The sequence below is a fragment of the Pinus tabuliformis genome, chromosome 8 (genome assembly GCF_031772625.1).
Source record: "Pinus tabuliformis cultivar Carrire ecotype Pingquan chromosome 8, CPIR1, whole genome shotgun sequence".
In the NCBI taxonomy this organism is placed as follows: Eukaryota; Viridiplantae; Streptophyta; class Pinopsida; order Pinales; family Pinaceae; genus Pinus; species Pinus tabuliformis.
The window spans coordinates 2,071,509,265-2,071,653,443 of record NC_142294.1 but is presented as its reverse complement, the minus strand read 5'-3'; positions in this window follow the sequence as shown (position 1 = coordinate 2,071,653,443).

The window sequence follows — 144,179 nt, the reverse complement described above, 5'->3', positions numbered from 1 at the left end:
CTATTAAACCTAGTGCAGTAGTCTTGAACTGATTCTTTAGGACCTCTCCTAATGTTTTCATACTCATAAAGTATCTACAATGGGTTTTTCTTCCTCTCCCATCTCTCGATGAACATCCTATGAAAGTTTGTCATATTTGCAATACTACCAGTAGCTAAGTGATCTGAAAATCACTCTTGGGCGACCTCAGTTAATTAATTATTGAATGAAGGTATTACAAACTCATGCACTAGTGTGTGTCTATGTTATTTTAGGCAATGGATCAATCAGATTGCAAAATACACAAACACTGGAAAATGGAAAACAGTAAGAGAAACATAGTAAGCAAATACAAGAACACAACAATTAATAAGGAGTTCACCCTATCCTCTAGGGCTACGTCTCTCATCCAGGTTTCAGTGGTGGCCTTCTTTTACTGTTTCTTTAAAGCAGAGATTTACAATGAGGAGCTTAATTTGAGTCTCCTAAAACAGATAATGTTTGGTATGGTGGTTCTTGGATCCCCCAAGTCACTTAGAGTGCACAGACTCTTTTCCTTACCAGATCTTGACCTCTCCAGTCTTTAATGGAAGAAGTCCAATGTGGTATTCAATTCCCGACAAATCCCCTAATGGGTTGCTTGAACCTCTCAACCTTCCTGTCTGCTTGATGCTGCCTTAGGTCAGCTCGGCTCTCTGTTTTCTGCTTCTTGCTTCACTATCTTTTCTTTGCTTTCGCTCTCTCTGTCTTCGTCCCTTTTTCTCTTCTTCGTGTCCTCTGTTCTATGTCTATTCATGGCTTAAAGCTAGTTTGTCTCATGGTTGTTCACTTCCTCTTCCGCCCCTTCGGATCGCCTATTGTTGTTCGCTTGGAGTTCCCCGTCTCTGTGTCTTCATCAATGGCTCACAGGGAGTGGCCACTTTTCCTCTCGTGAACTGTGCTAGCTCTTCCTCATCAGTTCGATTTTCTAGTTACACTATGGTATGACTCATCCGCCATCTCAGTAGTCAAATCAAACTTCATAATTCTTTATGCCACGGCTTAATCCCCTATCAAATCTGGTTCCTCCATTGGGCGCAATCTCCGCCGTTAGATCTGGAGCCCCTAGATCCTACGACATTCGCTCATTTCGTGCAGTTGACTTGCTCAACCATTAGCACACGATGGGGGGTGGTTTTCTCTCTCATCCGCCTAACATGAGTCGGGTGCTGAATGGAATCACTTATTTTTCTCCAAATCCACTTACCACCCAAGGATGCCCCCGATATACTGCTGGTTTTGGAGCACGGGACCCGCCTTTAACCTTTAGCGCTTTCCTCACAGTTTCCCGGCTTCCATGTGACCGAGCGTTTAGGGCCTTTCCTTCTCGAGGGGTTTTGCCCATTGCATCAGAAATGGCCTTCATTTCCTGATCCAGGCTTCCCAAGCTCCAGTTTTTCCTCTTGCGCGGTCTCCATGGGCCTCGGTCAACACGTTTTAACCGAGGTCCTCGTTGTTCATTGTTAGCTACAAACTACCATTGTCCAGAGGTCTTCCTGATCACTCTGTGTTCATAAATTTGAGGTTTTTCTGGGTTTGATACAGTCATGGCATTTTTGATAATCTTCATGGATCCAATTCGGATCACAGCCTTCCCACTAAAAAGATTTTGTACCACCAAACGTTGGTTTTCAAGCATCGACTAAGTGAGGGTAAAATTGTCTCACTTGTCCAATCTCTATCCACTTTTCACTGCTCGACTTTGAACTCTTGAGCCCAATTCTAAGGTACTCAACATCTCCTCTATGCGTTGTCTTCACCTTCCTATCCAGAATTGTGTCTTCCTGCAATTCATTAAGATATTCAGGTAGCAGGTCATCAATAGAAGGAAATTGACTCTGCTCTTCAGGATCCTCAATGAGTGAGGGTTCAAGCAGCCTCAAGCAATCTACATTTACGACTGAGTAGATGTGCATGTAAGCTGGTAGATCAAGGAAAAAATCATTCTCACCAATCTTCTCAAGTATCTTGAAGGGTCCATACCTGATAGGCTTTAGCTTCTTACCTTCACCTTGCATCCTGTCCTCGCTGATATACAGCCAAACTTGGTCACCAACTTGGAAACTATGCTCCATCCGATGTGTTAGAGTCGGTCTGGTCATCCCTCCGTCAGAGATCAAAACTCTTTTTGCATTTCATGTTTAGGTGTCCCATCTCTCTTGATCAGTTGCATTTCGTTAGGAGCATGCCATAAATCTGACAGAAGGGCTTTTGTCATCCATTCCCCTCATGTTTTGCACTGCTGGCTCAGGTTTGTCCATCAAAATCAAATCTTAAAAGTCATTTGCAGTTCTGTTGCAGTTTCTAGGTCATAACAGTCATTTTAGTCATTAGGTCTAGGGTTAGTCAATTTGGTCTTCGACAAAGTCTAATAAAGCCAGCAAGCCAGAGGAAGGTTCTTGCTAAGTTGTTATTTCAAAGATTTTTATTGTCATATAGATGGATTATGACTTTTCTTCAAAACTTTGTTTTGAAGACAAGTCGACATTTCGTTATTTGTAATAATTTTCAAAAAAAATTCAGTTCTTGAATTCTTCAGGCACAGCCATGGTCTCCTTTGCCAAATCCCATGTCAACTATCCCTGCAAAAAATTGCCAAGAAATTCATCATTTCAACCAAAAATCAAGGAGCAAACAAAAAGTCAGAGTTCTATTAATTGTTAAAAAGTGCCAAATTCATATCATTACAAAATTGGGTTTTGAAGAACCAAAAACCAAAGCAATGTCTTTATAAGCTTTTTCTATGAATATCAAAGTCATTTTTGCATGCCAAGGTCGAAGAGAAACATTTCAAAATGAATTTAGGTGAGTTGTGCGTGTTTTGGGATGAAAGAGTTTGCAACCAACTGGCGCGGCGCATATAATAGGTGGCGCGACGCACTGGAAGCGCGCGGTGCACTGGGAGTTTTCACCCAGTGTTATTTTGAACGAGCGTGACGCACATAGAGAGCACGACGCACTGGGTTCTTGGCACAGCGCACACAGTTCAGAACCTGAAATTGTGTCAAATCTCTTCAAATTGCTCATCCCTTGCATGGACTTGTCAGGTAGGGCCTTCTATTTTGACATTGCTTCAGAATTTATGATAAGAGATGGTGGTGTAAGGGTTATAAAGGTTGAAACAACAATTCAAACCCTCTTTCTATAAACACAAACAAATTTGCTGCCAGGGTTTCAGAATTCACATTTTTGCCACCAAAATCATTTCTCCTTCCCCTTGTTCCCTTATCTTCACCAATCCCTAATTCACTATCACCTAAATTCATTACTCCCTGCTCCTACATACTCTATCCCAAAATCCTCCAATCTCACACCTCAAAATCTATACAATAATCCTAAACCCTAAAACCCTATTCCCATACATCAATCCCTGAAACCCTCTCCCATGTTTCTCTATTAAATTTCTCCCAATAATTCCCATTCCTCACTATTTTTTCCCCTTCCTAACAACCCCTATTGCATTTGTTTTTTCCCTTTGGTGGCAGACTTTGCACCCTAAAGAACAGTCAAATAGTTTTCATATACAGCAGCATCTTGTCTTAAAGGTATTTTGTACAGCGGTCATGGCATCTGAGCATTCATCGGATTATGAGGTAGAAACCCAAAGTGACTCGCCATAGGAAGAACAAGCACCGCGGAGGCCTCATAAAATTGGCATACATGTTAGGGAAAAACCAATCACCCTCACAGAATTGCAGGCCTACCCTCTTGCTATGCAGTGTTTTCAGCATTAGTCATGCTATGAGTTTTGTCAAAAGGTGGCTAGTGTCACCTTTCATCATGAGTTGGTTCATTTTTTTGTGTTGCACTTGCATGGAGATCAGGCTATCTTGGCTGGTGTCACCTTCACACTTACACCAGAATCTGTCTCATTAGCAACCGGTATACCGAACATTGGTGAACCATGGCATAAGAAAAAAAAGATTGATCGGCAGCATTATGAGTCATACATCAAAACCAGTTTCTTGAGGCAGCTCAAGAGAGTGTTCCCATTCCAGTATCTAAAAGATGAATATGCTCCACTAATGAGATTGATCATGAAATATTTCAGCTCTGAGAGACGTTTTTCTCGTCTTTATGCTTATCACATCAGGTTGCTCATGCATTTCACCAAGGTAAGGATGATGAAAATTCTGTATTTCATTTGCCGGAACATAGAGAGGATGACCACCTTTATACAACATAAAACACCTCAGCAGCAACTTAACAGTGTATATCATTTTTCTCTTATTAAGATTTTGGTAGTTCATCAGCTTGGATTGCAAGGCATCACTTGGGATGATTTCATCTCTCGTGACTTCTTCAGAGCTTCATGGGGAGTATTAGAGGTTAAGAATGAGGGTGAACCTTCTCATCAATATGAACGCCATGAGACTGCTAGTGTGTTGGTATTCATCACATATCAGAGAGGCACCAGACATTTGTTTGCAGTGGCAAAGCGAGTGTTATCTCCACCCGGGGTGGAAGGGGCCTCGCTTCCTCCATTAGCATCACAGGTACAAGACAAAGGCAAGAGGCCAATGCAGGATGAGGGGCCTTCAGGTGAGCCATCAGGTGAACGAGAGACCGACTTCATTCTCCTTCATGATGATGATACAGATACGGGTCCACAAAGCGCCAAAGTTAGAGAGATCATCCAAGAGCAGCAATCAGAGATCGAAGCCTTATCTCTTGACTTGGAGAGAGCTAAGTGGACCATGAAATACTTAGAGTAGAGGAATAAACATCTTGAAGATTAGCAGGCAATCATGGAGTTACAAAACATTCGTGAGCATCGCCAAGCTGTACAAAGGAGAAGAGTTGAGCTCACGTCATTAGAGCAAGAGATTAATGAGGATCGGGAGGTCAATCTCGAGAGAGTTAACATGCACCTGGAGAGGTTGTTGGACAAGGCCGACAAATACCATGCACTGCTGAGACACATGGCTTTGCACTACATGGCGCGGAACAAAGTGTGCAAGACCCGAATCACGAATTTGAAGGCGAAATTGAGGAAGGCAATCAAGAAGCAAAATAGGCAAAGGGAGCTCAATCATCTTCAGATATTGGTTGAGGCCTCTTTAGCTCAGCATAACACTTGATAAGGAATCTCTAGCCCAAATTTCAAGAAATTTGGGGCATTTTTGGTATTTTTGGAAATTTTTGTGCAAAAAATAAGGTTTTTCTCCCTGTGCACTGCGCCACGTGGCACGCGCTTACGATTGGAAGCTCCAAATGCAAAAAAGTTTATAGTTTTGGATTTTTCATGAAAACTCATGACTATTGGTACATGGCCGAGAAGTTTGGGCAAGTTTTGAGTCCTCAAGAGGTCAAAAACACCCTAACAATGATCTCTCTGCCCCTAATTTCACACACAGGAAGCAGTCTTGGGAGATTGCAGTTTTGGAGGGGCAAATGGGCACCAAATTCAGAAATTCTACTTGGGTTGGAAAGTAGATAGGTAGGTATTGCCAACAAGCACACTTGGTCTCAATTTGGACTTCAGCAAGTGCCTCAAAATCAGCTCCAAAGTGGTGCAAGGCATACAGATTTTGGCGCGGCGCACAAAGGTTTTTTGACCAATTTTCCACCTTCTAGCTCAGAAATTCGGCCAGTTTGACTAGTTTTGCTTTGTGATGTAATTTTTGACTTATCTTGATGTAATTGGGTGAACATGATGTAATTTTGACACTTAGTTACTTTTTCTAGAGGATTCATTCACAAAAGAGTGAAAATTGAATGAATGAATCAGTTTCCTACCTTATAGAGGCAAGTTGTTTTGATTGCCTAGATTTTAGTGCTTTGTTTAGAATTGGTTGAAACAACTCCTAGAATGATGAGCTCTACCCCTAGAGGCAAGGGAATGGGTTGGGCTAGTCTATATCATGTATTTTCTAAGTCATTGTCATGGTTGGACTCTTGGGAAAAGCTTGGCACTCTATTGTACATTCTATCTCTGCATTTTTGGTTAAGGAAAGACCAGGTTTTGCAGCACTATTTGGGATCCACGTGGCTTTATGTTTTGATGGTGTTCTTCTCTGAGTAATTGTAAGTTTATCTAGCATTATGTGTATCATTTTCATGCTTCTTCTTCTGAATTTGAAACAAATGAGTGATTAAGGTGGAATCCATAACTGTTATGCTCTGCCTTTGAATTTGTTTAAATTTTCATGTTTTCCTTAGTTTAAGGAGAATTCTTGAGACTCTCTTGCTCTCCTTAGCTGCTCACCTATCTGATCTATCCATCTCACTTGCTTTAAAGCATCAAAACTATTGCCTTCCTTGCCCCAACCAGACCTCTGCAGAAACTGTGCCTCATCCCCGAGCACAATTTGCCTTTCCCATTTTTTCAACAAAACCCTCAAAAACTCAAATCAAATCCCTGCACTTAATACCTAGCCTAAGATCAATTGAAAATTTAGTCATCTTGAGCCTCATTGATTACCTTTTGTCAAGATTGACCCGGAGAGAGCCCTCTCCTGTCCTCGTAGGGCTAGCTACGAGGCTGAGCGTGGTTTGATGTGGACCTAGAACCTTGTCTTTTCAGCCTGAGACAAACCTAGGCTCTAACATAGTGGCGACCATACTGGGGAAGAAAATGGTTTTCTTATTGATGTCATTGGTTTTCTAAGCTACAGACGGAGCCTAAAGTTATGCCAAGTAGCCTTCGAAACACTTTTGCTTTGCATTAGCGCAAGTAGATAAACGCTACTTCAGTGAATCTCTAGTCTAGCTTGTAATCGTGACACTTGACCTGTAAATCGCCCCAGTACATTTGAGAATTCTAAGCTTTGGATGATAAGTTTAGAATCTGAAAGGCTGAGTAAGTGGTCTATGTTCCTTTGATTTCTTGAAAATAACATGCTGGCTTCAAAGAGATATACCAGGGCTAATCCAAATCCAAATCCTCCTCCTTTCTATGAGAATCCTAATCTGATTTCAATAATTGTTCGCTAAGAAAGCTCCGTCACTCACGTGTTTAAATCTCGTTCATGTCCTGCAATTTTTAAGTATCTTGAAGAGCTTGATTTTGATGAAAAGTTTGAATTGTCATTATTTGAAACCAAATCTGAAAGTGCTCTTAGTTCTATACTCCCAAATCCTAACTTTGTTGCGGCTCTTGAAGTTGAAAGAAATAATAAATCAATTGAGAATTTTATCTTGAGGCACCTTCAAAGAGAAATTCATGTTTCAAATATCGTTGATTTTCTAGAAGCTGCATCTGCAACCCTCGGATCTTCCGTAACGGCATATGCTTCAAAAATCCCTACCGAACCTCCCTTCATTCCCACACTTCCCCCGCAGCCTAATATTGTTGATCAAAAGTCTACTGTAAATTCACCTCCATCTACTCCTTCTACATCTAAAATTTCTTCACCTCCACATACACCTCCTCATACACCTCATACTTCAGCTTCTCCCACTCCTCCAACATCCCCCAGACCAAATCCACTAAGAGAAATCGCTGCTCGGTTTGCACCTCTTGCGCTGCCTCAAGTTTTGAATGACATGCCCGCAAATTATCAGAGCAAAATTCCTTTGTTTGATGGCACACCTCAGGGTATCACAACTTAGCAACACGTGGACAAAATGACAGATTTCTTCGATCTTCATGAGATCGATGAAGAAAATGTGACCATGAGGTTATTTGTGCAGACTTTTGGTGGCAAGATAAGAAAATGGTTCAGAGCTTTGCCGGCTAGAAGTGTTCCTACATTAGAAGAGCTTAAAAGATAGTTTTTGGAATGTTGGGAAGTAAAGAAAGATCCATTGCAAATCACCTCTGAATATACCAAGATCAAGTGAAATGCTATAGAGTCCGTTCAAGACTATTGTATTAGATTCAATGCGGTTTATAATGCAATTCCGGATGATTTAAAGCCAACTAGAAGATCAGCTTTGTTTAAGTTCCCAGATGGTTTTGATTTGGACATGGCTTATCAATTAAGGGAGAGAGATCCAGCTACCTTAGAAGAAATACAGAAAATTGTCGTTAGTGTTGAGGCAAATTTGAATGACAAGCGAGCTAGAATGAAAGCAGACAAGAAAGTCTCAATAAAAGAAGAAGCTTCTACTTCAGATCAGGTGCTATGCAAGGTAGAAAAGATGATTGAAAGGTTGACACTTGATAAGCCTAAACCACAGATTTGGAATCCCAATTTCCGTGGCCAGCAGCAGCCACAATTCAGGATCAAACAGCGTGAGCAGTGAGCACAAGAAATGGCATCACAATAGCAGCAAGTAAAGACACCTCTTCAGCAGAATTTTGTTGGCCCCAAATCTGATGATGAAGACCATGTAATAGGAGAAGAAAATCACTTCTTTACTCCTGATGATATGCCCACATTTATCACTAAAGATGATGAGTATGCAGAAAGTTTAGTGGTGCAGCATGATGCAGATTTTATCTTGTCGAATGACACAGCTCTTGAAGATGAGTTGGATGAGTATCAAAGAGGGTATATGCATGCCTTGTCCACCCAGCAATGTCAGTATTCATTAAGAAACAGAAATGTCCCCATAAATCCATTCCAAAAGAAAGGAATGTCCAGCATCTAAGAATGAGCCACCGGTTGCACCAAATAAAGGCAAAGAAGTTGCTGATCCTATGCCTAACAAATCTCCATCTGCAAATGAACGAGTCAATTATCCCATTGTACCGAAAGACAAAGCTGAGAAGAAAGAGGTTCCAGCCAAAGAGGTAGAGAAGACTTCCACTTTTAGTTTAGAAAATGAAATTTCTAAATTGAAGGTGTCTATTCCTTTGACAGAGCTGATGAGGAATAGCGATTATAGAGGGCAGGTTTCCAAAATTCTGAATTTTGATCCAATGTCTGATATGGTGAGTGTGGAAGATGATAAACTAGAACTGATTTTTGGACCAACATTGAATGGTGAGTCTCCTGACAGTGATGTGCCTCCTTTTTATATCAGTTTGAGAGTGCATGAGTTTGTGTTGCATAATGCTATGTTTGATTCCGGCGCTTCCCACAATCTTATGCCAAAAGTTATCATGGAGAAGTTGGGTTTGGACATTACCAGGAAGTACCATGATCTCTATTCATTTGATTCCAGCAGGGTGAGATGTATTGGGCTTATTAAAGATTTGGTGGTCAGTTTGGATCAGATTCCGGCTAAGAATATTTTTATGGATGTTGTTATAGCAGACATTCCTCCCCGATGCGGTATGCTTCTTTCAAGGTCATGGGGAGCAAAGATCAAAGGAACTATGCAGCTTGATTTCTCCTATGTGATGATTCTAGTGTTTGGCCAAATGAGAAAATTATATCATGAGCAAAAAATGAAATACATGATTACAAGCAAGGAGAAACCAATTAATCATCCGATTAATTATGTACATACAGATCTAGAGTCTTTTGTTTTGTATTCAGATAGTTTCAATGATATTGATAGTTAGTTAGTTGTAGCAGATGATATTCCAGAAACAGCAGAAAATTTCAGAGAAATTTTGAAGAGAGAAGGACAAGAACATGGAAGTATCATTCAACAATCAGAAAAAGATGATGGATAGCAAGCAGAAAAAACAGAGGAGAAAGAATTTTAGCAGTTAGAAGAAGAGGAAGATGGCCTGTGGACCATGGATTTCGATGGCGCAGTGGGAAATGATGGTTTTGGAATTGGAATTTGGGTACGCAGTCCTTTTTTCGCTCCAAACAAAGTGCCGAGTAATGTGTGGGTATGTTCTTACAAACTTGATTTTGATTTCTCAAACAATGAAGCTGAGTATGAGGCTTTGATTTCTAGCCTAAAGATCCTAAGAAAGTTGAATGCTAAGAGGATTGATGTATATGGCGACTCCGAATTGGTGATTAAACAAGTTAAAGGCGAATATCAAGCAAAGCATCCTCGGATGTGGGCATATCGGAATGTTGTTCTAGACATTTTGAAGTTGTTTTCAGATTACACTTTGATGTGTGTGCCTCATATTCAAAACAGTATTGCTAATGAACTTGCTAAGGCAGCAAGTAATTTGAAGATTCCTATGAACTCAAGCAATAAATTTGAAATCCATGTGAAGCATCGTCTGACTGTCCCGGAAAATCAGAGATATTGGCAAGTTTTCCAAGATGATGAGGAGATTAATGATATTTTGCAAAACAAAGGTAAATTCAAAGATACCTCAATTGATGTAGAGCATGATGACAGAAAAGATGATGTGCAGATCAATCAAATGGAAGTGTTTCAACTAAGGGATAGTGTGATTCCTAAAGGCTTGATACCTTTAGAAGAGCTTTTTGATTGTGATGACGTAGCCCGCAAACCAACATTGCAGCCAACAGAAAAGGGAGTTGAAGACATGAACATTGGAACAGCCGAGCATCCAAAGATGGTAAAGCTGTCCAAAGCATTGCCACCGAAGGTAAAGGCCAAATATATCATTTTGTTGTCATCTTTTGCTGATATGTTTGCTTGGGACTATTCTGATTTGAAGACATATGATACAAATATAATTTAGCACACTATTCCTATTAAGCCTAATCAAAAACCTTTTAGATAGAAGTTAAGAAGGCATAATCCAAAATTGTTGCCATCAATTGAGAAGGAAGTTAACAGGTTGTACAAATCAAGAATCATTGTTCCCATATGTTTTTCTGATTGGATATCTAATTTGGTGCCCGTGCGAAAGAAGACCGGTGAGATTCGTTTGTGCATTGATTTTCGAAATCTCAACAAAGTTTCATTGAAGGATAATTATCCACTGCCCAAAATGGATCACATACTTTAGCAAGTAGTTGGAGCATCTCACATGTCACTACTCGATGGTTATTCTGGATATAACCAAATTTTAGTCCATGAAGATGACCGATACAAAACAGCGTTCACCACTCCGTGGGGAACCTTTCATTACGCCAAAATGCCTTTTAGTTTGAAGAACGCGGGTGCCACTTTTCAGCGGGCAATGGACTTGGCTTTCGCAAATGAGAAGGATGTCTTCTTGGTTGTGTACCTTGATGATTTCACTGTGTTTTTCAAATCAGACGAGGAACACTTGTATCATTTGAAAATTGTCTTTGAAAAGTACAGAAAATATGGTGTGTCGTTGAATCCTAAGAAGAGCTTGTTTGCCATGGATGAAGGCAAACTACTTGGGCACATTATCTCAAAAGATGGCATCCGTATTGATCCAACACATGTGGAAGCGATTCAGCAAATTGACCTGCCCCAGAATAAAATGGAGATTCAATCGTTTAATGGTAAGATGAATTTTCTGCGCTGCTTTGTTCCTAATCTTGTTGAACATCTAAGGGAGATTACAAACATGGTTAAGAAGGAGAACCAAGTGTCATGGATGGAAGAGGCTATAAAATATTTCAATTTAGTAAAATTGGCTCTTTCTTCAGCTCTGGTTCTAATCAGCCTGGATTATACTCAGGATTTTATATTGTTTTCATTTGCTTCGGAACATACTATGGTAGATGTATTAATGCAAAAAAAATATGAGCATGAAAGACCCATTGCTTTCTTCAATCGGACTATAAGAGATGCTGCATTGAAATACAATATTATTGATAAGCAAGCCCTTTCACTTGTAAAAGCACTGAAAGATTTCCGTGTATACATTCTGCATTCCCATATTTTAGCTTATGTTCCTAACACTGCTGTCAAAGATGTTTTGGTTCAGACCGATCCTGAAGGAAGACGTGGCAAGTGGATAGCAGCTTTGCTGGAGTATGATGTGGAAATAAGGCCCACAAAGCTTGTTAAAGGTAAGGGTTTGGCAAAGTTGATGGATGAATCAAATCTACACGTCTTAGACATAAATCTGATCACTACTATGTCTGATGAAAATGAGGAAATTTCATCACTTCAGGTATCAAAAATGTTAGTTCTTTCTCCATGGTATTCAAATATCATATATGTCCTTCAGAATTTGTCCGCACCGCCTGGTATGGCTAGAAACAAAGCTAGAACTCTCAAGTTAAAGGCTGCTAAGTTTTGTATCTTGAATTCTGCACTTTATTGGAAAGATCTCGGTGGCGTTTTGTTAAATTGTTTGGTGGAGGAAGAAGCGAAGCAGGTCATGGAGGATTTCCATAAAGGAGATTGTGGCTATCACCTTTTTTAGAAAACAGCGGCAAATAAAATTCTGAGAGCTGGATACTATTGGCCGACCTTGTTTTCTGATGTGTTCAAGACTATTAAGAGCTATCATAACTGCCAGATTTTTGAGGGAAAGCAGAAATTACAACCTTTGCCGCTTAATCCCATTGAGGTGAGTGCCCCTTTTCAGCAGTGGGGGCTGGATTTCATTGGTGAAATTCATCCTTCTTCTTCAGGTCAGCATAGATGGATCCTCACAGCGACAGATTACTTCATGAAATGGATCGAAGCAATTCCCACTAGGCAAGCTACGGATGCAGTAATAATTTCATTCCTTGAGAATAATATTTTGTCTCGTTTTGGTTGCCTGACTAAGTTAATTACTGATAATGCAGCAGCGTTCAAGTCAAAAAGGATGGTTGAGTTTTGTAGTAAGTACCACATTACTTTGGGGCACTCAAATGCCTATCATCCACAAGGCAATGGATTGGTGGAGTCTTCCAACAAATATTTGGTTAATATCATTAAGAAGATGCTGGAAATCAACAAGAAAAGTTGGCATAAGAAGTTGGTCCATGCAATTTGGGCAGATCGTGTGAGTCAAAAGAAATCCATTGGTATGTCCCCCTTTGAGTTACTTTATGGAGTTGACATAGTTTCCCTACCTCTCTTGCAGCTCCAGTAGTCAAACTTCTTCAAGAGGCTGGTAGTGAAGAGGATCCAATGTAGAGAAGACTAAATCAAATGATTCACTTGTAGCAGACACGGGAGGATGTTTTTCAAAACACATTCAAGTTGCAAGAGAGAATTAAGAAGATTTATGATAGAAAAGAAAAGGCGGACACATTTCAGTTGGATGATGTGGTGTTAAAGTGGGATGCAAGGAATGAGGAAAAGGGCAAGCACAATAAATTTGACAATCTCTGGAAAGGTCCTTTTAAGATTGCAACGTACAGGGGTCAGAATGCCTTTATTTTGAAGGAGATGAACAGGGAAGATTGTCCAGGAGGGCCGTTCAATGGTCGGCTGCTCAAGAGGTACCTTTTCTGAGTTATTTCTGCTATCATCATTGTCATTGTAAATACCATTTTATTCCAGTTTCATTGCAAGTGTGTGTTGTGATCTTTTCTTCAGTCTGGGGCCCGAAGTGAAGGCTATAATTCTGAAGAAAGATTTTAGTTTTGAGTTATGTTTGTCGAGTCAGTTTTTCAGTCATTTTAGTGTTATTATCGAGTCATTTTGAGTCAAGTCTCAGTCAAATAAATTGAGTCGGAAATCTTGTATTGTTTGTCGAAATAATGACTCCATAACCCAATGGACGAAGGCACTATCTAGCTCTTCTAGAGATCTGCCGTTCTTGGAACCTCCAAGGAGCTACTATCCCCATTGGAGCCAATGTTAGAGTCGGTCTGGTCATCCCTCTGTCAGAGATCAAAACTATTTTTGCATTTCATGTTTAGGTGTCCCATCTCTCTTGATCAGTTGCATTTCATTAGGAGCATGCCATAAATCTGACGGAAGGGCTTTTTTCATCCATTCCCCTCATGCTTTGCGTTGCTGGCTCAGGTCTGTCTATCAAAATCAAATCTTAAAAGTCATTTGCAGTCCTGTTGCAGTTTCTAGGTCATAACAGTCATTTTAGTCATTAGGTCTAGGGTTGATCAATTTGGTCTTTGACAAAGTCTAATAAAGCCAGCAGGCCAGAGGGAGGTTCTTGCTAAGTGGTTATTTCAAATATTTTTATTGTCATATAGATGGATTATGACTTTTCTTCAAAACTCTGTTTTGAAGACAAGTCGACATTTCGTTATTTGTAATAATTTTCAAAAAAATTTCAGTTCTTGAATTCTTCAGGCGCAGCCCTGGTCTCCTTTGCCAATCCCATGTCAGCTATCCCTGCAAAAAATTTCCAAGAAATTCATCATTTCAACAAAAAATAGAGGAAACAAAAAGTCAGAGTTCTATCAATTGTCAAAAAGTGCCAAATTCATAACATTACAAAACTGGGTTTTGAAGAACCAAAAATCAAAGCAATGTCTTTATAAGCTTTTGCTATGAAGATCAAAGTCATTTTTGCATGCCAAGGTCGAAGAGAAACATTTCAAAATGAATTTGGGTGAGTTGTGCATGCTTTGGGACGAAAGAGTTTGCAACCCACCGGCGCGGCGCATATAAAAGGTGGCACGGCGCACTGGGAGTTTTCACCCAGTGTTATTTTGAACAGGCGCGACGCATATAGAGAGCATGGCGCACGGGGCTCTTGGTGCGGCGCACACAGTTCAGAGCCCGAAATTGTGTCAAATCTCTTCAAATTGCTCATCCCTTACATGGAGTTGTCAGGTAGGGCCTTCTATTTTGACATTGCTTCAGATTTTATGATAAGAGATGGTGATGTAAGGGTGATAAATGTTGAAACAACAATTCAAATCCTCTTTCTATAAACACAAAAAAATTTGCTACCAGGGTTTTAGAATTCACAGTTTTGCCACCAAAATCATTTCTCCTTCCCCTTGTTCCCTTATCTTCACTAATCCCTAATTCACTATCACCTAAATTCATTACTCCCTTCTCCTACATTTTCTATCCCCAAATCCTCCAATCTCACACCTCAAAACCTATAAAATAATCCTAAACCCTAAAACCCTATTCCCATACATCAATCCCTCAAACCCTCTCCCATATTTCCCTATTAAATTTCTCCCAATAATTCCCATTCCTCACTATTGTTTCCCCTTCCTAACAGTCCCTGTTTCATTTGTTTTTTCCCTTTGGTGGCAGACTTTGCATCCTAAAGAATAGTCAAACAATTTTCATATATAGTAGCATCTTGTCTTCAAGGTATTTTGTACAGCAGTCATGGCATCTAAGCATTCATTGGATTATGAGGTAGAAACCCAAAGTGACTCTCCCTTGGAAGAACAAGCACCCCAGAGGCCTCATAAAAGTGGTAGACATTTTAGGGAAGAACCAATCACCCTCACAGAATTGTAGGCCTGCCCTCTTGCTATGCAGTGTTTTTAGCATCAATCATGCTATGAGTTTTGTCAAAAGGTGGCTAGTGTCCAATTTCATCATGAGTTGGCTCATCTTTTTGTGTTGCACTTGCACAGAGATCAGGCTATCTTGGCTGGTGTCACCTTCAAACTTACACCAGAGTCTGTCTCAATAGCAACTGGTATACTGAACATTGGTGAACCATGGAACAAGAAACAAAATATTGACCGATAGCATTATGAGCCATACATCAAAACAAGTTCCTTGAGGCAGCTCAAGAGAGTGTTCCCGTTCCAGTATCTGAAAGATGAATATGCTCCACTAATGAGATTGATCATGAAATATTTCAGCTGTGAGGAACGTTTTTCTCGTCTTTATGCTTATCACATCAGGTTGCTCATGCATTTCACCAGGGTATGGATGATGAAAATTCTGTATTTCATTTTCTGGAACATAGAGAGGATGACCACCTTTATACAGCATAAAACACCTCAGCAGCAACTTAATAGTGTATATCATTTTGCTCTTATTAATATTTTGGTGGTTCATCAGCTTGGATTGCAGGGCATCACTTTGGATGATTTCATCTCTTGTGACTTCTTCAAAGCTTCACGGGGAGTATCAGAGGTTAAGCATGAGGGTGAACCTTCTCATCAGTATGAGCACCATGAGACTGCTAGTCTGTCGGTATTCATCACATATCAAAGAGGCACGAGACATTTGTTTGCAGCGACAAAGCGAGTGTTATTGCCACCTGGGGTGGAAGGGGCCTCGCTTCCTCCATCAACATCACAGGTACAAGACAAAGGCAAGAGGCCAATGCAGGATGAGGGGCCTTCAGGTGAGCCATCAGGTGAATGAGAGACCGACTTCATTCTCCTTCATGATGATGATACAGATACGGGTCCACAAAGCGCCAAACTTAGAGAGATCATCCAGGAGCAGCAATCAGAGATCAAAGCCTTATCCCTTAACTTAGAGAGAGCTAAGTGGACCATGAAATACTTAGAGCAGAGGAAAAAATAGCTTGAATATCAGTAGGCAATCATGGAGTTACAAAACATTCGTGAGCATCGCCAAGCTGCACAAAGGAGAAGAGTTGAGCTCACGTCATTGGAGAAAGAGATTAATGAGGATCCGGAGGCCAATATCGAGAGAGTTAACATGCACCTAGAGAGGCTATTGGACAAGGCTAACAAAGGCCATGCACTGCTGAGACACATGGCTTTCCACTACATGGCGTGAAACAAAGTGTGCAAGGCCTGAATCAGGAATTTGAAGGCGAAATTGAGGAAGGAAATCAAGAAGCAAAAGAGGCAAAGGGAGCTCGATCGTCTTTAGATATTGGTCGAGGCCTCTTTATCCTAACATAACACTTGATAAGGAAACTCCAACTCAAATTTCAAGAAATTTGGGGCATTTTTGGTATTTTTGGAAATTTTTGTGCAAAAAACAGGGTTTTTCTCCCTGTGTGCCGCGCCACGTGGCGCGCGCTTACGATTGGAAGCTCCAAATGCAAAAACGTTTATAGTTTTGGATTTTTCATGAAAAATCATGACTGTTTGTACATAGCCAAGAAGTTTGGGCAAGTTTTGAGTCCTCAAGAGGTCAAAAACACCCTAAAAATGACCTCTCTGCCCCTAATTTCACACATAGGAAGCAGTCTTGGGAGATTGCAGTTTTGGAGGGGAAAATGGGCACCAAATTTAGAAATTCCACTTGGGTTGGAAAGTAGACAGTAGGGCTTTCCAACAAGCACACTTGGGCTCAATTATGACTTCAGAAAGTGCCGCAAACTCAACTCCAAAGTGACACGACACATATAGATTTTGGCGCGGCGCACAAAGGTCTTTTGACCAATTTTCCACCTTCCAGCTCAGAAAATTGGCCAGTTTGACTAGTTTTGCTTTGTGATGTAATTTTTGACTTATCTTGATGTAACTGGGTGAACATGATGTAATTTTGACACTTAGTTACTTGTTCTAGAGGATTCATTCACCAAAGAGTGAAAATTTAATGAATGAATCAGTTTCCTACCTTATAGAGGCAAGTTGTTTTGATTGCCTAGATTTTAGTGCTTTGTTTAGAATTGGTTGAAACAGCTCCTAGAATGATGAGCTCAACGCCTAGAGGCAAGGGAATTGGTTGGGCTAGTCTATATCATGTATTTTCTAAGTCATTATCAGGGTTGGACTCTTGGGAAAAGCTTGGCACTCTATTGTACATTCTATCTCTGCATTTTTGGCTAAGGAAAGACCAGGGTTTTGCAGCATTGTTTGGGATCCATGTGGCTTTATGTTTTGATGGTGTGCTTCTATGAGTAATTGTAAGTTAATCTAGTGTTATGTGTATCATTTTCATGCTTCTTCTTCTGAATTTGAAACAAATGAGTGATTAAGGTGGAATCCATAACTGTTATGCTCTGCCTTTGAATTTGTTTAAATTTTCATGTTTTCTTTAGTTTAAGGAGAATTCTTGAGATTCTCTTGCTCTCCTTAGCTCCTCACCTGTCTAATCTATCCATCTCACTTTCTTCAAAGCATCAAAACAATTGCCTTCCTTGCCCCAATCATACCTCTGCAGAAACTGTGCCTCATCCCCGAGCCCAATTTGCCTTTCCCATTTTCTCAACAAAACCCTCAAAAACTCAAATCAAATCCCTGCACTTAATACCTAGCCTAAGATCAGTTGCAAATTTAGTCATCTCAAGCCTCATTGATTACCTTTTGCTGAGATTGACCCGGAGAGAGCCCTCACCTATCCTCGTAGGGCTAGCTACGAGGCTGAGTGTGGTTTGATGTGGACCTAGAACCTTGTCTTTTCAGCTCGAGACAAACCTAAGCTCTAACATGATGCTTGTCATGCCTTGCCTTGTATTTGGCTTGGCTCTTTTCCAATTGTTCCTGTATTGCTTGGTGGATATCTTGGATTTGTTCAATGAACCTAGTTTCCCTATCCACATCACTGTGTCCCTCAACTGTGGTGTCTTTACCAAAGAAAAAATCCAATGGAGACCTTGGTGTGAAACCAAAACAGGTCTCAAAAGGAGATCTCTGTGTAGAAGAGTGTTTTGCTCTATTGTAAGCATGTTGCACATAACACAAATGTTCATCCCAAAACTTAGGATGTTTGTTGTAATATCCTCTAAGTAGCTGGATCACTGTCATATTAACTACTTCTGTCTGGCCATCAATTTGTGGATGAAAAGTTGTGCTTTTCTTCAGTTTGGTGTCCATCAGTCCTCACAGACTTGACCAAAACTTCCCCGTAAATTGGGTGTCTCAATCAGATATAATGGAAGTGGGTAATCCAAAATGAACCCATACATGTTCAAAGAACAGTTTTGCAATTTGTTCAACTGTAATCTGTTTATTACAAGGTATCAAAATACACATTTTGCTGAACCTGTCCACAACAACATACAGATAATCATGACCTTTCCTAGATTTAGGTATTCCTCCAACAAAATCCATGGAAACAGTTTCCCAAGGGTGAGAAGGAACTAGTAATGGAGTGTACAAGCCTAGTTTTCTGTTGTTGGGCTTGCTTTTAGCACACATAGTACACCCTCTTACATATCTAGAAACTGTCTCATTCATTTTTGGCCAATAACGAAATCTTTGTAGCTGTGCAACTATTTTACTTGCCCCAAAGTGACCTGATATTAGAGAAGTGTGTGCTTCTCAAATTATCTATACTCTCTCAGTTTGTGGAATGCATAACTTCCTACAATGGTATAAGATTCTGTCCTTTACATGATAATCCAATTCTTCTACTCATTTGCCTTGACTTAAAGTTGCACATACATCTTTAAAGTCTATATCTTGAGCATATTGTTCAATGTAGCTTTTATGTAGCACATAATTATTCTTCAGTATAGTAGATGCATTTATAATAGGTTTAGATAACATGTATACAACTTTATTGTGTATGCCCATTTTATATCTGATGACTAAATGAAATTGTTGTAGAAAACCCATCCATCTATAGTGTCTTGATTGCTACAACTTAGTTTGGGAGTGTAGATATTGAAGTGGTTGATGATCAATATGTATTACTATCTCTTTTCCCATTAAGTAATGTTTCCACTTTTTCACACTCTATACTAATGCATACAATTCTTTCTCATATGTAGGATAGTTAGCTACTGCAGGATTAAAAGTCTCAAAATGATAACATATGGGTTTATCGTGTTGTGTCAACACTACTCCCATGGCATAGTCACTGGCATCTATTTGGATCTCAAATGGTATTTGAAGATCAGGGAGTGCTAGTACAAGTGTTGTACTAATCTTTTCTTTCAAGGTGTCGAAGGCTTTCTGCTATTTGCCTCCCCACTAAAACACCTTGTTCAATCATGTTAAAGCATGTAAGGGAGCTGCAATTGAGGAAAAGTTAGAAATGAACTTCCTCTAATATTGTGATGCTCCTAAGAAGCTTCTAACTTCTATAGTAGATTTGGGTTTAGGCCAGTTTACAGTGACTGCCACCTTAGAGGGATCTATCTTCAATTCACCACCCCCTACTATATGACCCAAATAATTAAGAGATGTTTTGCCAAATTCACATTTTGAGAGTTTAACATGAAGTTTTTCTCTTTTCAAAATGTCTAGTGTCTGCTTAACATGCTTTAAGTGTTCTTCCCACGTTTTGCTAAAAATCAGAATGTCATCCAAATACACAATAACAAAATCATCAAGAAAATGTCTAAGTACATCATTCATTAATATCATGAAAGTAGCAGGAGCATTGGTTAAGCCAAAAGGCATAACCAGCCACTCATACAATCCCTGCTTTGTTTTGAAAGTAGTCTTCCATGCATCTTGTTCTGCAACTCTGACCTGATGGTATCCACTATGCAAGTCTAACTTGGAGAAATAAACAACTTCCTTCAATTGATCTAAAAGATCATCTATGTAAGGAAGGGGATAACGATTTTTTATTGTTATCTTATTCAGTGCTCAGTAATCAATGCACATTCTCCACGAGCCATATTTCTTTCTCACCAAAATGATTGGTGACCCACATGGTGATGTGCTAAGCCTGATGAACCCCTTCTTGAGCAACTCCTACACCTACTTCTTGATTTCAGCATTCTCTAAAGTGGACAACCTTTTATACCTGTGGCTGTAATGGTTGTTTCATCTCCCAAGTCTGACCCCAAATCTTTCTGAATAATTGTAGCAGTCTTCTTCTTCTTGCCCTCAAACTTCTTAGGTCTCAGATCTAGATGCAGAATCCAAAAATGGTCATCATCATGCCCATCCTTTTTACAGTGAGTGCATGAGGCTTTTCTTTTCTGTGCAGTGTTAACCTTCCTTGCTTTCCATTTCTTCTTTCTTTTCTCCTTATTCTTTCTTGTAGTGGGTTGGGATGATCCCCCAACTTCTGGACTTCCATTCTTTCCTCTAGCTTCTGGATGAGTAGCTTGTACAAATACCTCATCTATACTAGTAGGATTAAACATGAGGATGGTGTGCCTCATGTAGCTGTGTAGACAACCAATGTACTTCAACAGAGTCTTAGGTGAGTCTAATGAGATTCGTAGAATCAATGCTCTCTTTCTAAATTCTTGAGTGTACCCTTGCACACTTTTCCCTTTCAACTGTCGAAGAGTTTGCCAACTCATCATGGCTTGCTGCATGTAGGCCAATGGATAGAACTATTTTTTTATTGCAGAAACAAATTCACTCCAGACAAAAATGGTATTACCATGTCTTTTGATGTTAGCTTGGGTTTTGCCTTCCCACCATACCAAGGCAATGCCTCCAAGGTGTAGGCTTGCCAGCTGAATCTTGCTCTTGTCTAAATCGATATTCTACACTCTGCAATAAACATCAATTTGTCTAATCCAATTGTCCAACTTTTCTGCATTTAATTCTCCATCATATATAGGTAGATAAAATTTAACATCTAGTTTGATCAAAGATGCTTTCTTTTTGTGTTCAAGACTGTCAGGAGGTGTGAGAAAGTTTTCCTCTTTCCCTTTTCCTTTTGAGTGTTCATGAAAGTAAGACTCATCTTCTACTTTGTCTTGTTTAGAGCCTGATGAATCTTCATCCTTATGTTTTCTAAAGTCCCTATACATTTCTTCTACCATGGACTTTATGGCTAGGAAAATATCTATGAATTGAGGGTTTGGCCCCATAGAACCTTCCTCTAACATTGTCTTCCGAGGATAGACTCCCAGTTTTAGGATTAGCTTCAACCAACTCTCCTTCTCCTAATTTGAGCTTTGATCTAGTAAGCATTCAACAACTAAACCAACACAAGCTTGTCTAACCTTACAACCTAAAGCTCTGATATCACTTGATTTGAAAATCACTCTTGGGTGACCTCAGTTAATTAATTATTGAATGAAGGTAATACAGACTCATGCGCTGGTGTGTGTCTATGTTATTTTAGGCAATGGATCGATCAGATTGCAAAATACACAGACACTGAAAAATGGAAACAGTAAGAGAAACACAGTAAGAAAATACAAGAACACAAAAATTAATAAGGAGTTCACCCTATCCTCGAGGGCTATTTCTTCAGTCCAGCTTTTAGTGGTGGCCATCTTTTACTATTTCTTTAAAGTAGATATTTACAATGAGGAGCTTAATTTGAGTCTCCTGAAACAGATAATGTTTGGTAGGGTGGTTCTTGGATCCCCCAAGCTACTTAGAGTGCACAGACTCTTTTCCTTACCAGATCTTGACCTCTCCCGTCTTTAATGGGAGGAGCCCAATGTGGTACTCAATTCCTGACAAATCCCCTCAAGGGTTGCTTGAACCTCTCAACCTTTCTGTCTACTTGATGTTGCCTTAGGTCAGCTCGGCTCTTTGTTTTCTGCTTCTTGCTTCACTGTCTTTTCTTTGCTTTCACTCTCTCTGTCTTTGCCCCTTTTTTTTCTTCTCTGTGTCCTCTGTTCTGTGTCTGTTCATGGCTTAAAGCCAGTTTTTCTCATGGCTATTCGCTTCCTCTTCCACCCCTTCAGATCGCTTGCTGCTATTTGCTTGGAGTTCCCTATCTCTGCGTCATCATCAACGGCTCACAAGGAGTGGCCACTTGTTCTCTCATGAACTGCACCAGCTCTTCCTCGCCGGTTTGGTTTTCCAGTTACACTATGGTATGACCCATCCACCATCTCAATGGTCAAATTGGACTTCAGAATTCTTTATGCCACGGCTTAATCCCTTTCAAATCTGGTTTCTCCATTGGGCACAATCTCCGCCATCAGATCTAGAGCCCCTTGATCCTACGAAATTCGCTCATTTCATGCGATTGACTTGCTCGACCGTTAGCACACGATTAGAGGTGGTTTTCTATCTCATCCACCTGACATGCATCAAGCACTAAATGGAATCACTCATTTTTCTCCAAATCTGCTTACCACCTGTTGTGGTAAAAACACGACCCCCCCATTATTGATGTGTTCACTTCAAATAATGGGGACCCTTTCTATAAAATCTTGGCTAAACACCTTTTTGGATTTTTATTTTAGTTGATTGCGCTACGCTTTTGTTAATTTTTAGTTTTCTTTGGATTCTTGTTTTGATTGTTTTGTTAAAATCGATTTTTTATAAGCTTCCCATTGACGCTTGTTTCACCTCATTTGGTCAACTGGTTTGAAAATGGCGCTCCTTTGAAAGTCTGATCATTTATGTAGCCTGGGTTAAAAATGCATAAAACGTAGAATATTGTAGTTTGTAAATAAATTAGCTCAATAGTGCATTTATTTTAAATATTAACCCTAGTTACTTCTTACTAACATTTTTCCATTTTTAGTTATGCAGTCAAATCATTAATTATCGAGATTTTAAGAAATTCCCTCTAAATTCTTAATCAAATCCTAATCTCGAAAACCCAAACGTAAGAGTGGCTGTAGTTTATATTTTTACTTTTATTAAGAGTGGCTGTAGTTTAGAAACTTAAATTCATAGAAATAAAACCAAAACAAAATTCATGTTTAAAATTAAATTTTAAATTAATTAAATTAATTAATATATTAAATATAATTAAATTAATTAAATTAAAATTTAAAACAAAAAACATATAATAAAATTGTTTTTATCGCATCGGAAGTTTTATGTGACATATTTTAAAAAAACTCCGATATCCCTCATCCTCCCGATGCGATATGCCGATATCCCTCTTCCTCCCGATGCGATATCGCATCAGGGAATTTCGCTTGACCATTTCCAAAACCTCATTACCCATCCTCCCGATGCGATATGCCTATCGATTGCGAAAGTTAAAAGGCATGGAGTATTAAAGTAAAAACATAGAGCAAAGGAGCATTAACCAAATGTTGTCGCATCGGGGCTTTTATGCGAAACATGTTTAGCAACCCCTCCATCCTCCCGATTGCCGATAAGTGAAAAGGCATAAAAACAATTCATTAAAGTTTTGTATGGTTTGTTTTAAACGACTTGTTCTTTAACTCTTACGAATAGTGATAATGGTTATGTTTAATGTTTTATATATATAAGGAGTGGTTTAGGTTAATATATTTAAAGTATGGTGTAGGTTAGTTTATTTAACATTATGGGGTAGGTTAATATATATTAAATATTAGTTAATATATTAACATGTAATATGTAATATATTATATTATTTAATTAATATATATAATATTTAATTAATGAATTTTAAATTAATCAGATTAATTAATTAATAACATTTAATTAATTTGATTAAATTAAAATTTAAACATTATTTAGATTAATATTAATTAGTTTTTTAATTAGATTAATATTGATTAGTTTTTAATTAGGTTAAGTTTGTTTATAAATCGCTAATTAAATATCAGTTAGTTAGATTAATAAATAGTTCATTAATAATTAGTTTAATTCATAAATTAACAATTAATTAGAATTCTAATTTAGGATTAGATTTTTAATTCAAATTCTGATTTTTAGCCCAGCAACAGAATTTCCAGATTCATGCGAGATTTGACCCATCAACTTTGGAAGCTCATAAATTGAGTTATACTTGGCCAAATGAGGCCCAGGACGGCTCATTGGAAAGACAAAATCAAGGAGAACAGTTTGGAGGAGGTTTCACCAACAGATTTACTCATTTATTGGGTCAAAAATCAGGCAAAAGATCAGGCTCCGAATTTTGAAAAACAAAATCAATTTTCTGAGTTATTTTCTTCAATTTCATTTGTCCAAAGCCTCTTCTAATTGCAGATCCATTGGTCAATAATATCCTTTGCCAATCAAATCATTCCAAGCATCAATACAGAGCTTATATTTTATTTTCAATTATTTATTTAAAATAGAATTTGATTGGGTTTGATTTAATTGCCAGAAATGATATTTTGATTGCATTTTTTATTTATTTTGATTTCTTTTGCAGGAAAACAGTGGAAAAGATATGGAGAAAATGATTTCAAGCAATAAGAATGCTCCAGCAATTGAAGATCAGAATTAGGAGCAAGTAAAATTATATTTGGCAGATTTCTCTTCAACAAACTCTCCTCTCCAAAATTCCTTCACAAATATTATAAATAACATATTGCAGAATGGAATAAGGGGCTGCTCTCCTCTGCAATTTTAGACTCCATGAAAGCACTATTGTAATTGGAATATAGAGTTGTAGGAGGGAGGAGTGAAAAATCTCAGATCTGGGAATTATTGAGGATTTTCCCTTTGTATATTGAATTATGCATGAAGAACAAAGCTTGCACTATTGTGGCTCTAGTTTTGAAAACAGAAGTTCAAGCAATGTAAAGGGCTGTTGGAGACCAAAGACAGAGAAATGGATGCAATAAATTGGTATTTCTAATACTACTGTTTCAAATATCAGTTTTAATTTTAAGGTGACATGAATGTGTCATTTTATTCATGTTTGTGCACTATTGTCAATATGGGTAGTTTGTCTCAATGTTGTTATCATGTATCTCTGTTCTTATGGATTAATTTTTGATTTCTGAGTAACTATTTACTCAGAAATCTGCCTTATTAAAACTGATTTATTGAGTGGTAATATGTTGTGAACTATTTCCACATATCATTATTCAATTATTGGATTTATTGATTTGGTAATCAATATCATTTTTGTGAACTACTTCCTGGAACGTTGTTGGTTTATTATTTCAGTTTTAAGGTCTCAATAGAATGTGTTTTGGTAACCATAATATCAGTTAACTGAACTACTTCATTAACTTGATATTCATCATAAACAAGACATATTTAAATCCCAATATTTTGATTATCTTGCTCTTGGTTGGGTTAGATCTATATCTACCTAATTAAGATAGGATTTAGATTAGTTTCTTTTGCTTGTATCATAGAATAAGTTTGCATTTAGAGTAAATTCTACATTCTTTTAAGTCTTCTTCTCAAAGAGGCAAAACTTTAGTTGTGGCTTGGCTGAACCCAAATCAGCTTAAGGGTCATTCTCTTGCCTGATCAGCAAGAAGAAGTGCTCTGATGTCCCTGTCTATTGGTAGTTAAAGATACATTATAAACCAATAGCAATAGGGAGAAGGTAACTGGACCTAGATGAACAGTCGGAGCCACCACACCAAACGGAAAAGGAGCTGCTTTTAAGGTCCGGACCGGGTGGTTATCCCCCAATGTTGTTGCAGCGATTTTCGAGGCATCAACATTTTTGGCGCTATAAGGAGGGCTTGAGATTTTTGTCTGTTGGAGTCTTTTCAATTTTAATTCTTTATTTATTGTAATGGCTCCTCTTGACCTTCCAATATGGAGTTGTATCCATGGACATGCATCCTCCAATACTCCACCCGAAGTGGTAAGACTCTTGTCTCGGGCAAAGTTTAATGGTAAGAGAAATTCTTCTGCTTTTAACCATGTCTTTCAATTTATTCAAAATGTTTCAAATTATGATTTTCAAGGAATTGATGAAGGCATTTTATGCAGAATTTTTACTCTCACATTTGCGGCAAAAGCCAGAAACCGGTGCAAAACTCTTCCAGTTGCCTCAATCCATAGCTGGGATCAATTTGTTACAATTTTCATTTGTAAATTTGACGGCTACGATTATGAACAGGTATGTCAAGAAATTGAATATCTACAAAGGTTTAAAAATGAATCTGTTAATGATTTGCATATTCGATTTCACTTGAATTGTTTAAGATTTAGCGACGAAGATAAACCTACGGAAGAAGAATCATTAGATTGGTTTGAATATATTTGTTCTCTTCCAACCATTCCCAATCCATATGAAATTGATTCAAGCTTTGTTCTATCCCCTTCCACTATAAATGAGAATCCCAATTTGGATGTGCAAATAAATGGTAATGAAGTAGTTTCACAAAGCTTGGAAAATATTTCCATTCAAATGCAAGAAGACAACAGCAGCAATTTTGGAGAAAAAGCTGCCTTGAAATCTGAAAGCTACTTTGAAGTAAATTCGGAAAATCAAATCGCAAATCAGCAAGTACAAGCAGCAATCAAAGTAAATAAAATGCAAACTACTGTACAAATTTCTGAATTTCTCCATGATAAGCAAATGCCAAAATCAGAGCAGCAAAGCAGCGTTCTTCAAGAAAGCATATGCACGCAAAGGAATGATCTGAAATCTGAAAATTATAATGAGCATAATGCACAAGAGTTCTCAAACAGAGACAGTTTTAAATGCATTGTTTCAGGTTCACATTTTTCCCTTTATCCTGATATTTTCAATAATGGTAATATTTTTCCTCCTGGTATTGATGATATTTCAGAAATTGAAGAGGATGATTTAAATGAATTGCCATTAAATCATTATCAAGATAAAGAAACAATAATTGATCATTCTTTTACCATTAAGGAACACAAGATTCTTGTTCCTCCTTGTTTTGATATATTGGATGAGATAGAAGAGAATTGTAGAAAATCTTGTGAAGTCATTTATGATAATTACTCTGACATTGAGGATGTTGATTTCTATTCCTCTCAAGAGAATCCTCATGAGAAAATTCAAATAACATCTGAGGATGAGGAACGCTTCAATTTAGGAATTATCCCAACTAATCCTCGTTTTAGAGCAGCAAATTATCTTCATGATTTCACCATTCAAGAAAACATTCCAATTTATGATTCATATGAGGATAAAACTCCCATTCCTATTCATAATCATAATTCATTTTCTATTTCACAAGTTGGAATTCAAAATTTTTCAAATTCCATAATTCTGGCCATTCCTTGTGAAAATGAAATAATTTCAAAACGATCCCAAATGTGTTGTAACATTAGTTGTACAAATAGTGATTTCATTTTAGTTTTTCTTTCACAGCTATTTTGTTTAAACTTAGATTTATTTTCTGATTTTATTTTGCAAAATTTTCACACTTTTCGCTGGCATATTGAACACCTTACTATCAAACACTCGATTGATGCATTGCCGAATTGGGAAATTGAAGTTTCATATTATAACCATGAACATAGAAAACTATTAACATATCAATGTCAATCGATGTTCATTGCTTATCAAAAGCTTCTATCTTCTCAAAGGCAATATCAACGAGAGAATGTATTTTTGCAATTTGGCCAGCAATTCAATTCAATTAATAAATTGCCATTTTATTTGAAAGGCTTCCATCCATTTTTCATTGACTCATTTGAAAATTATTTGGAAATTTTTCCTTCAAGGAAAATTGTCAATGATTTAACATTTGTACATAACACTAACAAATTTTTTCAGGTCAAAGAATATAAATGCTCATCTTCACAATCTGGCCTGTTATCTCTTCCTTTGAACATTTCTCAATCCTTAATAGAAATCCATCCAGATTTTTATGATCCAATTGGTAGTCAATTGGAAAGGAAATTTCAGGAGAAAGAGATTTTAATTAAGTTCCTAACAATAATTGTACATTCTGATTTCGTATTTATTTTCCTTAGTTTAGTCAAATCTGTATTTTTATTACTAACATTTGAACTGTACATAAATGCGGGAATAAAAATGAGAAAATGGCTACACTGGAAATATGACTATACCTAGTCATTCTCATGCATATGGTTAGAATAGGAGTAGAATTAATTTAGTTTGTTTGTTTTATGTAGTTAATTTATTTACAATAGTTCTGTAAATTAAAAAATAAAACAAAGCAATCAGCCTTCTCATACATGTTCAGTGGAAACATTTTTCCTTATCAGAAAATTTTAATTCTTGCTTTCCTTTTTGAAATTTCTTATAGCGATATCTCTGCTCTGCCTATTCTGAATAATCTCTTGAATAAATTCAATTATAGTTGCACATGGCATCGATCGCTTCAAAGCCATTTTTCTTTATTTTGAGATTTCCTTCTAAGATTTTCTTTTAAAATTTATATGATAAAGGTTGAAGATATAAAAGCTTCATGATCTCATTATCCCATGAAATGTATGACTGTCTATGATAAGCTTAATTTTAATTCCATCATTATTAGTCGGTCCAACCTTTCACGGTAATCATATGAAGTTCATATTATCTTCCTCAGAATTTGCCAAAAGCTGATCTTAAGGATGTCCATTTTGCCAAGTGCACACATTCAAATCTGTTTTGACATTTTTCCACAATTAGTGGCTTAATCTCATCCTAATCTTTAGTTTATTATTTGATGCTGTAAAACGCATCATGTTTATTTACTAAAGGCATTATTGAACAGTCACTATAACAATACACATTTTTCTCAAGATTAATTCGGAATGAGCAGAGGTAATAAATTGTTACTTCACTTTGAAAGGGAAGCATAGTTTCATATTTATTTCTGGTAAATTTTATATTCCATGAACATGAATGATTGATTTCATTTAGGCTGATTGCACACCTAGATTTAGAATAAATAATGAGATGATTTTAATCAAAGGAAGGATTTGAAGATTTATCAGGTAAAATTTGCAGACAAATTCCTTTCAGGTACGCATTTACAACTTTATCCTCATCCATTATTAGTTCATCTTTTCCTTAGTTTATTTTTGATTTGTGTTCTATTTTATTTGCAGGTTCTCATTTGTTTTCAAAAAACTTGAAGTAAACAGTAAACCCATTTCAAATTTGCAATAGGCTTAGGGAAATTTTATTTGTGATGCATTAGAATTTAAGCATTTTTAACTTTGCTTTTATTCACTTACGAAACACAATTGAAATTTCAAGGAATATCACAAGACCATTCGCATCATAAGATTTCATCGGAAGTAGCTCTTAGCATTTCTTCGCTCATCAAAGACCTCCGATGTATTATCTCACTCATATGCCATATTTCATTTCGCATATCGGAGCTTTCCAAGTGAAGTATACTTCCATGAACATGAATCCCCGATCTCCGATAATCGACTTTACCGATATTGCGATAAACACATAATTCCGGACCCGATATCAAATTCAAATCAAATTCATTAAAATATCGCGTTCGTTCAATCGCAATAATGGTAGAAGCATAACTTTAAAAGGACCGATATCTTGGATCCGATATGTTATCAAATTTTCATCATAAAATTATCGGGTCCACTCTTCATCAAATAACGGCATATTGAGAATTGTTATATCGTGCACATAACATTTCCGATCGCGATCGCTGATTAGCCACGTCATTCATCGCATATCGGCATCGCAACAATCATATTGTGTTACATCGGGTGCTTAAGATTGCCGATCGCCGATTTACGTCATCCATCGCATCGCCGATATCGCAATCGCTTCCTTGCAGTTTTATTTATGGCCGATGTCTCAGATCCGATATGTTATTAAAATCCCATCATAAAAAGTAATCGGGTCCGCTCTTCATTGCATATCGTCATCGCAAAAAATACACTGTGTTACATCGGGTACCCAAAGTTTCCCGATTGCCGATTAGCTACGACATCCATCGCATCGCCGATAGTGCAATCATTTCATCACATTTTTATGCTCACGTCACTTCTCTGAATCTGCGATGTGCGTTTTGCGATACGGGAAGCACAATGTAAATATTTTCTAATCCCCGATATAATATTTCTTTAATGATGCGATCGCTTCATTTCATTGCACATGTTCTTATCAGCAATTTGCCATTGCAATCTCCGATGCGATAGCTTCCAATGCATGCCTTTGAGCCATTAACATTTAATCAATATATGGCATAACAATAAAAGTGAAGTTTTGCAAATTAAAATTCAAGCATGGTGAAGAAACAGGTTGTGTTGATCATCCGATGAGGCGATGTGTTAAAGCGAGCTTGGGTAACCACTATGGTAAGAAAGCAGTTAATAACCAATTTGCAGCATATTCAAATTATTTCAATTTCTCATGCATTTTAGTTTAAATATATAATTCCATAATTAAAAATGGAATTCAAGACCTCTCTATCTTCATATTTAAATTTTATTATCGTAGATTTGGTCTTGATTCTGGACAATTTACAAAATCATGGAGTTTATATAAAACTAATAATATTTTGAGAAACAGTCATTACTGCAAATTCTCATTTTCATTTCTGATGTATTTCTTTTAATTTCAATTCCCTTGAGCACTAAGCATTCCATTTTTACTGCTTGCTTTAGTTTAAATAAAATAAATAATGATTTTGGGGTTATATGATTTTGGTTAGCTTGACTTCTTTATGTTTTTAATATTAATTAACATAAGAAGTCAGCCACTTTGGAGAAACTGATACCTTTCAGGTAAGATCAAAAGCAATGATCCAATGGTAAGATTCATGTACCCACTTTCATTAATTTCTATTTCATCACTCTAGTTTCAATTTTTAAATTATGCTGATATAAAACTCTGTTTTGCAGCTCTCCATTTATATTTTTCAATCTTCTGCCGAATCATATTTTCAAAGTCTATACTCTTTTCCTGGCTTTATTTCAATAAGCAGCGATAATCTTCATCGAAACAGCTACACCAGGAAATTTCTGAACCTTTAGTTTGTTTCTTTAAGCATTCATTTTATTAGAAAATGATCAAGATGATGCTTTGAAACAAGAAGATTAATATCATACAGAAAGTTTTCATTGTGGCTGAATTTTACAATCACTGTTATCTAAAAGCCTAAAGCATTCACAACTCTGCAAGGTATGTTTTTCTAAATATCAACATAAGAAGGAATGATTACATGCTTTTTTTCTTTTTCTTCATATTGTTGGAGACATTGGTATAAACATTCTTGTTTGAGTTTATCATGCGAAACTTGGATTTTCCTTCCCATTTTTAGAGATTTCTTTGTTTTTATTTTTGTTCGCTGATTTCTTTTCTCATTTTAGCATAAGAATTATTTTCCTTTGGATTTCAATTTTGATTTTGGTGACTTTGCCATTATTTATATGGAAGGCCTACTTGTTACCTAACAATGGTCATCATACATGGAGAAAAATTGTTAATAGTCACCTATTAGCTTTTTCTTAAATCTCTTAACAGAGTTTGATTTTCTTATTATAAATGTAAACATATTTAAGGAAGAGATTACCAATCAAAAGAAGTTGGCAAAGTATCATAAAATCTGAAAATTTATTTTCCATCAAATTGTAATCATTTTGAGATTTCAAAATTTTATTAAGATCTTTCAAAGTTTTATTATCAGTCAAGGAAAGTTATTTATAACCAAGTAAAGACACTTTACAGCAAAGCACCTTTAACTCTGAAATTGTCATTCTTAACTCTTAAGGAGTCAATGATTCTCCCTGTCCCAAAAAGTCTTATTTGTCTAGAGTATAATCCAGAAATATATTTAAACTTAAAAGATAAGAGGTCTCATCATGACCCTGCTTACCATGATCATAGGGGAAAATTAGGTTGACATTACCAACACTGCTAAACAAACCAGGGTAATGACTTATGATTGCAAACAATTATAAGACAAGGGGTCTCATCACGAGCCAGCTTGTTCAGTCCAATTTTAACCAGTGAATGGCATTGTCAAATATCTGACTACCAAACCAGGACAACGGCTTTTAAGAAAAATATAAAAATAAAAAATTCAAAGAAAATAAACATATATAAATGGATTTATCTCTAGATCAATAATTATTTTAAATAGATGGGATTCTGAATCATTTATGATTAAAAGGTAACCCTGTTGAGACTATAGATGTTTGCTGGCAGCAGTGGCTCTACCTGTGACAAACGAGTATATTTTGAAAGCTAAGCTGTAAAGTGACCCCTGCTTTATCTCTACAACTAATTAAGGATTGATATAGAGTTTTGAAATATTTTGATTCATGAGAAATTTTGAGAAAAATTACAATTACATGATTCCTGTTTTTATTCAGATTAATAAACTTAGTCAAGCATTTCAAGCATAATTTTCTCTTCTTTAATTATTTTTGCTTTAATTTTAGGAAAATCTCATTCATAACAGAGATAACTGGTTCTTCTCCCGCGTGTCGCCATTGTTGTGGTAAAAACACAACCCCCCCATTATTGATGTGTTCACTTCAAATAATGGGGACTCTTTCTATAAAATCTTGGCTAAACACCTTTTTGGATTTTTTATTTTAGTTGATTGCCCTACGCTTTTGTTAATTTTTAGTTTTCTTTGGATTCTTGTTTTGATTGTTTTGTTAAAATCGATTTTTTGTAAGCTTCCCATTGACGCTTGTTTCACCTCATTTGGTCAACTGGTTTGAAAATGGCGCTCCTTTGAAAGTCTGATCATTTATGTAGCCTGGGTTAAAAATGCATAAAACGTAGAATATTGTAGTTTGTAAATAAATTAGCTCAATAGTGCATTTATTTTAAATATTAACCCTAGTTACTTCTTACTAACATTTTTCCATTTTTAGTTATGCAGCCAAATTATTAATTATCGAGATTTTAAGAAATTCACTCTAAATTCTTAATCAAATCCTAATCTCGAAAACCCAAACGTAAGAGTGGCTGTAGTTTATATTTTTACTTTTATTAAGAGTGGCTGTAGTTTAGAAACTTAAATTCATAGAAATAAAACCAAAACAAAATTCATGTTTAAAATTAAATTTTAAATTAATTAAATTAATTAATATATTAAATATAATTAATTTAATTAAATTAAAATTTAAAACAAAAAACATATAATAAAATTGTTTTTATCGCATCGGAAGTTTTATGTGACATATTTTAAAAAAACTCTGATATCCCTCATCCTCCCGATGCGATATCGCATCGGGGAATTTCGCTTGACCATTTCCAAAACCTCATTACCCATCCTCCCGATGCGATATGCCTATCGATTGCGAAAGTTAAAAGGCATGGAGTATTAAAGTAAAAACATAGAGCAAAGGAGCATTAACCAAATGTTGTCGCATCGGGGCTTTTATGCGAAACATGTTTAGCAACCCCTCCATCCTCCCGATTGCCGATATGCAAAAAGGCATAAAAACAATTCATTAAAGTTTTGTATGGTTTGTTTTAAACGACTTGTTCTTTAACTCTTACGAATAGTGATAATGGTTATGTTTAATGTTTTATATATATAAGGAGTGGTGTAGGTTAGTATATTTAACGTATGGTGTAGGTTAGTTTATTTAACATTATGGGGTAGGTTAATATATATTAAATATTAGTTAATATATTAACATGTAATATGTAATATATTATATTATTTAATTAATATATATAATATTTAATTAATGAATTTTAAATTAATCAGATTAATTAATTAATAACATTTAATTAATTTGATTAAATTAAAATTTAAACAATATTTAGATTAATATTAATTAGTTTTTTAATTAGATTAATATTGATTAGTTTTTAATTAGGTTAAGTTTGTTTATAAATCGCTAATTAAATATCAGTTAGTTAGATTAATAAATAGTTCATTAATAATTAGTTTAATTCATAAATTAACAATTAATTAGAATTCTAATTTAGGATTAGATTTTTAATTCAAATTCTGATTTTTAGCCCAGCAACAGAATTTTCAGATTCATGCCAGATTTGACCCATCAACTTTGGAAGCTCATAAATTGAGTTATACTTGGCCAAATGAGGCCCAGGACGGCTCATTGGAAAGACAAAATCAAGGAGAACATTTTGGAGGAGGTTTCACCAACAGATTTACTCATTTATTGGGTCAAAAATCAGGCAAAATATCAGGCTCCGAATTTTGAAAAACAAAATCAATTTTCTGAGTTATTTTCTTCAATTTCATTTGTCCAAAGCCTCTTCTAATTGCAGATCCATTGGTCAATAATATCCTTTGCCAATCAAATCATTCCAAGCATCAATACAGAGCTTATATTTTATTTTCAATTATTTATTTAAAATAGAATTTGATTGGGTTTGATTTAATTGCCAGAAATGATATTTTGATTGCATTTTTAATTCATTTTGATTTCTTTTGCAGGAAAACAGTGGAAAAGATATGGAGAAAAGGATTTCAAGCAATAAGAATGCTCCAGCGATTGAAGATCAGAATTAGGAGCAAGTAAAATTATATTTGGCAGATTTCTCTTCAACAAACTCTCCTCTCCAAAATTCCTTCACAAATATTATAGAGAACAGATTGCAGAATGGAATAAGGGGTTGCTCTCCTCTGCAATTTTAGACTCCATGAAAGCACTATTGTAATTGGAATTTAGAGTTGTAGGAGGGAGGAGTGAAAAATCTCAGATCTGGGAATTATTGAGGATTTTCTCTTTGTATATTGAATTATGCATGAAGAACAAAGCTTGCACTATTGTGGCTCTAGTTTTGAAAGCAGAAGTTCAAGCAATGTAAAGGACTGTTGGAGACCAAGGACAGAGAAATGGATGCAATAAATTGGTATTTCTAATACTACTGTTTCAAATATCAGTTTTAATTTTAAGGTGATAGGAATGTGTCATTTTATTCATGTTTGTGCACTATTGTTAATATGGGTAGTTTGTCTCAATGTTGTTATCATGTATCTCTGTTCTTATGGATTAATTTCTGATTTCTGAGTAACTATTTACTCAGAAATCTGCCTTATTAAAACTGATTTATTGAGTGGTAATATGTTGTGAACTATTTCCACATATCATTATTCAATTATTGGATTTATTGATTTGGTAATCAATATCACTTTTGTGAACTACTTCCTGGAATGTTGTTGGTTTATTATTTCAGTTTTAAGGTCTCAATAGAATGTGTTTTGGTAACCATAATATCAGTTAATTGAACTACTATATTAACTTGATATTCATCATAAACAAGACATATTTAAATCCCAATATTTTGATTATCTTGCTCTTGGTTGGGTTAGATCTATATCTACCTAATTAAGATAGGATTTAGATTAGTTTCTTTTGCTTGCATCATAGAATAAGCTTGCATTTAGAGTAAATTCTACATTCTTTTAAGTCCTCTTCTCAAAGAGGCAAAACTTTAGTTGTGGCTTGACTGAACCCAAATCAGCTTAAGGGTCATTCTCTTGCCTGATCAGCAAGAAGAAGTGATCTGATGTCCCTGTCTATTGGTAGTTAAAGATACATTATAAACCAATAGCAATAAGGAGAAGGTAACTGGACCCAGATGAATAGTCGGAGCCACCACACCAAACGGAAAAGGAGCTGCTTTTAAGGTCCGGACCGGGTGGTTATCCCCCAATGTTGTTGCAGCGATTTTCAAGGCATCAACACCACCCAAGGATGCCCTTGATATACTATCGGTTTTGGAGCGTGAGACCCACCTTTAGCCTTTAGCCCACGATTTCCCGGCTTCCATGCGACCGAGTGCTTCCATTTCTAATCGCGAATCAGAAATGGCCTCCATTTCCCGATCCAAGTTTCCCAAGTGCCAGTTTTGCCTCCTGCACAGTCTCCATGGGCCTCGGTCAGTGTGCTTTGATCGAGGTCCTCGTCGTTCCTTGCTGGCTGCAAACTGCCACTGTCCATAGGTCTTCCTGATCGCTTTGTGTTCATAAATTCGAAGTCTGTCTGGGTTTGATATAGTCATGGCACTTTGATAATCTTCATGGATTCAATTTGGATCACTAAGTTTCTAAACTAGGTTCTATCTTCCCCAGCTAATGTTTGGACAAAGAGTCTCATTCTTACATCTGCATCATCTATCTCATGTAACTCAAAATAATCGTTCATTCTGTTAACATGTTGCTGAGCAGTGTATAAGCATGTAGCATAAAATAGTTGAATTTTGCTTTGATAGTCCTAAGGTAATTCATGTAACTGACTAGGTAACACGAAAGGGGCATATCTATTGGCCATGGCTAAAGCTTTGGCTTGGATAGGGGATAAGGGAGGATTAGTTTGGGTTGAGATGGAGATGGATGAGCTAGCAGTGCTTACAGTTGAAAATGAAAGATTGCGAATTGAAACTGGAGTATTAACAGCTGAAGTTGGAATATCTACAAATGAAACTGAAATATTAATAGTGGATGAAGGGGTTTCTATAATGGAAATTAGAATAAAAGGGACTGTTGTGTGTGTAGGGCAGATGGAAGTATCTAGAAGCGAACTTGACGGGCTAATGGGTGAAGTGGGAGTGTCTATGGGTGGAAACCTGATTCTAGGTTGTATAGGGAGCTATGGAATGAATGGGCCAGTGGAATAAACTGTAGTAGAAACAATAGATGGTGTGGTAGTGATGGAAGGGGTATTAATAACGTTGTAATATTGAGCAGAAAGTTCAACAATTAGAGCAGTATTAATGGATGACAATGGGGTGTTCAGAATATATTCATCAATTGATCTATTAGCTCTTTGAACTTCAAGTTCTGCAATAAAATCAGGATCTAGAATAGTTTCATCAAGGACACTTTCTAATTTCGTTTCAAACAATGAGATGTCAAATTGCACATAGAAAGGTAAATATTCTAAAAACAACCACTCATCAGGGCATGAATTAGCTTTAACTAAAGGTGTTTTATTAGCTGAACTTTCTTCTTTTTTGGATTTTCTTATAATTCTATCTGGATCATCCACAATAACAACGTTGTTTGGGTCTGGGTTGGCCCTAGTATAATGAGTTTTCCTGGTAGCCAAAATTATAACTTTTTAGATGTTTTTTAGTGTAAATTTTAAAACTTCTATAAAAACTAACTTTAAGGGGCTCAATATGATGATTAAGATTTCCTTAAAGCTTTAGGAGACTGACATTCTTTCCCCGGTATGGTTGCCACTATGTTATCAATCAAAAATTTTCCTTAGAAGTTTTGGAAGAAGGGAAGGCTTCGAGGTAACCACAAACCAACTTTTAAGCATAGGCTCTAGCCAACCTATGGCTCAAAGAGGGCTCTCTCTATATGATATAGCTATGTTTGCTTAGATATTAGGCTAGTTCCAGAGTTCAGGGGGGTTTTTTATTTGTATGAATATTTGGTGGTGGAATCCTTAGAACAGGAAGATAGGTTGATGCTTTTAGGCCATTGGGAAATGGAGTCAAAGAATGGGCAACAAAGCTAGAGTTAACTCACTAAAGGGAGTGTTAAAGGTGTTGGACACCTAATCCTAAATGGGTTAGTGTGGAAGTTGAATAGACTAAGTAGTCCAAGAGACCTTGGGATGTGAAACCCAACGGTCACTACATGTACTATAAATGTAAACCATTTGTTAATAAAATTGTATTGCATGTTTATCATTCATATCTCTCTTGCTGTCCATGTGTGTTTAACATGGTATCAGAGCGGGCGATCTCCTGCCCTACTCAAATATGAGCCACTTGTTTTCTTTGGCCTTTCCTACCTGCAAGTCATGTACATTCATATAATTGTCAGTGCTGCTATTATGGATGTAACGTACATTCCAGCAATCTGAAAATAGAGGCCTCGGTATTTTAAGAGTGTCAACTCTGCAAAACTTGCCTGACATTCTCAGTCTAACGCTCAGCCTATCACTCTCCCCACCGGTTCCGCTGGTCGCTCTGCGCTAACCATACAAATTGTTGAAAAGTGTGCAACAAGAAATGCTTGTTGAGAATGCAACAAGATGATGGAGCTTAGTGAAAAGAGTCGCCTTCACTAAGTGGGCCCGCAGGCTATTTTTGGCCCAAGTCTATTTTTAGACTATGTCTATTTTTAGACATATGGATCATGTCTATGGATTGCAGGTTGTTTTTTATGGATGATTGGTCAAGTTGGGAAAAATAGATGGAATTCTATTTTTGATGAAAGTGTGAGTGATCACAGTGTGAGTGATCAAAGTCTATTTTTAGACTAGCTATCAAAAATAGAAAAGTCAAATATTATTGTCTCATAATAATATTTGGACTATAAACTTGATCTTATTCTCTTGGAGCACTTCAGTTTGAGCTACAGAGGTGGCACATGCAGCTGTCAGAAGGAAATATGCTTTTTGTATGAGTCAGTTGAGTTGTTGCATGCATGACTTCAGTTAGAACTCAATCAGTTGAGTTTGGTGGAGTTGATTGTGGAGTTGATGGAGTTGTGTTCAGTTTGACTTGGTTAAACTAGTTATAGTTAGTCTAACTACAGATAGACTAATGATGAGTTGTTAAACTAATTATTAACTCATGATGCAACTAATGAATACATCAGTTAACTCAGTTGCATGTCAATGCATGTTCAGTTCAACAGGGACATGTGGTAGAGAATCAGATTGCTATCAGTTGTGACTATAGTTGTGCACCAGATCTTGCACAATCAAGGGATTGAGTATGCTAATGAGTTTTCTCATGTATTTGCCAAGTATTTTAGCCTTTTCTCACGTCCAACAAAGTGTGAGTGATTATTTTGAGGTGAAATACGAGTTTGGTAAGCCATTCTCATCAATTCTTGAGCAGGTATTGAGCTGGAGAGGCAAGCAAGCAGTGGAATAGATTTGGAGATCAGATCTGAGCTGTATTGTGTGTAACAGGTGGAGCTGGTACTGGATTGCTTGTGATAAGCATTGTACTTTGTAATGTTACATGATTCAATCACTATAATATACAAAAGTGGGGTTTTTAGCGAGATGCTTTCCCCGGGATACACACTGTGTTAATGAGTTTGATTGATGCTTCTATGTGTGCCTGTGAATGTTTCTGCTTCTGTAAATTGATGATCAACGTAGAGGAGATTATGTATTATACATGTTCCGCTTATAATTGTATGATCAGGATAATCTCTGTGAATATGTGTTAAATTATTCAAAATTTCTTCACAAATGATGGCCCATACAATTACTGTCTTAGCTCTGCGTTAACCATCGTTGCTCCTGCGTTCTCTGTTTCTCCTGTGCTGTCAGAACCTTGCTATTCTAAGCCCGTAATTGTCTGAGTCACTACGATTTTATTTTTGCTACCATCTGAAGCCGCAGATCCCTACATTTTCCTGAAAATGTCATCAATAATTCTTGCAACTTCCTCCATATCAACAATATGATTTTTCAGAACGCCTCCATTACATTTGTACCCTTGCTGATCAGGAGAAGAAAGCAATGCCATTATCCTTTCTATAAGAACCTGTTTCTTCCCGTGCCTTGCTAATCTGACGTGACTGAAGACATCCTTTAGCTCTACCATCTGGAAGTGTGTCCCATTTGCATCATATTCCTTGCGCTGAAACGTGGCATTTCTACCTGGGAGAGCCTCTCACGGTCTTGGTATCAGTTGAAAGCCATTCCAGTATGCACATTGAATGGTGAACTGCAGGCTTTGAACAATGGTCGAAAATGTGCATGTTTTCTGTTTGTTGTTTTAGTTTTCCAAACTGGTCGTTCTCGCAACTGGCAGAACAGAAAATCCAAATTGCATCGAATCAGATTCTGCAATAAAGGCAAGGACTATTGTGTTATCTTTAAGCGGAGTTCATGTTTGTTTTCCTCATTTTATAAATTCTTTAATTTTATTCGGCATCAAGCACGGGATTACTGAATACACAATACAAATTAACACCTCTATGAACATTATGTACTCGTGCCAATTCCAAATAATTTGAAGAGAATCCATTCATGTTGTTTTTGCACTTCGCAAGCTGCTTTTAGAAAATTGAGCCGTTTGTAGCATGAGTTTGTCCAAAATAACTTCCATGAGAAGGTTCTTACTCCAAGGGAACTGTGGGGAGCAATTTTCAATGCTCGTAAAAATGGCAGTGAGAAAATGAACTATTTCTTGAGCTTACGCTGACCGGGCAGCGGCGTGCCTCTTGTGATTACATGAGAGAAATATTGAATTCAGAGGTCGAATATCAACTTATTAAAGATGCCATTGCTCGCTCAAGTCTCCAAGGACGAGTTCTTTGATTAAAATAAAGAGTTTTCCCTTTCTAATATTTCTCACTGATTTTATCTCTTGGAGGGGCGAATTAATATTGTCTAGCTAGCCAAAATATCTTCAGTTGGTGTGTGCTTGGACTTATAAAAGCAAAAAAAAAATCTTGTGGATCGAGTTTATTATGATAGCACTATCCTGTGCCGATTTACTACACATTTATTAACTCATGAAGGGTTTTTCTGAAATGGTCGAAGTGTGACATCAGTTATGGGTGTGTTTTCCTTATACCAAAGGCATATATATCCTCTATTTAATAGTTGGTGCTCCTCTCTTCATCCCTGGATTGATATATATTATATTTGTCTGATTTATATGGCTGAATAGATTCGTGTGGCCTCAACCTTGAGAGCTAAGTCATTATCTGTGTACCAAGGCAGCGTATTTTTGCAATATAGCGTTGGGGATTATTATTTGCAATTATTGTTGCCCCAGTTATGGCATTGAATTTAAAACTCATTATGGTTTTTGTGTTCAGTATTGAAGTTCCCATAGAGTATTAAAGTACATAGAAGTTATCCTCCTATTCCAAAAGTTGTATGATTTTTCCATTCAGACAAAACTTGGTGCAAATCGAAATAGGGGCAACTTCTAATATCTTTAAAAAAAAAAAGAGATTAAAATAAGTGTATTTAACAGAGTTTGATTTGTTGATAAAATGGGAAGACTTTATGCAATATTAGAGTTACTGAATACACTAATACATTCTAGTGTCGAAAACATAGTCAACATCAACAAAGACACTCTCTGTGACATTCAGAGCTGCCTACGTAATGCACAGGAAAAGATCGATTTTTTGCAGCCTGAGTCACAACTACAGCAAGAAGAGATACATCAAAATAGACATCATTCTGAACCTATTTTTGTTCAGAACATTGAGAAAACCACCCATCAGCAGCAAGTCAATAATGTTACAGTTCATTCAAATAAAGTAACAGTTGTACATGCAGATGCAGAAACTCAGTCTGCACTTCCCAAGCCCATCATCAGACCTTGGGAACAGCTTGTCCACAACAAGAACAGAACCGGTCTTGGATATGACAAGGACTTGTCTTTTCATATTCCAGACTACTCAAAGCCCATTCAGTTTCAGAGTGTTGGATTCATCCATGACAGTTCACCTGCTCCTCATGACAGTTCAACCTCAGCTGTTCCAGACTCTGCCCCTCTTCCACAGCAACAACAACAACAGATCATGAAATGCCAACACTGTGACCGAGTTGGCCATTTGAAAGATCACTATTTTGATCTTCATCCATGTAAGCACTGTCATAAAACTAGCCATTCTTCACACAGATGCTTCAGCAACAAACACCCTGCAAGAACAAAGATTCATCTTGGATGGATCGCTTATTGGAAATGGGCATCAACAGCCAAGAAGATATTCAAATCACATGTCAGAACTTGTTCCAGAGTATTGAACAGTCTTGCAGTTGAGTTTTCTCCATCATCTCACCTTGTATCTGTCAGGGGGGGGAAATGATGGTCATCTACAAGCTTCAAAGCCACATCAAGGGAGCCTGAGCCACAACCTGCCACACCAGTTTCAGAGTTGTAGCCAGAGACAAAGATGCCCATGAACATGCCTTCAGTTGGTGATCTGGGACACTTCCTCTAGCAGAAGACTTCAACTTCTTACCAGTTTCGGAAGCATTCTAGGAACACAATTGAGAACACATCCTCTAGCAGAAGACACCAGCTTCTTGCCAGTTTTGGAAGAGTTCTAGGAATTGCATTAAGCATTCCAGAGTTGTTGGTCATCCTTAAACCATCACAGGTTGAGACTTCCATTTTAAGGTTGAAGTTTTACCTTTTATGTGGGGTGAGACCTCCCTTTTATGGTTGAAGGTTTCCCTCTTCAAAACAACAGGAGCACTTCCTCTAGCAGAAGACTCCAGCTTCTTGCCAGTTTTGGAAGAGTTCCGGGAACTTCACTAAGCGTTCCAGTGTTGGTGGTCATCCTTAAACCACCGCCCTTTATACCAACATTTCATAGAGCACATTCAGCCTAGTGCTTCCATGCATTTTTTGCACATTTTGTATTACAGCTCTCTTCTTGGATTCATACATAACCCTTCGGATTAAGGGGGGGAATGTTGGACACCTAATCCTAAATGGGTTAGTGTGGAAGCTGAATGGACTAAGTAGTCCAAGAGACCTTGGGATGTGAAACCCAACGGTCACTACATGTACTATAAATGTAAACCATTTGTTAATAAAATTGTATTGCATGTTTTATCTTTCATATCTCTCTTGTTGTCCATGTGTGTTTAACAAAAGGGGAAAGATAGCATAGTGAAGTACAAATCCTTGGACTAAATGGTGGAATGAGTCTTAACGGAGGTGAGAGGGAAATCAAGAATCCTCAGACCAAGGCTAAGATGGGGGAACAGTAGTGAATCATGAGTAAAGGAAAATTAAGAATCCTTTACTATAGACCAGAGGAGAAACAATGGACATCCAAAGTTACAACATTAAGACTTCTAAACATTTAAGATCATGAAACAATCGAAAGAGAAATAAAAAAACACAAGAAGATTACTCATTTATGCTCCACTCTACACATGAATCCCTTGAAATGTCCGATCTTTATTCATCAACCCAGCATGTTGGCCCAATCAATGATAAAAAGCTTTACAATCCTTTGAACAAAAATTCTATTGAAAGTACCAGAATCCACCCTACATACTTCAATTTATGAAGTATTTATACAAAAAAAAATTCCAAAATATCCCAAACTAACTTGGGAATTAATCTAGGAAATTCAAAATATCTTCTCGTAGGAAGATAGTGACAACTATTGAACTGTCTTCTTACTGTACCTTTTATTGTGGTTTAGCTAGAAGTTTATGGTTGCTAATGCTTTGTGTTGGCCAAATGTTGTTACCTTCTATATTGATACTCTTTGACACGGATACTCTTTGACCCTGTAACCATTTGACTCTAATGCTCTTTTACCTCATTGACTACGTGTTTGACTTTTATCTGTGTTCTGCTATAATAAGTCAATCAATTTTCCCATTCTTGATCTGTTGGTAACCGGATACTCAGCATTCTCTGGTAAGTTTCATCAACCTCAGTGTATTTGGCAAATGAAAGCTTATTTACAAACATATGTTTTACCTCGTGCTGGAGGTAAAATAGATTTTCGAATGCACTGTACAATACCTTTCCTGTCGGTACTCCTGAAACCTGTGAAGTGGCCACTTGCTATCTTGCTACATCCCTGAGTTTGTCATTGTAATCTCCTTGTTCCATAAGTTTATCATGAATGACTAAGGGATTAGGTAATCCCTTTTCCTTTAGCTTATCAAACTTAGCCATGAATCTGTCAATGGCTACTTGCATTTCCTTGCTTTTTTCATCTAACATATGCATAAGGTCCCTCTTGGTGAGGACTTTCTTTACCTCCAAAATAGTAGCAGTCTTGTCTTCAATTTCCAATTTCTGTAATTGGTACTTGTTCTTTGAATTTAAGAACTAGATGAGCCTGGTAGCCTCTCTAGGCCTGTTGCCTAATTCTATCTTTACTTTCCCAATAGCCTTTGTTATTAAAGTTATGAGATCAATCTGCTCGAAGATGACCTATATGGATGGCCAAATATCATTGACAGAGTCAATGATATGGTCCATAGTTTTTCCTTAGCTTCTCCAAGAGGCTCCTTTAATGTCAAGTCTCTTTCCATTGACTTGAGATTTTCCTTTATCCTGGTAGCCTTCTGTTCCTCCTCTTTCTGCATAATCTTGGCAAGCTTATAGTCTGTTTCTAAGCTTGCCACCCATTCCTTTATCTTGTTTACTTCGTTTTTCTGAATAGACATTTATTCCATGGCATGAACAAGCTTGTCTGCTTCATTTGTTGTTGTACCTGTTGTTATCGTAGAAGTTGCTAATGTAGATGTTGCAGTGGTGATGGGAGAGATAGTAACTATAGGAATTTTTGGAGCCAATGTGGCTACCAATGTAGATGGTACTACAGTAGTCACTGTAGGGATTGCAATTGCTGGTGTGGTTCCCCCTTCACCTGGCTCAATTGTATTAAGGCATCAAATTCCTTCTTCGTGCTCCTCAACTGATCATTCAGCTTGAGGACTAAATCCATTAAGTCCTCATGATGATTTTGAGACTGTAACACCTACTGTGTTTGTGGATGATGCAAGGAGGGTATCTTTAGTTGCTTCTTCAGTGAAGCAATGTCCTTGTTCTTTTTTTTTATCAATTCCTTTGTTGCTTTGATATCTTTGGGATCATGTCCCATTTCTATGATCAAGTCTTCCAAAGACTTGATTCTGTTATCCATGGCTTGTGATGAAGCTTGTGTTAGAGTCAGTCTGGTCAGTCCTCTGTCAGAGATCAAAACTCTTTATGCATTTCATTTTTAGGTGTCCCGCTCCATTCATTCAGCTGCATTCCGCTAGGGGCATGCCATGATCTGACGAAGAAAGTCATGCTAGTCATTTACCCTCATGTCTAGCTCCTGCTGGCTTATGTCTTTGTGTCAAATAATCAAAAAGTCCATAACAGTTAAGGTATGGTCCTTTAACAGACAAAAGTCATTTTTGGCCATTAGGTCTAGGGATTGATCAATTTGGTCTTTAAATATGTCCATTAAATCCATGCAGGCCAGAGTGATTCTCTTGCAAAGTAATGATCCGCAGAGTTTCATCATCATATTGATAAACTTCGACTGTTCTTCAAAACTATGTTTTGAGGAAAAAGTCAAACAGTGTGTCATTTGTGATAAGATTTTCAAAAGGTCGCCAATTGATTTCTTCAGGTGCAGTCACGGTTTTCGTGGCCAAATGTCTTATCGTACAATCCCTGCAAAGAGTGCCGAAAATTTCATCATTTGAGTTAAAATTTCAAAGGGAAAGTGAAAATCAGTGTGTTTTAAAGTCAGTAAAAAAGTGCCAAAACATAACATTAGAAAAATGGGTTTTAAGGATGCAAAAATTTAACCCATCACTTCCAAGGCTATATATACAATTGTTCATCAAAATAAAAGGCATTGTGCTAATCCAAGCCTTGGAGAAATGTTGCAAAGGGTGTGAGTGTGCGTTGTGAGGGTTTGAGGGAGTTGGAGGCAATTTGAAGGAGCGTGGTGCATATACTCAGGGGCGCAGCGCACACAGAGGGCATTGCGCACATAGAGCTTGCCCGCAGTTCAAATTTTCCACAGGTGCAGCGCACTGGGTTTTGCGCGCGGTGCACACAGACCAAGGGCTGAAAACAGTGCCAAATCACTTCAAATTTTTGTGAAGCCCATCAAATTGAAAGGCAGGCTATATGACATCACTTGTTCATCAAATTTTATAAATGATATGGGGATTTATAGCAATGTTTGAATGCAACCAAACTCATAAAATCAACCACAAGAAATCACCAAAAACCATGATGGCTAGGGTTGCTAAGGTGTGGTGTTAGTGCCAAGGTTCCATTTCACCCCTCATGTTCCCCTCACCTACCATTTTTTCCTGCCCCCTTTTCTCATTTTTCCTACTATCACTACCCTAACACTACCAAATTCCTTATTCCCTTACCCCTCCTCCTATCACTCAATACAAACCCTAAAACCCTACCTTGCCAAAAAATCAAACCCTACCCTATCAAAATACCCCAAAGCCCCCTACATATCCCTAAACAAAATTCTCCTATAACCCTTATTCCCATTATATTATCCCCCTCCTAATACTCCCTTGTTTCATTGTCCCCTTGGTGGCAGATTATCAAAACAACCTAGCTTTCATCATCATCAAATGGGTAGCCTAAATTCAGTTTATAAAACAGCAGTCATGGCATCCGAGGTTTCATCAGAGTATGAGGAGGAAACCCACAGTGATACAGCTTCAGGGGAACATGCCCCCAGGAGACATCACCGGAGTGACAAACATGTTAGAGATGAGCCAAACACCCTCACCGAGTTGCAGGCATGCCCTCTTGCTATGTCATGTTTCCAGCATTTAGCATGTCTTGAATTTTGTCAAAGGGTGGCAAATGTCAGAGTTCATCATGAGTTGGCCCGTCTTTTTGCACTTCACCTACATGGAGGTCAGTCTATCTTGGTTGGGGTCACTTTCACATTGACACCTGAAACCATATCAGTGGCAACAGGCATACCAAACATTGGAGAATAGTTGCATAAGAAGAAGAAGGTGGAGAGGCATCATTATGAGCCTTACATTAAGGCCAGTTGTTTGAGTCAGCTTACAAGAGTCTTCCCGTTCAAATTTTTGAGAGGTGAGTATGCTTCGCTCATGAAATTGATCATGAAGTACTTCAGTTGTGAGGGGAGGTTTCCTCGCCTTTATGCCTATCACATCAGGTTTCTCATGCACTTTACCAAAGTGCGGATGATGAACCTCCCATTTTTCATTTGCAGGAACATAGAGAGGATGAAAAATTTCATGCGACACAAGACCCCTCGATAGCAGCTCAACAGTGTTTATCACTTTGCTCTTATCCAGATTTTGGTGGACCATCAGTTGGGATTGCAGGGTATTGCTTCGGGGGACTTCATCTCCTGTGACTTCTTCAGCACTCCACAGGTAGTATAAGAGGCAAAGCATGAGATAGGTGGCCCATCTCATCAGTATGAGCGACATGAAACTGCTACTATGCCAGTATACATCACCTATCAAAAAGGAAGTAGACCTTTGTTTGCAGCAGCAAAGCAAGTGTTATCTCCACCCGGGGTGGAAGGGGCCTCACTTCTGACATTAGCATCACATGAGCAGGGCAAAGGTAAGGAGCTAGTGCAGGAGGAAGGGCCATCAGGTGAATGAGAGACCGAGTTCGTTCTCCTCCATGATGATGAGACAGATATAGAACCAACAAATGCAGAGCTTACAGAGGTCATCTAGGAGCAGCAATTAGTGATTGAGGCCTTATCCCTTGACTTGGAGAGGGCCAAGTGGAACATGAAGTACCTGGAGTAGAGAAACAAGCATCTTGAGGATCAGCAGGTGATTATGGAACTACAAAACATTCGTGAGCATCGCCAAGTTGCTCAAAGGAGAAGAGTTGAGCTCACATCATTGGAGCAAGAAATCAATGAGGATCGGGAGGCCCATCTTGATAGCGTGAACATGCACTTGGAGAGGCTGCTGGAAAAGGCTGATTAGGACCTTGCCTTGCTAAGACACATGGATTACTGTTACAGGACACAAAATATGAGTGCAAGGGTCCGGATAAGGAGCTTGAAAGCGAAATTGAGGAAAGTAAGAAGAAAGGAAAAAGAGGCAAAAGACCAAGATCAGCTTTGAATCTTGGCTAAGGCTTCCTTGGCCCATCATAACACCCCATAGAGAACCTCCAGCCCAAATTTCAAGAAATTTGGGGAATTTTTGGTCACACGACAAATTTTTCGACAAAAAACAAGGTTTTTCTCCCTGTGGCGCGGCGCTAAAAATATAGAGCTCCAAATGAGGAATGGTTTCCATTTTTGGATTCAGCATGGAAAATCACGACTACTAGTGCCCAAATAAGAAATTTTGGCAAGATATGAGTCTCCAAAAGGTCAAAAAACACCCAAAAATGGCCTCTCTGCCCCTTTTTTGACACACAGGAAGCAGTCTTGGGAGAATGGAGATTTGGAGGGGAAAATGAACACCAAATTCAAAAACTCCAGTGGGGTTAAAAAGTAGATAGGACAGGATTTCCAAAAAGCCCACTTGGGCACATTTTGAACACCTGCAAGTGCCCCAAAACAAACCCCAAATTAGCGTGGCACACAGAGGAAAAATTTCCAAATTTGCTTCCGTTTCGCGAAATTTTGGTTCGCGACTTCTCCAAGTGGGCCCACTCATCTACACTTCAGTTTTTTGGCACCAAAGGTGGCATTTAAAGTATTTTTTCTCCAAATTTGGCTTCTATCCAAGTGGCGAAGGAAGGCAAACGATCACCCAAGCCAAATGTCATGTTTGTAGCGCTGCACCTGTAGCTGAAGGTTGGCTCTTCATCTCCATTTTGTAATGATTCGAGTAACTCCCCAACCCTTGGGCATTCTATCTCTTCATGGCACATTCTATATATTGTATGTAATCTATTTGCAAAGGTTTGGTTGGATTGTAACTTCTGGGAGACTATGGGAAAGAAACTCTGTTTCTTCACTGTATATTTTTGACAGAGAATTAATGAAAGGCAGCGACTCTGTTTCATGAGATTCTTGTGGTTGTGAGTGTAGCAAATGTGTCTCTTATGTTTTCGTATGTATTTAGTTATGTTTCATAACTCAATTCATGTTCATTTCCAGTGAAATTTTCTGAGTGAGATTAGGTAGAATTCAATTTTATTGCTCTACCTGTGGGAAAATTTCATGTTCAGTGTTTTTCTTCTGTTGAAAAGGATTCATGTAACTATGCCCTTTTCACTTTCTTCAACAATCTATTCATTCCGCGTTACCTCAAACTAAATTGCTACATTTTCCGCCTGCCTTGCCTCACGGAATAATCTGTGCCTTTGTATAAAATTCTCTATTCCTTGCTAACCATTGGTCGCATACCATCCCAGAAGCTCGGTCATTCATGAAAATGGTTTCTTGTATCCCTATTCACTTACTAGCCTAAGATCAATATTTCACTGTAAGTCATCTCAGACCGTTTTTGCTTATATATTCACTGAGTGTGACTCGAAGAGAGCCCTCTCCTGTTCTGGTAGGGCTAGCTACCAGACTGAGCATGGTTTGTGGTTATCCTAATTTTTTCCTTCCTTCAGCCTAAGGCAGATTTAGGTGCTAACATAGTGGTGAGTCCACTGGGGATGAAAATGGTTTGCTTGAAGATTGTTTTGCCCCAGTACATATCTCAAGTTTAGAGATGATTATTGATGGTGAACAACGATCAGACATAAGAAGGCTCAAATCATTCACCTGGCGACTATAGAATCCAGCAATCAATCCTTCATGCTGACTCCACTGCAAAGAGATCAGTAGCTTTGAGATTTTCAAAATGGAGCGGGTTGCAAGAAGATACACTCCCATGAGCCGAGATGACATCCCAGGTTTTCCAAATAAGATTCCTAAAGTAGATTGGTCAAGGAATTTGCCTACGTTTAAAGATGATGGTAAGAAGGACGCTGCTTTACATCTAGTTTGATTTCACATGCATATTCGCAAGTTGAAGGTTGATTTTCCTGAAGATTGCTTAATGAAGATATGCATGGCCACTCTAGAAGGTGAAGCCCAATCTTGGTATGAAATTTTGCCGCCTACTTGTATTTACTGTTTAAAGGATTTTCATGCCATGTTCATTGAAAGATATAAATACTCTTATCCATCATTAAATCTAATTCATGAATATTGCAAACATGTTTCTACTTTTATTGAAAGCCTTGAAAAATACTATGAGGATGATAATTTTATGGATGATGAGATCATGGAAGCCTTGTACGAGAATCCATTTCAGCAACATGAAGAGAAACTAGAGGAGTCCCATCAAGATGCTCAGGAAAATTTGCAGCACGATCAAGAATGTAGTACGGTGGAAGAGGAAAGAATTTTGCATCTTGATAGTCAACAAGAATTACATGAAATGGATCAGTAGTACGAGGAATATTTATATACATCTTCACTTGAAACTAATGAAGACAATCACTGTTTGAGCGAAAGGAAACAAAAAGTGTTATCTCCTTTGTCTGAAGACAAGATAGGACAACTCTTGCACGGTTATGTTCCAGCTCAAGCTAAAGTGGATTTGCAGTGCACATATGGTCAAGAAAGTGGTGAAACTTCTTCCTCTTTTGAGAAGGACGACAGTCCGGTGAACAACTTTATAGATCAGCAGGTTGAAGAATTCCATATGGCTGAGTGATGAAAGAAAAAGTGTTGTTTCGGATCTGTCCATAGAAGAAGACATGCAAGGAAGTCTAGTTCTACTTTCAGAATGTGATAAGGTTAAGTCAACCCTTTCAGATCCAGATTCGGATTATGGTGACCAAGAAAACCTTGTACTAAGTCCCATGAAAGAGAAATCTACTGCTGAAATCATCTGGGATGAAGAAGACAGAGTTTTGGATCCAAATTTTCTCATGTCATCAGAACACAGTCTTCATGAAGAGGTAATCCAGTCATCTCATGAACAGCAAAATGAGAATTTTGTTCAAGTAAGTGAAAAAGGTTCCTTGGATGAATCGTTGGTAGATGATAGAAATGTCATGCTTGGGTTTTAAGAATCATTCGAAGTTTCTTTTCTCATGATTGATGAATGCAAAGACAATCTGGCTGTCATATCATATGAAGGTGACCTATAATACATTCAGGCTACCGAAGAGCAGAACATTCAGGATTTTCTTTCAGACTCTTCCTCATATGTTTCATGTTTTGAAGTGTTCTTTGAAGAGGAAATCCGTTCATCTGCTTGTTCAGAATTTTTTGAGGACCAGGAACATACTTTTTCTGAAGTACATTATGAAGGAAGATCAGAATCAAAAGAAAAGGACATCTTGTTTCCTTAGCAAGAGGTAAATCTTCATGTTTTTCAGGATCCAATGGCAGATTTGTTGCAGTCAGCAGTGAAGGTCATTATTGCAGTATTCAGTGATGAAGGAAATCATGGCCAACTATGTTTTTGGAGGCCCAGTTACCAGTATCAATTGTTGACCAGAAGATCTGATCAGAAGAATCAGTCAAGAAGCCATCTTCTTGATTGGTTACATTGGCAGTTTGATATAGTTTGATGATATATAGTCTTGTAAGAAATGCAAGTGGTCATGTACTACCACCAAGCTTTAGGTTTTAAGTTCAGTTCTTAGTATTTTGAGTTAGAGTCAAGTTTTTTCAGTCATGTCAGTTTGCATTGAGTCAGTTTCAGCCAATAAATTGAGTCATGTTGGTTTTTCGGAATAATGGACTCCATAGCCCAATGGACAAAAGGAACTGTCTAGCTCCTCCAGAGATCTATTGTTCTTGGCACCTCCAAGGAGCTACCATCCCCCATTGGAGCCAATGTTAGAGTTGGTCTGGTCAGTCCTCCATCAGAGATCAAAACTCTTTATGCATTTCATTTTTAGGTGTCCCGCTCCATTCATTTAGCTACATTCCGCTAGGGGCATGCCATGATCTAACGGAGAAAGTCATGCTAGTCATTTCCCCTCATATCTAGCTCCTGCTGGCTTATGTCTTTGTGTCAAATAATCAAAAAGTCCATAATAGTTAAGGTCTGGTCCTTTAACAGACAAAAGTCATTTTTGGCCATTAGGTCTAAGGATTGATCAATTTGGTCTTTAAATTTGTCCAGCAAAGCCATGCAGGCCAGAGTGATGCTCTTGCAAAGTAATGATCTGCAAAGTTTCATCATCATATTGATAAACTTCGACTGTTCTTCAAAACTCTGTTTTGAAGAAAAAGTCAAACAGTGTGTCATTTGTGATAAGATTTTCAAAAGGTCGCCAATTGATTTCTTCAGGTGTAGTCATGGTTTTCGTGGCCAAATGTCCTGTCGTACAATCCCTGCAAAGTGTGCCAAAAATTTCATCATTTGAGCTAGAATTTCAAAGGGAAAGTGAAAATCAGTGTGTTTTAAAGTCAGTAAAAAAGTGCCAAAACATAACATTAGAAAAATGGGTTTCAAGGATGCAAAAATTTAACCCATCACTTCCAAGGCTATATATACAAGTGTTCATCAAAATCAAAGGCATTGTGCTAATCCAAGCCTTGGAGAAACGTTGCAAAGGGTGTGAGTGTGCATCATGAGTGTTTGAGGGAGTTGGAGGTCGTTTGAAGGAGCGCGGCGCATATACTCAGGGGCGCGGCGCACACAGAGGGCGCGGCGCACACAGAGCCTGCCCGCAGTTCAAATTTTCCACAGGCGCGATGCATACCCAGGGCACGGCGCACTGGGTTTTGCGCACGGCGCACACAGACCAAGGGCCGAAAACAGTGCCAAATCACTTCAAATTTTTGTGAAGCCCATCAAATTGAAAGGTAGGCTCTATGACATCACTTGTTCATCAAATTTTATAAATGATATGGGGGTTTATAGCGATGTTTGAATGCAACCAAATTCATAAAATCAACCACAAGAAATCACCAAAAACCATGATGGCTAGGGTTGCTAAGGTGTGGTGTTAGTGCCAAGGTTCCATTTCACCCCTCATTTTCCCCTCACCTACCATTTTTTCCTACCCCTTTTCTCATTTTTCCTACTATCACTACCCTAACACTACCAAATTCCTTATTCCCTTACCCCTCCTCCTATCACTCAATACAAACCCTAAAACCCTACCTTGCCAAAAAACCAAACCCTACCCTATCAAAATTCTCCTATAACCCCTATGCCCATTATATTATCCCCCTCCTAATACTCCCTTGTTTCATTGTCCCCTTGGTGGCAGATTATCAAAACAACCTAGCTTTCATCATCATCAAAGGGGCAGCCTAAATTCAGTTTATAAAATAGCAGTCATGGCATCCGACGTTTCATCATAGTATGAGGAGGAAACCCACAGTGATACAACTTCAGGAGAACAGACCCCAGGAGACATCACCGGAGTGGCAAACATGTTAGAGATGAGCCAAACACCCTCACCGAGTTGCAGGCATGCCCTCTTGCTATGCCATGTTTCCAGCATTTAGCATGTCTTGAATTTTGTCAAAGGGTGGCAAATGTCAGAGTTCATCATGAGTTGGCCCGTATTTTTTCACTTCACCTACATGGAGGTCAGTCTATCTTGGCTGGGGTCACTTTCACATTGACACCCGCAACCGTATCAGTGGCAACAGGCATACCAAACATTGGAGAACAGTGGCATAAGAAGAAGAAGGCGGAGAGGCATCATTATGAGCCTTACATTAAGGCCAGTTGTTTGAGTCAGCTTACAAGAGTCTTCCCGTTCAGATTTTTGAGAGGTGAGTATGCTCTGCTCATGAAATTGATCATAAAGTACTTCAGTTGTGAGGGGAGGTTTTCTCACCTTCATGCCTATCACATCAGGTTGCTCATGCACTTTACCAGGGTGCGGATGATGAACCTCCCATTTTTCATTTGCGGGAACATAGAAAGGATGAAAAATTTCATGCAGCACAAGACCCCTCAACAGCAGCTCAACAGTGTTTATCACTTTGCTCTTATCTTGATTTTGGTGGACCATCAGTTGGGATTGCAGGGTATTGCTTAGGAGGACTTCATCTCCCATGAATTCTTCAGCACTCCACAGGTAGTATCAGAGGTAGAGCATGAGATAGGTGGCCCATCTCATCAGTATGAGCGACATGAGACTGCTACTATGCCAGTATACATCACCTATCAGAAAGGCAGTAGACCTTTGTTTTCAGCAGCAAAGCGAGTGTTATCTCCACCCGAGGTGGAAGGGGCCTTGCTTCCAACATCAACATCACATGAGTAGGGCAGAGGTAAGGAGCCAGTGCAGGAGGAATGGCCATCAGGTGAACGAGAGACCGAGTTTGTTCTCCTCCATGATGATGAGACAGATACAGAACCAACAAATGCAGAGCTTACAGAGGTCATCCAGGAGCAGCAATCAGTGATTGAGGCCTTATCCCTTGACTTGGAGAGGGCCAAGTGGAGCATGAAGTACCTGGAGCAGAGAAACAAGTAGCTTGAGGATTAGCAGGCGATTATGGAGCTACAAAACATTCGTGAGCATTGCCAAGCTGCTCAAAGGAGAAGAGTTGAGCTCACATCATTGGAGAAAGAAATCAATGAGGATCGGGAGGCCCATCTTGAGAGCGTGAACATGCACTTGGAGAGGCTGCTAGACAAGGCCGATCAGTACCTTGCCTTGCTAAGACACATGGCTTATCGTTACAGGACACGAAATATGAGTGCAAGGACCAGATAAGGAGCTTGAAAGTGAAATTGAGAAAAGCAACAAGAAAGGCAAAAGAGGCAAAAGAGCAATATCGGCTTTGAATCTTGGCTGAGGCTTCCTTGGCCCATCATAACACCCCATAGAGAACATCCAGCCCAAATTTCAAGAAATTTGGGGAATTTTTGGTCACATGACAAATTTTTGGGCAACACACAGGGTTTTTCTCCCTGTGGCACGGCGCTAAAATTCTAGAGCTCCAAATGAGGAATGGTTTGCATTTTTGGATTCAGCATGGAAAATCACGACTACTGGTGCTTGGACAAGAAATTTTGGCAAGATATGAGTCTCTAAAAGGTCAAAAAAACACCCAAAAATGGCCTCTCTGCCCCCTTTTTGACACAGAGGAAGCAGTCTTGGGAGAATGGAGATTTGGAGGGGAAAATGAACACCAAATTCAAAAATTCTAGTGGGGTTAGAAAGTAGACAGAACAGGATTTCCAACAAGCCCACTTGGGCACATTTTGGACACCTGCAAGTGCCCCAAAAAAGGCCCCAAATTAGCGCGGCGCACAGAGAAAATGGGGCGGCACATAGAGGAAAAATTTCCAAATTTGCTTCCATTTCGCGAAATTTCGGTTCGTGACTTCTCCAAGTGGGCCCGCTCATCTACACTTCGGTTTTTTGGCACCAAAGGCGGCATTTAAAGTATTTTTTTCTCCAAATTTGGCTTCTATCGAAGTGGTGAAGGAAGGCAAACGATCACCCAAGCCAAATGTCACGTTTGTAGTGTTGCACCTGTAGCTGATGGTTGGCTCTTCATCTCCATTTTGTAATGGTTCGAGTAACTCTCCAACCCTTGGGCGTTATATCTCTTCATGGCACACTCTATATATTGTATGTAATCTATTTGCAAAGGGTTGGTTAGCTTGTAACTTCTGGGAGACTGTGGGAAGGAAACTTTGTTTCTTCACTGTATATTTTTGACAGAGAATTAATGAAAGGCAGCGGCTCTGTTTCATGAGATTCTTGTGGTTGTGAGTGTAGCAAATGTGTCTCTTATGTTTTCTTATGTATTTCGTTATGTTTCATAATTCACTTCATGTTCATTTCCAGTGAAATTTTCTAAGTGAGATTAGGTAGAATTCAATTTTATTGCTCTGCCTGTGGGAAAATTTCATGTTCAGTGTTTTTCTTCTGTTGAAAAGGATTCATGTAACTATGCCCTTTTCACTTTCTTCAACAATCTATTCATTCTGCGTTACCTCAAACTAAATTGCTACATTTTCTGCCTGCCTTGCCTCACGGAATAATCTGTGCCTTTGTATTAAATTCTCTATTCCTTGCTGACCATTGGTCCCATACCATCCCAGAAGCTCGGTCATTCATGAAAACGGTTTCTTGTATCCCTATTCACTTACTAGCCTAAGATCAATATTTCACTGTAAGTCATCTTAGACCGTTTTTTCTTATATATTCACTGAGCATGACTCGGAGAGAGCCCTCTCCTGTTCTGGTAGGGCTAGCTACCAGACTGAGCGTGGTTTGTGGTTACCCTAATTTTTTCCTTCCTTCAGCCTAAGGCAGATTTAGGTGCTAACAACTTGTTCAGGGAACTTTCTAGTTGATGAACAACTATGGACTTCCCTATCAAGGTGGAGTAGATCATTTCTCTAGTCTACTTGTGAAATTCTGTTTGGTCCACATGGTGAATATCCCTAGCCAACACCTCAAAATCAACTTTCTTATAGTCACTGGGTGCCTTTGGATGCTACACACTGACACAGTTGGTTGAATGAAGGACACCTGCATATTCCCCTCTTTTATGTCAAGGGTTGACATCAATCTATTCTAACCTAGAGTGGAAAGTTTGAAAAGCTAAGCATATGTCTCAATTTTCAGCCTCTCATTTCTCATTTTTATTTCTTTGAATCTCTCTTTGATACTTTTATCCTACTCTGATGGCCTGCTAAAATATGAGGCCTCTACACTTAATTTTCTATGTATCATTTAGGTTCCTGAGGATGATGGGGGTTGTGTTTCCTCTGAAGTTGCAGTACCTTTACTCCTTTCTGGCTCAGAATCAGTTATTACAATTGAGCCATCAGTGTCTTCCTGTTCTGACATAGGATTGAGTCTAGGCCTTTTGCTTTGGCCTCTTTCATATTGAATATTGAAGGCTTGTGTCCATGAGCTTGATCCTTCCTCCCTACACCTTTTGGGATTTTTATCCTCATTCAGAGAAGTCTGGATGAGAGGGGGGGTGCTCATTGTCCCTTCTTAAGGTGGTACCTACAGAAATGAATTTTCATCAAGTTGCTTTTCAGATCAAATAATGTGTTTTCCACAGCAACTTCAGTATCGTCCCTATCCTCTAAAGTGTTTTCTACCCATTGCAATTGGTTGGCATACTTTTCTATCTCAGGGATATGGTGATGGATATAGGGAGCCATCTTGTTTTTCTGTCTTCTTTTGCAGATGAAATTCAAGGGATCATATCTCCATATGAAAATTTGTTTTAATTTTAGTCTCTGAAGGATCAGGTCTGCCTCCTTTCCAGCCTCTCTACTATTACAAATAAAAGGACCCAATTGGTCTTTGATCTTGAGTTGGGCTTTCTTTTTGGCTTTGACAAAGTTTGCCTCATCTGAATTGATTATCTGCCTGTAGTACTCCAAGGAAAACAACCTCATTGGGAGGTATTTAGGTAGCTTGTATGGGGCAAGCTGGCACCCATAAATCCTGATTTCAGTGTGGTTTTGGTATAAGTACCAATCACACACCTGATGATTGATTTTCAAATGGAGGACTCTCTTGATCTTAGGACTGATTCTTGGTGGAGGGGTTCCAGTGAACATGGTCATCACAAGATGGACAAAGGAATATATGAATTCATTATATGAATATGGGGAGGAATATTGACGAATCAATGGGGTCCAAAAGATGATTGATCTTGGTTGGCCCTTCATGTCCAACTTTTGCAAGATAAGTGGGAATTTATCTACTTGGAAGTAAAGGAGCGTGTGATATAGTACTGAGGAGTACTTAAAACCCCTTTCATTTCCCATTCTTGTAAACTACACATGCATTCTATCAGCTATGAATGTGGCAAAGTCATAAATGGTTGCAAGATTCTGTCCTGGGGTATAGATGGACATGAAAGCCAAGATGATTTAATCAATTTACTCACTTGTGCAGTAACCCAAAACACAAGATATCATGGATAAAATATTTATGCCCCAAGGAGAAAATATAGTTGCTACATATGGAGGGGGGTCTTTGGGAGTATACTTCTCTTCTACGATGAAGGTCTGGATCAATTGGGCCACTCTTTCAGAACTAAGTTTGGGATATAATTCCAAAAGATCTCCAATTGAGAGGGGAGTCAAGTTTCGGCGAGGATGGAGTTGTAGCATCTCATTTATAGATTCAGCAGTGATAGTGAAAAGTATGCCCTGGTTAGGGGACATGACTGCTCTTTGACTGGGGACATAGTTGGCATGGCACATATGCACAATTTTAGGGAAAATGTGGACTTGGGGGAACTAGTGCTTTGGAAAATTTGACTCCCAGAGGCCAATATCATCAGCATGGTTCAAGAACCTGTCTCTACTTTGGCAATGTACCTTGAGCAACAACTCTATGATAGAGGTATCTTTTATCTAGAAATATCTATCAGCTAAAGGAAGGTGGTCCAAGTCCAAATGGGGCATGGTAATGGGTCTAACGTTCAATGCAGTAGGGGCAGCCATAATTTGATTCTTGTGGATACGAATTAGGCCTTCTCAAGGTTGAATCAGGGTTTTCAAAGGTAGTTTGGTAGTTTCAGTGTTTGTGTATCTAGCAAGGTGCAGTATGGATTCTATTGGATTAATTTTAATTTAGTTTTACATTTAATAAAATACTCAATGACTGGTCTAACTTGAAATTGATAGGGCACTTGATGAATTCAGGTTTAAATACTTGAAACTGAGGAAAATTGGCAATGAGCAAGGTAACTAGTAGATGCAACTAATCGAAGGATTCTTGTGGAAGCCACATGGTTGACTGGGTGATCTGTGGCATTCTCTGGAGTGAAATTTGTACATGGGTTGATGGCTTCGATGTTTTGTAGGTGGCATGCATCTGTATAGAAGCTTGCAGGCAAAAGTTCGGTGAAAAAAGACATTTTTGGGGTTTTTTGGTTTTTATACGGAAAAATTGTTTTTGGTGGGTGTGGGGTGAAAAGCGGTAATTTTGTCGCATAGCGGGGAGGCGGTAGGCGATTAATTTTGTACCGCTTATGGGCTTCAGGTGGTTCTTGGGAGGGGCTGCCCAATTCCACTCAGTGATTGACACGTCGCTCGAGTGGTCTCATGGAAAACAACTTTTTCAGGTGTGTATAATTAGGTGGATGATCCCACCTGAAATGGTTTTTAGGGCGTTGGATTTGGGCCTCCAGATTGGATGGTGGTCGGGGTGTGATTGCATGCGGTGGTTAATGGGGGGCTTGGCGGGTGCTTAAGTGCGGCGGTATCAGGGTTAATGATGGGTTTAAGGTGGGATTAATTAATGCGGGCGGGTTTTTAATATTTTTTGAGGGATAAGGGGTAGTAATATAGTTTATTACTAAACTAATGGGTGGGGTTATTTATATAGAGGAGTTAAACATATACGGGATAGTGGGTTTTTGGAAATTAATATATACAAGTTAGAAGTTAATATGAAAATGGTGGAAATGAATTGCGATAAGCATAATCATTTTTCTATGATTTGTTTGTTTTTTGCATATATGCACCATAACTTAGGCTAAAGTGTTTTTGTGGTTTTTTTGGGAAAAAGGGGTTTTACATGGGGGTGATTACTTTCCCTAGGCCAATAGTGTTTTAAGCTTAGGAAAAGGGGTTTTATTTAGGAAAATGAAGGGGGAATGAAGGGAGATGAAGTCTTATGAGGGTAATTTGGTACTTGGTATCCTTAAGTCAATGAGCTGAGGGTCCTGTCCCTCCAGTAGTCCAAGAATTGCTCTGAACCTCTTTGACTTAGGATTTAAGTACTTAGAATTTTATTATGGGAAATTAATTAAGTAAAAGGTGAGATGAATGAAGGAAGTTAATTAATTTACTTTGAAATCCATTTACATGCTTAATTGCCCATTCACATCTGAAATACATGTTAAAAGATGATAAATGAGTTTTTTTCTAATCAATCATCATACTTCTACAACCTTTCTTCTGCTTACCCATCTACTCATCCTACCATTTTTTCTTCACTTTATTAGGGTGCATTTGAGCTAGCAAACCCTTATCAAATATTTTTCTTTTTCTTTACAATAGTAAACCAACTAAATATAACCTTATTTCATCCAAGGGCTCAGATTAAACTGATGAGCACCTTTTATTTTACAATACCTAATCTAATGATCTGCCAAGATTAAACAGTTTGGTCAGATTTTATTCTCTAATTATCAACATGAAATTTAAAGCATGGCATAATCAAGATTAAATAGTTTGATTACCATGGATTATGGCATGAATAAAATGTTGCATATTGTTATATACCTAGGGGGGATAATGTGGGGTACCAAGGGAGGTACCTAAGGTAATAATGTAACAATGGGATGGGCCATAGTAATAAATAAGGTGGTTAACCCATATCATGTAAGGGACCACAAGTAGTTAGTAATAATGTAATGGGCCCATGGTATTAGTTTGATGGTATGAGGGAACCATGGTAATGATCCATGGTATTGTATGTATGAGGCCTATATAGAGGCTAGAGACTCCACATCAACGAGTGTCAAGGATTATTGTATGAATAGGCATATGGCTTGTGGAGTGTTCTCCTTCCTTAAGGAGTGAATGTATGGTGTTGCCCTACCTTAAGGGCTTGATCAATAAAGAAGCATTTCTATCTATTTCTCTCTTATTGTTTTTGGGTATATTTACATTATCTTATATTTTTGGATCAGATCTATAACAAGTGGTATCAGAGCTATAACACATACCATCATTATTGTGCATAAAAGTAAATAGTAGTGGCATTTTGACTTGCACACTTTCATGGTCTTTTGTTCTTGGGGTTCATATTTTTCACTTTTTTGGACCTTTTCTTATTCTTTTTGTTCTTTGATTTTTCTTTTAGGACATACCCTCTTTTCATATTTTTTATTTTTCAATATGGAAAACATTTGTAGAGAGAAAAGGTATGTACATATTACAAGGCTTAACCTTAGCCATTCAAAATTATGACTCGTATTGGTATAGGAACCTAACACCACCTCAGAAGAGTATTTATCAAATGCAGGAAATTTGGGATTTCTTTAAATCCTAAAAAGACACTTTTCGGTCTTGAAGAGGGAAAGTTGTTAGGACACATCATATCTAAAGATGGGATTAGGATAGACCCTGCTAGAATAGAAGCCATTTTGACCATTTCCCATCCCCGAAACATTAAAGAGCTACAATCATTTCTAGGTAAGATTAATTTTCTTAGGAGATTCATCTCAAATCTAGCATAATTAATTAGGGAATTAAATAACATGCTAAGAAAGGACTCAACAATTAAATGGACATTAGAGGCCAAACAATCCTTTGAAGCTATTAAGGAAGCATTAACCAAGACTCTAGTCCTGATTAGTCCTGACTTTAACAAAGATTTTATCATTTTTTCTTTTGCTTCAGAACACACCATTGCAGCGGTCTTGTTACAAAAGAACAATCAAGGATATGAACAACCAATAGCATTCTTTAGTAAATCCTTAAGAAATTCCACACCTAAATACAATATCATGGAAAAATAGGCTTTAGGTTTGGTTAAGGCTATCAAAGATTTCAGAGTATACATTATGTACTCTCACATTATTTCTTATGTTCCAAACTTTGTAGTTAAGGACATTTTGACTCAAAATGGCCCTGAAGGAAAAAGAGGCAAATGGATTGCCACAATAATGGAATATGACATAGATATAGAACCCACCAATCTCATCAAAGACCAAGGTTTAGCCAAACTCATGGCTAAATCGAACTGTCAGGCCCTTGATATCAAATTCATTAGTGCCCTTGATGATCAGGAGGAGATGACAACTCCACAGATCAGTGAACCTTTTACTAATTCACCATGGTATGCAGATATTACATTTTTATTACTAAACTTACAAGCTCCTCCTGGATTGACAAGAACTAAAGCTAGATTCTTAAAAATGAAGTCATTGAGATATTGTGTTGTAGATAATGCATTGTTTTGGAAGGACAATAATGATATTCTCTTAACATGTTTATTAAAAGATGAAGCTGACAAGATTTTGCAAGAGTTTCATGCAGGGGATTTTGGAGGACACTTGTACTGGAAGAGTACTACTGACAAGATTCTGAGGGCTGGTTTTTATTGGCCTACTTTGTTTGCAGATGTTAAAAAAAATGTGACCTCCTATCATAAATTCTAGGTTTTTTAGGGAGATAGGAAACTTTTACCGTTGCCTCTTAAACCAATTTCCACTGAGATGCCATTTCAAAACCAGTTCAACAGAAGTTAAGGAAGATACATCCTAATTTAGAAAGACAAATTAAATCTGAGTTGAGCAAATTATTTAAAGCCAAAATTATTTTTCCTATCAGACGCTCTAGATGGGTCTCCAATCTCGTCCCATTTAGAAAGAAAAATGGTGATATACGGATTTGTATAGATTTTCGCAACCTCAATAAGGCTTGCCAAAAGGATAATTTTCCATTACCCCCCATGGAACAAATATTACAATCAATCGCAGGGTCTGAGTTAATGTCCTTTTTAGATGGCTTTTTAGGGTATAATCAAATTTTAGTCCATCCAGATGATCAATTGAAAACTACGTTTAGGACAAAATGGGGCACTTATGCTTATCAAAAGATACCATTTGGGCTAATCAATCCCGATGCCACGTTTCAAAGAGCCATGGACATTGCTTTTAAATGATTAGTAAACAATTCAGTGATGATCTATTTAGATGATATAACGGTATATTCTAAAAAATGTAGTAATCATCTCAAAGACTTGAAACAAATCTTTCAACGATGTCAAAAATATGGAATCTCAGTTAACCCCAAAAAATATTTTTTTGCATTAAGTGAGGTAAAACTTCTTGGATTCATAGTATCCAAATCAGGAATCCATATTCACCCAGATAGAATCAAGGAAATTTCTTAGATATCTTTACCACATAATAAGAAAGCAATGCAGTCTTTCCTTGGTTAGATCAATTTTGTGAAAAGATTTATCCCTGACTTCTCAAGAATTATGTCACCTCTCCAAGCCATGATAAAGAAAACCTCTCTCTTTAGATGGGGTCATGCAGAACATGAAGTGTTTAGCTTGATAAAACAAGAAATTATAAATGCCCCATCTCTAAAAACTCCAATTTTTTCCAATCCTTTCACTCTATATACATTCGCCTCCGAGAAATGATATGCTGCCATACTTATGCAAGCGAATCAAGATAAATCTGAAGCACCAATTGCTTTTTTCAATTCAAATTTGCAAGGAGCTAAATTAAATTACTCTGATGTTGAGAAACAAGCTTATGTTGTTTTCAAAGAAATTAAACACTTTAGACCTTTCCTTCTCAAGACTCACACCAAAATAATAGTACCATTTCCAGTGGTAAGAAATATTTTGGTACAAAAAGATGCGGGCAAAAAGAGGGCAAATTGGGTCACAGCCCTACAAGAATATGATGCTGAGATTAAAGCAGCTAATATTGTAAAAGGTCAAGGTTTTTGCAGGATATTGGTAGGAGCATCGCACATATCAGAAACACAATCTCCATATAGTGAAGTACAAGCATATGAGGTAAGCCTAAACGACTCTGAATCAAGGTATGTTGATATCATGTTCTATTTGAAAAATGGATATGTTCCTCCACATTTGAATTACATAAGGAAAAGGGCTGTGAGGACAAGAGCCAAACAATATCAAATTGTCAATGATATACTCTTTAGAATGAATTATGATTTAGTTCTCCTTAGATGTCTTGAGAAATCTGAAGCAGAAAAAGTATTGTAGGAACTTCATGACGGGCCAGCAGGCGGACACTATGTAGGAGATGCAAAATCACATAAAATCTTGCGCGCTGGCTACTATTGGCCAACTCTATTTAAATATGCACATAGCTATGTAAACAGATGTCAGATTTGACAAACTGCTGCTAGAAGACAGAAGAAGCCATCATTGCCATTACAGCCTGTTAACATCAATCAACCATTTGAAAAATGGGGATTAGATATTATAGGTGAGATTGTTCCTCATTCTACTAAACATCATAAATACATCCTTACAACTACCAACTACTTTACCAAATGGGTAGAAGCAGTTCCACTCAAGACAACCAACTCTGATAGTATCATCAAATTTATAGATCAATTCATAATCATCAGGTTTGGATTACCTTTTGCTTTAATGTTTGATAATGCATCATATTTCTCAGGTAATGCTATGACAAATTTTGCTCTCAAAAGAGGTTTTAAGCTCAAATATTCTGCTAATTATTATTTGCAAGGGAATGGGTTGGCTGAATCAACAAACAAAAACCTTATTATAATCATCAAACGGACTATTGATCAAAATCATAGAAACTGACATAAATCTTTAATGTATGCTCTTTGGGAAGATCGAATAACTCAAAAAACCTCCTTTGGCACTTCTCCTTTTAATTTAGTTTATGGGAAAGAAGTTGTTTTACCAACAAATCTAGCTATTCCTTCTCTAGCCTTAGTTCAATTCATTGAAGAAACCCCTTCCTCATCCATGCAATTAAGACAATTGTAGATCCTTAAACTTGAAGAGGAATGAGAAAAGGCCAGAACTACCCATGCGCATCATCAACAATTAGTGAAAGCTTCTTTTGATTCACACTCAATGTCTAAAAAAGATTTTCAACTTGGAGACTTAGTATTAAAATGGGATAAAGCCCATGAAGAGAAAGGCAAGCATATTAAATTCCAACAGATGTGGCTTGGACCATTCCAAATTGTCAAACTCATCAGTCCATCAACTTTCATGTTACAAGATTTATTAGGGAAAAGAGAGTCTTTACCTATCAATGGACAGATCCTAAAGAAATATTTCCCATATAAGATGATCTCTTTTATTTTCTATAGATTATAGTTTTTAGTTAAGTTTTCTTTTGATAATAAAACAGGTTGAGAATGTTCACTTTCGGTTTCCACGAAAATAATAGTGTCTCATGTCAATTTTGTTTTTCACTTGTATAAGTAGAAGTGGTTATGAAAATTAATCTCCATTTTTGAAACATAGGGTCAAGTGCTATTATTTTGAAAATTTTGCCTGTTATTTTGTTTCAATTAGCTAAAAGTTTTGGTTAGAATCAAACTTAGGAAGAATTTTTCCTTAGATCAGTCACAAAAGGTATCAATAATAAAACAAAGATTCTCTTCAGAAAAGCTATTTTTAAACTCTACAATTGTCGTCCAGGAGAATTATTAAGGAACCAATGACTTCCCCCCCACTCAAGGAATTTTCAAGATTCAAGGAGTAATTCAATTATACACTTTAAAACTTAAAGATTAAGAGTTCTCATCAAGAGCCGACTTATCATGATCATAAACATTATAACTAATTGACATTGCCATACTGCATATCAAAACAGGGTAATGGCTTGAGATTTTTTCAATCAAAAGACAAGGGGTCTCATCACGAGCCAGCTTTTTCAGTTAAGTTATAAATCAAGTGAATGGAATTGTCAATTTTGGCCACCAAAGCAAGACATTGTTTTTTAAGAATTAAAAGAAAAATAAGAAAAGAAAAAGCAATAAGTGTATATGAGGGTTTATCTTTGAAAATTGCGTGCTTCTCAAGTATGACATGGGATCATTGTTGGGTAACATGTAACCTCGTTGAGGCTATGAATGCTTGCTAGCAGCAAAGGCTCTACCGACACCAAATGAGTACACCAAAACTGATCTAAAGAGATGTTTTTGTTTTTATCTTTACAACCAAGTAATGATTGATGTGAGTAAAATGACTAACTCTGGGAAGAAGATAATCGTAATAAAGATAGTTAGAACAAGATGTTGTTATTTATAAGTAGCACGATTTACCTTATATTTTGTACAATGAAGTTTCATTTTCAAAACCATTTCTATTTTTGGAAATTTTAGAAAATTCAAAAAAATCATCAGAGATAACTGATTCTTCCAAGTGAATCACCAATTGTTGCGCCTATCAACAACCCCCCTTTTTATTAGTGTTAGTAATAACATTAATAAATGGGAGCCCTTCCAAAAAAATCTAATCTTAGCATTTAATGTTGCCTTTTTGTTTTTAGAATAAAACAAGATGTCAAAGTGGAACTTGCTAAAACATGCAAATTTACCTTTTCATACTCCAAGCGCATAAAATTTCACAAACTACGAGTTACTTATAAAAAGCGCTACATAAACATAAAGCCTAAGAAAAAATTTATAACGGAAAGTCATGAACATTAAGGAAAACCTTGAAAACCTGCTTTAGAAAAGATTATTCTCGCATCGCAAAAGGTTCTAGCGAACATCCCTTATAGAAGTTACCCCTTGAAAATGCGATCCGAGAGAATGCGAGATCATGAAGCTTATAACCTCATCGCATCGCAAATTCCAATATTGCTGCGCTATTTTATGAAACATAAGCAAATATTGCGAAATACGATAGCATCTCGCAAATCGCATATTGCAGCAACTCATGTAACGATGGTTTTTAATGAAAACAGGTTTTGCGATATAACGATCTACGATATTGTGAAGCAAATCGAAAAATCGCTTTTATCGCAATTCGAAGGACTTAGGGTTTTAGGAGAGTACTTTCCAATGTTCGATGAAAAGTTATGAACATTAAAGTTTAGCATAACGGTCCATTAGTGGTCATTTATTAAAAACGATTAGGATAAGTGTAATGGACTATTTGATGCAAGTTGATATATTTTGATGTGATATCATCAACTTATTTTCGTCTTTTTATTGATTATTCCTATATTAACTATCATCTTCATCATATTTTTTCTCTTTGCTTGCAACTTTCAAGAAGAACACATAGATCGTAATACACGAAGAAATGGTGAAGAAAGGTAAGACTCCCACGTCTGAGAAGTCATAAATGACCCCATTATTCACAAACACTACCTGTAGTCGGGACGCAAGGACATCTATGTGGGAAGCTATGTATCAGTTGTTAGAGGAGGAACAGCCGAGAATTATGGAGTTACAGTTATAGCGGATGGACGTGGCTCTTCTAAATCATCCCTAACTGAACTTGCATGCTTGTTTCTACATCACATTGCGGCGAGGCCAAAGATACTCCCCTACACTAACATGGTGAAATGGATTATAGATGATGCAGACATATCTGATAGAGAGTTCAAGATGGTGATCCAGGAATTCATGGGGTCATTTACTCCAAACAATTTGAGTCATATGTACCACTTACTAGAACCCCGGGCCAGCTACAACAAGCAATTTGTCGAGAAGTTTGCCAAGGAGAATGAACACTTGGGAGGATGCACAAAGAACTGGTCAAACAATGAAGAAAGACTGAAAAAGGATAAAAATGGTATGTAGGAATTTACAGGGTAAGTTCCTCAGAAAGAATACCAAAAGGACACCGCTCACAACCAGATCTCAAATCAATACACCAGTATTTTTGACGTGGTTAAAACCCTCAGAGTGCAAGGAGGGAAACAGTCCACGGCCTGTCCCAACGTGGGTACAGACAATTTATTAATCAAAGAATGAAAATTTACATAAGCTTCTCTCATGCACGGATTACCCGAACAATGACCCTCCATGCGCTTTAAATAGAACTCATGGACCAATCGGGTGTCAAGCCACGGATCAAGTGTCGGTAATACCGAGGTGAGAGTGAACCGTCGGATCACTACATATCGTGACCGTCGGATTGTAAGTTACAAAATGTACAACGGTAAAGAAACACACTTTACCTAACTCTAACCTAACTCTATGCTAGACCAAGTTGAACTTAACTATATCCTATGTGTCGGAATATCCTAACATCCCCCCTTAAGAACAACTTGGGATAGGATTGAAGGATTTACAAATATGACACAATAGGAGAAGGAAGGAGGCACTAGAGCCTATCCCCCCTTAGTGACAACTTCCTGAACTCCAAGCATATATCGAAGTTTAGTGAACTTCGCCTCTGTGAGAGCCTTTGTGAAGATGTCTGCAACCTGATCATCCGTTGGACAATATTGCACTTCAAGAACATGGTCATGAATGAGCTTTCTGATGAAGTGCATGTGTAGTTCAATGTGTTTGCTGCGCTGATGCTGGACTGGATCTTTGCATAGCTGAATGGCACTTTGATTATCACACCAAAGTGTGGTTGGATGCTGCTGCTCAAAGCCAAATTCGGATAGGATCTGACGAAGCCACAAGGCTTCCTTACTAGCTTCCACGGCACCACGATACTCTGCTTCTGCTGACGAAAGAGAAATGGCAGCCTGTTTCTTACAAGCCCATGTAATAGGTCCTGAACCAAGAGTGAAGACATAACCGGCAGTAGACTTCCGATCATCAAGGTCACCAGCCCAATCAGAATCAGTGAAACCAACTAACAGAGGAGCTGCTTTGGCACTGTAATGAATCCCAAACTGTACTGTACCTCGAACATAACGAAGTATTCTTTTAGCTGCTTTCCAATGACTTTCACGGGGGTTTTGCATAAAACGAGCAACAAGGCCAACAGCAAAGGAAAGATCAGGACGAGTATGGGTTAAATACAAGAGTTTTCCGACAAGTTGACGGTATAAGGTAGCATCAACTTCAGGAGAAGTACAAGAGACTGAAAGTTTGACTCCAGACTGAAAGGGAGAAGGGGCTGGCTTACAGTCTTCCATGTGAAAATGACGAAGAATATCACAAGCATACTTGGACTGGGAAAGGAAAATACCTTCTTGGGATTGCAAGACTTGAAGACCGAGAAAATAGTGTAAGTGTCCTAAGTCTGTCATTTCAAATTTCTTTTTAAGGCTGGACTTCACATGGTTTATAAGGTTGGGATCACTACCAGTAAGAATAAGATCATCAACATAAAGAACAAGGATGATAAGAGAGTTGCCCACTTTCTTGGTGTAGACAGTATTGTCAGAATGACACCTAGAAAAGCCAGATTCTAAAAGAAAGCTATCCATTTTGGCATACCAAGCCCGAGGAGCTTGTTTGAGGCCATAAAGGGATTTCTTAAGTCGACAAACGAGGCTGGAGTCTGTTTGTATGAAGCCAATGGGTTGTTCCATATAGATTTCTTCCTGCAAGTCCCCATGCAAGAAGGCAGATTTAACATCCATTTGATGGACTTCCCATTTTAAAGAGGCAGCAAGGGAAAGAACAAGGCGGATAGAGTTCATTTTGGCAACTGGAGAGAAGGTTTCAGTGTAGTCAATGCCTTCAACCTGTGAAAAGCCCTTAGCAACTAGACGAGCCTTATGTTTATCAACTTTCCCATCTGGTCCATACTTGGTTCTGTAAACCCATTTGCATCTAACAAGTTTGCGTCCCTTTGGTAGAGGAACAAGATCCCATGTATCATTTGTCATCAATGAATGATATTCTTCATTCATAGCTGCTTCCCAATGTGGATGGCCTGAAGCTTCTGCAAAAGTGTCAGGATCATGATTTACTGGAGCTTGAGCCAGTAAAGAAGAGGCTCTTTCAAACTGAGAACGTGTACGTCGCTGATCTGTAGGATCACCGGCAAGATCACCTGCTGCATCCCGAGTAGCACGAACCCATCTTGGAAGTTGAGGATCCTGAGAAGGTGGGGGAGGATTATCATCCTCGCTTTCATCATCAGAAGAAGAAATGTTTTCAAAGATAGAAGAGATAGGAAGAGGTGGCACATCCGCCGGACTAGGCTCGCAGGCCGATTTATTTTCATCAAATTTTACATCTCTTCTAATGATAACATTTTTGGACTTAAATGGAATAAGTCTATAACCTTTTACATCTTCAGAATATCCAACAAAAGTACATTTCTCACTCTTAGGTTCTAAAGCTTTATGCTTTTCATCTGGAATATGGGCCCATGCTTCACTTCCAAACACACGAAAGTGACTTACATCTGGTTTAATGGAACTCCAAGCTTCTTCTGGAGTGATATTCTCTAGAACCTTAGTAGGAGTGCGATTGATTATATAATTTGCACAATTAATTGCTTCGGCCCAAAAACTAAGACTGAGTCCTTTAGATTGCAGCATACAATTAGCCATTTCCTTTAAGGTGCGATTTTTCCTTTCAGCTACACCATTTTGTTGTGGAGTGTATGGAACAGTATGTTGCATTTGAATTCCATTTTCGGTGCAAAAGTTGATGAATGCGTTTTTAACATATTCTCCACCATTATCAGTTCTTAGCTTAAGAATTTGATGTCCAGATTGTTTTTCAACAAATGCTTTGAAGGCCAAAAAAGTGCTAAATACTTCGCTCTTGAGTTTTAAGAAGTATACCCAAGTGCGTCTAGAGAAATCATCAATGAAAGTTAAGAAGTACTTGCAGCCAGAGAATGAAGCAACAGGAAGAGGACCACATAAATCACTGTGCACAAGCTGTAAAGGGGCTGAGGCGTGCCAAGAGGCACGTTTGTCAAAACTGTCCCGATGATGTTTTCCGAGTACACATCCGGAACAAACACCATCTTTGCAAGATACCATAGGAAGACCTGTCACCATATTTTCTTTACATAGATGCTGAAGGGAGCGATAGTTTAAGTGACCAAACCGCTCATGCCAAAGTTTGCTCACTTCATCATTATGAGCAACAAACACTGAGGGAAGATGGGATGACCCAAAGTTGTGAAACTTATACAACCTTTTGGAATCATCAGCAAGACCAGTAGCTAGAATCTGTTTAGGATCTTTTAGATCCTTGATTACAACATCATGAGGTGAAAATTCAACAATTTTACCTTCACCTGAATGAGTTATCTGATAGACAGATAGAAGGTTGCAGGATAAGTTTGGAACACATAATACATCATTGAACTGACCATTGTCTAGATGAACAGTTCCAGTCCCTACAACATTAAGAGATCTATCATCACCAACATATATATTTTTGGTGTTACAATCATTTAAAGAAGAAAACATGGCTTGGTTTTTGGCCATGTGACAAGAGGCTCCAGAATCAATGAGCCACTCATGAGAATGAGAAGAAGAAGAAGATACATTTAATGCATAACCAGACTGAGATGATTGACGATGACATGCAGAAAGTGCCGTTCCGGAAGTTGAAGTTGAAGTAGGCTCCAGATGGATGTTATGTTTCTTCATTGCGGCTTCCAAGGCTTCCATCTTCTTAAAGCATTTAGATTCTAAGTGGCCATCTCGATTACAAAAGTTACAATGTCTGTCAGTCCTCTTCCATTTGTTTTTATTGGTCTTGTCATTTTGCTGAAATGATCTTTCATCTTGAGGCTGAGTTGGTTTAGGACCATTCCTTTGAGGATAAGACTTCTTAGGATTCTTTGAATTTGGTTGCTGCTGGGCGGCTAACGCTTTCGAGGAAGAGTTTCCAAGATTAAGAAGACCAAGGTGTAAGAGTTTTTCTTGTTCTCTTATTAAGGAATCACAAAAGGAGTCAAAGGAAGGGGGTTTGTAGTCTTTGCCTTGACAAATGAAAGCTTCCCTTGTAGAATGGAAAGTGGAAACAAATACAGAGTAGGCTGGTCCCAACTTAGTAAGGATGGAATAAATAAGGTTACCATCTTCTTTCTTAACTTTAACACCTTCCAAGAGATATCTAAGGGTCTTGAATTTGGACAAGAAATCTTCAATGCAAGAAAAATTATTAGGATCCAAAGTAAGCAACTCATTCTCAAGTTGATGGGCTCTAATTTCATTTTTAATCCCAAAAACTTTAGCAAGTTTTTCTAATGCTTCATGAGGAGTTTCAATTTCTGCAATGTGGAATCTAAGATCAGGAGAAACAGACATTCCTATCAAACCACGTGCTTGATCTTGTCTATTTTCCCATTTTTCGGCCTTGTCTTCATCTTTGGGTTTCTTCTCTTGGTCTGTGGCTATTCTGAAGAGACCTTTACTTCTAAGTAAATCTCCCATGTAGGCTACCCATTGGAAGTAGTTAGTGCTGTCAAGAATGACTTGGCATGGACTTTCCATTTTTTGAAAAAAAAATCCTGAAGCTGAAGATGCTGAAAGTAAGTTGTCCAATGGATAGATCTCGAAAAAATAGGCGGTTTTAAAAAAAACGGCTCTGAAAAAGGCTTCCGGATGAAGAAGATATGGCTTTTTGAAAAAAAATTGTTGACGATGCCGGCAAAGTGCGCGAATGTGCGGGAATGAAAAAATCCGCCCCCACAAAATGGAGACTTGAACCCAAGACCTCTACTCTCTTAAAAAGTCTTTGAACCAATTGATCTATACAAAATATTTGAGAGAGAGAGAGAGAGAGAGAGAGAGAGAGAGAGGGGGGGGGGGCCTCGATTTGCGTGCTTGCCTTGGGAAGGCTCTTTTCCCCTACAAAACACAAAACACAAAACCCAACACGAATATGCAAAGAAAAACGAACCTTACGGCTCAAAGTTAGCTTTAGCCAAAAAACTAGAATTTTTTAAAAAAAATCTCAAAGTTAGCTTTTAACCGAAAAACTAAATATTTTTCTCAATGTTTCTGATTTTCCAAGATCACACTAAGGTGCAGGGAAAAGAGCATACGCATGAGAAAAATCCTTTCTTTCTGTTTCTGATTTGCCCAGATCGCACAGAGTCGCAGGGCAAAGAGCATACGCAGAAATGAAAGGTATAGATCCGGAAAAAAAAGGCTAAATAAACCGAAACCGAAATAAGCAGAGAGAAAATGACAGTAAACTGCAAAAAAAATTGTATACCTCCCGATCTGAAAAATGACGCAGCTAGGGCTACCGGAAACCTTTTCGCGTGAAACGAAAGGGGTTCCTCACTGAAACAGATGCTCCGAATGCAACAGAGCAGTCCTCTCGGCCCGAAAGCAGTCAGAAACAGCAGATCTAGGAAACGACAGCCGCATGCAGTTCTACCGGCTTCAGATTTGGATCACCAACGGACGCGGCCCTCAAATAGCTCCGATACCATGTAGGAATTTACAGGGTAAGTTCCTCAGAAAGAATACCAAAAGGACACCGCTCACAACCAGATCTCAAATCAATACACCAGTATTTTTGACGTGGTTAAAACCCTCAGAGTGCAAGGAGGGAAACAGTCCATGGCCTGTCCCAACGTGGGTACAGACAATTTATTAATCAAAGAATGAAAATTTACATAAGCTTCTCTCATGCACGGATTACCCGAACAATGACCCTCCATGCGCTTTAAATAGAACTCATGGACCAATCGGGTGTCAAGCCACGGATCAAGTGTCGGTAATACCGAGGTGAGAGTGAACCGTCGGATCACTACATATCGTGACCGTCGGATTGTAAGTTACAAAATGTACAACGGTAAAGAAACACACTTTACCTAACTCTAACCTAACTCTATGCTAGACCAAGTTGAACTTAACTATATCCTATGTGTCGGAATATCCTAACATGTATGCCACTGGTTCTCTTTTTTCTTCTTACTATTTTTCCACTGCAATGTTATGTAGATTGTTTAGGAAACCAGACATCAATAAGTTTTCATCAGAATGGTTACCCTTAGTAGATGCAGCTATCAATGCCACAATAATGAATTGGGCCAAAATCCTGTCAGATAATTTAGCCACTGCAATTTTAGAATATAGAAGAAAGAGAAGCATTACTTCAAGGGTTTACCCTCCATTTTTTATGAGCACCTATGTTATGGATGCTATTTGTTTTGTTTCTGAATTTCCTATTATGGGATGGAAGTGGATGATACAAAATCCACTTCCCATTCAGATTTATCACAAATTCATGTGGGAATCAAGTTTTGTGCCACATTTCTTCAAAATTTGACATGCAGTGATACTCCTAATCCATAAAAAGATCTACAACAGAGATGCCCCGAGGATTTCCCAAGAAGCTGAGGTGGATATTCTCTCAGTGGCAAGGTGGTTTGGGGAAGAATTGTTCACGTATATCAGAGTGTTTTGCAACATTTCTGCACCCCATGTGCTACCTTATTACGTCCCAGACAAACTGATGGCTAGAGAGATTGCCTATTAGACTTGCGGTGTGAGGGGAATGAGCAAGGTACTGAAATATTCCAAGAAGGTCATTTGGCCGCAATTTCCTGTAATATGCGGAGCATTTGCATTGCATGACTTAGGTCATGCTTTCAAAGAAGTCAATAATGTATTATCTTTACAACTACCAAATTTCCTGGGAAGGCAATATGATCCCTTTGGTGTTGTAAGTGATTTTACTACAATGGTTAAAATAAAAGTATTTTCCCGCGAAGAAGATCTCTTTCATGATGTTTCCTATAGAAGAACACATTTAAAGAGGTTCAGCATACAACACGAATTCTTTTTTACCAAGAAAATCTCCAAAATTTTGACAATTACAAAAAACAAAGGTTATCTAAGGTCCCATTGGACCAATGACACATCGAACCCATAAGAGAACCTACTCCCAGCATTAGCATAAGTGAGGATTCAAAAGAGAAGTCCAAAACAAGTTCTGAAAAAGAATCAGTTGAAAAGTTTGGAGATCAATCCAAGAGTGAACACAATAAAAGTGAGGAGTCAATAAAAGGCACAGCTCAGTCTACCGCAAGGTCTGATCAGCAGGCTTTGTCTGCGAAGAAAGATAAAGTTCCCACTCTTACAAAGCAAACAGAGCTGTTAATAATTGATCTAGAAGGGGAATGAGAAAATTGTAATAAGATGATTAACACAAAAGGAAAAAGCGCAGAGCCACCAACAAATCCAAAAGAGACGACCACGGAGATGGTAATAGAAAGGGTTGTCAACACTCAGGAAGCAGAGCACATTCCTATTGATCCCTCATCTGAGATTGTATTAAAAATAGAGGAAATTCCTCCTCTAGATGCATTCTATAGCCCTCAACATAAAGCTATTGTCAGAAGCCAAAGAAATAAAAGAAAGCTGGATTCTATGCTCACTCCTGAGGATGAACCTCTGGATGTCCTTTGGAAAGACCCCTCTACAGACCCATCGGCAAATCTCACTAGGCTCTCACAGGTAGTAGGTGCTTACACTGTGCATCAAGGCTACCTCAAAGGATATCACCATCAGGTACGGTGAGACCTCGGCAATTGGTGAATTTGCAACCATGGCAGGCACTGTGTTGGTGGGGCATGTCCGGGGTCGTGTATATTCATCCAACAAGCTGACTCTATGGGTAAAGGAGATTTGGGGAGGGTTGCTTATTGATCTGCCAGAAGTCCATGTTCTGCCAAGAGGTTGGTTCTCCCTACATTTCTCAAAGGAAAGTTAGACGGACCTGGTACTGGCCAGGTACTGGCATATCGAGATGGCCCCGGTCCTTCTCAAGCAGTGGAGTCCTTTATTTGATCCAGAACATGAACAAATTGGTGCAGGACCGATTTGGGTGCGCTTGTCGGGTTTACCATTACAGTTCTAGGGCGAATAAGTTTTCATCAGGATCGGTAATGCCCTGGGTGCATATCTAGATCATGATCGTACCTTTGTGGAGTCTAGAAGCAGGACCCTCGCGCGTATATTGGTTCACTTGGATACCCGCGAGGGACTGGAGGAAAAGATAACCCTACAGTGAGGGAGATACATCAGTGTCTAGGTACTAGACTACGAGGGGGTCCCGTTCTGCTGCAGGCGATGTCACAAGTTCGGACATCTTTTCATAGACTGCCCCCTTAACCGGAAAGCAGAAGACTCCCCGAAGATCACTCCCACACCTTCCAGGGAAAACTCGTCGTTCAGCTTGCGCCCCATATCTATTGGTCCAACTCCTGTTCCAACCTCTCCGTTGATTGATCCTGGACTTAGGCACTCTTCACCGCCGCTGACCAGGGCTCGCTCTGCTACTGAAGCTGCTATAGGTTCGGGTACTCCTCTGAACCTTCCTCTCTCATCTTTTGATCATATTTTTTTTATATTGGTGCCTCTGTCCAAACATATATGGCTCATTGTATCATGTCATCCCCCCCTCTCATTGCCTCTACTGGCCCCTCATTGCTCTCTCCCTCATCATCATCTACCCCTCGGCCATCCTCCGAGGTCTCACCTCCTCATCAATACTTCCTTCGATCCAGAACCCACTCCAAAGATTTGTCGACCCGCCAATCTGTTCTTGGTATCACATTACCCAGTGCTATCCCCCTGTCATCCAGAGGCAGGAAGTTCGATCTCTCCAAGTCTATTAAGAAAGCAGGGGCGGAGGTCGTCTCTGGTCGACAATCCACTATTGATGGGGTCCTTAGAGCAGGATATACCCCGCGCAGTGTTCCTCCATGAAGTGCTTATCCTTTAATCGCAGGGGTTTGGCTAGTGCCTCCAAGAAACTAGCCATGAAACGACTCATTGAGATTGAGCCTATTGACATCATCCTGCTACAAGAAACTCTTTGCTCAGCCGACCAAATATCCCACACCTTTCAATCCTTGACCCCGAGCTGGTCCTATGTAGCCCTAGATGCTGCTGGAAGATCTGGGGGTCTGGCCATTGGTTTTAACCCTCGTACCATTAGGGTTGAAGCATCCTGGGGGGGGTCGAGATATTTGGGATTAGACATTTTCTCAGCAGACCTGGGCATGAACCTCATGATAGTGAATGTATACACCCCCTGCACTCAAAGGGAACTATTTTGGCAACGCTTATTACATCTCTCCCTCCTGGATTCTGAGAAGACAATTATCGGAGGAGACCTCAATTTTTCATTGGGATTCAGCGAATCATGGGGATCTACGGCAGAAATTGACTCTATCACCGATTATATAACTAATCTGTTAGAACAGACAAACTTTGTGGATATCCCCATGCATAAACTTCTTCCCACCTGGAGGAACAGGAGAGTGGGCGATGCGACATTGGCTCGTAGACTTGACAGATTTATCATGAAAGATTTGCTCCTTCAACAATTTCATCATTACAAGCAATGGGTGGGCATGGGAGGCATTTCGGATCACTCGCCTATATATCTAGAAATTCAAGGGCCTTTTAAGAAACCAAAAGCCCCTTTCAAATTCAATCACGTCTGGCTAAGAGACCCTTCATACATTAAGATGGTCTCAGAATACTAGATCACTCATCCCATTAATGGAGCAGAGTCCGTTGCAAAAGGTTTCTGCAAAAATCTCTCTAATATCAAGCACCTCACCATTAATTGGGCCAGGGAAAAGCATTCTCGGGAAACTTCACAGCTTACCCTTATTGAATTGGAGTTGGGCTCATTACTCGATGAACGAAGTCTGGGATTCATTTCAGCAGAGGACAAGGCCCGATTGATAGAATTGGAAAATCAGAAAGCAATTATTCTAAAGGAGCGCGAGGAATCCCAGAGATTGAGGAGCAGATCTATTTGGTTAAAAGTAGGAGATGATAACTTGAAGTTTTTTCATAGCTATACTAAGGGCTGAAAAGTTTCCAATACCATTTGGAAGCTCCCTACTCCTGAGGGAGACATGGCTAACACTTTTAACAAGCTTGCCCACCTTGGCATCACACATTTCAGAAACCTCTACAAATGTCCTCGTGAAGCAAATCTTCCTGATATCATCAATCTAGCGGGACATTTTCCAAAATTTGTTAATGGGGATGATGCAGAAGAGCTAATTGCTCCGGTTACTTCTGGGGAGCTCGAAGGTACATTAAAATGGTTCAAAAGAGATAAGAGTCTAGGCCCAGATGGCTGGACCATAGAATTCTATCTGGCTTTTTATGAAATCCTGGGGCAGGATCTTCTGAATGTTGTGGAGGAGAGCAGAACATCGGGGACCATTTATCACGCCATCAATTTGACCTTCATTGCCCTCATTCCAAAATCTGACTCCCCATATTCCTTTGATGATTATAGGTCTATCTCCTTGTGCAACTGCCTTTATAAGATTATTTCCAAGATCATTGCTAATCGTCTCAGGCTGATTCTCTCCAGACATATTGCCCCACAGCAATTTGCATTCATCGAATCCCGACAGATACATGAAGCCATAGGTTCGGCACAAGAAGCCATCCATTCTATCGGGTCCAAGAATCTCAAAAGCATCATTCTCAAGATTGACCTGTCCAAAGCTTTCGACCAAGTCAGTTGGCTCTATATAAAGATGCTTCTTATCCACCTGGGATTCCCCCACATCTACATCACTTGGATAATGGCCTGTATTACATCTCCTTCCTTCAGTGTCCTCATCAATGGCTCGGCCTCACACTTTTTCCATTCTGAAAGGAGGCTTAGGTAGGGTTGTCCTCTATCCCCACTACTCTTCCTGATTGTCATGGAGGGTCTCAGCCACCTCATTCACTCTGCCAAAAGGAATGGCAATATCTGCGGTCTCCGAATCTCGGATGGTTCCTCTCTCACTCATCTCCTGTTTGTGGACGATCTGCTCATTCTGCTGGATGGCAACATTCGGGACTCTAGAACATTTTCCAAGATTCTTCTTCTTTTCTCTTTCGCTTTGGGTATGCTCGCTAATCAAGCCAAATCCACTATCACATTCACCTGCACATCCGTTCATGAATCCCGATTTTCTCATCAGGCATTTCCCTACAGCATTCACCCCTTGGATAGGGGCCTCAAATATCTGGGTTTCTGGCTAAAACCTACTTGCCAAAGAATTGTTGATTGGGTCTGGCTTGTCTCAAATCTGGAGAAGAGACTTTTAATATGGAGCTATAGATACTTATCACGGGCAAGAAGACTGGTGCTTATCAAATTGGTCTTGGAGGCCACTCCGGTCTTTTGGATGGCACTTGCATGGATTCCCCGGAACATTCTTGCGCGTATAAAACAACTCTGCAACAGATACCTCTGGAACTGGAATCAGGATAAAAGATTATTTGCCTGGATAAGCTGGCAAAAGATAGCCCTACCAAAGAAATGGGGAGGATGGGGGCTCAAATACCTTCCACTTTTTGCACAAGCCCTTGCTACAAAAATGGGTTGGTCACTGGTGACTAGCCAGAATCTATGGGCTCATATTTCATACCACAAATACATCTGGCCACAGAACATATTGGACTGGATCAGACTTCCATTGTGGCAGTCGACGGGATGCTCATTGGTATGGAAGGCACTGCTCCACACCCTTCCCCACATACGAGACAATTTGGTATGGAGGATCAATGATGGCTCACTGGGTAGGATCAAGCAGGATCCGTGGATTGGTTGTGGGGGTAGACACATTCTTAATAGAGATCTCATCAGGCACCTACACACCCGAGAGATCAGGGTATTCACACACATTGCTGATCAGCAGAATTCAGACATTTTCTCTCAGGCATGGAAGTCAGCTCAACAACTCGACCTCCCTCCTCAATGGCATCAGGAATGGCATGAATTTACCTCAGCATTATCTGAATCGCACATAAGAATCAAACAAGGTCCCGATGAATTAGTTTGGTGTTTAGCTGAGAACGGAATATACTCACCAAAGCCAGGCTACTGTTCTCTCATTCAGCATAAAAAACCTGGACAGTCTTTGCAATGGTGGCGAGATATTTGGAAGCTTCCCACTCCCCCGCGCACTATTCTTTTCTTCTGGTGTATACTTAAGGAAATTGTACCCACGGGTGAGCATCTTACTCATAGAGCAATTTATGGGCCATCCTGGTGTGTACTATGCAAAGAGGCATCGGAATCAACAGAACATCTCTTTCTACAATGCACAGCAATTCGCTCACTTTGGCAGAGAATTTCCACATCTATCGGCTCTGCTGGGATCTGGACTGGTCACGATATGCAAAGTGCTTGGGAAGATTGGTTTCATAGACATACAGGTTCAAAGCTTCAGAACCTTCCCTTATTGGTAAATTGGCATATCTGGAAGGCCCGAAATAGGTTCATCTTTGATAACATGGTTGTGTGTTGGCCGTGTATTGAGGCCGGAATTATCTCATCATTCAATGATTTGCCAGATCCTATTCCCCCCAGGGTGAGACGCATACAACCACCCCCCATCATTGATAAATCTGCCCCCTGGGCTTTCTTTAATGGAGCCGTGAATCAAAATGGCTGTGGTGGTGGTTTCATTCTCAACATCGATGAACACCATAGCTATAAAGTTAAGTTAGGGCTCGGTGCAGGCACAAACAACTTCGCGGAACTCATTACCCTCCATCACTTATTACATTTCTCTTTGGGTCATCAGTGTCACAATCTTAACATTTTTGGCGACTCAAAGATTGTTATAAATTGGTTCAATTAGACAACCATTTGTCACATTCACACACTCAACAACATATTGCATGAAGTACTTTCTTTCAAGGCTGCATTTAACTATATCTCTTGCATCCACATATACAGGGAACATAACTGCAGCACTAATCAATTATCCAAGGAGGTCGTGCTACTACCCAAAGGAGCATGGTTAATACTAGAGCAAAGAGGGACCGAGGAATACCGCTATTATCACAGGCCATATATAGACCAGCTATATCAGAGGGACATCAGTCCCTGAACTATAAAAGGTTTTATTGTAAAGAACTGAAGTATAAATTTTGTAATCTTTTGATATATATAAAGGAAACACTGATAATGGACCCTGCGTGGCCATGTACAAGCTAAAATATACTGATAGACTGATCCTTAAACAACAATTTTTTATATTTACAGTCAGATCACCCTGCGTGGTGTATCTGGACCGCACAGAACCCCACATGTTAGCACATGGATGGCACTGTTTACAGCATATGCTACAGCATTTACAATATGTAATTTTCTCTACCTTAATGAAAATTACGGATTTTTACAGTGGAAAAAAGTAGGTGCTTACACTTCAGCAACTATTGATAAGGTAGCAGAGGTTCAACTATTACTTAAAGAAAAAGAAGATAGGATTTTGTTTTTGGAATAATAGTTATAGCAAGTCAGCATCAATCAACAAGCGGAAACACAGTTGGAAAAACTTCAACAAGACTTCCAGCAAATGTAATTGGTACATCAAAGCAGTTTGGCTAGTAAAGAAGAGTAGTTACAGGGTATAATAGAACTGCATAAAGATGATCCCAAAATTGGGGAGTTTATCACAGAGGCACTGGCTCTCAATTCCCAGCTCTTGCAATAGAAAGAACTGCTATGCCAGAATATTTCGCAATGGAATTCCCATTGTGAAATGAGTGATAATATTACAAACCAATTCGTAGAATTACGACTTGAATATGACTCAAGTTTTAAGAAGGTCTCAGACTTCTTGAATTGGCAGAAATCTGAAGAAGGGAAAAGAACAGACATGCCCAAAATTGATGAAACGCACAAGGAAATTTTATTCGCGAAATGGGATTCTCGGCTAAAGTAAGTAGAATAGGCAATGGAAGATGTAGCGACAGCAACGAACAGTGTCATTGAATGCATAAATGAAAATCTACACAAGTCTAATTTGGTAGCAGAGACCACCCCTGGCTTCCTCCCGAAAGCACAACAGCTACAAACAATGTGGAAACAAGTGACAGAGGAAAGGGCATACACCTGCAATAGACCAAAGAAGAAGTATATGTAAAAACACAGGTAATCTAGGAAAAAATCAAGAAAGTCTTTGATAAAAAGACTAAAGCAGATGATTTTCGCATAGGAGACAAAGTCTTTAAGTGGGATTCAAGGAGAGAAGACAAAGGCAAGCATGGAAAATTTGATTTTCTATGGCAGGGGCCTTATGTCATTTATGGCTACAGAGGCAAAAATGCCTTTTTCTTGAGAAACATAGATGAATTAGATCTACTAGGAGGACCTGTTAATGGTAGGATGCTGAAGAATTACTTTCCCACTGACTTACAATAGTTCATTTTACTTTGCATCATTGTACATAACATTTCAGAGTGTAGATTGGATTAGATGGTAGTCCTACAAAGTTGAAGCCCAGAGAGAAGGCCCTAAGCTTTGAAAGATTTACTATCATAAGTATCAATAATGCAAATTCACAGAAGGACACTTTGCAAGGTAACTTCAGCCACAATTCAAAGGCTACTGATCTTTAGAGTTCTTGACATTTCACTAAGAAATTCCATCCCCATGTGGAGCCACTGTTAGAGTCCTATAGTGATAGGATTCATAATTTTGAATTGGCTAAGGTTAAGCCTTGTAATATTGTACATACCTTTTCTTTCTACAAATGTTTTCCATATTAAAAATTAAAAAATGTAAAGAGGGTATGTCCTAAAAGAAATATCAAAGGACAAAAAGAATAAGAAAAGATCAAAAAATGAAAATATATGAACCCCAAAAACAAAAACAGATCATGAAAGTGTGCAAGTCTAAATGTCACTACTATTTTACTTCTTTTGCAAATAATGGTTGTGTGCAGCTTGTCATACATGCCACAACCCATGGTAGTCAAATTACTTAATCTTGACTATTTCAAGCTTTGAATTTTATGTTTATAGTTAGAGAATAAAATCTGACCAAACAGATTAATCTTAGCAGATCATTAGATAGGTAGAGAAAATACAAGGAGCTCATTAGCTTAATCTGAGCCCTTGGAAGATATAAGGTTAGAATTAGATAGTTTAATTTATAAAAGAAAAGGAGACAAAAGGGATTGCTAGCTTAAGTGCACCCACCAAGATGAAGAGAAAATGTTAGGGTAAGTAATGGGTAAGTAGAAGAAAGGTTGCTAAAGTATAAATTTGATTGGACAAAAGAACATTTATCATGCTTAATTATATGTTTCAATGTGCATGAGCAGTTAAGAAAGCAAAAACAGAGGTTTATAAGTTGATTTAATTGACTCCCCCTCATTCATTTCATCCCAATACTTAGTAATTTCCCCATCCACAAGTATGTTCTAGTACTAAAAATCCTTCAAGTCATAAAGGCTCAGAGCATTTCTCTGACTTTTGGTGGGACTAGACTCTCGGCGTAATGACTTATGGACATCAAGTGTTAGAATTCTCTTCATAAAAGTCATTTCCTTTCATTACCCTAATAAAACCCTTTTCCTAAGGTTAAACTCCATTTGCCTATGAAAAGTAAAAAACCCCATGCTAAATTCCATTTCTCTCAAAAATACCCACAAAATGTTTTTATCCTAAGTATAAGTATATGTAAAGAAAATGCACAAATATTACATTATGCTTAGTACTATTTTTCACTCTGCTCATTTCATTTCATATTAAGTTTTAACTTAATAATATAGCTCCTAATATACCTTTTCCCATATATAACTAAATCTCATATATAATACCCCAACCTTTAGTTTAACTATAAACTATATTTTTATCCCATGACCCCGACAAAACCCTCTTAACTCACCAATTCTCGGTAAAGTTAAGATAATCCCTTCATTAACCCCATCCAATCATTTAATCCCATGTTTAACTCGTAAATAATCACAAACCACCATGGATTAAAGCCCCAGGCCTCCCCAAAACCTTTGCCCATTTCATCCGTGCCAATCTATCACCCGACTGTCATCCGATTGTCAGCACCTAAATCCAACAGTTCACAACCATATCAGATTCACCCGATATCCAACCTTTACCCACCAGATAAAGTGGTATTGCCTGGGCCCCCATCTGCTATGTGTCAAGTGTTAAGGTAGATAGGGCGACCTCGCCAAAATACTGCCTCCTCCATAAAAGCGGTGTGATGGCCTAGGAAACCACCTCCCTGCCCAACCCGGAAAACCACCCACTATTCATTTGTAATTTGCCCGCCAAAAAGTGATTTTTGTTCAATAACAAGGTCAAGAAGCCCTATTTGGCCCCTTTTCGATAAATTTCTGTGTAAAACTTTTGCAAACCATTACAACACCTTCAAACACTAAAATAGCCAATTGACCTCAATTTTATTCCTGAAGAAGTTGTAGAGACCCCAATCAAGCTCTTAGTCCGTACCAGATCCCATTCAACCTTCTACAGTTGCCGAGAACACCAATTTGAAGTTAATTCACCCAAATTCCAGATATTTGAAGAGAAATTACCATAAACCCTTTCAATTTGAAAATTTCTAGTCTTTAAAGTCTTTTAATTAAGTAAAATTAATTGAAATTACTTTAAAAATAAAGTGTCTGCCTAACTAAAATACCCGAACCCTTCTGAAAGTTTCCAAATTACCTTCAAACCTCTGATATAAAGTTGTATAAATCAAATTCAAATCCACAAGAACTAAATTATGGCTGCCCCCGTCACCATGGATGTCAAACTAGTCACAACCCCCCATTTGGACCTTGACCACCTTCCCCTGGCGAACAGGGATTTTCAAATAAAAGACACAAGTGCCTACACACTCCCGCTCAAAATTCATTGTTTGAGTAAGGATATATATATCTAAACTAGACTGATGAAATTGGCCTTTGGGACTCCAATTTTCCCAAATACCAGTTTCCAAGAGTACATGTCTTTCCTGAGATTGTCCATATGTGCCATGCTTGTTACATTCCCAACGAGAGAGCTATAATGTCCCCAGACCAAAAAGTCTTGTTCACTATTACAACTGAGTCAATCAATGAAATGTTGCAAGTCCAACCAGGTCCAAACCTGACCCCACTCTCCATTGGGGATTTGTTAGACCAATACACCAAATTGAGTCCATTTATACTGGCCCAAATATTCTAAACCTTCATTGTATAAGAGCAACACATTCCTACAAATGACCCTCCATATGTTTTTGCCATTTTCTTTGAAGGGGGCAAGCAAATTGTAACCATGATATCATGTATTCTGGGCTATACCACAGATGAATTCATTGATGAGCTCATCCTGGCCTTCATGTCCATTTTCACCCCAGGAAAGCCTCTTGCTACTTTGTACAATTATGCCTAGTTCATAGCTAAAAGGATGCATGAACAATTTACCAAAATTCACAATGAGAGAGTATTCAAGTATTCATTTGTAATTTACCACATGTTTTTGTATTATCAATTAGACAGATTTCCTTCACCATCTAGAAGTTGGATACTAAAGGTCAACTAGGTCTGTTATATTTTGGACACCACTATTCCACAAGTATTCATGACCATACACCTACACAGAATTCATTGATTCTTTTGTCCATCTAATTATGACCATGATGACAAGAAGCCTTCCACCCAAAATAAGCCAAGAAATCAAAAGAGTTCTCTAGTTGTCTAAACAAAGTAAGGTGGGAGATTGGTACCTTTACCAAAATCACACCGAAATAAGAATCTATGGTTGCTAGCTTTCCCCATACAAACTGTCCAAAAACCTCCCCATGAGGTTATTTTCTCTAGAATATTATAGGCAGATAATGAACTCTGGTGATATCAACTTTGTCTCAACCAAGAAAAGGACTTAGTTCAAGATCAAGAACCAATTAGGCCCTTTCATTTGCAATTCTAGAGAGGCAAGAGAGGAAGCAGATCAAATTCTACAACAAATGAAGTTTAAGAATAGTTTCATGTGGAGGTATGACCTTCAAGGGTTTATAACCAAACTAAGACAAAATCTCAAATTGGTACCTTACATTCATCACCCCATACCTAAAATAGAGAGATATGCTAACCAATCTGAGTGATTGGAAAACACTCTCATAGAAAGGGATAGTACAAAGGTAGATGTTGAAAATACCTTGTTTGATTTAGAGAGACAGCTTAATGAAAGCTAATTCCTACAGCTACCAGAGCAAGAAGGAACCATGGGTACCACTACTATTTTGCAGACTCCTCAGAATGAGGAAAAGAATCCCAAAAGGAACAGAGAGGGAGCCCCCAGCTCAGGTATGGACACTTCCAATGTACAGTGTGAAGCTAGCTAGAGAAAAAGGTCGAGGATCAATCCTGTTTCAGAACAGGAAGACACATAAGGCTCAGTAGAAATAACTAATATTGAGTTAGACATGAGCAAGGGCACAGCTCCATCTGGAGAAACACAAGAGCCATATACATCAAAAAATCAAATTTTAGAAAGGTAGCTCAACGTATAAGTCTCCTCATTCAATAAACCTACTGATAGAGATACAGACATTAAGGACAAGTTCAAGGAGATTAAAATGAGAAATGAGAAACTGAAGGCAGAATCCTATGCATAGTATTTCAAGTTTACACCCCCTAATAAAAGTAGGTTGATGTCAGCTTTTGAAATAAAGGAATGAAAGATGCAAATGTCCTTCATAAAGCCAACTATACAACAACAAAGAACATCAGCATATTTCAAGAAAATAGACTTTGAATTATTGACAAGGGATATTCATCCCATTGACCAAATTGAATTTCATAAGCAGGCTCGAGAAATGATTTACTCCACCCTTATAGGAAATGCCATGGCTGCTCATTAGTTGTGGAATTCACTGAATAACATTTCAGCCTAATATCAGTTGGAAATGGCCTCCTCACAGGCAAAAGACTCTAGAATCAAGTCTTTGGAAGACTTGATAATTGAATTGGTACATGATCCCAAAGACACCAAGACTACTGAAAAATTAATCAAAAACAAGAATGATGACATTGAAGCACACAAGAAACAATTAAATATACCTCAACTACAGTACGCCCAGACACAGGAAGCCTTGGAAAGCCAAACAAGGCATGAAGAGTTGATGGACTTAGTCCTTAAACTAAATGACCAGTTGAGGGAGACAGAAAAGGAATTGGATAGCTTAATCCAATTAAAACTAACTAATATTGGCACTACCTTGGTAAATGTCATCCCAACAGTTACCATGGATGTTCCTTCCACATTGGTAGCCTCATTGGCTCCCACAACTCCAATGGCCACAACACTACCGGCTTCTATAGCATCTGCATCAGCAATAAGTACATCAAGTGAAGAAGCAGCAAAATTGGTTAAAGCTATGGAATAAATTTCCATACAAACCACAGAGATGAATAAGCTCAAAGAGAAAGTGACAAGCTTAGAAACTGATTACAAGCTTGCCAAAATCATGCACAAAGAAGAAGTGCAAAAGGCTACCAAGATGAGTGAAAGATTGAAAGCCCTAGAAAAGGACTTAACACTGAAAGAACCCCTTGGGTAGGATAAGGAACAACTATGGGCCAATGTCATTGACTATGTCAATGATATTTGGCCATCTATTCAGGTAATATTCAAGCAAATAGATTTGATAAATCTGGCGACAGAGACCATCCAGAAAGTAAAAGCAGAATTAAGACAAATGCTAGAAGAGGCTGCCAGAATTATCCAATTCCTTAACAACAAGAATAAGTATGAGCTACAGGAATTGGAAATAGAGGATAGAACAAAGACAATTTTGGTGGTCAAAAAGGTCCTCTCTAAGAGGAACTTGATGCAAAACATGGAGGATAAGTGTCAGAATATGCAGCTAGCCATTGGCAAATTTATGGCTAAGTTCCAGATTTTAAGAGAAAAAGGATTACCCAATCCCTTAGTGATAAATGATAAGTTGATGACACAGGAGTATTACAACAAGAAAATTAGAGAGGTAGCAAAAGATCAATTAAATATGTCATTAGTGAAGGCATTGCCAACAGGAAAACTACTCTACCAAACATTTGAAAAATTGTTTTACCTCCAGCATGAGGTAAAACACTTGTTTATCAATAAGCCTACTTTTGCCAAATACACAGAGGCAAATGAAACATATAGAAAGATGTTAAAAATCAAATTACCTCATGCTGAACCATGGGAGAAATTAACTGATTTACTATAGAAATATGCAGTAAAAAGGTTAATGTATAGTAAAAGTAAAACAACATGATCAAAGGATGTTGACAAATCAACAAGGTCAAAGTGTATTAGATGAAATGCTAAAGTAAATGAAGCATCCAGCGTGAAAGATCAAACAACAAAATAGATAAAAGGGCAAAAGATCAAGGCAAGTAGAACCAAAATAAAAGGGACAGCATGAAGTAGTTCAATAGTTGTCTATATCTTCTTGCATGAAGATATTCCTTTCTCCTAAATTAATTCTCAATACAATGTGAGATATTTTTGTAAATCCTTTTGTATAAATACTTCATAATTTGAAGAATTAGGTGTGGATTCTATTAGACATTTCTATAGAATGTTTTATCAAAAGACGCAAAAGGTTATTGTATCATTTGCTAAGCCAACAAGCTGGATTGATAAATAAAGATTAGACATTTTCAAGGATTCATGTGTTGAGTGAATTTCAGACAAGTATTTTCATGTGTTATTGTCATTTTTCTCAAAGTTATTCATAATCTTTAATGTGTTTTTAAATCTAAATGTTATAACTAGAATAATATTTTAGAACTTATTTAATTACACTTTGTCTTAGCAGTTATGTATTTGAATGTTTTCTTCTGATATTTAAATTAAATAATTCTTAATTTCTCTTTGGTTTAGATTGATTTGATGAATATCCAGGTTAAAGGATTCTTAATTGCCCTTTGATCTTGATTACCCCTTCATTCCTCATTCATTATCCGGGTCTAAGAACCCTTAACTTCTCTCTCACCTCGAGTGAATTCCTTTCACCTCTTTAGCTCAAAGACCTGAAAAACACTCTGCTATCTTGCCCTTGGAACATTCCCTTTAACGAGTTAATCTAGTTTTGCTTCCTTATTGTTTGACTCCATAGCCCAATGGTCTAAAAGACATCATTTTATCCATCTATCTAAGCAGATCCCACCACCCAATATCAAATACAAATCAAAAACCTCTTGAAAAATCATAACTAGCCTAAAAACATCTTAACTAAAACAAAGTTAAATTTTAAAGAGAGAGCCCTCTTTGAGCATCAAGAAGGCTAGGTCCTGATCTCCAAAATCGGTTTGCGGTTACCTTTGGTTTTCTTTCTTTTTACTTCAAAAGAATTATCAAAGTGATAACAAACGGTATGCAAATATGGATGGAATACTGTAACATGATAGAATGGGACGTGAAATAGACTCCATGGAAGAAAGGGTGACTCATCACAAATGCTCTGAACAAGGGTGACTCGATGACACTACCACACAGAATAGGCCCCGTGGGGACCATGAAAACATGAGTAAATGATGGTTACTCATGACGAGAATCAACACATGGTACGACAAGTATTAAGAGGAGGTGGAACTCAAAGTACAAGTGTCGCTTTATGAAGAAATGCAATTTTGAGAGGGGACAAAGTGACACTTCTTGGAAAAATGTCTTCCTCGTGAAGTATCAAATCAACAAAAACTGAGGAAGACCCATTATAAAGCTCGATGAGAACTTTCCAATGGTGTTGACGATTCATCAAATAGAGAATTGTTTGGTCGCAATGGGAGACAAAAAGTTGTGGACATTTCTATGAAAGGATATTTTCCCTCCAATTTGGATTCATTTTCTAAGTGAGTTGTGGTGAATTTGGAGAGGAGGAAAAGGTCCTAAATCTTGTGGAGATCATAGCAGAAAAACTGACCATCAAAATCAGGATTTTCGATTTTCAATTAGGTGGCCTTACTCATCCCTTCAATTTCAGTGATTTATTTCTTGATTTTTGGCACTTTGTAGCTCCCTGAGAGACGCTTGCTCTTTCTCACAGTCGAATCACACTTTTTAGGCCCAAAATTCTGATCTGGCTCATAGAAAAGTGCTGTAAACCTGTGAGCTCGCACTTTCTGGGAAAAAAAATGTGATTTTGGACTGAAAAGAGGGGTGGTCTACTGGCCTTGTGGGGGTTGTAGGTTAATTAGTGTAGACCAGTGTTTTCTTCTCTGAAATGACAAGACATGTGGTGTTTTGCATGCATGGCAAAGCTAAAATTCAACTAGCATGAGCGAGACTTGGATACTCTTCGATTCAAGATCTAGAGGGATCAAGGGGTTTAAGGGGCATTGGCTCGTTATGGGATTAATTTGGTAGATAGCCCATTGATGAGGGCAGGTGAGCCCTTGCTATCGAGAATTGTGAGCTATTGGGATCCAGACCATGAGTTTTTTGTCATGCAAGGGCACAAGATTGATCTCACATTATAGGAAATTTATTTCTTGACTAGACTAACTCCCCTCAAAGTGGTGGTAGATATTCATCTGATGTTGTCTCGTGAGAGGAACATTACTAAGTTTGTGGAGTGCCATTTTCCACAGGATGTACATGTCAAGGGAAATACTATCCTGATTGGTGATATAGAGTGGCTAGAGACACAAGTTGTTGTCGTGGTTGTGCTACGAGTCTTGGGCAGCCAGGCGTTCCACCACATCACTTGTGGGTAGATGAAGCTGGTCGAGAGTGTTTTGGTCAAGACCTACTATGGGTGGGCCTAAATGATGTTGTTGTCGATGAAACAATAGTTGAGTCTATGTAGGAGGTAGGTGAACCGTGACTGCACTTTTGGTACAATATTGTGTGCATTCTTCTTTGAGAAGATACCCACCATCCGTCCTCATGTACAAATCCAAGATGGGGGCCCACATGAGCCGAGGATGCATTGTTGGGGGCAGCTACTATGGAGAGGAGGAGGGGGAGTCAGATGGGAATTCTAACCCAAGTTTATCACACATTGGGATCATATGCCCCTTTACATTGACGATTACCCTTATAGTGAGATGAAATAATAGGGAGATCCTGACTTGCCACTTCCACTTGGGTGAGCATGGGGACTAGATAGTAAGTATTAAGTTGCTATTTTTATGGCACATTTCATATTTTTATCACATGGATATGGTACTGGGTGTAAAATATGTTGTATGTAGACATAGCACCGAGAAAAATGATAGGATATACAGGACGAGTTGCGGCACCTAGGGTTGCAGATCAAGGAACATCGTTGTCACGTCAGGATCCAGAGGGGAGTGCACTACTCGCTGATCCACATCGTAGATTTGAGGTACTTTTGATCGGAGTTTCAGAGCGCAGATGGCATGAGTTAGACGATTGATACACGGATGAGTATATTGGCCTACCCTCAGAGTGGCAAGGTATCATGCAGTGCACGATAATGGTGGGTCGGGCAGTATGTGATCTACGTGCAGATAGTGCAGATTCATTGGCGTAGGATCCTCTGGACAATGACTATATGTGGGGACATGTGGGTCCCTTTGATCTTTGTTTTTGTAACATGCTATGTGCATGTCCGATGTATTTATATCTATGTGCTCCAAACACTTATATGATACATAATATGATTATGAATTTTGATATGATGATGATGGTTCACCATGTGTTATGTTTATGGTTGTATTATGTGGTATACATGTGATAAATTCCAATCTAGAATGTTATTTGTAATGGTATCTACATAGTCATTTTGGGCTCTAGGAACAGGACTAAATGTGATGGTTTCAAATTCACGTACCAACAACTTAACTTGTAGATATTTTCTAAATAGGACTTGGTTATGCACATGATACACACCATTCAATTGCATGACAAGTAGCAGGGAATCTAAATGAACATAAAGATGAAGGATGTGATGAGTGATGGCATCGAATAACAAACCTATCAATGCATCATATTCAACCTAATTATTGGTGGCAGATCTAATGCACACGTTGTTCGAGAGGACTAATGTATGCAAGGGGTAAAAATGGCCCAGGTTATCGAGGCTAGATTCCGGGAGAAGTGAATCACACCATCGACACAACCAATAGATAGTGTGGATGATGGATCCATCTAAAAGATGCAAAAGACAATGGATGAGATTATGCAATCTAGCTAACTTCATGGAAGAAATAAAGGCACACAAATCAAATGGATGTGCTATGAGCTACATTTCTTTTCTGGGAGAATTAGGAAGGAAATGGCCTTCAGGATCCTCCAAAAATATGCCCCCTTGCCTAAGTGCAAGGGTAATCAGGGGTAGACAGAGCTTCCATTATGTCCTCATCAAACTAGAAGATGGGTGGATGGGAGGAAGACTGATTACATGATGCGGCGACATTACCTGGTGCACACCTAAGAAATAAGGTTCACATATGTATCATCTTGAATTGTAGATGACAAGTTGGTAGATGGAGGATCTACGGGTGTTGAGACATTGGATTCTGTCGAAGGAGGTTCAATAGAAGCATGCGTGGAAACCTCAAAAAGGTTTTCCTATGAGAAACTCAAGGATGATGAGAGGTAAAGGATATGGCCTGTGGTTTCCGTCATCTTGATATCGGGGGGAGGGATCACTATGGTGGGACTAGAGTCCCCTTATTCTTGTTGACTAGGGGTACCAGAATCCATGGGTAGAGGAGTAGGGGTTATACTATCAGTGGCCTCGTATTCGTGAAGCGCTTCAAGGTAATCGTGAAATTCAACGAGATGATAGAAACAATGGGAATAATGACCATGGTGATCACACAAGGCACAAGGGTGATTTGTGTGCAACGTTCTGAGTTTCTTGGGTGGACCCAGTAATTTAACATGGAATTTAAGGATATTTGACTTAGGGACCATTTCATGAACCAAAGGTCTGAGATGAGGAAGCTTGGGACAATTATTGGTGGTGTTCCCAACAACTTTACACAAAGCACACGGAGGTGACGACTTTGGGCCCTCAGGGCCTAGAGGAGCTTGCGGAGCCTTGTCTTTCGGTTTATTCCTCTTATCTTTGCCCCCTATCTAGATGCTTGTGCAATAGAAGTAGGTTTTTGTTGAGGTTGTGATGGAACTGAAGCAACAACAAGGGTCGTAGGGACTGGTTGAATTAGGGTCAAAGCATGATAAGGTCTTAGATGACCAGGCGGAATGCTTGCAGGGGCATCAATGTACCATACTTCGATCCTCAAAGTGATGTTAGGAGGGACCAACGAAGCCATGAAAGGGATAAAAAATACTCTCAGAAGTGGGGATAAGAAATTTATATGCCTTGAAGCATAATGTCCCGATAGAATAGCTCCTAGATGGTTGAGACCTAGAGGAACAGTTGTTGGTGGAAACATAGGACAGGTACCCACAAATGGAGGAGGTCTTGAGGGTGTGTATTCAAAGGGCTCGGCTAGGATGGAAACAATAGGGTGCTGAGGATTTGGTTGTTGACCAGATGTACTGAACTACTTGAGAGCAGCCCGTGACTCTTGTAACATGAAAACATGCATAGAGTTAGGCTTTGAGATGAGAGGGGGAGGACCAGGGAAATCACCCAACAATGAGGAATCTTTATCGACTCCGGGTGAAACACGGTATGAGGACTTGGAGACTATTTATCTAACACTGATGAGATAATGGACTCAGAGGAAGTCATAGATGCCAACTTGTAGTAAGTCAACTGATTGATGGTAATGATATTCCCTTAATGGGGGAAGCACATTTTGCAGAAAACCGCAGATGCGGCAACTAACATGGCATATGTGTAACTATGACCTAAGAGAATGTTATAATCCAAAGGGGCATCAATAACTTCAATGTCGACATGAACAATCTTGCCCGCAAGGGTCACTGGACAATTACGATACATTCCAAGGTGTTGTGAATAGTGTCCGTCCCATGCACGCAAAGTGATGGTGAAGGGGGACAACTCAGGTGACTTAATTTGTTTCCAAATGAGAGTAGAAATCACATAGGTGGATGCAGCTTCGTCAATAATGCATTGGGAGATGATGGAATTACAGACTGGAACTGGTATCTAGAAAGCAACAGAGGAAGGCCATGGGGGATGTTGTGATGTATCAATAGGGAAGATAATCAAGCGATCATTAGAAGGATCTACTACACACAAGGCCATTAATTGAGCTTTCTTTTGATATGGGCACGACTGGAGTACTTCTAGTGTCGACATGGAAATAGGTGATTGCGCCAAGTCATCGACTATATTGTATGTATGGGCATCTCGATTGGAAGCCACATTACGACATAATGGTCCCTTGGGGAACTTAGGAATGGACTCAACTTTAGGTTGAGGGATCTGTAACAGATGATTTGGTGTCATAAGAGGCTTAGTAAATGCTTTGGTTTTGGACTCAATGGCGGACAAAGTCGATGGCCTGTCATATTGATGTGACCGAGTTTGTAGGTTGATATCGGAGGGGTTAACCTCATTAGAATTCATCATAAGGATCTAGTAGTCACCAGGAATAGAAGGTTCGAGTGGATGGGCTACTTGACCTGGATGAGGTTAAGTAGCAATAAATCATTATTGAGGGAAAGGATTTGTAAGCACTTTTGGTTAAGATGACACAAGATTCTGAGGCAATTGTTGACCTCTAGAAGTTGCTTTAGCTTCTGACATTTGGTGCATCTAGGGTAAGAGAGGACACTCATGTGTATAATGGCCATGCACACCACAAAATGCACAAGGTTTGTCCATATGAATAGCCTTGTTCTTCTTGGGTTGGCTACCCTATTATCGGTTTTTGGTGTTAGGCTAGTTCCCCCGGGTTTCACTAGGTTGACTACCTTTGTTACCCTGGTAACCCTTATTACCCTTCCCCTCATTCTTTTTCTTTGAATTTTTGGGATTGGTTGCACTTTGTTGTGCAAACACTTGACCCTGAGGGGGCAGTGGCTGCTAGTGTTGAGGATGCATGGGAGGATGTGGCACTAATGCTTGAGGGGATGGAGCACTTGGTTGCACATAAGGAGGAGCAATGGTTTGGTAGACAAGTTAGGGCCCTGAAAACATGTTTCTAGCAGGAGGGGCATAAGTGTTGGAGAAACTGGTACCCCCCTGCAGATAGCCATAACTATCTTGAGTATATGACGAAGGGTGTGAAAGGGTTCCAATGATACCACTGGCGGCGTGATATGCCCCCACTGCATTGGTACTTCTAGGACGGAGGAGGTTTGGAATGATGGTATAGACATAACCGGATTGCGCATAAATCGGGTCATATCTAAGAGTAGTTTGGAGAGCTTCTTCCTCAATTTGAAAAAAATGGGATGTGACATCTTTTCCAATGGGTGCTAAAGGGCTCCTAAGAAATCAATCTAGATAGACATAGTCTTCAAAGGGCAGGGCACGACATGTGCTCCTCCTTCAATGCCACAATTGAACATGGCCAGAAAGGTGAGTGGTGGAAGACTGGCGGAATGAGGTCAATAGCTCCGTACTAGTGTCATACCAGAGAGGTAAACGGAAATGTGAGAGAAATCCTTTAGAAAGCATCATGAAAATGAAATGAGATGCGGTGAGCTAGTCTACATACTATTTTGCAATGTGTCTAGTGAGCATGCATTTTAATAGGTGAAGACGAATTGCATTATCGGTTATGGAGTTAGATGAAAAAAACATGTGGAATGAGCAGACATGGTTGGTAGGATCCTCTCCAGCATTACCCTCAAACTTTGGGATTCCTGAGGGAAGCTTAGTCAACATAGCAAGCCAACCAACATCATGGTGTATGGAGGCATTTATCAACTAGCTCAAATTTGGTAGACTTAACCCAACTATAAAAAGGAACATGGGGGTTGCCAGAACAGTTCCTGAGACTATTCTGCTTGATGTGACTACCAGGATAGAACCAGAAGCAACACCAGGTTGGGTTCCTACACTAGTTCTGGATCTAGACATCGTGACAATATGTGGTGAAGGAGGCTTGAAATCAGATGAGGAATCAGATGAACCAAGAGAAGAGTCGGTATGGGGGCTCGAAGGGCTATGATCTCGAACCTAATGGGGAGGGGAAATATGTCAAAGAAAAAACTAGAGGTGAAGGCCTAATATTCTCCGCGACAAACGCCTTGGTGGCATAATGGTGGTAAGACACACATGACATGAAAATGATGAAGGGAGATCAACAATATGCCTTTGTCTCGATGAGGGGAGATAAATTTATTATGTTAAGTCTTGGCTTGGCAGTGTAAACCAGGTGCCCTTTGCTTAAGGTGTGCTTGTGTGTGTGAGTGTATTTATTGATTAAGCATAGATCATGTTTGTAAAAAAGAAAAAATACTTGCTGAAAATAAATTGAAATTAACAATAGAAAATGAACAGGAAAACAATTAACTAAACCCCACACAAACTGGGTTCACAAAGTACACTGTGTTGTTTGGTGGCTAAATCAATGGAAAACACACTAAAAATGTCAAGATATCTAAGTGTCAGTGTGACTGGGATCAAATGATACTAGGCTGCTAGAAAGTGGTGCAACAACAACAAAAAGCCAGAGAGGAAGATCGTTGCAAAAATATAGGGAGATGGGTGACACACCTAGGGCAATCGATGTGACCCTAAGGCCAATGACAAAACAAGTTTTCATATGAAACTATGGATGGTGACAACCTATCTTTATAGATTTGTAACAAAAGGGTACAAATCTGGAAAATATGGTTGAAAGTGTTGCAGAAACTCGGACTACTCACTCAACTAAACTCCTCCTATAAAGGTGGAAGTGTACTATAAGCCATAGGGGGGCTACATTCCACCCCGAGTAAATCAGAGTAGATCATGGCCTAAGTGGGATGAGATAGAGGTCAAACAACCCAACAAACAACTCTCAGTAAAACCTAGAAACATATATGATAAAAACCCTAAAATCACAGATCCTGATATTTTTTCAAGTGAGATCACACTTTTTGGGCTGAAATTTGTGCTCTGGACTCCAGATCACACTTTTTGGACTAAAAATTTTGATTTCTTCTCCTTGATTCTCGATCCGCAAATCTTGGAAAAAATTGTCATCTCTGTCGTAGGTGGTTCTTGTGTCCAACGGAAAAGACCAGAAATCTTGCGGAAGTCAGAAATTTAGCAGACCTAGGGTTAAAAAGTTGTTTTGGAGAATTTGGTATCTACGTATAAATACCAATTCCCTAGATATGTAGCCATATCTAGAACAACAGTTTAAAGCACTTTAGCCTTTTCCTATAAGCAATGGATAAGACAAAGAATATGAGAAGACCCACTTGTAGTTCCACTTTCCTCCTGTCTCCTTTATATCGATCTTGTCGCTCCTTCCTATACTTAACACACTTGAGAAGTACCTGTAAACACAAATAGAAGACAAAGAACTGATCAAAGTAAAAGATCTATTGAATACAAGTAAATTGAATTAGATACATTTCACACATATAATCATCATTTGACAATACAAACATATGGGAGAAAGGTTCAAATACTTTATTGAATAGAAGAAGGAATTACAACCATTGTGTCAGATTCAAAGTCATTCGTCCAGCTTGGATCCCATCCACGTCACATAAAAAGCAAGACAAACTTGTAGCATTACAATACTTGCTTCAAAGCCAATTCTCATAGCAACATTATCTCCTTACAATTCAACATAGTCCAGCCCCTGATCACTTAGATGAGTGGTCAATTTATAGGGAGATGGAGGAGGTTTTTTCATAAATGATGGTATTGAATGGCCTTCCATACTTAGAATTAGTTCCATGGACGAAGGGATGAGAGTATAGGACGCATCTTAACTCATTCCTCATCCATTTTCGAGCTCATAGGAGTTGATAAGTGAGGGAACCTTCTAGATGACTCCAAAAGATAAGAATATTCCCCAAATCCTATGTGAATTTCGCCCAATCCCGCCCAGCGCAAGTGAAAGGAGGCCTAAGTGCTTTGCAAAGCACCCTAACATGGACTCAACTTCTCTGCAACGCACCCTTACATGGGCCTACCTACGGTGGTCCCTCTAGAGGTCACTTTAGGATGTCTTCATGTCATGAAACTATCTAGGAAGGAGGCATTCAAAAGGGTGACTTGTTTAGGGCATGTAGAAACTAGAATTAGGGTTTTATGAGCCCTAAAACATTGATCTGGATGATGGGATTGATGTGCCCAAATGGATCTGTAACAACTACCCCCTAAAGCATGAAGTCAAAAAAATGCAAATGTCGAATGAAATGCTTTACGATGTGATGAGGAGGTTTGGAAGTTGAAGGTGACCTGCATCAATTACAATACATATATCATGATATTTTGATTTTTACATGAATCGCTAAGGGAAGGCATACTCGTGCTTAGCATATAAACTTTCATTACATGTACATAAATAGTCGTCTACAGATATAGACCCATGATCAGAATGACTATCAATGTAAAGCCATTGTACATATGATTTAGTATTCCTGAAATCGCAGCCTAGATGGATGAAACTAGATCTGAGGTCTTCTATCTCATTCAATCATTCGCTCAAGTATGAGTCTAAACATATGAATATGTTATCTAAAGTTGAACATGGGAAGACACCGTCTAATTACTAGCCAATGATGTAAGTTGTTAACAAACGTGAGAGAAATCACTGATAATGATAATGACCCTCAAGGTACTGCAATATATTCTGTGTGGTGTGAATGGATGATATGATGTCGAACACCATACAAAGTCTTTTGGTCGAAGGCCATTTATGTCAACCTATCACCAAAAGCGAGAAACCTACCATTGATGTATGCAAGCCTCAAGGTACTAGAAGGGTGCTTCTAAGTCAATTTCTTGGATAATGTGTTGATGTCAACAAGAAGCGACTCATCGCAGGAGGTCCTTGATGTATCCTGTTAGAGTCGGTCTAGTAGCCTTCCATCAGTGATCAAAGCTCTTTGCATTTGCATAAGTAGGTGTCTCATCAGTGTCTTCTCATTGCATTCCATTAGGCATGCCATAACCCTGATGGAGGAGCTGATGTCTTTATTTCCCTCTTGGCACTGCTGGATCAAATTGTTTCAGTCAATAAACTATTTCAAAGTTGCTTGTCTTGTCTTGAGGTCAAAAGTCTTAGGTCTAGTGTTTAGGTCTAGTTTGTTTTCAAGGTCATGTCTCTAAAGTCAATAAATGCCCAGCAGGCCAGAGGGAAAATTATCAAAGTGTTTCTTTAAAAGATTTCATCTTGTACAGCTAAATTTTTTACCTTGGATTTAAAAACCCTGTTTTTAAAGCCAAGGTCATTTCTCCAAATTTTGTAAAAATTGTAAAAATGCAAATATTTCAAAAGACAACATGCAGCCCTGGTCCCCTTTTCCAAGACTCCTCAGAAGCTATCCCTGCAAAAATTATCAAGGAAAAATATCAATTCAACCAATTTCAGGACAAAAGGAAACCAAAAAGTCAACAACATTTAAAGTTAAAAAAGTGTCATGAAAAACATTAGAAAGAGGGTTTTGACATGAAATTAATTCAAAACAAAGCTATAAAGTCTCTCTTTCCCTCCATTAAGCTTCATTGTGCCTTCAAGCAATAGAGAAATCGATTTCAAGAGCAGTTGGGCGAATTTGGTTAAGTGTGAAGGTGCGCGACCCGTCAAAGGCGCGCGACCCATCAGGGCACCTCCACCAGTGTAAACTTTACACGGGCGCGACCCGTTAAAGGCGCGTGACCTGTTGGGTAATGCACGCGACCCGTCAGGGTTTCCTCCACAAAAAATTACCAGCAAGCTGCCAAGTGACCACAAATTGTTCAAGCTTGTAAGGTAGGCCTTCAATCATATAAATTATGGTTTGCTAAAGCTTGAGAAAATCATGATAATTGTTTTAAAGGCCTTCATTTGCAAGTAAAGACTCCATGTGCTTTTGCTTGAAAATGTCAAAGTTGCTAGGGTTTGTTTTGTTGTTTTAAGGTATTCTTTTTCATTCCTATTGTTCCTATATTTTCACACCTTCCATTTCTTACTCCCTTATCACTGTTATTTAATTTCCCTACCAAAAATATTAAAAAATCAAGAATCAAACCCTAAACTACACTTCCCATAACATCCTTGCAAATGAAATTGTATGATGATGTTGATGTCATGATTCCTCCCTTTAACCCCTGTTTCATATGTTTTTCCCAATTTCCCTTCCAAGTCTCCCTTCCCTAACACTTCCCTTGTGCTATTTGTCCCCTTGAAACAACATCTCAAACAGTTAAAACAGCAGATTTTAAAGCAGAAGAAGCAGTACATGTCAGCCACTTTGCTCCTGAAACCATGTCAGAAACCAAAACCGATTATGAGCAAAGTGATGACCATGAGTCAGCGTCAGAGTTTGAGGTACATAGGAGGCCTCACAAGGGTGGTAAGAGCGGTCACCATAAGAGAAAGGAGCCCACCTCTCTGACCGATTTGTTGGCTTGTCCAATGGCAGTTACATGTTTCCGTTACCTGTCATGTTATGAGTTTTGCGAGAGGATCTCTCAGATTCAGCATCACAGGGAGTTGGCTCGCTTGTTTGTTTTGCATTTACATGATGGGCATGTGAACCTTGCAGGGGTGGATTTTACATTGACACGTGAGATGATTGCTCAAGCAACAGGGATACCAAATGTTGGATAAGTGTGGAATAAGCGCAAAATGTTGGGCAGTTTTCAGTTCGAGCCTTACATTAAACCTGAATTTATGAGATTCATGACGGGTGTATTTCCTTTCAGATTTTTGAGGAATGAGTATGATCCTATGATGAGGCTTATCATGCGTTATTTCACCTGTGAGGGTAGATTTTCACGTGTGTATTCATACCATATTCGCTTGTTGATGCATTTCACACGAGTCCGGATGATGAACATCCATGTTTTCTTCTGCCAGAATATTGAGAGGATGGTGCCCTCTATGCAGAGGAAGAGCCCAGCACAACAATATAGGAGCCTTTATCATTATGGCTTGATCCAGCTTGTGGTCATACATCAGTTGGCTCAGCATGGCATCCCATGGGAGGAGTTTATCTCTCATGAATGTTTCACAGCACCACCACCACATCCTGAGATTGTTCATGAGGAGGGAGGACCATCACAGCAGCATGATATCCCTGAGACTAGACATGTCAGCTCTCCTCCATTGGTCACTTATCAGAGAGGCCATAGGGCCTTATTTGCAGCAGCTCGGCGAGTATTTTCTCCACATCAGGTGGAAGGGGTCTCGCCATCTTCATCAGCTCAACGAGTGTTATCTCCACACCAGGTGGAAGGGGCCTCACCTTCTTCAGCAGCACAGGTACCAGAGAGAGGCAAAAAACCCAAGATTGATGTGGGGCCATCAGTTATTCCAGGCATAGAGGTGGTTGATCTTGACATTATTTCTCCTAGCCTAGAGTCAAAGGAGATCATTCAGCACCTAAGAGCTGAAAATGATTCATTGCAGCGAAAATTGGAAGGGGCACAATGGACGATCACATATTTAGAGCAGCGCAACAAGAAGCTTGAGGAGGAGCACACTCTAGATGAGTTGCGGAGGATCCATGAGGACCGCAACTTGGCTCGAAAGAGACCCGACGATTTGGTACCCGTTGAGCGAGAGACCATGCTTCTTCGGGTCAATGCTCATTTGGAGAGGTTGCTAGCCAAGGCCAACCAAGATAAGAACTTGCTCCGGAACATGAAAAATCATTATTGGGCGCAGATGCACGTATGCAAGGCAAGAATGAAAGTGCTCCAAAGACGGTTGGTCAAGGCACAAAAACAAAGGAAAAGGTCCGACCCCCTACATATCTTGGCTGAGGCTTCTTTGAAGGAGCATGATACTAAATAACTCAACTCCAGCACAAATTTCAAAAAATTTTGAGCATTTTGGGTCATTTTTTATTTTTCTGGCAAAAAACAGGTTTTCTCCACCGAGGGGTCGCGTGCCGCGCGCGACCCTTTCGTTTGGCAACTCCATTTTGGGAAAACTCATCATTTCTGGATTTTTCATGGAAAGTTACACATTCTCAGCCATTACTAGGAAATTTCACCAAGTTTTGGGTCTCCAGAAAGTCAAAAAACAAGCAAAAAATGACTTTCTGCCACATTTTTGACACACAGAAAGCAGTCTTGGGAGATTGCAATTTTGGAGGGGAAAATGACATCCAGAACTTTCCAACAAGCCCACTCTTGCCTCATTTGGACACCTGGAAGTGCCTCAAAAGTGCCTGCAAAGGCGCGCGACCCTTCCAGGAATTGTGCGCGACCCATCAGGCAGTTTGTACAGGAAATCAACCTACAGCTCAGCAAAGCGCAGTTTGACTGGATTTGACTTTTTGGGAGTTGATTTTCATCCTCCTTGCTGTAAATGATGTAATTTTATGATGTTTAGGCACTTATTTATCTCTTCTAGAATATTCATTCATCAGATAGGTAAAATGTAATGAATGAATTGGTTTCCTAGCTTATAGAGGCAAGTTGTTTTGATTGCCTAGTTTTCAGTGCTTAGTTTAGAATTGGTTGAAACAGCTCTTAGGATAGTGAGCTCGACCCCTAGAGGTAGGGAAAGATGTTAGATGGCCTATATTATCTACTTTCTTGCTCATTTTCATGGTTGGACTCTTGAGGGAGAAGCTCTTATTGTATTACTCACTGTATCTCTGCACTTTTTGGCAAAGGAAGACCAGGGTTTTGCAGTCCTTTTTGGGATTCTTGTGGTCACATGTATTGATGGTGTGTTTCTCTTTGTACTTGCAAGTGTGTTATGTGAATCATTTCCTTACTTTACTTTCTGCAAATTAGGAAAATGAAGTGTTAAAGTAGAATTCATGACTGTCATGCTCTGCTTTTAAGTTTGCTTAATATCAATGTTTTCAACTGTTTAAGGGGAATTCAAGGTTATTGCTTGCTCTCCTTAACTCCTCACCGATCATTCTCATCCATCCACCTCTATCAAAGGCATCAATACTGTCTCCTACCTCGCCCCAAAGAACCCCCTGCAAAAACTGTGTCCAATCCCCGCACCTGAAATTGTCATTCCCCAATTTTCCACCAAAACATTAAAAATCCCAAATTAAACCTCTTGATCAGTTTACTAGCCTAAAATCACTGTTTCCCTATTGTTCATCTTGCCCATTGAATATCTTTACTGAGATAGACCGGAGAGAGCCCTCTCCTGCCCCGTAGGGCTAGCTACGAGGCTAAGTGGTTTGATGTTGCCTTGGAGTTTAACTTTTTCAGCCTGAGGTGAAATTCCAAGCGCTAACATATCCCACATCAACAACATGAAATGAGTGTAGTGATTTTGGATATGGAATTGGACTAAAGACACGAGGTTCAGGAATGGTGGTCATGAAAATGAAGGTTTATGGTATTGCGAAGGATGAATTTTGACTGGATGACTTCTCTTGAACATGTCGGTGACACTAAAATGAATTGGTAGCAATGACCCAAAACAAAGTGATGGATGGTTTGATAAACCAACGGTATGATAACCATCAAGCTGATAACCCAACCCAAATAGTCATGGTGATGGAGTGAAAGTGTCATGTTCAAGAGCGACCTGCTACCATAAAGTCGTTTTCCCCTTTTTCCCATTTTGCCAATCATTGCTAACCAGTACCTCTTTATTTTTATCAAGCTTAAGGAGGATAACATATGCTTGTTGTATAATTCCACCCTTCGAGTCAATCCAAGCTATTTGATGTTTTAACAAGTCTAGTGAAGTTGAAACTCAGTCTTGTCTAGATGGACAAGTTTGTCATTATTTGATGTTTTAATGAGTTTAACAACAAAGATAACTCGGTCCTTTTCATGTTTAGATAGTTTGAAAATGGACAAAAAGAAAACTCCACAAGTTATTTTTTGTAGATTAATCTCTCAAGCCCGAAAAGGCGTAAAACAATATGAGAGAGATGACGTTTCCAATCCGTTAACGAGCTGAAAATGACAAGCACTCGGCAATCATTTCATGTTTAGAGAGTTAGAAAAGAGCTTAAAGAGGACTCCACTTTGAGGAACGAGTGGTGTCTAGGATAGCAACTGGTTCCGGTGATGTTGGAACTTCTCAAAACATGTTGATTTATGTGAAGAGGTTGGCTAATAAGCCCACTCATTGTAACTATTCCTCAAAAAGGGTAAAACAACCAAGTGAAAGCATATGATCATCCAAGCAGAAAAACCAAGGCTCATATAACGGAAAAGGCTGATAGAATGGAAATCACGAGGGTTAAAAGAGAAAAGAGCACTTGTTTTGCCATTGTTGTTTAATGTTGGCATTGCCTCAGCCCATTTGGTAAAATAGTCAATAGCGACTATAATATACCCATGTCCCTTGGCCAAGGTGGGGTTACACGTCATGAAGTCAATGCCCCATTTGGCAAATGGTCCAACAACAACAACTGGATGCAATGGTGTAGGTGGTAATCTGGTTTTTCGGTCATATATGTAGCATGCATGACAGCTTCTGATGAAAATAATACAATCTTTGAATATAGTTGGCCAAAAGTAACTCGCATAGAAAATTCTATGTGCAATAGCATATCCAGAACAGTGTCCACCACAAGCACCTGAATGACAATCATTCAATGCTTTCTCGACTTCCTCATGTGTGAGGCACCTCCATAAAATTGTATCGATACCACGACGGTAAAGAGTGTCACCAATGATTAGATAATATTTGGCTTGGTATCGAATACATCGTTGTTGCGAGCCAGCGGTATCAAGCCGGAAATTTTGGGTCGAGAGATAGATCAATATATCTCCATACCATGGGTCAGATGACGATATGAGAAATAGAGACATACAAAATTGATGGTTCGGATGTTGAATCAATGGAGGTTGAGGGAAGGTGACAAAGTAGCTTAGCGAAAATGAGAGATTTCTTTGATTTGGACATGATGAATTCTAGATCAAACTCCTACAAAATGATTATCCATTTTGAGTATTTACCCCCCAGCAATTGACGTGACAAAATGTATGTCATAAGGTTGCAATCTGATATAATTGGTGAAAGTGGATTTGGGTTTGCCACACAAGACAGAAAAATTGATTGCTATGCTAGCTCAATGGGGCTTAGCGGTGTAACTTCAATATTATTATAATCTTCAGAATTTTTAGTAATCCTCCTTAAATCAAATGAGGTGGAGGAAATCATGTTGCAAGTCTCTACTCTTTCCACTTCCTCCAAATCAGATGGTGACAGTAGCGTAAAAGTACCCATTAGGGAAGGATATTTAAAGAGACCTACACTAACACTTTGAAGTGACAATGGGGATCTGTGTACCAACGAAATGCTTCACGTAGCTTGAGAACTAGATGCAAAGAAGGCAAGTTGACCAATAACTGTGATTCCACCCTTATAAGGGAATGCAATAGTACGAAAGTACGTGGAAACCACAACAGCCATGGCATATACTTGTGGCCTTCCCAATAAAATGTTGTAATCGAGGGGTCTGTCAACTACCTCAACTTCAATAGTAATTGTTTCCCCCTAGTTCAATTTGTAGGTTACTCAAAATCCCACAAGGTGTATATGTTCATCTGTCGAAAGTTTTTAACGCGGTAGGTGATCGTGACAACGGTGGTGAACCAAGTGTTTTCCAGCAACTCATTGACATAATGCAAGTAGATGCCCCCCTCATCAATAATAGTTCGGTGAACATTGTTATTGAGAGCTTTTACTTGAATTAGGAAAGATAATTGTGCCATTAATTGTGGTGTATATCCCGCATGGTTAAAACCCACAAGATTGGAATCCGTAGGGTCTATTCTAATAATTGCTTACAGTAAAGCCTACTTCTAGGAGGGACAATTTTGTAACACCTAGAGTGTCGACATAGCAGAAGGTGATTGAGCAAGGTCTTCTACTATGTTATAGTTCTGAGCTTCTGGAACTCGAGGGTTAAATATCGATTTATGCACAAATCCCTTTGGTGGTTTTATTGTCAATTCTGGCGCAATAGGTGGTGGAATATTTTCAAATGAAGTCGAAGTCAAAGGATTAGTTTGATCAGTGGCCTAATTATTCGACGATGACGATGGATTTCCATAATCTGTATTTCTCGTTGACACCAAAACTTGGTTTTGAGGCTTTGTAATGGATAACATAAGTACTTGGGATGTGGAAGAAAGATCTGTCGCAACCAAATGTGTCTCTAGGTTTGGAAACAGATTAGTCAACACTGTAGATGTGTTAGAAGTATTTAGAATTTTAGAGACTTCTGAGTGGTGTGGACAATCTCTTGTAAAATGCTCGTCATTACAGACTAGACATGGATAATGAGGTTTCCTTGCTGAAGTAGAGGAATCAAATGATTTCCCTTGAGAGGAATTATCTTGTTTCTTCTTGTTTTTCCCCTTCTTCTTGCCTCCTGGTTGCTTTTGATTTTTTCCTTTATCAGATGACACGAAATTGGCTTCGGAAGCAAGAGTGTTTTCTAATGCATTGGTAGTTTGATTGGTAATTGCAAGAGTTTGACCAGATGGTCTTCCTGCTATTTGCATGCTCAAAGAACTGATCACACTGTCACCAACATGAGAGTCCTTACTCGATTATGGAGGAGGAGGAACAGTGAAATCTTGTTGGGGTGCATTGGGAATCTTGTCATAGAGCATGCCGGATTGTGTGTAAATCCAATCCAAATATTGGGCACGAACAATTACTTGTTCTTCTGTGACAACTCCACCTTTCGCCACATCGTCGGTGATTGATGGCAACAAGGATTTTATGAACCGCTCAACGAAAATCTGATAAGGAACATAGGTCTTAACCATTCAATAATGACGCCACCAATCATGAATATGATCTAATATATGAGTAGTAGTAATCTGTTTAAAGTTGGTTAGCAGTTTCGCTCCAGTCTCGTATCTGATAGGTAACTAGAAGTGGGTCAAAAATGTGGTGGCTAAAGTCGTAAAGTCATCAAAAGAAGCTCGTGGTAACTCAATGTGCCACTTCACAGCCAGACCAGTAAGCATTCTTTAGAAAAGATGGAGTCTAACTGAGTCATCTTTAAGGAGTTTGATGAACACCACAAATGAAAGGTCATGACATGATTTAACGGGTCTTATCTGAGATTTCCATTGAATTTCAGAATGTTAGAAGGTAACTTATGCAGAATTACCAGCCACCAAGGTGGATATAAGATTGGATCATTAGTGAGCCAGTTTAAATTTGGTAATTCTAGAGTTGCTACAAATGGAAACTATTGATTTAATTCAGGTTGATCATACCTAGGATATGATGGAATTGCTTGAGTAATAGGTCTTTGCATACCATAATAGGGCATCTGCATTTGGTAACCTTGATAAGGTGGTTGTTGAACAAATCCGGCATAAGGTGGTTGTTAATAACCATGTTGAATTTTCAGTTGTCCATAACCATCAAAGCCTTGTTGATGAGGACCTTGATAAGCTTGATATTGTCCAAACCCAGGTTGAGCCTGTTAGGCAGGTCCAAATTGGGGTTGGAATTGTTGGAATTTGGGCTGTTGAAATTGGGGCTGCCATAGTTGTTGAATCAACTGTTGTTGTTGGTACAACTGTTGTTGATTTAACGGTTGTTGTTGCCCAGCAATGAAAGGTTGGCTAGGTTGTGAATAAATTATCCCAGTGTAAGCCTAAGTCACTCCAGATAAAGGTATACTAAACTGAGGTTGTTGGACCCCAGACACAAGCAGTTGTTGTATAACAGCTTGAGAAACTTGAACTTCTTGACCTGAAACTTGTGATTGCAAGGTAGAAGGACCAGTTTGTACAGGTTGAGAGACAATTGTTTGAACTTGTGATTGCGGTACAGTGGTAACAATAGGTGTAATAGGAATATCTGACACAGTTTGCATTGGTTGTGTTGGATACACAAGCCTTGTTTGAACTGGCATTGTTGGTTTCCATTGACAAACTAGATTTCCAGGTTGACGTGAATACTGCAGGATACTACCATATGATGGTCCTCCAGGATATGGAGGATAAGGTGAATAAGAATATTTCTCACCATAGAAATCCAGTATGTAATGGATACATAGGTCATTGTTGACTAGATTGCCAAGTTTGATATTGATATGCAGGATCAAATTGTTGAGTTCCCTTTAAAGAAGAACCAAGAAAAATTCTGGCTGAGGACATGGGTGATGACCATGTTGTAGAAGCAACCCTTGAGTGGGTTCCTGATAAATATTGATAACCAACTGGGATGGACAATTCACCATATAGGTGCAACTCAGGTGTAGTAGAAAACATCGAAGAGGTTGCGACAGAAGATTCTACCATAACTGCATCAGATGAGACAGTATGGGATGTTGATGGTTGTTCAGCCATAGTTAACTGACCCAAAAGTTGTCCTAAAGAATCAATGGGTACTTAAAAATAAGCAGGATCAAGAGGAGCAGTAAAATGAGGAGTATGAGGGTAAAGATAAAGCCCTGTTCCAAAATGGAATGGGGTCCCAGGTGTATAATCTTCTTCTAATTCTTTCTCAGAAGCAATTAAACTAGGTGTAATAACTTCCACATCTAGTCCGTAAAATACTTCTGGTGTTGATAAAATGGAAGTTTCAATAGTTATTAATGTCTAAGGGTTAACCGGTTGATCATCTTCCGGTAAATTAACAACTTATAGATGTTCAAATTCAAAGTCCAGATGTTCCAATAAAAGAAAAATAGTTTCAAGGAGAGGTTCCTGAACAGCTTCCGGTTGAGATGTAACTTTTGTTTGAACTATGATAGGTTTTGGATTAACTTCTGGTTGAATTGATTCAAGTTCAGAAGTAATTTCTTGTTGAGAAACTTCAAGTTGAGGATCAACTTGTTGTTGAACAACTTCGGTTACTATTTCACTAGCATCAGTGATAATGTCCTTAGGTAATTGTGAAACTTCTTCTCCAGAAATGGATGTACCAAAAATAGTTAAAGTAACTAGAGTCTCAATACTTATTGAAATAGATGATTTAGGTAATTCAGATGAAGAACTAGGATTTCTTGATGTACTTGACTCAGTTAAGTGAGACCACTTTGATCGAATGGGTGTAGCTTTGGACAACAAAGGCGGTTTACTCGCTGTTCTCCACGAACGATGGGGTAAGGGTTGATGTTCCTCCATGGTTGCTAATTAATTTTATTATCAAAAAAGAAATAAAGAAAAAGGGTAAGCTAGGCAAAAGGTTTACTAAGCAACTGTGAACTGTAGAATACCTCCTGGCGAACCAAGAATTACAGGCAGGCAATCTCCCCGAATGTTGTGTTCAATGTATCACAGTGTACAAGGCAGCTAACTCGGTTACCTAAGGATGGATAGCAACCTAGTGTTGTTCTCCCATTTATACCCGAAGGTACATGGAGGCCCAATCCGTATAAACATTTTCTAATACAAAACCAGATAGTTAGAGCATTCCCATATACTTTATGTACTATAACACCACCCTATATACCCGAAGGTGCATGGACAAGCTACAATATACTCATGTACGTGGAATGAGGTATCACACTCGGGATGTATTGCGGACAAGTTAGTGACATTTGCTTTGTTTTACGACACTAGAACATGTCTCTAGCCTAGAACCACTAATTTCTTTTCATTAATGACAATGCTCCATTAGGTAAATTGATGTTTATTTTAAGTTGATCTTGCTTAGGAATTTTCCTTTCAAGTTCACCACATGATGTATTCTGAGATTCCTAGGAATGCAACTATCATGATAATCATTCTTTCCATTCAATTTAACGATGAAAATCCTAACTACTAGGGATAGATCAATCAGGTTTCTTTCGATTAAAGAGCAAAGAGCACAATCTAATGCAATTTCCCTAAACTGTTCTTATGAGCACACACAAAATTTTTCAATCCAACATGCATGTATTTATTTTTGATTTCCTTAATGTGAATATGAACAAAAAGGAAATTTATGCACATATAATCAATCAATTTTTAACAAGAACGAAGACTTTACGACAGTTCTATTTCGAAGGAAAAGAAGATTTTTAGGACACTTTATTTTGAACAAAGATTAATCAACTATATTCTAACTTTGTCTATGGATCGATAATAACAAAGAAAATTTTTAAGAAACATTAATCAATCAAGTCAAAGTAGGGCTAGCAAAGGAGATAGAAACTTTTTCTCTGAGACATTACTTTCATTGATCAATCAGCAAAAAAACAAACAGAGAAAAATTAGCAAAAACTCATTCCAAATGTGGGAAACTAACCCTAGGAGGATCAGTGCAGCCCTGAATGGGAGATAGTGCACTTCATAGCATTGTCCCTAAGCCAAGCATGCTCTACAACACAATGTGTCCCTCACAAGCCTATGCTGGTGATAGTGAGCCATTTCAAAAGGCAATTTGACACAGTTTTGACCATAATTCAATGTAAAAGAGCTGAAATACAATCAATCAACACAAGTAGGGTCTGCAAGAATGTCCTATGAGGTGGATAAGCTACTAGGAAGGATGATATTCCCTAGCGAAGTCTCCAATTTGTCTTGGAGAATTTGGTATCTACGGATAAATACTAATTCCCTAGATAAGTAGCCATATCTAGAACAACAGTTTAAAGCACTTTAGCCTTTTCCTATAAGAAACAGATAAGACAAAGAAGATGAGAATACCTACTTGTAGTTCCGCTTTCCTCTTGTCTCCATTGAATCGAACCTATTACTCCTTCTCGCACTTAACACACTTGAGAAGTACCTATAAACACAAATAGAAGACAAATAACCGATCAAAGAAAAAGATCTATTGAATACAAGTAAATGGAATCAGATACATTTCACACATATAAACATATTTTGACAATAAAAACATATGGGAGAAAGGTTCAAATACTTTATTGAATAGAAGAAGGAATTACAACCATTGTGTCGGATTCAAAGTCATTCCTCCAGCTTGGATCCCATCCACATCACATCAAAAGCATGACAAACTTGTAGCATTACAATACTTGCTTCAAAGCCAATGCTCATAGCAACATTATCTCCTTACAATTCAACATAGTCCAGCCCATGATCACTTAAATGAGTGGTCAATTTATAGGAAGATGAAGGAGGTTTTGTCATAAATGGTGGTATTGAATGGCCTTCCATACTTAGAATTAGTTCCATGGAGGAAGGGATGAGAGGATAGGATGCATCTTAACTCATTCCTCATCCATTTTCGAGCTCATAGGAGTTGATAAGTGAGGGAACCTTCAAGATGACTCCAAAAGATAAGAATATTCCCCAAACCCTATGTGAATTTCACTCAATCTCACCCAGTGCAAGTTAAAGGAGGCCTAAGTGCTTTGCAAAGCACCCTGGCATGGACTCAACTGCTCTGCAGCGCACCCTTACATGGGCCTACCTGCGCTGGTCCCTCTGGAGGTCATTTCAGGATCTCTTCATGTCATGAAACTGTCTGGGAAGGAGGAATTCAAAAGGTTGACTTGTTTAGGGCATGTAGCAACTCGAATTAGGGTTTGATGAGCCCTAAAACACTAATCTGGATGATGGGCATGATGTGCCCAAATGGATCTGTAACAAAAGCTAGGAAACATTAAGAGACTAAAAAAAAGAAGAAACCCTAAGTTGAAAACTAAAGGTCACCTTGGTTTCTGGATCTGAAGTATAAGCCCAGCAAAGTCACCAATTTTGTTGTAGTGTTTTCTTCTAAAAAATGTATGAAAATAACCGACTTAAGGTTGTGGATTACAAACAGTCTCAAAAATATAAATGGCTGTTAAACATTGTAGATTTGCAGCAACTGATATAAACAAAACCTGGCAAAGTCCTAATCTATGCCACAATCATAGTTAAATAGCAAAAAGAAACAGTAATAACTCCAATCATCTAATGGAAACCAGATATACAAAGAATAGATTTTATTATAACACCTGTGAAGGGAACAAATAAATGTTACCAGTCCCCCTTTATGGGATGGGTTCTTGGCTATCCTCAAATGTCTTCAGCTTGTGTAGAGACTCTCTCCTCTACAATGTGTAAACCGAACAAAAAATTGTGTGCAACAATGAAAATAATCAAAAGTGAATAATGAATGGAAAACCCTTCTATTTATAACAAAATATTAAGTTATCCTCGAATAATGAGAAATGATAAAATATTATTAACCCCATTCTTGGAATAACCACTTGGAATATTTTATTATATTTTATTAGGAGGGAAAAAGTATTCAAACTTTTATTTAGAAATAATAAATAAATAAATTATTTATTTATCATCTCAAGGAATCGGTTAAGGAATAATAAACAAATAATGATTTATTCAATCATTTCTAAGGGATTTAGTCAAATTTGACAAAAAATAATAATTAATCAGTGATTAATTAATTATTCTTATAAAAAAAATAAGATAATTAGTGATTTATTTGTTTATTTTTCATGATTGGGTCAAATATGACAAGGAATAATAATTGAACAATGGTTTAATTAATTATTCCTAGAAGAAAATTAAATAAATAATTATTTATTTAATTATTCTTCATGGTTTTAACTATAAATTACTTAACAAAGGTTGTTTATTAAGTAATTTCTCACAGTGAAAGCAATTTTACTATGGTAAAACTAGCTTTACATGGTGTACTTCAATCCATCTAGTAAATTAGGCTAGATGATCAATTTTTTGGTGATAAAAAGTATAGAGTGAACCTAGGTTAGTCCAAACCCGCGACAGAATCACTGCTAGAGGAAGTGCACAACGAAGAGAAGCAAGTCACAAACATTCTACAGTTGTTCAACAGTACCTAGATAAACATTGCAACAAATATCAGAGGAAAATTGGCTGAGTGACTCAGGATGAGTCACATGTGAGTGTTGGGGGGCCTGTTGGGCACAACCAAAATTGGGATAGATTTTGGCAAAGACTCCCCATTTTTTGGGGCGAAGCGTGAAGTGGACCGTGAAACAGAGAATGTTATGTTCTTGACCTGCGAGAAATTCCAGATACCAAATATGTGAAGAAATACAACCCAAAACACAGATTAATATGAGAAAAACAACAAGTATTTTATTATTCAGAGATGAAAGCAATGTTCACTTGCCTCTTCGAGGGGGCAACCTACAGCAGAGTAGAACTCAATTACAAAATAAGACTCGATGATCTTTCCCTTCTAACTATGATTGTTTATAGCTAAATGACCTTCAACCACCTAAAGACTAGTGGTCCTTTTCATAACAAGGGTTAACCATTTTATTTATTAATTATGGCTCATTGCAACTAACTGTGGTCCCTTTTTTAAATGCAAGTCAACCACTTACAATTATTAATATGGGCTTTATTGACTCCTTAATTAACTATGACTATGACTCGACCCTATTGGGTTTATTACATAAATAAAGGGGTTAGGGTTGGACCCTAACATGCCCCCCTCCCCTTCAAAAGCAGCCTTGTCCTCAAGGCTGAAGCCGCGGAAACTACTGAACAATAGTGGCTAGTTCCCAACTCGCATCTTCTAGAGAGGTGTATTTCCACTTGATGAGGACTTCCTTGATCGTGCAATCACACAGATGTCATTCTCGAGTATCGAGGACCTGTTCAGGTTGGAGCCAAAGTGAACCTTCTTCATCCAATTCAGGTAGACTGGTTTGAATTCTGCAATTGTTCCCCGCCACTTTCTTGAGGCATGATACATGGAATACTGGATGGATTTTTGAAGTTGGTGGCAAGGCCAACTTGTAGGCTACTGCTCCAATGCACTGAAGTATTTGATAAGGTCCATAGAATTTTGGAGCTAGTTTCTGGCAACCCTTTTCTTTGAGAAATGTTTTCTTATATGGTTGCAGTTGCAGGAATACCTGATCCCCTTCTTGAAATGTGTGCTTTGAACGATGTTGGTTTGCCTGTTGCTTCATTCGATTCTGATCTTGATGGAGATGATCGTTGAGATGAGCTAGCATGGTTGCATGGTTCTGTAGGAGTTGATCAACTGCTTGCACCTTAGAGCATCCAGGGATATAAGAAATAGGTGAAGGTGGGAGTTGGCCATATACTGCTTCATATGGAGTCATCTTGGTGGCTTCATGATAGTTAGTATTATACCACCATTCATCTAAAGGTAGCCATTGTAACCATTGATGTAAGCACCTTAGGTATGTCTCCAAACATTTTTTGACTGCTTCAGTTTGACCATCAGTTTGGGGATCATAGGAAGTACTTAGTTGGATTTGGGTGCCTTGTAGCTTGAAAATTTCTTGCCAAAAGTTACTGGTGAAAGTCAGGTCATGATCAAACAAAATGTAAGTGGGCATGCCATGCAGTTTGAAGATTTGGTCCAGGAAATATTGAGCCACCAAAGTGGGGGTAAATGGGTGGGGTAGAGCACAAAAATGAGCATATTTAGAAAGTCTATCCACAACCACCATGATGAATGATTTGTTTCCTGACTTCAGGAGACTAGTAATGAAATCCATAGAGACATCCATGCAGACGGAGGTAGGGATTGGCAATGGTTGTAAGCTTCCTGGTAACTTGATTATTTCTCCTTTGTGGCATTGACACACATCACATTCAGCTACAAAAGTAAGAATTTCAGCTTTCATGACCATCCAAAAGAAAGAATGATGAGTGTGAGCATAAGTCTTCTGAAAGCCTGCATGACCTACAGTGGGAGATGAGTGCAATTCTGCCAAAATGTGCGTTTTGAGGGTGGATGTCGGCGATATAACTACTTGATCCTTGTAGTGAACAATCTCATCCTTCCAAGAGTAGCCAACTAAGGAATTAGGATATTCTCTGAAGTTATTAATGAATTGGGAGAGAGAGTGGTGTGAAAACCATTCCTTTCGGGCTTATTCAATCCAATTTAGTATGGGAAGAGAGATTGATAGCAAGGTGCTTTCATATTCAAATTGGCATGATAAAGAATCTGCTACTACATTGTCACACCCTTTCTTGTAAATTATCTCATAATCATATCCCAACATTTTGGCCAGCCACTTATTTTGCTGTGGTAAGGATAGACGTTGCTCCAAAAAATATTTGAGGCTTTGATGGTCTGTGCGGATTTGGAAACTTTGCCCTAATATGTATGGTCGCCAGGCATCTACTACATATAACATGGCTGTCATCTCTTTCTCATAGGTAGATTGTCCCAGATGTTTTCCACTTAGTTGTTGGCTAGTGAACGCCAAGGGTTGACCTTCTTACATTAAGACAACACCAATATCAGTACCTGAAGCATCACATTCAATCACAAAAGATTTGATGAAGTCAGGTAGTTCTAATACTAGAGTGGAACCCATGGCCTGTTTGAGAGCCATAAATGCCTATTGTGTTGCATCAATCCAGAGGAATGAATTTTTCTTGAGAAGGTTAGTGAGGGGTCTAGCAATGCAACCATAATTGTAGACAAATTTGAGATAGTAGCCGGTGAAACCCAAGAATCCCCTCAAACTCTTCAAGTTTTTTTGTTGGGGCCAATATTGCATTCATTGTATCTTTTTGGGATCAACTTGACACCTTCACAACCCACAATTTGGCCCAAATACTTGACTTCTTCCACACCAAAAGAGAACTTGGACAATTTGACAAATAATTTGTGATTCCAGAGCAGTTGCAAGATCAGGTCTACATGTTGAAGATGTTTTTCCCAGGTGAGGTTGTAGATGAGAATGTCATCAAATAAAATGAGGACAATTTTTTAGGGATATGGTTTCAGCAAGTGATTCATGAGGCTTTGAAAAATGGATGGGACATTACAGAAACCAAATGGCATGACCAAGAATTCATAATGGCCTTCATGAGTTTGAAAAGCAGTCTTGGGAATGTCTACTTCTTTCATGCGTATTTGGTGATAGCCAAAGCAAATATCTAGCTTAGTAAAGCATTGAGCACCATGTAGTTCATCAAGAAGATCATCAACAACCGGGATAGCGAATTTGTCTTTGACAACGAGCTTGTTGAGGGCCCGAAAGTCTGAACACATGTGCCATTCCCCATCTTTCTTGAGCACCATGACCAATTGTGATGAATAAGGAATGATGCTAGGATGAATAATACTGACTTCAAGGAGTTCCATAATGGTTTTTTCAATTTCATTCTTTTGGGTGAAAGGATATCGATATGGGCACACATTTCATGGTTGTGCCCCTGGGACCAAAGTGATGCTATGATCATGTTCCGCTCTAGAGGATAGAAGCTCTTTATTTTTGTCAAATACCTACTGGTGGTGGTTTAAGACATGTTGCATCTCAAAATGAATATGAAGGGTAGTGAGTTCTATGGCCTGGATGGCATTAAACTCAGCGATAACTCCATGATGGCCCTTTTTCAACAACTTTTCCATTCGATGTGAGGAGATGACAGAAGGAGCACCTGCCTAGAGTCCATGGAGTGTATGCATGTAGACATTCTGCTTAAAGCTCATATATAACTCTTCGAAGCCATTGTGATTAGGCATAGTGTGTGAAGCCATTCAATAGCCAAGACAATGTCACAACCACCCATGTTAATCATGAACATGTGGGTCTTTAGGTGGTAGTCTCCCATCTGAATTTTAATATTTTCACAGTGGCCTTCACATTTCATTATCCCCCCATCAGCAATAAGGACCTGGAAATTAGAGACTACTCGTACAAAACAATGAACAACTTCAGAGACTTGCTGATGGATAAAGTTATGAGTGTTGCCACTATCAATCAAAATACTACAGGGAAATGTTTAATAAAGCCTCTAATTTTAAGAGTTTTGGGCACATAAATGCCCACCAAAGTATGTAGACAGATAATTGGTTCCTCTAATGGAGCCTTGATCTCTTTCTCCTCTGTGTTTCCTCAACTTTATCCTCTGGTTCCCCACAGGGTGGGGCTTCCTCCAATGAACTGTGATCAGTAACATCAATTTGAAATAATTTTGGTTCCTTTCATTTATGCCCTGGGGAGTATTTGTCATCACAGTAGTAGCGCGATCCTTATTTTCTTCTTTCATCCATTTCCACTGGGGACACCTTTTGAACCTTAAGTGTTTGGGTAGGGCCCTAATCCTAGATGGGGCGTCCCTTGGCTATGAAATTTGGATGAGTAGATTGGGAATCTAAAGCACATATCACTTCGACGACCTTTATGCAAGCATCTATCCATGTAGGTGAGTGGTGCATTTGGATATGTGCCTGGATGGTTTCTTTGAGACCACTTATAAAACATTCCAAGTATAATTCATCTCCTAGACCTTCTGTTTGGATGACCAATGTCTCAAAGGCTGCAATGTAGTATTTTATTGTTCCTATCTATCGGAGCTTAGTAAGACGACCAAAAAAATTAGATTCTCTATCAAAGCATTCATAAAGGGATATTGAGAACACCTTCCAAGTTATGTTCCCGGGACAACATTTCTAATGCCACTGCCACCATTTCCATGTCTCTTGGTCCAAGTAAATGGATTCCACATGTAGTTTAGTTGGATCATCACAGATATCATTCAAAATGAAATATTGTTCCATTTGTGCTACCCATACTGTCAGATTAGAACCATCAAATTTATACATGTCCAACTTGGGTGGCCAAGGGTGGGAATGTTAGTGATTTCCATGGAAGTAAATATGATGGCTAGATTATCCTTCAATGTGTTCATCAATACCCTGTGCCTTCAGATGCAACCTGATGTGTGCGTATTGAATTATGCAATAAATTGTTATGAAACCAGCTCAAGAAAAGATAGAAAAGATAGATCAACGTCTTAGAATTCAGCCTCTTCGAGGGGGCAACCTCCTTTACATTACATAAATGAACAATTCTTGGATGATTCAAATGACAAAACCTCCTTTATATATATAGGAGTCTAAGGAGTCACAATATAATCCAGCCGACCTAACAATAATAATATAAAGCCACAAAAATAACAATAGAGGGATTCTATGGGGCACAGAAATAACAATATGGGGGTAATAGGGGCACAACAATATAAATAAGGGGTATAACTATAATAGTAATGGGGTACTCACTAGTATTATAGGGACCCAACATGCCCCTCTCCTTCAAAAAAGTGTTGTCCTCAACGCTTGAGTAATTCTGGATACTTTTGCATAAAATTCTCATCCTCCCATGTGGAATCTTCAGCAGATAAGTTCTTCCACTTGATAAGATACTCTGAAATTGATCGATTTCGTAGCTATCGAGTTCTTGTTTCTGTGACTACTTCCGGTTCCAATATAATTTTTCCTTCCTCGTCAAGTTCTGGCAATATTGTTTGAATTGGGAGCTTGTCGCCTATAACCTTCTTTAAACATGAAACATGGAAAACTGGGTGCAATCGAGAAGCTGCAGGAAGCTCGAATTTGTATGCCATAGTACCTATTAACACCCAGGTTGTTCCCTTTGACTCCCAAGGGAATACGGCCGGGGTAACCACTAACCAATCTTTGGATTATAGCTTTTAGCCAAACTGTAATCAGAGAGGGCTCACTCTTTATGGTTTGTCTCTGTTTTGAGAAGAATTTTAGGCTAGCTATGATGCTCAAGGTTTGTTTTTGGACTTGGTTGGGTGATGGTTTCAATCAAGATATATATGTGTTCACTAATATGTTCTAGGCCATTGGGCATGGAGTCAGTGGTCCTTTAGTAGTTTGGTGTGCTGTGTTAATACAGTAGTGATGCTGCAGAGCTAGATAAGTGTCTGAGAAACAATGCTTTGAAATTGTGATTAAGTGTGATGTGTCCAGTTCATGAAAGGCAGTTAAGAATCCTCCAGTAAACTGATATGCAAGGGAAGTGAGAATATTATTTAGAAGCAGTGAAGAATTTCTAGACAACATTCATATTTATAGAATTAATGAAACATGAGCATTTAAGAATTCATGTCCATAGTTAATTCTGAAGAAAACATTTACAACAATAGAAGATTGAGCACAGAGTGTAATCAAACATATCCTGCACTATCCTTTTTCCCTAGTGCTAGATTTAGTGAAACAGGAGCATGAGTTAATAACATAAGAAGACAAACAGAGATTAAGGAAAACTTATTATTTCATCAGACAGCACAAGAATTCTGCAACAGCACGTAGGTCATCAGCAAGACATCAAAGTTCCAGGAAATCACTGAGCTGGTCTAGCCCTTTGTATTAGATAATCTGAAAGTGTACAATAGATTTGCCTCAGAGTGAAAATCACCAACCCCTTATGCGTTGCTAAGGGGGGTATATATACAAAATTTACATAAGAAAAATATCAAAGAAATGAGTTAATGGCTCATTAATGTTATGCCAACTCCTGGAGCCTTGTAGCTGAGAAATTTAATGTTGTAATAATTCTTCAGTGCTTTAGCAGTCAAAAATAGTCAGAAACTGTTGACTTGGTGGCTGTTGGAGTCGGTTGAGGGTACGCTGTCCAAAATCCGCGTATCTTCTTATCCTTTGGGCTAGCTGTCGTTGTCCATGTGCTGAGTCACCTTTCAGTTGCCTTTAATACTGACTTGATTCTGCTGTTTGTCTTCTAGTGAGTTGGAGCTGGCAGTGACCGAGAAATTGAGGCTACCGTGGCAAAATTTGAAGCATTTCCTGCCACCAATCCTCCTTTGGTAGCTGATGTCTTCGAATCTTTATCAAAGTTTCGTCGGCCTCTGTATATCTGTAAAAGTTTGGAGGAGTTTCAAAAAGGTGATTTACCTCATTTTCAATAAAAAAACAGACCTTCAAGTTTATCGTATAGGCTCTGTCCTGTTGGAGGCCCTGTTTCCTCAGATTTACTGCCAGATGCAGTGATTTGATTTTCTATATAAGTTGCCATCCTGTTGGTAAATTGATCTTGGGAGATCAGTCTTCCTGCACCGCTTAGTAGGCTGGGCAGTCCCTTTGCTTGCAGCACTGCCATCTTGACTTTATACTCCTCCACATCAGCCTGTATTTCATAGCACTTCCTCTCCACAGTTTGTACATAATTTCTGAGAGTTAGCACCTTTTTGGCTGTGAGGACAGCCTCTGTTCTGTTGACAATGCCGATGGCTGCCAGTTCCTCCTTTTCCTGCCTGTTCAAAAAATCTATCATTATGTTTGCCTGTTCAGGTTTGTCACCCAGTAATGCTTTGGCCCTCTGAATTTATGTCTGTGCTTGGCCCATTAAATCCATCTGCTCATGTATAGTTTTGATTGAACTCCATTGTTGAGTGATGGATTGGCCAATTTTGGCCCATAGAATTCTTTTTATCTCAGCCATGGCACTCTCCAGATTTAGCTCTTTCTCTAAGGCCTTTATCTTTTCTTTTAGGGCCTTTATTTCTCTGCCTTGCTTTGCTACAGTCACTTTTGATTTATCATACTTGGCATCCTGTTCTGCCAATTTTTCCTTGGCCTTTTTTATCTCATTTTCCTGGAGCTCCATTTCTTTGATGGCCTTAGTCAATTCTTCTACACTTGTGCTGGAATCTGGAGCTGTTGTTGTTGCTGTTGTTTCTGTTGTAGGGGCCACTGCTGCCTCTGTAGTTGTTGCAGTGGTTGAAGTAGTTGGAGGAGCTTGGGATGTAGATTCTCCGTGTTTATCTTATAATGCCCCTTCAAGCTCTTTCTCCAAATCGAGAACCTTCTGGTTTAGCTGCATTATGAGGTCCAGTTGCTCATCAGCCTGCTTTTCCTTTTGTAGCTCTGCTGTTTGAGGGTGCTCTGTGGGCAGCAGCTTTAACCTCTTCTTTAATGCATTCAGGTCATCCTCCTTTTTCTTCATAAGGGCCCTTACACCCTTTGGATCCTTAGGATGACGTCCTAGGTCGATAATAATGTCCTCAAGTGATTTTATTCTGTTTTCTTTGGCTAGGGAGGACATTCTTTCAAAATCCAACTGAGTGTTGGTATTTTTTAGTGATTCTTTCAGCTCATGGGCCATGGTTGCCCTGTCTACCAAGGTTGCATAGACCATTTCTCCTGCCTGCTTGTGGAGTTCAATTTGGTCCATGGGATGGATGTCTTTGGTTAGGACCTCCACCCTTGTCTTCACATAATCTGCCGCTGATTTTGGATTGGGCACTGTAGGTTTGAAATGGCTAAGGAGCAATTTCTCCTCTTGAATGTCATATACAGACATTAGCCTTTCTTTCTGGGCTGGTGTAGCATTTAAAAATTGTTTGTAAACTTCCACCCTCAGCAAGTCATTTTGTGCCTTAATTTGCTTGAAAGAAGCCTTAGTGCTTTTGGGCTTCTTGCTCTGCTGAGAGGAGGAGGAAACCTCCAAACCAAGTTGTAATCCTTGCTCCTTGTTGGGCCGCACAATGGTCCCTATTTTCACTCCATTATTCACCAATATCTTCACATTTTACCTTCATGTCACCTCCATTCCACCTCCACATCATTCCATTTACTTCATTATTGGGTTATAACTATGCTTTTCCAAAGTTTATTAATTCTTAACATTTTTAAGTGAATTTATGGCTAAACTTTAGAAAATAAGATGCTTATACTTATACCTAACAATTAGAATGAGTTTGTTGACATGTGTAGGCACAAAGGAAGCTTCCAGGGCATCTTTATGTGGCCTTGAATGATCAAATTCGAATTTGATAAGATAAGCCTCATGGAAAAGATCATGGAGAAGATCATGGACCTCATGGAGGAAATCATGGAGGATAGGGTTATGTGTCTAGATGGTTGAGAAATGTATGGAACTAAAAGAGAGATTAGTGGATCATCATTATGAGTTTGTTATCTCCTCTCATTGTATAAATAGGAGTACCTCCTCCATTCCAAGGAGAGGACTCTTAGAGCATTGTATCCAACTTATGATGGCATAGAATAAAGCTTCATTCTTCATATATTTCCATTATGTAGTTTTATTTCCATTATGTAGTTTTTAGATATAAGTTTCCTTAATGTAGTATATGGAATAATTTGTCTTGTTCTTAAGAGAATTGAGCTCACTCTAAAAGGATGAGAGAAACATGTTATTTCATATTAGATCTTATTTCATTTAATTGCTTAGATGTTTGAGTTTGTTTATGATTGATGAATGAGTTTTAAATTAGAATCTTATCAACATATGGGAGGATAACCAAGGGTCTAAGTTAGACTCTCTCTCCATTTGATTTGCATGATAATTAAAATTCATTCTTTTTCTTTTATGTTTCAAGTATCATATGAGGAGATAACCAAGAGTCTAAGTTAGGCTCTCTCTCCATTGATTTATATGGTAATTGAAATTCATTCTTTTGCTTTTAACTTTCAAGTTATTTCATTTCTTATGCTTATGGATGAATCTTAGTTTAGTTTGGATTAGTACATGAGAGGACAATCAAGAGACTAAGTTAGTCTTTCTCTCTCTTTGAATCTGAACAATAATTAAGTTCATTCTTTTGTCTTCATTTTAAGTTTTTAGTTTCATGTAATCAATGATTTCTCTATGATACTGTAGGGAAGGACAACCAGGACCTCCTTAGTTAGAAGCCTCTTCCCTTGCATATTGTATTGAATCTTAAATCATTTAGTTAGACATAGAGTTAGTTGCCTACTCCTGCATATATTTTGTTGGCATCATCACAAGCTCACGAGTTTCCCTGGTTTATAATTTAATGCAGCAATTTAAGCCCAATAAATTGCCCAACACTCCTGCTGAAAGGAGCTTGTACCTGTATGTTGGCTGCCCTCCCTGTCTTTCCTTGAACTGTCAAGGATTTCTTCAGTGATGTCTTCTACCTCTGGGGAGTCAGCTCTTTGCCTTTTGGGCTGGGGTTGTTGGGAGGATCCACTAGCAGGAGTGGACTCTTCTCTGTCTCTTTTTGTACCCCTCTCCTCCTGTGCTGGGGTCTGCATCATTAGAGCTATTTGTGGCTCAGTTTGTGGAGGGGGAGTCTGCTCTTGTAGCTGCCCTGGTTGCTGCCCTGGTTGTTGCCCAGGTTGCTGCTCACTTGAAGGGGCAGGATTTTCTTTCACGATTTCTTCTTCAGCACCCATTATCCCTTTCCCTTTGTCTGTTCCTGGTGCTGATGTAGACGGTGCCTGTGTGGTTGGTGCAGTTCTTGAGGCCGAGGTCCCTTCTCCTGCTGAGTACGGCCGTTTGAAGGGTACCTGCTGCACAGAATCTAGGTTAAGAGTCTTTTCCAATTCTCTGACATTCTTTTGCATTATTTCTTCTTCAGTTAATTTTTCAATTAAAGTATCCTGCTGCCATTCTTGCTGGTTGGCATATTTTTCAATGTGTGGATATTTGCAATGCTTATAACCTAGTAGCCTGTACTTGACTCTTCTAGCAGTAATGAAGCCTTCAGGGTCATAAGGGACCCACCGGAAACTATGTGACAGCTTGTATTTGTTTCTGAGGATTAGGTCAGCATCTTCCCATCCTTCTTTTTTATTCATGATGAAGGGGTCCACCTGGTGCTTGAACTTGAGATGGGCTTTCTTTTTGGAGCTGTGAAAGTGAGTGAGGTCAGATTGAATTAACTGCCTATAATACTCCAAGGCAAATATCCTCATAGGCACATATTTTGGGAGCCTGTATGGACAGAGCTCACAGCCATAGACTCTGATGACTGTATGCTCCTCATATAGGTACCAATCACCTATTTTGTAATTCTTGGAGACCTGCAGGACTTTCTGAATTTCAGTTGATATTCTGGGAGGAGGGGACCTCATCAATAAGCAAGAGACAGGGTATACAAATTGGTCAATAAATTCACAATAAGAATAGGGTGAATTTTGGACTTTGTGATAGACAGATGTCCAGAAGATAACAGATGTTCTTTCCCCTTTATAATCAAGCTTTTTGATATAGCATGGAAAAACCTCTGACTGATAGTACATAAAAAGGTGATAGATATAGGATGAATACTTGAAGACGCCCTGTCTGTCTACTTTGCACAGCTGATCATGAATCTTGTTAGCTATGAACTTGGAAAAGTTATATTTGCGGGCAGGGGGTTGGCCTGGGCTGTAAGCAGCTAGCAATACCAGCATTGTTTCATCCACATGCTCACTGGTTCTGTATCCCAACACATAAGCAATCATGTCTAGCAACAGTCTTCCTACCTCAGTAAAATAGACATCCAGATAGGGAGGTGGCCCTATGGGCTGGCATTCAGGTGTCATAAATGTCCTGTTGACCTTCTGAATATCCTCACTGGTCATCTTGGCACCAGTGTCCAGCAGATAATTCATGGAAAATGGGAAAAACAACTCAGTTTGATCAAAGTGGAGCATCTTATTGATGGTTTCAGGATTAATGTGAAAGAGGATACTCCTAGATGGAGACTTAATAGCTCTTTGCTGCACATCATAGTTTTCAGCACAGAGGCGAATTATCTCAGGAAAAACATTGACAGAGGGGAGACAGTAGTATGGCAGATTTGACTCCCATATCCCATATGTATCATGACCATTCAAGTAGTCATCTCTTAATTGCCTGAAGGTCTGCAAAAAGTCCTTGTTGCCCACAAAGTCTTCAATGAGGTAGTCCCTGTCAGCAAGAGGCAAGGACTCCAGGTCTTTGTTTGGTGCATTTAAAGGAGCAACACTGAGGGTTGAGGGTGCAGGAGCAGCCATTATGTAATCTGATTTTTAGCAAGGTGAGTGCAATGGTTTGCAAGGTTGTTCAGAGCTTGAGTGACAGGCTCACTGTAGACAATGCTTGAAATCTTCTTTACAGTGGAAAAGGCAGGCTTGGCAGACTTGTTTCTGTTGTTTTTGGTAAATTCATAGGGATTTTGGATTGCTGGGGATGATTGCAGAGGGTGAGCTAGCTTCAATTTGGTGACATGCAGCCTTGGGCCTCCACCCGGCAAAAGGGAACAATGCCGGGCAAGTTCGAGGCCGAATTTGTAAATTTCAACAGTGAATTATCGTTTTAATACCGAATTCTCGGGGCAAAGGGTAATGCAGGTGGATTTAATGGCAAATTAAGTAGCAGACAGTGTGCAATTTAGGATTCTAGCAATGCTTAGTGGAGAATTTGCAGATTAATGGCAAGCATGGGGACGAAAAAAGGAACTCGCGATGAATACCTGGATAAAATAGCACTGAATGTCTTCGGGCCGAGCAAGGAGAGCTCACTGCAGCTGAATTTCCAAGTTATAGCGGCCGCAAGTTCGAATTTGATGGCTGGGGGGCGATTTCGCGGCGAACAGGTTGACAATGGTTGCGTCGTCTTCGCGCAAAAATGACACCAAACGGCTAGTTCGGGCGTTTTTAACGGAAAATTTGGAAAAAAGGGGTCATTGGCGCTTTTTCCGCCAATGACATCAGCATGACGTCACGGCGGGCTCGGGTACGGAGGGTGACATGGACGCTGAGCTGGAGGCCAGCGTGGCTGGACGAGGTGGCAGTCAGATGAGGTGGCAGGGCCACGTAGAGGGCCACGGGGCACGGGGGCGGATGGAGTGGCATGACATCATATTGACGTGGGCGCTGACGTGCGGGAGGGGTGGTATCGGGGAGGTGGTAAGTGGTCTCCCCGCACCGCTTTTGGTGATAGGCGGTATCAGGGAGGGGGGCTCCAAACAACCCCAGCGCGTGCCACGCGTCCCGGGTACGGCCCCCAATACCGCCCTTCCCCGAACGTTAAAGGGAGGCAGGTCGGGATGTGAGATCGACCGCCCACCATTGAATCGGGGGCGGCGGCCATCGGACGGCTGGCGGGTACTGTGGTCAACGGCGCAGCTTTGGGTTGGGTCCCGCCCGACCATTAAAATATTCCATTTAATATTTTGGGCGCAGGACTATAGGTTTAATGGTTTTTTGTGGGTTTTTTCGGGTTTTTGGGTTAATCTGTAGGAAAAAAGGGTTCATAGTGGGTTTGAGCAGAGGGAAAGGGGTTTTTTGTGGAATTTTTTGAACAGAGGGGAGGTGAGGGCTTAGGATGAGGTTATTACTCCTAACCAGAGGTTAGAGCAATCCCATGAAAGGGTTGACCATAGTCCCTGGTGGAATAATGTCTCCCTTTAACAAACTTATTTAGCTATAGTGCTAACAAGGGGGGATATTATACATGTTTTGGGGTTTATACACCATGGTGTTACAATAGTAGGGAAAAGGGGAACATAGGGGATTTAGATAATAAGGAGTTACGGGCTAATATGAAGGGGGGGAAGGGATGAGAGGGTAAAACACTAAGTTTATATGAAAACAACTCAGTTCAGAGAGTAGATCAAAATAAAAAGAATTTTTAGACAAGAAATGTGGCTCTTAAAGAACCAAGAACCAACATAAGGCCTTGAATTCTTTCATGAAGGCAACTGGTGTGGGGATGTTAGTAATGAATGCGCAAGGGGGAAACAGGAAGTTAGACATGCTTCTTGGCCTTGCTGCAACATGATGGAGAAGAGAAGCTTCTCTATGCCTTGATGTTTCTTTCATGTTAGACTAGCAAGATTCAGTTGAAATGAATGATATTTCTGCAACCCCATCTACCTACCCATCTACTTGCCTAGCATTTTTTGCTTCTTCATGGAGGGTGCACTTAGGCTTGCAGACCCTTATGTGCCTTTTTCTTTTGCTTGGCTTTTGTTTTGATTTTCTATCTAGAACTACCCTTATTGCTTCCAAGGTCCCAGATTAAGCAGTTGGGAACCTCACTTCTCTACCTAAGCTACTGGTCTGCTAAGATTAAACAGTTTTGACAGACTTCTTTCTCTATTCTACAACAGAAAATTAAAACATGGCATGATCCAGATTAGGCTGTTGAACCACCCATCAAAATTTAGTCAACATCAAGCTATGTACACATGTTTTCTCTTGGAAATATGGGATCTTTGCATCACCAAAGCAGAGCATATTTGGACCTTTCTTTGCCAATCATGAAATATGAAACCTATTGGTATAGGTAGCTAACAGTACCAATCTCTTGCAACACCTTGTACGGACCATAATACTTTGGTGATAGTTTATTATCCCTCTTAGCTTGCTTTAGGGACATTTTCTTATATGGTTGTAGCCGTAGGAATACCCAATCACCTACATCAAAACTTCTTTCACTGCGATTTTGATCTGCCTGTTGTTTCATTCTATTTTGTGCCAACACGAGGTTATCCTTTAAGAGTTGGAGGACTTGTTGTTGATGTTCGATGTGATGTTCCACTACCTGAACCTTAGAATTTTCTCTTAAATATGATGTGATGGATGGTGGTTGATACCCATAAAGTGCCATAAATGGGGTCATTTTTGTTGTTGTATGGAAGGAAGTGTTATACCACCATTCAGCCAGAGGCAACCATTTGACCCATTGTGTTTGTTTATCATATACAAAGCAACGAAGATATCCTTCCAAACATTTGTTTACTATCTCAGTTTGCCCATCAGATTGAGGATGATAAGATGAGCTATGAGCTAACTGAGTACCAAGACAAGAAAATAATTCTGTCCAAAAATTTCCAGTGAAAATGGGATCTCTGTCACTTACAATAATCTTTGGGTTTCCATGTAGCTTTTGAACTGTTTCCATAAATGCAGTAGAAACTGTACTGGCTTTAAATGGGTGTGATAATGCACAAAAGTGTGCATACTTGGTAAGTCTGTCAACTACCACCATGATGACACTCTTTCCCTCAGACTTGGGTAAACCTGTGATAAAATCCATTGAAACCTCCTCCCAACGTTGGCTTGGAATGGACAAAGGTTGTAATAGACCCGGTGTCTTAATTGTTTCAACTTTATTTTGTTGGCAAACCAAACATCCCGCCACAAACTTTTGAATATCTGATTTAAGGCCATCCCAAAAAAATTCCTTCTTAACCCTGTGGTAAGTTTTTAAAAATCCTGAGTGCCCTCCTAAGGGAGAAGTGTGCAATTCCATAAGAATCTTTTGTTTTAGCTGGGAATTCTTACAGAGGTATAAGCGATCTTTGTACCATAACGAATCATTTTTCCAGCTAAATGTATCAGAAGTACTGGAATCTTGTTGTAGCTTTCGAATAAGTGCCCACCCTTCTTTGTCATTCTTCCATTCCTCCCTTGCTTCGTTTATCCAATCTAGTTGGATAATAGAAATGGCACACAACAATGCTTCCACATCCTCATCCTTTCTTGAGAGTGCATCTGCCACCACATTTTGCTTCCCTTTTTTGTAGATGATTTCAAAGTCATAACCCAACATCTTTGTGACCCACTTTTTTTGCTCTTCAGAGGATAATCTTTGTTCTAAAAAGTATTTAAGGCTATCATGATCCGTTTTTACCTTGAAGTGTCTTCCCATTAGGTAGGGTCGCCATTTCTTAAGTGCATGGAGTATTGCCAACATTTCCTTCTCATAAATAGCTTTGCTTAAAAACTTTCCCTTGATTGGACGACTTTCAAAAGCAATGGGTCTTTCATCTTGCATTAGAACAGCACCAATTCCATTTCCTGAAGCATCACATTCCACAATAAAGGTTTTTGTGAAGTCTGGTGTAGCTAAGACCGGTGCTTGGCACATTGCCTCTTTAAGATGTTCAAAGGCCTTTGTTGCTTCCGGAGTCCATGAAAATGAATCTTTCTTCAATAATGTTGTTAGAGGTGCTGCTATTCTCCCATAATTCTTAACAAACTTGCAATAATACCCTGTCAACCCAAGAAATCCTCGTAGATGCTTTATGGATGTGGGGATTTTCCATTCCTTAATGGCTTTAATTTTGCTAGGGTCTACCTTAACTCCTTCATGAGATACAATATGACCCAAATATTCCACCTCCTGAACTCCAAAGAAACATTTGGATCTTTTTGCATATAATTGTTTCTCCTCCAATAGTTGTAGCACCCTGTCAACATGTTCAACATGATCCTTCCAAGACTTGCTGTAGATTAGTATATCATCAAAAAATACTAACACAAATTTTCTAAGGAATGGTTTGAAAATTGAATTCATCAAACCTTGAAATTTTGAAGGTGCATTGGTAAGGCCAAAAGGCATGACCAAAAATTCATAATGACCCTCATGAGTTCTAAATGCCGTTTTCGGAATGTCTTCAATCTTCATTCTGATTTGATGATATCCCGAACGAAGATCCAACTTGGTGAAGTAAATTGATCCATGCAATTCATCCAGTAATTCATCAATGACAGGAATGGGGAACTTATCTTTAATAGTGAGCTTGTTGAGCTCCCTATAATCCGGACACATGCACCATGATCCATCCTTCTTGTGCACCAATACTATTGGAGCTGAGAAAGAACTTTGACTCGGTTGAATTATACCAGCCTCTAGCATTTCTGCAACCATACATTCAATTTCACTTTTTTGGACATAGGGATATCTGTACGGCCTGATGTTTGGAGGAACACTTCCTGGAATCAGATGAATAGCATGATCATGATCACGCATAGGTGGGAGACCTTTGGGAGTCTCAAATACCTTGGAATGATTGTCCAAGACTTTTTGGAGATCTGGAGAAATAGATGATTCCAATGTGGAAACATCTAGCGAACATAATTGTGCAATTACACCTCTTTGCTCCTTTTTTAGAAGCTTAGTCATGCCATTAGAGCTAATTATCTTTCCTAGTTTCCCTACAATACCCCTTAATTCAACTTCCTTTCCTTCCATGGAAAATTTGATGAAAAGTTCTTGAAAATTAAAAGCTATTGTACCCAAGGATTGTAGCCATTGGACTCCTAGTACAACATCGGCACCTCCCATTGGAATGGAAAGCATTGGGCTAGTCAATACATATTCTCCCATGGATAGCTTGATATTATGGCACTTTCTAGAGCAATTTATTGTTCCTCCATTTGCAATCATCACTTGACACTCTGGTGCTGGATATAGGAAGCAATTCAATTCTTTTGCTACCCTACAATGAATAAAATTGTGGGTGCTTCCTGAATCAATCAACACTATTACCTTTTTCTTCTTGATTTGTCCTTCTATCTTGATGGTTTGAGGAGTGGTAAATCCCGCCAATGCATTACAAGATATGGTCGGATTTATTTTTTCTTCATCTAGGCTTTGTTCCTGGAATATATCCTCTTCTTTTGACCTTTCTTGCTCCTTTTCTTCTTCCTCTTCACAATCTATGTAGAATAATTTCTTCTCGGCACACTTATGACCTTTTGTGTATTTGCTATCAAAATTGTAACAAATCCCTTTTTCTCTTTTTTCTTCCAATTGTTGTCATGTCAACGTTGTAGGTTGTGGAAGACTAGGGGCAACAACACTTCCGTCTTTATAGTTGTGAGTGGTATGCTTCCTAGTTGCCATAATTTTGCATTCCATTTTTCTTGCTAACCTGAATGCCTTCTCTAATGAATCAGGTTCCCAAAGGCGAACATCATGTTGGATATTATCTTTTAAAGACCCTATGAACACATCAATCCTATGCTCCTCTGGAATATCTTTTACCCTTATGTTCAATTTTTGGAACTCCTCAATGTGCTCCATTATTGAACCCTTTTGTTTGAGACTTATCAATTGGCTAAAAAAAGTGTTGCTTTTTGTATCCTCATAATGTGCTATCAATTCTTCTGTAAAAATTGCCCAAGTGATAAATTGTTTACAAGAACAAAGCCATTGATACCATACAAATTGATTTGGTTCCAAATATATATTTGCCATACGTACCTTTTGTGCATTTTGCACATTATTGAGATCGAAGAATTGCTCCATCTGTAATATCCATGTGGCAGGATCCTTGCCATCAAACTTCCTCATATCGATTTTTGGAATATGGTGATTCTTCGATCCAACATTAGCATCTATGGAATCATGATTAACATTTCTTTTGTTCTCATCATGAGTTTCCTTTACTACCTTTTCACCATTAGTAAGTATTTCTTGTAGAAAATTTGTCAAATTTGTCTTCAAGTCTGCCATGCCTGTCTTCAAATTTGTGTTCAAATCTATCTTCAAATTGTCCATCTTAGCTTCCATGCCATTCATCTTAGCTTCCACGCCATTTATCTTAGCATCTGTTAACTTTTGTGAGCGTGACATTTGTTGCACTTGTTCTTGTAATTTTGATATATCATGTAGCATTTCTTCCTCTTCTTCATGAGTCATGCTAGAGCTTTCAGGTTCCTTACTAGGTGTTTGCATTTTCTTTCCTCGGGGCATCAGTTACCGATAATAATTCTCTACTATGCCCTTTGAATTCCTTCAAAATAAATTTTCAAACCAAGCTTAAGCAAAAATTCAAAAAAATCTACACACCTTTTTTCCCTTTGTAGGAGCTCGATATTGCCTCTGATGTATCTCTGTACTTTCCAATCATCTAGTTCTAAGCTTGTGACCTATAGTAGCTCTATGTGTCCTCCTTCCAATGCCACTAGTCTGATCCAAATTAGATTCTCCAAGAAAGAGTTATGCACAATCTCCCACAGTGACTTGATTATAGACTATTTCAGTAGAGCGAACTTGTACGACGTGCCACGAGTCACTGTTTCAACCTTTGGATATGAAAAACACCGAAAAAAAACTACAGTCCATCCTCTTTCTGTACCTTGTTATGAAACTTCAATCCGATCCTCAGAGCGAAAGTTATGACGGTTTTCCCCAGGTCACCTGTTTTGAATGTAATGCAGGAGTCTGCAAAATGACCAACTTCCTCAGATCATATCTCTGCAAATATCACTCAAACAGCTATGAAATTTGGACCCAAGATTCAGCACGATTTCTTCGCAAATGGGTTTTTTTTGCAACTTCTAAAACGTCACAGAAAAAAAGTTATAGCGAAAATTCCACGATGACCTGTTTGGAGCAGCGAAACCCTAGAATCCAAAGCTCTGATACCAAATGTTATGAAACCAGCTCAAGAAAAGATAGATCAACGCCTTAGAATTCAGCCTCTTCGAGGGGGAAACCTCCTTTACATTACATAAATGAACAATTCTTGGATGATTCAAATGACAAAACCTCCTTTCTATATATAGGAGTCTAAGGAGTCACAATATAATCCAGCCGACCTAACAATAATAATATAAAGCCACAAAAATATCAATAGAGGGATTCTATGGGGCACAGAAATAACAATATGGGGGTAATAGGGGCACAACAATATAAATAAGGGGTATAACTATAATAGTAATGGGGTAATCACTAGTATTATAGGGACCCAACATAAATTGTGTAATTTGATGCATCTCTTCCTAGAAAGAATCCTACTTCTTTTCAAAGCGTTTGATCTTCTCGTTGGCCATGACTTGAGCTCTAGTTTCTACCATACACAGATCTTGGTCACTTGACATCACTTTGAAAAATTTTGGGACCACCAGAAAATTGAAGCTAACAAGTGAATGGTACCACTGCGATCAACTCTTCGTCCTAAATCTTATGGGCTAAGTCTCTTGTAAGCATCCCGGGAAGGCCTCAGACTCTTTTTTTTACTCCAAGTGGAGTTTTACTCCCTACTGATCAATACTGCAGTGGCCAATTCCTAGAAAACGTGATCCTACCCAATGTCCTGTGAAACTTAGGTCCAAACTATAGCAGCCACAATCCTTGATGCGTAGAGGGTCAAATCTGTCTGTGAAACCCTAACGACTAAATGTGAATTGGACTGCGGCAGAAAAACCCCAAATGGTGGATCTGATTGGTGTGGCAGTGACAAAACCCCAACTACTAGATCTGAATGGTATTGTGGTGGTAGAACCCCAACTGGTGGACCTAATTGTCGCTATGGCGATAGAACCCCAACTGCTAGATCTAAATCATATTGCAGCGGTAGAACCCCAACTGGTGGATCTAATTGTGGCTGCGGCAATAGGACACCAACTACTAGATCTGAACCATACTGCGGCAATAGAACCCCAACTAGTGGATATGATCTTACAAATAAGATAATGGGCGATCTTCAGAGAGTTGAGGCAACTATGGTCACAAAGGAGTGTTAGGTGCTACAGATCACAATATACATAAGGGTCCAACAATAGTACTCAGCCCAATCTTTCAGGGCACTAACCAAGGAGGATCAACCATACCCTTAGTCGTACTACCCAACTACCCTATCATGCGCGCGATTAATCTCCTTAAGTGTTGTTCTTAATGTACTGTAGTAGCAAGATGGTCGATGGATTATCTAAGGCGAGGTTTCAGGTGAACCTAGGGGGCTTCTGATATACCCAGAGGGTACGTGGAAGGCAGTCCGCACGAGGTTCTGCCTAATGCGCTACTACTCGAAGGGGTACCCACAGGGGTTACAAGGGAGTCCAACAAGTGTGACCACCTCTTGTATTTCCTGTTTGCATGCCTCCCCAAATCCGTAGGTTTATGTGCTAAACAATAGATCCTGTGGCTTAAAGATGACGAAACACGTCTCTAGCCTAAAAAAAAATTCTGCCAAAAATGGACATACCACCGGCCCTGGAAAGTGCTCTGATACCACCAGTTATGCTATTGACCTGTAAGAAATTACAGAATACTAAATATGTGAAGAAATACAACCCAGAACACAGAATAAAATGAGAAAAACAGCAAGTATTTTATTATTCAGAGATGAAAGCAATGTTCACTTGCCTCTTCAAGGGGGAAACCTCCAGTAGAGAAGAGCTTGATTACAAAATAAGACTCGATGATCTTTCCCTACTAACTATGACTATTTATAGCTAAATGACCTTCAACCACCTAATGACTAGTGGTATGTTTCATAACAAGTGTTAACCACTTTATTTATTAATTATGTCCTATTGCAACTAACTATGGTCCCTTTCTTCAATGTGGTTCAACCACTTACAACTATTAATATGGGCTTTATTGACTCCTTAACTAACTATGACTATGACTCAGCCCTATTGGGTTTATTACATAAATAAAGGGGTCAGGGTTGGACCCTAAGAGAGAAACGAAGTGAGAATTCGACCGCGTAGTGGAGTAGAATTAGATGTATTGCATGATATAAGGTCTTCGAGGTGGGTTGAAGCCCCTCCTTTTTGTAAAAGTGTTATTTTATAAAGGATCAATGGGTTTTGGGCCATAGTTTCTTGTTTTAGGGAGTCCATGGTATTGTAATGATGTAACCCTTCAATGTAATACTATATATAGGGTAAAATAATAACAAGAGAAGCATCTATCTTTGGATCCAGATCAATTTTATGGTTGTATTATTGGTATCTATAGTCTTGTAGCGAAGGAGTGGCTCTATAGTTGAGTTCGCAGAGGTCTGAGTCTACAATTAAGTGCGTTGACAGGCATCAGCTTAGTGCACAAGCAAATAATTGTTTGTTGTACAAAGATTCATTATATAAGAAACAAGTCTTGTGGACGTAGCCCCACATTGGAGTGAACCATGGTAATTTGGTGTCTTGATATGTATAGTTGCTTATTATCTGTTATTGTTGCATTTTTCTTATAACACAACGATGGTTTATGGTTTTATATGATATCTTTAAGTGTTTAACCTAATAGGGAAAAGTTATTTACGAATTATAAGAACAAGATAACATAATAATACCACATCTCCACATCCTTCAAGGCTACAAAAACCTGGTTCTGTAACCTCCCATAGTCACTTCGGGTGAGACTGCAATTTTCTTGCAGGTTGTTTCCAAAAGGGCCAGTGATTGAGGGTTTCGTTGGTGCATATTATAGATTGAACCTGAGTCATCCAAAACCAAGCCAACAAAAATCCAACAAAAAAACTCATTTTCAAAATCCACTTAAAAACATTCACTTTCAAATTTCAGCCTAAAAAATTCACTTTCAAAATTCAATCCAAAAAACTCACATTCAAAATTCAGCCCAAAAGACTAAATTTCAAAATTTAGCTGAAAAAAATCACTTTAAAAAGCTAACCCATTTTTTTTTGTCCAAAAATTAGATTCAAAGAAGTTTGGAACTCAAACACTACACATGAAGAATGAAGTAAATAAAAAGTTTGTTGTATCTAGAGATGTCATTTTTCTTGAATCGTCCAAATCTGACAATGTTGTTGAGCGGCAACTTGATCGCTTGGATAGATTCGCAAAAACGAAATCATTTCAAGAATTTGATAATCAGATTCCACATCTTGAAGGGGGGATTCTTATACTAGATCAACATGTGGAATCTTCTTCTGAAGAACAATCTCCCCTACATGAAAATCCAACTGGTCTACTGGACCATAGCCAACTGGAAAGTCTCCGGGCCAAATTTCGCAGAAATTGCAAGCTCGAAAGAGCAAATCTTCACTTTGTAGACCATCTGGCGCCATCTGTGGGAAGCCCTTGAGAGTGAACATTGCTGAGGACAGATCTAGACGAGGATTTTGAGATCTTGTACTCTTATTGGGCAGCAATGACATGGTATGGTAACAAAACTGCGTCCTGGTAGTCCACAATGTCCGTGGATACGTGTTGAGTTCGAATAGTATTGCGCAGTTTATATATCATTCAAAGCGTTTATATATCATTCAAAGTATTGCGCAGTTTATATATCATTCAAAGCGTTTATATATCATTCAAAGCATTTGTGGTATTGCGCAGTTTTATATATCATTCAAAACATAGTAGTATTGCACAGTTTTTTTATCATTTGAATGGTAATGCTGCGTTGAAAAGTTAAAGCATTAAAGTGATATGTAATAATGAAGTGATATGTACATAATATTTCAATGAAATGTTGATGCTTCTATCAAACATTAGAGGGATTTGAAGAAAATATAGTGCATAAGGTTGTAACGTAAGGAAGTTTTTTTCAACAGAAGTATTTTTTTACAGAATGCATTGAATCATCTCTATGGTAGGAATAGTTCTCACTGGCAAGGAGAACTATCCTGAATGGTCCCAGATGATAAAACACACCCTCATCTTCAATGAGTTGTGGAAGGGAGTGTGTGTCGGAGAAGGAGACAATGACCTAGTATAGCCTACATCAGACAAAGAGCTCGTCATTTGGGAAAACAAGAACAGCAAAGCATATGCATTAATCGCAGCATTTATAAATGAAGAAGTAAGTCGCCATATTTCATCATATTCAACTGCCTTTGAAGCTTTACAAAATCTCAAAGAACTCTATGACTCACATGCTGCACTTGAAGTTGTTCAGCTCATGATTAAACTCTTCACTCTTGAACTGAAAAATAATGATCCTCTTGCTCTTGCATCTGAAGTAAAATCCATAATGCATGATATCAAATCCACTAAGGTTGAGTTGGATATCCCTCTTATTGCTTTTCTCAAGGCACTCTATCCTACTAACTCCAATTATCTTGAGTCTTTACAAGCAAATGGAAATCTTAAAGATATAACCTTTGACTCTCTTGTGAAAAAGTTTGCTAAAAGGGAGAAAGCCTTTGGAAAGAAGACAGTCCCTGAATCTTCTGAAGAGACTGTTTGCCTTGCTCATAAAGAAAAGCATCCTGCTCAAGATTCTACAAGAGGAAGAGGTGGACAAAGAGGAAGAGGAAGATACTTCAGAGGCAGAGGGGGCAGACATTCTCAAGGAGAAAAAGCAGATCTGCATTGCATTCGCTGCAAACGAAATGGATCACATGATGCTTCTACATGCAAGCTACCATGGGACAAAATTGAGCAGAAAAGAAACCAGCAGAAAGGTAAAACTAATGATACAGACAAAGGTAAAGCACCTGAATCCGCTCACTATATTGAGGCACAATATAACATTGGAGTAAATGAAGATTTGTTTAATGCTTCACTTACTTCTTCGAAAAATGATTGGTTGCTTGATTTAGGAGCAACCTGTCATATGACTCAGAGGAAAGATTTTTTTGAAGATTTCACTGACAATGTTGATGGAGCAGTATACTTTGCAGATCAGACAAAAATCAAGCCATCAGGGCTTGGCACAATCAGGCTTAAACTGCCTAGTCTTCCAGACTTTCTTCTGGATCATGTTCTATATCTCCCATAGCTCAAGAGAAACTTGTTGTCCTTGGTCCACATCCGCCAGCAAGGTCACTCCATTCATATGTTTGATGGCAAGCTTGAGGTAAGAAAATCATCTGACCACTCACTTGTCATGAGGGGAATATAAGAAGAAAGGCTTCTCAAACTACAAGGAACCTCTGCTCATGCACAACATTTCTCATATATTTCTCATCATGAAGAAGGTACACTTCCATCAAGTTTATTATGGCATGCTAGATTTGGATATTTAAACTATGACAGTCTCCGCTTATTGAAGAAAAATGGTGTTGCTGGTTTGCCTACAATTCCTAGGAAACATAAGCAATGTGATGCTTGCATTCTAGGAAAGCATAGCAAACAGTATTTTCATGATTCACATTCAAGAGCACATAGGAAGCTTGAACTCATTCATTTAGATTTATGTGGTCCAATGCATGTTCCTTCTGCAAATGGAAATAAATATATCATGACATTTATTGATGATTACACCAGAATGTGTTGGGTTTATTTATTGAAGAACAAATCTGATGCTTTTCAAACATTCAAGAATTTTCATAAATGGATTGAAAATGATGCACAATCTCATATTGGGTCTATTCGCACTGATAATGGAAAAGAATATACATCAAATGAATTTGAAAACTATCTTCGCCAACATGGGATCAAACATCAAACAACTGTGCCTTATAATCCCCAACAGAATGGTGTAGCTGAAAGAATGAATAGAACAATCTTGAATATGGTACGATCCATGCTTTTCTTCAAAAATGTAAAGATAATGTTTTGGGCTGATGCTGTTCTATGTGTTGCATATATAAAGAATAGATGTCCATCTAATGCTATAAGAAACAAGACTCCTTATGAATCGTGGTATGGACATGTTCCTTCGGTAAAACATCTCAGGATCTTTGGTTCCACCTGTTATGCTTTGATACCGAAGGTACATAGAAACAAACTTGGTGCTAGAAGTCGTAAGTGTATCTTCCTGGGGTATTCAAACACCTCTAAAGCATACCGCCTCTATGATGAAGTAAATAAAAAGGCTGTTGTATCTAGAGATGTCATTTTTCTTGAATCATCCAAATCTGACAATGTTGTTGAGCGGCAACTTGATCGCTTGGATAGATTCGCAAAAACAAAATCATTTCAAGAATTTGATAATCAGATTCCACATCTTGAAGGGGGTATTCCTATACTAGATCAACATGTGGAATCTTCTTCTGAAGAACAATCTCCCCTGCATGAAACTCCAATAACGGATGATGCTTTAAGTGATGTAATTGATAGAATTAGGAGAATCAATCTTGATTTAGTCCCAACTCAATCAACAAAGCAGCCTGGACCATCTCAGAAAGGTCCCCCAAAGTGGCTGACAAAGACACTTGAAAGTGTTCATCCTGATGAAATTGGAAAAACAGGAACCAGAAATTCAAACCGACAAAATGGAGGTGATGTAGATGACTCTAATTCACCTGTTGATATGGATGTTACTTATGATGGTGAATTGAACTTGTCTACAGATTGTGAACCAAATTCTTTCAAAGAAACTGCTTCTCATGATGAATGGAAAGAAGCGATGCAAAAGGAGTATGATGCTCTCATAAAGAATGGCACTTGGAAGCTGGTTGATCCTCCATTTGGAACCAAACCAATTGGCTGCAAGTGGGTCTACAAGAACAAGTACAAAGCTGATGGCTCACTTGACAAGCACAAAGCTAGGCTTGTGTCAAAAGGTTTTGCACAGAAGGAAGGGGTCGATTATGAGGAAACTTTTGCCCCCACAACAAAATGGGCCACCATCCGGACACTCTTTGCATTAGCAGCTCAGAACGGTTGGAAAGTCCATCAAATGGATGTAAAAACTACCTTCTTGAATGGAGATCTAAAAGAGAATGTTTTTATGTCCTAGCCTGAAGGATTTGTTGTGAAAGGACATGAACATAAAGTATGCAAACTTGTGAAATCCTTGTATGGCCTCAAACAAGCACCGCGAGCCTGGTATGAAAAACTAACTGAGCATCTTCTGAAACTCAACTTCAATCATTTTGATCTTGATGATGCAACTTTATTTGTCAAGAAAGTTGGAAAAACAGTTGTGTATCTTGTGGTATATGTAGATGATCTTTTAATGACAGGGAACAATGAAAGCTACCTTGCATCCATAAATAAGGAATTGGGGAAAATTTTTGAAATGACTGATTTGGGCTATGTTCATTACTATCTTGGCATTGAAGTAACCCAACATCCAAAATCCATATTTCTTTCTCAAAAGAAATACATTGGAGATTTGTTAAACAAATTTGGCATGACAGAGTGCAATCCTCTTTCTACTCCAATGGAACAAAACTTAAAGCTCACATCTATTGAAGGAAAGGAATTTGAGGATGCAACAAAGTATAGACAGCTTGTAGGAAGTTTCATCTACCTCACTACTACTAGACCAGACATTTCATTTACTGTTGGAATCCTCTCTAGGTTCATGCAAAACCCTTGTGAGGGACATTGGTCTGCTGCAAAAAGAGTTCTAAGGTACTTGAAGGGAACTCAAGACCTTGGAATCAAGTATACACAGGTGGACGACTTCAGCTTGATTGGATACTCTGATTCAGACTTCGATGGAGACAAAGAAACTGGGGTATCTACCTCAGGATATGCTATGAGTCTTGGATCAGGAGCTGTCTCCTGGAGATCACGCAAACAATTAGTTCCAGCAGATTCCACAACAGAAGCAGAATATGTGGCAGCAGCTGAAGCAACGAAAGAAATTGTGTGGCTCATGAAAATTCTTGAAGATTTGCAAGTAAAACAAGTACAATCAACTCCACTCATGATTGATAACACCTCTGCAATAAAACTGGCCAAGAACCCAAAGTTCCATAATCGAACAAAGCATATCAATACTAAATATCATCTGATTCGACATCATGTTGAGGCCAAAACAATCCATCTCTGTCATTGTTCCACAAATGAGCAAATTGCAAACATCTTCACCAAATCACTTGGAAAGGAAAAGCTTGAACGATTCAGAATGATGCTTGGACTCACCAATTTCCCTTCATATTAAGGGGGGAATGTTGACACCTAATATTCATGATTGGGAATTTTATGTAACTAAATAAATTGGGAAGGTGAATAGTCATCTGGAGATGAACTGAACAATCACTCCCTTTTGTATATAAAAATGGGTTACCTATGGAATAATACACCAATCGGTTTGCTGCCTTTGGAGAGTTACTTCCTAGCCTAACAAAGAATGTGAGTGTGAAAATAATGTTTCGGTCGATTTTATTTATAGTGTTTGGTCGAAACACTTATATTGGACGGTTTCACCTTTCAATTTTCTAGACAATGAAAAGTATGGATATGTTTTTCGGCCGAACTTTTAAAAATGTTCAGCCGATTTTTTTTCCCATTTATTTTAATGTCTATTCAAGGAAAAAAGTAATTAGGCTGATTTTTTTTGTTTTTCAATCAATTTTTTTTAAGTATTATCAGTTTCTTCTGAGAATTCAAATGGATCCAGAAAAATGATGTTCCCATTAGGACGATCTGTGGGAGAACAATAGTTTAAATCCCACCATTCTGGTTCAATTTCATTGGCAAACAATGCTACCAATTTTGGTTTAACTTTCTTCTATGGGCATTGATGAGCCCAATGGCTTGCTTTTTTTCAGTTGTAGCATACAAAGTTCTTTTGTGGAGATATCATTTTCCTCAAATATGGGATTCTTTTGTGATACCTTTTATTTTTCTTAGACTTCCTTTCACATCTATCAAGGAGAAATCTAAATCTAAAAGTATAGTATTTGTCCTTTTTCTTGTAGTGACAAACTTTTTTTGTAGTTTGGACTTTTTTAAAGTCCAAAAGTGTCAAATAAGTGTAAAGGTTCATGTCTTTAATGAAATGGTTTGTAAAGGTTTTACTCACTATGTGATGGTATATTAGTTTAAATAAAGGAGGTTCAACTTATTTATAAAAATAAGTCCAAATTTTGTAAAAAGATATCATAGAAATTGTCATATGAAGATTGTAAGTGAAACAAAAGTGTACTACAATGGTTTTAATATTCTTGTAGTGATTAAATTTTTGTTGTTATTGATAAAGTCTATGAAGAGTTATAGGGAATTCTTTATAGGTGTTTAGAATGCTCACAGCGAGTCAAATTGCATGTGTCTAAGTCAGTAAAAGGTGGAATGTATGGATCTTCACAGATATGTTGTCCATTTTTCTCTTGTGATTATCTATGAGTTTATTGTTTTCCTAATATTAGTGATGGGGCCAGCCCACGTGGTCCCGCCTCACCTTAGCTGATGTGTAACAATTATATGAACCGGACAATATACGTTTGATTTGGAATTAATTTAGGTTTGATTTACAATCAACTTGGCATGTAATGGGGTGGTCTAATCGGTGGACAACTGTCCTCCTCAGGATTCTGGAAAGTTTCCGCTTGGGTTTTACCCTGTTCGCGCCCTTTGGGTTATTATTGTTACCCAGTGGTTTGGCTCTACAGTCTCTGCGATTTTTCCTTTGTGTTTGTTGTATGGTCTGCGGTAAAACACTATGCGGTTCCTGCCTGCTCGGTTGCTGTATAGCAAATGCTTGATTGCGGTTCTGTTGCTCCTGGTCCGGCTTGTTTGCCCCGACGGTCTGGTGTCACTTTGGTAAGTTCGTTCTGTTCATTTGTATGCTTGTCTCTCTGTCGTTTGGTGCTTCCCACTGGTGTTGTCGTTTGTCTCAGTGTTGTCTGGTCGTTTCTCTCAAAAGTCCATAGTTATCTGAGCATTATGAGTTAATGGCATTCTGGTTACACTCTCGGTTCGACAGCCTCCAAGTTTGATGGATTTCGCGGCTTGCCCTATTCGGCTCTCGGCTATTTCAACTGGTAAGCTCTCGTTCCATGCTAGATTTCTTCACCACAGCTTATTTAGACTCTAATGACTCGGCTCCTCTGTGAGCAGGGTTTGTTTGTTCGAGGGTTTCGCTTCGCAGTCGTGGCTCACCTTCAGGTATGGTTTCGTGTTCTTGCTCTCTGCATTTTTCCCTTTCACTTTCTCTGTTTCCCGCTTTTCTTCAAGGGTTGGAAATTAACCCTTCCTCCTCTCGTCTCTTTATAGGTGGAGCCACTCACTGGGTCGATGGCATTGGCGTCCGGCTGTTCTGGATATCTTCCGGGTAGACTTGTTCTTGTTTCTTGTCTGTAATGGATTCTTGTATGGGTCGTTGTTTACGGTTGTTGGCTACTGTAGTGTATAGTCCTCGCCGTGGCTTGTGTTCATGACTTTTGTCAAACCCTAGGCTTGTGAACTAGGTAGGGTTGAAGCTGCGTTAAACATTGTTTCGTATGCTGAGATGGACTGTTATTATTTGTATTTATGCTGAGATGAATTGTTAGATATATGCGGAAAGAAAACTTGTATCACCTTCAGTTTCGTTTGCATACCTTGTAACTGTATTTGTCTGGGTGCTGTAACTCGTGACCGGTGCTGGTCGGTGTCACCTCTCGTTTGGTTGTTTGTCCTTCTGCTAGTTCGAAGTCTGTCAAGAATTTGTAATGGGTTTTGTACATGAAAGAAAAATGAAATATAAACACAGCATAGAATTGTACAGTCTCTATTTTTCTGAGGACGCACGTAAGAGTTGTTTGTGCACTGAAAAACAAGATGTAAATATATTTATTTATGTTCCTTCTTTTCTCTTCTTACTGCTGAACCCCTATGGGCTTGCTTTCCCTCGTTTTTGTACATTGTTTCCAGGTAGTTAGATAACTGCTGTCAGTTGTTCAATTATCAGTTACATCAGTTATTTCATAATTGACATTTATCTATGGCTAGCTTGTTTCCCTTTGTCTGTTTGTTTTTTTTACAATAGTAAATAATTGTTCAGCGACTAATGACTCTAACTAATATTACTGTTCCTAATTAGAACTTGTTACAGTACTCTAGGCATTTTAAACAGAAACCAAAAAAAACAACAAATAATAAAAATACTTAAAAATAAAAACGAAACAGACTTGCTGTCCGTTCTGCGAGCTATGTCTCCTGTCCTTCTCAGAAACCATGTCATCCTTCTTTCTATCTCTGCCCTGTTAGCCAGATGCTCTTGCATCAGGCTTCCGGGGTAAAAGAAATTTCATGGCTCCGTTCCATGAGTTCCTCCACCGAATAACTAGCCTTATGAATCTGTGTCGCGTCGAGCCACGAGCTGTCCTCCATTGGACGGTCTCTCTACTTGATGAGGTAACGCAGATATTCCTTCTTGCGGCTCTTCTTGGCTACCTGGGTGCTGAGGATTCCTTCAATTTTATGGGTCCGGGCCGAAGGTAACTGTTTCTTCCAAGAACTGCTTTCTAACTGGGTGTCCCGTTCTGGCTGTACCGCACTATCATCCTCTGCCTGGGCGTGATATGGGAACATATCCGCCACATTGAAAATAGGTGATATGCCTATGTCCGGTGGCAGCTGAATCTCGTAAGCGTTGGCTGAAAATTTCCGTAGGATCTTGCATGGACCAATTTTCTTATATTTTAACTTGTTATATGTGCCTTTAGGAAACCGTTCCCGGCGCAGATGCGCAAGGACCTCGTCCCCAACATTAAAATGCACCTCTCGTCGTTTTGAGTCTGCTTGCTGTTTGTATTTCTGTACGTTGTCCTGCAACCTTAGTTTGACTTTTTCATGAAGCTCGCTCATGGCTTCTGCAAAATCTTCCCCATCTGCGCTTCTCCGTTCCAGCTTTCCCAAATCTCGCAGTTCATGTATTCCTCGAGGATGCATGCCATACAAAATCTGGAATGGGCTAAGTCCGGTGCTACGATTGGGTGAATCGTTATAGGCGAATTCCGCCTGGGCAAGAGCTCGATCCCATAATCGTGAATTTTCTCCAGTCAAACTCCGCAATAAATTCCCCAAGCTCCTGTTCACCACCTCCGTTTGTCCATCAGTCTGCGGATGATACGCAGAGCTGAAATTCAATTGCGTGCCCAACTTTTTCCACAGGGTGCGCCAAAAGTGTCCTGTGAACTTTACGTCCCTGTCTGAAATGATAGTTTTGGGTAAGCCATGTAATCTAACAACTTCTGTGAAAAACAGGTGTGCCACATACGTGGCGTCACTAGTTTTCCGGCAAGGAATAAAATGAGCCATTTTTTAAAATCTGTCTACCACCACCATTACCGAATCATACCCCCGCTGTGTTCTAGGCAGTCCGAGAACAAAGTCAATGCTGACCGAGTCCCATGGCCTTCTTGGAACGGGTAGTGGTGTGTAAAGTCCAGTATTCTGACTGTGTCCCTTGGACAGTTGGCAGACTTTACACCGGTTTACCAATCTTTGTACATCCCTGCTCATTTTAGGCCAATAGTAAAAATGTCCGATTTGCTCCAAAGTTTTGTTGATCCCGAAATGTCCTGCTAATCCTCCACTATGCTTCTCCCGTACTATATTCTCCCTCATTGAACAGTCCGGGATACATAACTGCCCACCTCGGAACAATAATCCTTCCTGTAAATTATAATCTAACCATGGGCTTGCATTTCTCAATACGGGATTTTGGCAGGCTTCAAAAGCTTCCTTGAAGTCTATGTCAGTCTGATACAAATCTTTCAGACGTTCGAATCCCATCACTTGTATGTTGCTTTCCTGTAGGAGTAAGGCTCTCCTATTCAAAGCATCTGCCACTTTGTTGGCTTGCCCACTTATGTGTTTTAACACAAAAGTAAAACTCTGCAAATATTCTACCCACTTTGCGTGCTTATGGTTTAACTTGTGCTGCTGCATTACATATTGTAATGCCGAATTATCAGAGAACAAAACGAATTCATTGCCCAGTGGGTAGTGTCTCCAATGTTTCAAAGCTTGGACCACTGCATAAAATTCCTTGTCATATGAGGAATATTTCTGCCAACTTTCATTTAGTTTTTCACTAAAGAACGCCACTGGTCTGTCTTCTTGACTAAGCACAGTGCCAATAGCTGTTCCACTTGCATCACATCGAACCTGGGAAAGTTTATTAAAGTCGGGCAGTCTCAAGATTGGCCTCTCCGTGATCTTCCGCTTCAAAAGCTGAAAACTGTCTTCTGTCGCCTTGGTCCAGCAAAAAGGTTGACTTGCCTTTTTGATGGTCTCTAACATTGGTGCGCAGATTTCACTGAAATTTTTAATAAATTTCCGATAAAAACTTACCAGTCCATGAAAACTACGTACCTCAAATAAGCTTTTTGGTGACGGCCTGTTTATAATTGTTGCAATCTTTTCTGGGTCCATTTTCAGTTCATTTTCTGAAACCACAAATCCCAAATAGACCAGCTCCTTCTGCAGGAAAGTGCATTTCTTCAAGTTTATCAGCAGTTTGTTCTGCTGTAACTTCTCTAACACCCTTCGAACATGTTGAAGATGTTCTCCCTTCATTCTGCTGAAAATCAAGATATCATCAAGATAAACTATCACGAACTTGCCAATAAATTCCTTTAACATATCGTTCATCAATCTCATGAACGTACTAGGAGCGTTGCTTAATCCAAATGGCATGACGAGCCATTCGTACAGTCCCTCATTGGTTTTAAATGCTGTCTTCCACTCATCTCCTTCCCTAATTCTGATCTGATGATAACCACTCTTCAGATCTATTTTTGTAAAATAAGCTGCCCCACTAAGACAGTCCATCATGTCGTCCATTCTGGGCAAGGGAAATCTGTATCGAATCGTGATTTTGTTAATGGCCCATGAATCTGTACACATTCGCCATTCTCCACCCTTCGTAGGTGCAAGTACTGTTGGTACTGCACAAGGGCTCAAACTTTCTCTGATCAGTCCCTTATCCAGCAACTCCTGCACTTGTTTGCGAACTTCTTCATTGTCCTTCGGACTCATCCTGTACGCTGCCTTGTTTGGCAAGCTTGCTCCCGGTATAAATTCAATGTGATGGTTGATACTCCTCTTGGGGGGCAATTTATCAGGTAAATCATCAACTACAATGTCTTGGAATTCTTTCAACAGCTCCTGAATTTCTTTAGGCAGTTCTGATTTTTCTGTGTTCAACAACATCGGCTTCGTCCTCCTCACAATTGCATAATTGACCTCATTTTCCTCAACCTGCTTCTCAAACTATTTTCCTCCAATTAATAGTGCCTTTGTTCTGCTCGGTTCCACTGCATCCTCCTCTTTGATGGGTACAAGTGTATGTTTGATCCCATCTTTCACAAATTTATAACAGTTTGTCTTCCCATCGTGTGTCACCTTCCGATCATACTTCCACGGTCTTCCCAGGAGTATATGGCACA